Here is a 135,677-nt window from a genome sequence, read left to right on the forward strand (position 1 = left end):
AGGAAGAGGATTAAGCCCAGAAAATCGGGGCTGGAACTTGAGCCCCAAGCAAGGAAAATGGGATGGTTCTGGGGCTCAAAACCCCTCGTGTTTGCAAATACGTCACAGGGGGCTGCAGGCTAGGCAGCCGCCCAGCGCGCCCAGCTCGATACCTCGGCTGGGACCTCGGCTTCTGTTTCTTCCTTAATTTTTTTAAAGTAAATTTATTTGGGTGACATTGGTTAATAACATTATCTAAGTTTCAAGTGTACAACCCTGTAACACATCATTTGTGTATGTCACTGTGTGCCCACCACCCAAAGTCTAGCCTCCCGTCACTGTATAGTTGACCCCTTTACCCTCTACCCTCCCACCATGGGCTTCGATTTCTTACTAGTCTGTGTGGCCTCTGGGGTTTTCTTAAGCTTTAAGTCACGCACAGAGTGGGGAGGACACAAGGGTTGGGGAGATGCTATAGATACCCCTTGCGTCTTGAGGCTGTTCTCTGGATTCTCCCTAACCCCAGCACAGTCAACGGTGCTTGCAAAAACTTACTGTTTTATGAGACAACGGGAAAATAGATACAGAAACATTGAGACATGAAACTTACCCTCAGGACCTGCCATTCACATCCCATGTGAGAAGCATGTGCCCTGGCCCCACAGAGCTGGGACCATTCCCCAGGCCCCTCACCTGGGTGCCAGCTTCCCAGCTCCCAATGTCCTCTTTTTTCTACCCACCCCTCCCCCTAGGAATCAGTCCAATTCCAACCAACAGATACCAACTGAGGACCTGTCTTGGGTGGGGCACGGTGCTGGGCATGGGCGGGGCAGAAGTCAGGGTGACCTCCGGGGCCATAAAATAGGGTCTTATCTTCACAGCTGAAACTCCTTCAGAGTCAAAGCACACCTGACACCCTCAGAGATGCTCAGAGGCTCGATGTCTTCCCATGGTTTATTGGATATATAAACAGAATTCAGGTGCAGGAGCAGAGATTCTGCAGGAACAGCTGGGGACCGTCCTGGCACGGAACCCTAACCCAACCCTGGGGGCATAGGACAATGACACACATCCAGATATACAGGACAGTGCTGGCCAGAACTGCCTCATGTTCATGCTGTTTGGATCCAGGAGCACAAGTGACCTGGTGGTGGATGTGTGTGTGGGTGTGGAAGGGGCCCTGGCCCTGGTTTTAGGGGAGACACTCTGGTTCAGAGACAAGGGTCTGACAGATGCTCAGATAATCGGGCGGCACACACAGGGCTTGTATTTCCCACTGACAGATGCTCTCCTGCTAAGCAGGCCCAGGAAGCAGTGAGCTGAGAACCAGCTGAACCACAAAATCCACCTTAAGTCCCTCCAGACACCAACACTGCTGTGTCCTTAGAGAAATGGCCACTGCAAAGCCGAGCTGCTCCCGCTTTCAGGCTGAAGATACCCATTGAGCACTATGGCCCTTGGAGGGTGGGCTGTCCACCAGCACTGAGACGAGCTGTGCTGGGCCCTGGCTGAGGAAGCCATTCCCTCCCATCACCACTCACAAGAGCCAGCCCACCTGCCAGGAAGGCCAGCTGTGGTGGATGGGGGCGGGGGTGGTATGGAGTAGGCATGGGCCTGCTCTCCTAAACCTTTCCCAAATCACAATGCCAATAACAGGATACCAGGGCGCTCAGGGGACTTGAATGTCGCTGAGCCGCTCCTCAGTCTCTGGGTCTGAGCGCACAGATGTTGGTGAGACTAGACCCAGGAACCTGCCCTTTTTGCTTTTGGAAATTCCTTCTGGGCAGCTCTGTGCAGGCCGTGTGTTGCAATTAAAGCCCTCTTTCCTTTTACTGTGTCTGTGGTTCTCTGTGGCCAAGAAGGAGAATGGGCTCCCACATCCTGACCCTGCACTTGGTCTTGGGTCCAGCTCTGATCCCAGCGTCCTAGGAAAGCTCTCACCCCCTCCACCAAAAGCACTGTGGCCAGAGTCACAGGTGTGCAGGGGCTGCCGCCCTGACTCAGGGCCCATTCCAGCCTCAAGCCAGAGACAGAGGTCCCCAAGCCCTCTGCTGTGGCACTTTCCCAGGTGTGGAGGAGGGGCAGCCTAGAGAGGGAGCCAGGATGGGCAGGTGTGGCCTGTTCTGGTCACTCTCTGTGCCTCTGCTCATTCCAGGCTGGGCATGAACCAGCTCTCCACACCTGAAGCGTCCCCTCCCCCACACATAGGCCAGCTGGAAACGGAAAGCAGGGGTGATGGAGGTGGCCCGACCAGCCCAAGGCCCGGCCCCCAGGCCTCCCGCAGGCCTCAGGACCACTGGCAGGCACAGTCGGTGGGCTCCTGCACTGTGTAGGGCACCCAGGTGGCGTTGGTGGCACAGAAGAGCTGCACGGAGCGCCGCTGCAGGCCCACCTCTCGGCAGCACTTGCAGAAACGGGCGTAGGCGTTGATGTTGTAGTTGTAGATGCTGGCGGATGGGCACCTCCCATCACAGGATACTAGGTTCACCTGGGGATGGGCAAGCCTGTGAGGTGGCCTGTGTAGCTCCCACCTCCCCAAGCCCTCCCTTCCCCATCATTGGCTGCCCCTCCCCCACCGCCTGGTGGATGCCACGCACAGGGGTGTTGCTCCTGCATTCATTCTTGCGGATGGTCATGCGGATGGTCACTTTCTTGCAGGAGCGCCCATCCTCTTTACCTAGGGGGACAGGGTGGGTGAGGTGGCCGTGGCTGAAAAGTGCTTCCAGTGGCAGCAGGATGGGCCGGACTGGGGCAGTTAGTGTCATGCTGGAGGGTCCCTCTGCCAGCGTTAGTGCCCATGCATTAGAGCCCTTCCCCGTCAGAGGGCAAGCTTTTCACTCAGAGCCCTGGAGGGAGACGGTGGCACGGAAGGCAGGGGAGACAGAGGACGGTGCCTGGGATGGCCTCGGGGGCTCTGGGCTAGGGAAGAGAGGATTTGGGGACAGGCAGGATGCCTCCCCACCCCAGTCCCAACGTCTGTCTCTAACCTCTATCGGTGACCTCACCCCCGTCTGATTTTCAGCTTTTCTATTCAAGAGGGCTCCTAGCGTTAAGATTCTGCAATTTCTTGGATGAAGGCAACCCCAGTCCTGAGTATCATGTGTGCACACAGCAGGCTCATCCATATGGAGACCGATCGGAGTGCCGTTTGCTCTGCCTGGACCATGCCTCCCACGGACAACAGTCACGTGGCTCATTCATGCCCCCGACTGCTCAAGCATCTCCTCACCACTGGCCTGCCCTGAATCCCTTCTTGGAATGGCACCTCTCCCTGCACCAGTCCTCCCTGCTGACCCCTCCCCCGCCGGTTTCTGCGCAGGACAGTGTCACCACCCAGTCAGGGACGCCCTGCTGGTTATGCTGCTGAAGTATAAGCTGTAGAGCCTTCTGCACGGCCTCGTCCACAGTTTGTTGTGAGTTCTGTCCTCATTCTAAATAAACATTTCCTTTCACACCTCAATCTGGCTTTGTAAGTTTGTGTTCTTTTTCCGAATGGGGGCCTCCACATTGCATAAGCTTCCGTCCCCATAAAACCAGAGGCATCCCCTCTATTATACACTGTATTTTACTAGTTATTCTGTCTCCCCCGGCTAAAATGGCATCTCCATGAGGCCTGGTGTATGCTGTGTCTACAGTGCCTAGCACAGGGCCTGGCACATTGGTGCTCAGTAAATATTTGCCAGGAGCACGGGCTTGCTCTGTGAACCCAGGTGCCTTCTGGAAATGGGGGGAATCCTTTCTTCTGGCCTCGGGGCCTCACCACAGGTTTCCCACCACAGCGGCAGGAGGACTCCCAGCCAGAGCTAAGCTGACTTTGTCCACTGTCTATGCTCCCACGAGGCAGGAGAACGGAGTGCTGTCCTGGCCATGGCCCCTGGGTCTGGACTGAGACTGGCTGAGTGACCAGTGGGAGCAAAGCGGTGGCAGCATTGGGCATTGGTGGGCGCCAGGTGAGTGGGCACCGCTGAAGCATTCCCATGCAAGCCCAGGGGGCACAGCTTGCTACCCAGCATGCACTGTTGGCCGAAAGGCCTCTGCCAGAGGCAGGGAGCAGGGGCGCCACCCTCCCCACCCCCACCCCAGAGCTGGGGCCACCTAGCAGAAGGAACATTGTTGGAAATAGCAACGCGGCTGCCCGCCTCCAGTTCCGTGGGCTCCCGAGAGGAGTACCTGGGTGGCAGTGGACACTAACCCGTGGAGGAGAGGCGGGGCTAACGGGGACCACGGGAAACAGGGTCCCCGGGGAACCTGGGGAGAGGGACACGGGTTGCAGGTCACATGGGAGCACATGGGACATTCAGGGAACATGAGCTGTGGGTCAGAGATCAGCCAATGAGGCACTGGAGTATGTGAGGTGAGCATAAAAAGTCTCGCATTCTGTAGCCCTCCCAGGAAGCGTCTGAGACCGGAGGGGGAGGGGAGGCATGTGGGCAAAGGCGCTAAGGCTGACTGGCCAGGCATGCCTATGTGGTTGGGGCTGCAGGTCCCAGGGCCAGGTGTGAGGACCATTGCACAGACCTCTCACTCAGACTCCACAGGGAGTCTGTGGGCCTGAATCCCACCCACGAGGCCCCTCCAAGACATGGCTCCTGGCCACAGGGAGAATTCATGCGGTGGTGGGGGGGGGGGCATCTGGGCTGGGGGCCTTGGCAGGGGCAGGTCAGTGAGCTACTGACCTCCTGGACTCAATATCCCAATGTCCCCGTCTCCAACAAGAAGCAGAGGCCTTGTGTTGGGACAGGAAGGTGAGCATGGCCTCTGCTCAGCTGCCTGTCTGTGCCAGTGCCTGGACCTCGTGGTGGGGGGATTATTCCTTCATCTACTCACCCCCGAAGAGCCACCACCGGAGGTGCCAGGCCAGGGCCTGGCCTTCTAGCCCCATCATGACATGCTTTCCCCCCACCAGAGCCCCCCACCCCTGGGTCTCCACCATGATCACTCACATGCCCTGCAGCATCCTTCCAGGGAAGGGACCACCGAGCCCCCGACCTGGAGGGAGAAGAGGGCAGGTGGGTGGGAGATCCTGTCCAGACCAGGAGCCACGATCCCAGCAAGAGGCAGAGTCTCCCAGGGACTTGACTCCTTTCCTCCCATGATGCCCCAGGCAGGACCTCCAGGCCCTGCTGGCCATCGGGCCTCGGCCAGAGGAAGAAGGGGGCCCTGGGCTGGCCGTGGGAGAGCCACAGGTGTGAGCTGACTGGTTGGGACACTGGCACTGAGATTGTCTGCGGCTCCCACTGAGGCTGGAGCTGGGGTTAAGGTGATGCTCTCCAGGGGCAGCTCCCCACATGGAAGGCCAGGGAGGGAGGGGGCAGTAGCTGACCCCCTTGGGTGAGCGGCCTGGGCTCCGTCTCAGCCCTGGATAAGTTGTCCCTTTCTTCTGGGCTTAATATCCCCATTTCTAAAACGGGAGCAATTCTCCCTCAGAGCCCTCCTCCTCTACTGTGAAATGGATGAGACAATGGACAGGACAGTTCTTTGTGAATAAGTGTGAGTGTGCGTTTCTATATGTGTGTGATTTTGTGAGCATATATGTGTGTGTACAGGTGTGGTTGTGTGTATGAGAGCATGACTGTGTGTGTGTATTTATCTTCTAGGTAAGGTCAGAAATCTTTAAATGCCAATATTCATCTCAGGAGCTTTCATCATTTAACAATAACCCCAAACCCTCCAGGAAATCCTTGTCCTTGGGGTGTACCCAAAGTGACAGCTGTCCACACTAGTGCAAAAGTGCTGTGGTGTGTGACAGTGAGCGATGTGTGCGCTGGCATATTGAGGTGTTAATGTCCCCGCGGAGTGTGTGGTGTGTGTGTGCGCAGTCGACTGTCTGTGGCAGTGTGTCTGTAACAGTGTATATTTGTGTGTGTCTGTGTGTGGCCCTGTGATGTGCGAGGTGGGCAGGCATGGAGAGATGTGGACCTGGGGCGGTGGGGCAGGCACAGGCTCCGGGAACCCCTCCTCCCACATCCCTGCACAAAGGACCTCTCCCCACCCCACTAGTAAGAGCGCCGACGCCCCTGGCCTCAGGCCATGCTGCGGGGGGCGGGGGGGACTGGCACTGACCTTGGCACACTCAGTCTCATTGAGCGGTGGGCAGCTGATGGGCGAGCGGACCAGCACGGCGCCCAGGGGGGTGCTGCTGCAGTGGTGGCGGGCGCACTCTGCAATCCAGGACGCCCCGGGCTGGAGGGCACAGAGGTGGGTGATGGGGACCGTGGCCAGATGGATGGCCCGGGTGAACCGATCGGGTATAGCTCCGAAGACAGGTGCAGCCCCAAACCTAGCACTGCCCAGGACCCCATCTGTACCCAGCCCTGGGTCCTGGTCCTCGGTGTCTCCTGCTGGAACCCCTTCCTAGGTGGGCAGTTAGGGGGCTGCATACCAAGAACAGGGAGGTGGTGCCGTTGGGGAAAGTGAAGAGGCAGGACACGTTCCTGCAGGAGCCGCAGCAGGCCGCCAGGTCCCGCGGGTGCTCATACTCCTGGTTCTGCAGGACAGGGAGGGACGGATGGGCTCAGCACATGCCCACTTCCGCCCTCCTGCCTCTCCCACTGTCTTTGTCTCTGAGCCCAGAGCAGGGCCCTCTGTAGACGCTCAGGAAGGGGACCCCCAGGCTCCTTCTATCTCGGCAGGAAGGCCATCCCACAGCTACCCTGTGATTCCTTTGATGCAGGTCCTGGGCTCAGCCCCAGTGATAAAGAGCCCGCCCACCCCTTTCGAAGATGGCATCGCTGGTAATTACGGGTGCCAGTTTCGGTTCCAGATAGACCTCTAGCTGAGTCCCAGTTCCTGTGGGACTTTTGACAAAGGACTGGACCTCCCTAAACCTCAGTTTTTTCATCTGAAAAATAGGAACAATTCTAAGCCTGTTTATTCAATTAATAGCTCTTCTCACTAGAAGCCAGTAACTATCCTAAGCATCGGGCAAGTAGACGTGTTCAACAAATGATAGCAGCAACGCAAACACAGAAATAAATAAACTAGGGGATATGCCAGCCATAGAAGGTGCTTCATAAATGTGTTCTCTGTCAAATCCCCACCCTTGCCAGGCCTTCACTCCCGCTGTTCCCCTCCTGGCCTCGCCCAACCCAGCCCTGTTTCCAGCACTTTCCACAGAGGTCTCCGGAGCCCCTGATGCCCATGCTCTAGACTTGTCTAGAGAGCTTGGGGAGAGCTGGAGGGCCCCTCTGGTCTTGGAGCATCTAGGCTCTGCCAGGCCAGCCCTTCTGACCACCCCCCCCCCCCCGCCCGTCCCATGCTGCCCCCTACCGCCTCGCAGTGGACATCACACAGCACAGAGGTGGTGTTGATCTGGTAGAAGCCGGTGAGAGGGTCCAGCAGGTCAGTGCAGCGGGAGGTGTGGCACACGCCATCGGCCGAGAGCTCCACCACCGTCTGGCCCGGCTGCATCACCCCCAGCTCTCGGCTCAGACATACGGCAGCCTTCACTGCATGGGTGTGCAGGGCAGTCACAGTCACCGAGAGCCCAGCACCCACCCCCGCCCTACCCATGGCTCACTCACCCTGGCTCTACCTCCCCGCTCACCGCACTCGTATTTGGCGCAGCCACACACGTTCTCCTCGCTGTGCATGAACTCCTCGTCCAGCTGGGACTTCTCCCACTGGGTGTGGCAGAGGCGGTCAGCACCCGGGTGGGAAGGCCCCTCCCCGCCCTCGGGAGCAGTCTGCCACCTGAGCCCCTCTCTCTCCTTGCAGCGGTGGAGAAGGGTTTGGGGCCTGGGGACCCTTGGCACCTTGTGACCTCAGTCACCCTCCCGCCGAGGTTCCCCTCTGAGGAGCACCCCAGGGTCTTCTCTGGGCCTCAGGCCTCTCCTGTCACTCTGAGCAATAGGGGACCGATGCGTGGCTGCAGCACAGCATCTCGCTGGGCTCATGCTACTTCCCTTCTTCCTTCCCCAGTTGAAGGGAGAGAGAGAGGACGGGCCAGGAGGCAAAGTGAGAGGAGATGCATGTTGAGGTTTGGGGGGAATACATATAATTCATAAAATTATGTAAAAAACATAACTTTAAATATAACTTCGCAGGTTTCTTGGCTCCTGATCCTGGCACTGTGATTACTAGCTGTATGACCTTAACCTTAGTGTCCTTGTGTGTAAAACTGAGTCAATCATAGAATCACTGGGTTGTCGTGAGAATTAATGTGATAATATACATAAAGGCCCTAGAAGAGTTCCTGGCATATAGTTAACTCTCAACTAATATTAGCTACGTCATAAGTATCATCATTACCATCATCATCTTCACCATCCTCCCCATCCCCACCATCATCACCAGCATCCTCATCCCCTCCCCCCCATCTTCATCGTCATTGTACTTAATCCTCACAACTCTGAAGCATGACCACGCCCACTTTACAACTAAGGTCACTGTGCCCAGGAAGCAGGGCTTAGGACTCGAACACGGACCTGCAACCCGAGGCTCTGTGTCCTAGATGGAAGGCACAGGGTCTCCAGGGGAAGGGGCGGGAAGGAAGGAAAGGAAGCGGGGCAGGCCAGGGGAGGGGCAGGCTCTACGTACCAGATGGCACTGGGGCACTGGGATTGTGTCGCAGTCACACTCTGAAAAACAGGAGGGGCCAGGCCCCACCTCACCAGAGAGGTCCCGGTGGAGGACCTTCGGGCCTCCAGATGCCTCACTGCAGGCGCAGCCCTCCTCCAGCCTGCCTCCCTCCCCCTCGCTGAGGCACCACTGGCCAACTGAAGGGAGGCAGCAGCTCCAGCTCCAGGGCAAGGTGCTCCAGGGCAGAGTGGCTGTGAAACACTCCTCTGGGGAACTCACTCGGCAGATGGCGTTAGGTGCCTGCTCTACTTTACGTGCCTGCTCTACGCGGAGCTTTCCTCCGTGCTCTGGGGACAGAGCAATGACTGAGACAGACTAAAACCCCTGCCTTCAGGAGGTTCACATCCAGGCGCAGAAAAAGACAAGCAAAATATCCAGGTGCAAACTAGAGTTTCCTGACTCTTTTTAAAACAGGTTTTTATTGATTTCAAAGAGAGGAAGGGAAGAGGGAGAGAGAGATAGAAGCATCAATGATGAGAGAGAATCATGGATAGGCTGCCTCCTGTATGCTCCCTACTGGAGATCGAGCCCACAGCCCAGGCATGTGCCATGACTGGGAATAGAACCGTGACTTCTTGGTTCATGGGTCGACTCGACCACTGAGCTACACAGGCCAGGCTCAACTCTTTTTAAAATTACATTTTTATATAAAGCTCACTGGTGTTCATGATTGATCACTCCCACCTACGTCCCCCAAGGATTTGAGGTGGATTTAACAAAATTATATTACTAGTTGCAATAAAGACTTTGTTGATGGAAAGGGGCCCTGGATCTCCGCCTTCGGGAGGGGCCGCCCTGTCGGGGACTTACCACAGGACTTGTAGGGGCAGCATCGGTCTGGGCTCCACACCTCCACCAGGGCAGTGCCCATGCCACACTGCACTTGGGGGCAGCGGAAGTTCTCACACACTGCACAGAGGGGAGGCAGGGGACACATTAGACGCAGGCAACTTGGAGCGTGAATCCTCAGAAATGCTACATCAGCTAAGGAGGGAGTCCCCCCAATTTCCTCATATACCCTCCTGGGCTGGAGTCCAGGGGAGAAGTCTGGGATCCCAGAGTGTCCCTGTAGAACTACTTTGGGAGGCCCTACTTCTGCTCCGGGAGGCATTGCCATGTGGCAATGGCAGAACCTGAAGGTCACTCAACTGGTCCTCCCCTTCCGGGTTCTGTGTCACCCCGAGAGTAGCGATCAGAGGGGAGCCAGTGACCAGGATAAGCTCCACTGACCAGAGCGGTTCCCTCTGGGGGAGAGCACACCCTTCCCACCGGTGGACATCACCACATGCAGCCGCCCGAGCTGCTCGGCTTCAGCCACACTCCAGGCTCACACTCCCTTCCTACTGTTATTCCGGCAGGTCCCTCTTTGCAGAGGGTTCCTTGGCCACGCTCATGTATCGAGAGAGCAAGACAAGGAGTGAGGAAATCTCTAGGCTCAACTTCTTTGGTGGGGAGGAGAGGTACAAAGGTCAATGCTGAAGGGGAAAGACCGTAAGACTTGTTTGATTTACTAAAAAAATTGCTGGCACAGATCAGCATTGTCAATTGGTGTTTCACAAAAGTATGAAGCGGAGAGGACGAAGGACACCGTACAGCGTCCAAGTAATGGGTTACTTTCTGGTTGTAATAGCAAACATATAAGTGTCAGAAGGAGGACTGTGACCGTCCCCACCCCAATCCAGGGCCGAGGTTGACATCAGTTACAGTGGCTCAGCCACGCGGTATGTGTCTCCTGGTGGGATGTACTACGAAGCTCGTGCACGCTCCAGTTAGAAAACGTTTTAGTTGAATCCACCAAGTCTTAGGTCTTCACTTCCGGTTTACAGGAAGTGCACAGGCTAGAGAAGCAAGATGAACAATCCAGACGGTGGGACTTTCCGCAGGACCACAGCCAGGCCCTACAATTTAGTGTCACACAGAAAAAGGGACCCGTGCTAGATTAAAAGATGTTTAAGAGACGTAAGATTAATGTGTGGTCCTGGACTGGATCTTGGGTTGGACAAGCCAGGAGAATTGTGGATTGGGTACGAGGTAACCTAAAAATGTTATTAACGTGGAAAGGTGAAGGTCACGTGTTCACAGCTGGTTAAAGAAGAGTATGTCCAGGTGACGTCCTTTGGGTAAAGCACACACACATAAAGGCATAGAGAATATCGCGAGGACATGGATGGAAATGCTGACAGTAGGCTACCTGGGAGGCAGGAAGACAGTGTTTTCACTTGGATGTTGTACTTTCTACGAGGCAGATATAGGGCTTTTGTAATGAAAGCATAATGAAGACTGGGATGGGGTAATAACATGAATGTCCTGGGGAGGGGGCAGGGGGTTCTGTGAAGGGCCCGGTGGCACATACAGGACCCAGGAGCCCCTTCCGGCCATGGCCCACATCTCGCCGGGACTCACCGCACTGGTACAGAGGGCAGCAGAGCTCCGTGGTGTTGCTGTCCACAGTGAGCGCCTCCCCCTCCTGACACTCGGGGATCGGATCTGGGCAGTCGCCACAGGCTGAGGGGAGAGGGGCACTGCGGTCACAGGCAGAACCCTCGTGGGGACGGGGCTTGGGAGAGGACAGGTGGCGAGGTGGGGACACCTTGAAAATCCAGGTGGGACAGGGCTAGACTAAGGGCAGTGGTTCATGGTCCCCCGTGGCCTGTCCTGGAGCCAGAACGCGCACGTTCTCCCTGTGTCCACCTAAGTCTTGCGCTGAGCGAGCACCGACTTCCTCATGCTCAGTCATCCGCAGGGGATCGGTTTCCTCTTTCTCCTACACGTCTCTCTGGACAGGGACCTCACCTTCTCCTGTGCCCCCCTCCCCACCTGTGACCCCCATCCTTTCCTCCCCGCCACCCAAGGAAGCCGGGGTGCGGAAGGGGTGGCTGCAGCCCAGGTGTGCACGCTGACGTCTGGTGGCTTGTCCACTCACTGCAGAAGTAGTAGGTGCAGCACGAATCCCCCAGGCGGCCGGAGATCAGGATCTGGTCCTGGCGGCAGCTGGGGATCACCTCGGCCTCACACTGATCTGGGTCACACTCTGGGGAAAAACAAACAAACAAACAGAATCGAGGCGCTGGGAGCAGACCCTGCCTGGCCACACCGGGTCACCCGCCCTGACTCTGCCCTAATCTCCAGCCAGAACCCAATCCCCAAAGCTGTCCTTGCTTCCCTACCCCAGCTGCAGGCTCCCACCTCCCCCAGGTGGTCGGCATCCCATTCTCCCAGCCCCCGACCTCTCACCACAGCTGTAGCTGGGGCAGCAGGATTCCTCCTGGAAGTGGGCGATGAGTCGGTGGCCTGGCTGGCAGGTGGGGGCAAGGCCCTCACATAGGGTCTGGTTACACACTGGCCCGGGGGCCACAGGGCCTGTCACCTGGAGGCCAGGACTTCTCCCAGCCTCCAGCGCTGCCCAGACCCTGGACACCTGGTCCCCATGACGCCTCCCAGCCCCCAGGTCCCTTGTTCCTAGAAGGAGCCTGTAAAGGTCACACAGATGGTGACTGGGACAAAAGAGCAATAATAGTTAACATCCAATCCAATGGACCGCGTGCCAGCGGCTGTTCTGGATCAGTATTAACTTCCGTAATTCTCACAGCAGCCCGGAAGGTGGGTACTATCAGCCTCCTGTTACAGGAGGATCGACTGAAGCACAGAGGATGTTAAATGATCTGCCAATGTCCCCAGGCTGCCAGGTGGTGGAGGAAGAGTCCACTCCAGAGCCTGTGCCTTTAAGCCCTGCCCACCCTAAGGTGTGGCTCCGGTTCCCCAGGCGGGGTTCTCTCCCTCCCCCCAATTCCCCCACCAAACACAAGACACGTTCACTTTCCCAGCCTTGTGCTATCCATCAGGTCAGAGCTGGAGCCTTTTTAACTGTTTTAGAGTCCAGGCCCAGGGAAGTGAACAGTGGGACTCACTCACCACAAACAGCCCCCAGGCAGCACGGATCCTCCGTGGGCCGGAGCAGGGCCACCTCCCCAAAGCGGGGACAGGTCTCAGGGCGGGGGCCCGGGCAGTCCAGGTCCACTGGGACGATGGTGTCCTGAGCTTGGCACTGGTGTTGGCAGCATCCGCTGAGGGAGCTGTTCCAGGTCTCCCCCAGGGCCCGCGGCACCCCTGTGCTGTCCGTGCAGGCTGCAGCAGGGGTGTGGGGGGCACAGGGGCCTCAGGAGGGTGGGGAGACCCAGACTGTCCCAGGTTAGACCCTCCCTGGGACAACGACCAGCCCCAAGCAGAGCTGGAAGGATGCAGGCCATGGGTGCAGGAGGGTGAATGAGGGCCTAGGGCGAAGCCAGCTTGGAGGGTCCCACCCCGGGAGGGCAGGAACCTACCGCACTTCTCCTCAGGGATGCAGAGCGCCGAGTGGCGGCGGTGCAAGAGGGTGCCCTCAGAGCAGACGCAGCCCTCGCCCAGCACCTGGCACTGCTCCGGGTCTAGCGGGCCCAGCATCCCATCCTGGCAGGACTCGGGAGGCTCACAGGCCGCCACACAGGCCTGGTACGTGGAGTCGCTGGAGCACAGGAAGGCTGCAAGGACACAGGGGGCGTCAGTGAGCATCATCTGCGACTCAGCAGACAGTGCGAAGGGGTTTCATGACCTCTTTCCTCTAGATCAGGAGTCAGCAAACCAAGTTTTACTGAATGTTTCACAGCCACGTCGTTCCTTTACTCCTGAATGTGGCTGCCTGTGTCCTACAGGGCAGAGCAGAGTGGTTGTGCAGAGGCCGTACCACCCCAAAGCCTCGAAGATTCATCTGGCCCTTCACAGACAACATTCCAACCCCTAGTTCTAAGTCAGTGTTTTCAAACTCTCTTGACTGTAAAAATTAGATTTTACATTGTGGTCCAATAGAATAATGGTCTGCCCTATCTGGTTTGGCCTAGTGGATAGAGCATCGGCCTACGGACTGAAGGGTCCCAGGTTTGATTCCTAGTCAGGGCACATGCCTGGGTTGTGGGCTCGATCCCCAGTAGAGGGTGTGCAGGAGGCAGCCGATCAATGATTGTCTCTCATCATTGATGTTTCTATCTCTCTCTCTCTCCCTCTCACTTCCTCTCTGAAATATAAATATATGAAAGAACAGTGGTCCTCAAACCAGATAGCCAAAGAATTACCAGGAGTTTTTGAATTGCTATTATGGGGACCCCACCCCAGACCAATGGAACCAGAATCTCTGATTGTGGGGCCCAAGCATCACTGATTTTTGAAGTTCGCTGGGCAATTTCAAAGGGTAGCTGGAATGGAGAATCACTGATATATTGCAACAACAAAAACAGAAAAAAACTTGTACATGAGATAATATTTAATTTTTCTAGTATTTTCTATTTTATTGTATTTTTCAAAAGCTGGCGCTGACCCCAAAAGTTGATTTCATACCCACTGAGTTGAAATCCACAGTTTGAAAACCATATTCTGGGTGGCATTGTCTTTTCATTTATCTGTCATATGAAAGGTGTGGCTTCCTGTGAGCCACCTCCTGCCTGTCTGGGTGTGTTCAAACTACTTGAGGTCAGTCTACCCCTGCTTGCCCCACCAGGGTAAAGCTAATGGGGGTGGGACAGCATGGATCTCAATTCTCTTTAAGGAAGGAGGGGAGAGACGGAAAGAAGAGGAAGATGACCAACAGTGAAGAGAAAGGAACGAATATGCGCTGGAATAACCAGGTGACGGGCTAGTGTGAAGCACTCTGAACACAGTGTCTCATGTCATCTTCAAACCAACCCTAGAGGGAGCTATCATTCCTGTCCCCATTTTACAGATGGGGCAAGGAGACTCAGAGAAATAAAATAATAAATAAGATTTACTTGACTTGGTAATATAAATTAGAACAAAAATAAATTTGTTAATTTGTTAAAATATGCATAGATTTACTTATAAAGTATATAGACATTTATTAATTAATGCAATTGAATGAATGAACAATTAAGTCTGGAAAGCCTCGACTTGGACTCAGGTCTGTAAAAGTATTTCCCGCTCTAACTGTGGGAGCAAAGGAGCCATGGAGGAGACGCCTGCCCCTGCCCAGCCACCAACTCACGGCAGTAGTCAGAACGCCGCCACTCGATGCACACGTGGAACTTGTGGCACATGGCCACGTACACGGTCAGTGCCACGCAGGGCTGCTGCACGTACTTGGTGTCCCGGATCCACAGCTCACAGAACGACTCTGGAGAGACCTGGGCACACGTATCAGGCAGTGCTGCCTCCCTGGATTCCCCACATCCCGGGGCCCAGCTCTCCCTAGCCCTGCCTGCGGGCAACAATGAGCCTCTAACAGACGCCCAATCTGGTCCCAAATAAGACCTCTGGGGAGCTCACCCAGATCTGCCCCTCCCTTCCTGGCCATTCCCAGCCAAGGGGGTCCCCCACTCTGAACCCAGGTGGCACATACAAAGCTGTGGCAGGCGCTGAAGGTGCGGTTGGACACCATGCGGATGCAGGGAGAGCAGTCGGCCGTGGCACAGCTGTCTGGGCGGAAGCGGGTCTGGCCCACGGAGGTCAGGGAACTGGGCACCTGCCAGCTGTCCAGAAAGGGAGCAGGGTCCTCGTCCTCACCCATCACAGAACCATCCTCCAGGGTGAGGTCATTGGCCGCGTCCCCATCACAGATACCTGAAGGGGGCGGAATTAGCCAACAGCCACAATAGTCACCACACTCCCAGGTCCTCAGCTGTCACTCTGAATATTCCTCAGAACAAGTCTTTGAGGCTGGTATTAGTATTATCCCATTTTATAGATGAGGAAAATGAAGCCCAGAGAAGCTAACAAACCTGCTGTGTAAGAAAATGTCTTTGTTCTAAATACATGCCCAAGTATTTAGGGATACAAAAGTATTTTCAAATGGTGCAGGAAAAAACGCATATATATAAATTGCATATGCACAGAAAAGTGGATTGATACAAATACACACACACACACACACACACACACAGTATATCTCTGTCTCTATCCTTATCTCTATATCTATCTATATCTTAGTATACAGAGAGAGAAGCAACTGAGGCAAAATGTGAATACTTGGTAAATTTGAGTAAATAGTACATGGGAGTTCCTTATACTATTTTTGTAACCTTGAAGTTTGACATTATATGGAAGTTAAAAGTTACTTCAAAAATGTCTGCTTGCCCTGACCGATTTGGCTCAGTGGATAGAGCGCCGGCCTGCGAACTGAAGGGTCCCAGGTTCGATTCCGGTCAGGCGCGTGTACCGTGGTTGCGGGCACATCCCCAGTAGGGGGTGTACAGGAGGCAGCTGATCGATGTTTCTAACTCTCTATCCTTCTCCCTTCCTCTCTGTAAAAAATCAATAAAAATATTTTTTAAAAATGTCTGCTTTAACAGAGATGGCTAGCTAGTTGTCACACCTGTTTCTTCTTCTGCCTGGGCAATCTGCTAGCCTATTTTTCCCAGGCTCCCTTGCAGTTGTTGAGACCATGTGACTGAGTCACTGACTGAGTCAATGAAACACCGAGTGAAGGTGATGGACACCACATCCAGACCTGGCCCATAAACATTTCCCAACTCTTTCCTTCTGTTGGAAGCTCGTGTTGAAATGGCAGCACCACAAGATGGGAGGATCCTCCATTGGGAAATTTATGTGTGCAGGAAATAAACTGTGTGTGAAGGCACTGAGTGAGGGAGGGGACTGAGGTTTATCTGTCATAACCTCTAGCATGGCCTTAACTTCCAGCTTCTCTCTCATACTCTGGGCTTCAGACACACACTTCCTTGCCCTTGACTTTGCTCAGGCGGCTCCCTCTGCCTGAAATACTCCCTTCAAGGACCCCTTTAATGCACCATCCATGACTTTCCCAATTCTGTGTCACCTTCCCAAAAAGACTCATTTTCCTTTAGATTCTCAGTATTCCCCCATGCCTAGCAGAGTGGCCATGATACCAAGGGTTAGTTTGGATAACTTAGCTGTCTTCTGCTCTGACGCTTCCAGCCACCAGCTTTGTGAATATAAAGCCTCATTTCATAAAATTTTATCGATGGTCCCAAAGGTCACATTTTTGGTCTTGGCATTGAGTCACTGAAGGGTGTCACAAGGCGACCCTACGGAGGAGTTGGCCCGCCCAATTATCGCTGACCACAGCACTCTGCCAGGTGTGAACAGCAGAACAGGTGAGAAAAGGGTGCTGGTGGTGCAGGTGCTGGTAGTACTGATGTGTGCAAGGAGAGATGCTTGTATCAGTAAAAATAGAAGTTTCACCAAACAGGAGGTTTGTCTTTTTTGCCTCCTGTTCTGCCCCCAGTGACTGGTACCTGGTAACTATATGTTGCACAAATGAAAGAAAAATCAGGAAGCAAACTTACATGTGTTAGTCTAAGTGTAGAGGGCATTTTGACTACAGGAGCGTGAGTGTGAATGAACAAAACGGGAGCAGACGTACAGATGGAGGCCATAAGTATGTGTGTGTGTAAGTATTCCTATGTCGTCCATCACCATAATCAGGGCAGTCTGTCATGGAGTCCCCTGCCCCTTCAAGGAGTAGCAGTCTATACTCCATTCCTCCTGAATCCAAGTTTGCTTATCAAAATACACTGGTCCCTTAGGGCATGGGCCAAGGGCAATCATGTTGTGGTCTAAGAACACTAGTTCTATGTGTGTGGCAGCTCTGCTGTGTGACCTTAAGCAAGCCACTTAACCTCTCTGAGCCCCCTTTCTTCTTTAGTTCAATGACCACCTCTCAGGGCTATTGTGTGGATGACCTGGAATAAGTGCGATCGGAGCGTGGAAGTGCTTTGTGAAGTGCTCAGGCATACGCGGGCTGGAAGGATTATCTGGTATTAGGGAGCCACCAGGGAAGCTGACAGACAATCCTGCCTGAAGCGACAACTGGCCAAGGCCAGAGCCCCAAGCCATCTCCCTGCTGGCAGCTTCAGTTCCAGAATAGAAGACATTAGGGACGTTGGGTCTCTGCCTGGCAGCTCTCCTGATCCCCACTCTGGCCTGACACCCTGCCCCAGCCTTCCCTGGTACAGGGGAACCCGTGTCTGGGGGGCAGGGGTGGACCCAGGAAGCAGCCCCCTGCCCCCAGCTGGGTCCCACCTCACCGCACAGGCCACGGCCCTGGGCCTCGCTGGCTTTGCTGGCCTCCAGGATCATGAGTCCCGAGCTGTGGAGCCACTGGATCAGGATGTGTGACGGCGTCCGCATTACGTACATGTGGCCTGTGTCCTCAATTCTGAACCCATACCTGCTCACGGGGGGCCGTACAGGCTGTGAGTCCACTGTCACCTTAAAGGGGGGAGGGGTTGTGCTGAATGTGAGCACAGCTTGGTCATCCATCCATCCATCCATCCGTCCGTCCGTCCCTCCAATTATCCAACAACAGTTATTAAGCGCCCTCTCTGTGACAGGCTCTGTTTCAGGCACCGGCAGCCAAGACACAGTCCAAGGTGCACAGAAGAGTTCCGTGGAGGTTTTATGAGCACACGACAATGAAGCCAGAAGTGCAACATCTGGAAGCAGGCCACATCTCTATGGGCAAATTAGCATAAATTCTGGGTCCCTCTAATCACCCTCTTCTTTCCTGCTTCTGCTCAGATAATTTCTTCAGGGAGATCTTCCTCAAACCCCCAGCCTCTGGGTCGGGCACTTCTCTCTGGGGTCTCCCCATCTCTGCGCTGACCACTAAGACAGAATCCCTCAGAGCAAAAGTGCGGAAGTCCACAATCGTGAAGGTCACTGTTTCTTGCCCCTCTAACTTCTTCTGTCACAGTACTCCTCCCGGTACTCTTCTTTGCTCGACAGTACGGTGGCCAAAGTATTCTAATTAAAACCACTTCTAAATATATTCAATTTTGCATTTTTGTTAACTGTCCTTCCTCACCCCAGTTCCCAACCATGAATAAGCCTCAGGCCCCTCCACCCCTGGACGCCCTGGCCCTCCACTGACTGCTGCCCGGCCCCGGAGGACGGGCTCTTTGATGCACTCACCTTCCGGTTGAAGCGATCAATGGTGACCTGATGGGCCAGGTGAGTCACATTCAGCATCACCAGACAAAACGGCGGCCAGTTCAGGTGCCCCTGCAGAGACATCCCAGCCCCCATCAACCCATCAGCTTGGAGCCCCATCCTGCCTCCTATCCTGGTGAGCAAGCGTGAGCACCCTCTGCCCCCGTCCCTGACTCCTCTTCCAACAACATGCCAGCAGCACCATTGGGGCTGTGCAACGGTGCAGAATCCCATAGAACATTTTTGGCTCTACCTGACCTCCATGCACGCTCAGCCACAATGAACAAATAAAGAACCCTGCCTCGTCCACCTGGCTCATGGGGCATCCTAGTGGGGATTCCCTGCAGCTGGCACCCTTGACCAGGCCACATCCCTGGAATGGCATCCCAGATCCTATGCACATGCCTAGGAAGCTGGGACAAGCTGGGGATGGCACAGGCCCCAGGAAAGGCCAGCAGGTGGCAGACTCCACTGACTCTTTCCCCACACACCCATTTCAGGAGACCCCTGGGAGACAGACAGAGCTTCCGCATCTGTCCTCACCGCCTCAAAACCCAACTCATTGCTAATCCCCCTCCAGGCCTAGTCATAGCCCCAAGTGCGGGCAGAAAGAAGCAGGCAGTCACCAGGTTGGCACTTTTGCAGTCGAGGACATGGACGGTGACCATTTCGTCTGGGCTCTGGCTGAGGGTGTAGATGGCCTCCTTGAACAGGGCTGCATGGCTCCCATCGAAGGTCACAAAGCTCAGATCAGGGAAGATGGAGCATCGGCCTGCGGGAGGGCAGGGGACAAGAAGAATGAACAGGTGCCTTCAAGGCCAAGGCTGCGTAGGAACACGGAGCGGGTGCCTGGGTCTTTTCCTGGGCGATGCAGAGGCCCTGGGGGGCTAGCGGGTCACACAGAGGTTGCAAGGGTAGGAAATCTGCCAGGTCAAGGGTCACACTGAGATAAGAGGTCCCACGGGAGGTCATTTTCAGGTCAGGGTTACTCTAAGGCTGGGAAGCACCAGGTCAGAGGTATAAATCAGGCTGGAGCAGAGGTACAGGAGGACACAGCATGAGGACAGGGGAGGCTCCAGTGGACCCCAGACTCACAGGCACATTCCCAGAAGGGGCAGCAGCGGTCCCCGCCCACTCTCACTGAGAGGCCCAGGACCCCACAGTGAAGGGGTGCAGCACCCTGGGGACAGTGCTGAGTCAGGTTCACCCGGATCAGCTGGTCCTCCAGGCAGATGTGGCGGATGCAGTCCTCCTCCGCGATTGGCTGGACACAGGGTGAAGGGTCGTGTGAGGGCCCAGGCTGGAAGCCACAGCCACTCACCCCCAGCCCACCCAGCCTGAAGCCATGAGGGCCCGGAATCCTTTCAGATGCAGGTTCTAGCAGGAGGAGACCCTGAGGTAAACCTACCAGTGCCCCATCTACCCAACCCATCGGGGCCTGGGGCTGGGCTGTGCATGAGACTGAGGGTCAGAGGTCAGTCCGAGTCTCTGCATATCTGCCTGGTCAGTCCGAGTCTCTGCATATCTGCCTGGTCTGTTCTGAGATCCCCAGGTACACAGTGTGCAGACACACTAGCTCAGACTCATAGAAGCCCAAGCACCCCTCCCACACTCTATCTATCTATCTATCTATCTATCTATCTCACAAATGCACAAAGACAGTCTCTCAGCATCATGTATCACACATACAGATATCTGAGTGTTCAGAGTCTCACATACATGAACACAAATGTGTGTACACAGTCCCATGCAGGCACCCAGATACAAACATGCACACTGACATACCCATGTTGTTACACCTGGATATCACACCAAGCCATCCAAGTAGCCACTGGGGCCCTTTTGGGGCACAGTGTAACCCTGATATGGTATCAGGGGCCCAGAGGAGCCTGGAGAACTTTTCAGGCTCCAGGAGCATGGGGAAGGGGTGAAGGCAGTGACTAAACCCCATCTTGTAGCCTGGCCGCTGGTTAAGAAGCTTCTATAGGACTTGCCCCGAACCCAGGTATGTGAGTGTGGTGGTGCCCGAGCCCAGTGGCATGGGAGGAGGGATGGCACGGAGGGTCCATATACAGGAGGCCAAAAACCTCCTGTATCACTCACGACACACATGGCAGATGCGTTGGCCTCAGTGGTGGTTGCCAAGGCCACGGCTGAACCCTCGGAGATGCTCTGGACTGGGGCCGAGCGCCCGGACTGCTCCGTGGTGGCCTCTCCCACCGGCTCTGCGGGGGGCCGAGGTCCTGCCGAGGTTCCATGGGCCGCAGGGAGTTGAGGGAGCAGAACCAGTGAGCTCTCTCGGGAGGCGGTCCTGGCCGAGACAGGGCTCAGGGGATGGGATGTGGGCACCAGTGGCCCTGTGCCAGCCCAGGGATCCTTGGCCTCGGTCACCAAGGTAGCAAGAGTGTGGGCCACAGCAGGCGTGAGCGCTGTGGGCCCCTCCTGGGCAGAGCCATGCACCCAGGTGGGCAGAGACACCTGCTTGGACAGGATGGCCGTCTTCTCCGTGGTGCTCTTTCGTGGGGCAACAGATACTGTGGAGGCCACCCCCTCAGCCACAGTCACCACTCCAGAGGTTGGCAATGTGGCTCCCAGAAGCAGGCCTGGAACTGTGCCTGCTGCCGGAGGGGTTGTGTGACTGGGTGGGTGCACCTGGGCCACCATAGCCGGGGTGAGAGGCCGTGCAGGGCTGAGGGGCCGAGCAGATGGAGTCGCGGCCATGGCGGGAGATGTGGCCTGTTGCTGGAGTGGAGGGGTGATGACAGGGCCCTCGGGGCCAGGAGTGGCCACTGGGGCAGATGTGCCCACCTTGGCCAGAGGTAGGCTGGTGTCGGGGGGTAGGCCAGAGAGGAGCTGGGGGGGTCGAGTTGACTCCGGAAATACGAAGGGTGTGGCCCCCAGCCCATGGGCAACTGTGGACAGGCCAGTGGCAGCCAGAGTCCCTGGGGGTGGCGCTGGAGGCCTGGTGGCTGTGGTGGTGTGCCCGGAGGGGTGGGGCGGGGCAGTGGGGAGTGGGCTGGGAAGTGGGGATGGCAGCAGGCCTGTGGGCTGGCCTGGCCCCAAGTGGACTTTCTCTGTGGGTGGCACCATCTCCACTCCCTGGGTCGCCACAGGGCTGACAGGAGCTTGTTCTGCTGCTGCCCCAGGCTTGGCTGGGGAGCTGCTGGGACTGGGAATGGGCTGGGTCTGTATGGACTGGGGGATCCCTGTCCAGTTTGTGACCTTCGTTACTGCAGGTGTCAGCCAAGTCTCGTGGGACTGTGAGGAAGTGGGAGGCCTGGAGGTCACTGCAGGGGAAGACACAGGCCTGGAGGAGGGACCTGCAGGCAAGCCCAGGCTGGGCAAGGCCTGTAGGGGTGTCGTCCTAACAGGCAAGGAGCCAGGGCCTGGGACCGTCACTGCTTTGGTCATGAGTGGGAAGCGAGGTGCAGGGGGTGACTGGGAGGAGACTGTAATGTTGGGGCTCCCTGCAAAGGTCATGGTTACCCTGGTCGTCTCCATGGCACCCAACCCCATGCCAGGTGTGGACAGCTGCCGCAAATGGGGGAGGGATGAGGACCTTGGGGCATGCGGGGTGCTGGGGAGGCTGGTGGTCACTCCCTTACTGTCCAGAGCCCCTGTGGCATGGGCAGGGAGGTTAGATGCCGTGACCCCCAGGGGCTCCTGGGTGGGGGCTGGAAGCAGTGGTGGCCCCTCAGTGGTTGCCAGGGATGGGTTCAGGGCCGTGGTGGGCGGGGCAGCTGGGGTGAATGCCGGCCTATGGGAGGGGGCCCCGGGAGTGTCCTGTGGGAACTGTAGCTCCTGGTCCCTGGGGGTGGGCAGCTCTTGACTCGGAGGCAGGGTCTCATTGCCACGGGCCTCCGTGGGAGCCAGAACTGCAGGCTCCACACCTGGGGCAGATGAGAGGAGAAGCTCAGAGGGTGGGGTGACTGCTGCCCAGGGGTCACACTGTGCAGGGCTGGGGTCAGATGGGCACCCTGGGTGAGCGGGGAAGACAGCTTCCCATGGCTGGTTAGGCTGCCTGACCAACCCCGGGCCTCTGCCATGCAGATGACTCAGAGGAGCCAGCGGGTCTGGGCTCTGCCACGTGACTTCAAGCCAGTCCCTCCCTTACTCTGGGCCTCATTTTTCCCCTGTGAAATTGGGAGAATGGGCTGGATGAGGTCTCAGCCTGCTCTACAGTGTTGTTCCAGAGGCCCCTCTGCTGACCCGGCCTGTCCAGGGACCTGGGAGGTCTGGGTATGACGGGTCCGTGAGACCCTGGGGTTTACAGCGAATCTGAGGGAGGGATGAGAAATGCAGGCCACTCACAGTCCTCCACGTAGACGCATCTCTGTGTGACTTCATCCAGGACCTTGGGGGTGGGGCATGCTGGCACACAGCCTTCCACCCTGGGGACAGAGCAGGGAGGGTTGGTGGTCGGGAATGTGAGAGGGTCAGCTCTTTTCACCTGCATTGAGCACAGGCCTCGTCCTTTCTTATGATGTGTGTGTGCTCTTATCATGTACACACTCCCATGAACCTCCATATCCTGTCACATATCACACAGAACACACATACCCCAACATGCACGCTGCACATCCTGCCCTCAGACCGAGAGGGAAACACACAAACAAGGTCCAGCTAAGCGCACACTGTGCACTCACTTGCATGTGCTCACATGTGACTCTATCCAGGCACGTTCTCACACACACCCCCATGACTGCAGGACTCAAAAATATTCACACAGATACACATACAGGTCCACACAGACCACGACAAACATCAGGGTACACACGCTCATGCACACAGCTGCACCAACACCCAAACACATGCAGCTCAGACACATGTGTGCACACAGCTGTACAAGCCCAGGCACACCTTGTACACACAACACACACAGGGCTCAGCTATATGCACACTGTGCACAGATATTCAAGTATGCTCAGATGAGGCACATTCATCTGGTACATACCCCTCATACACACAGCACACATGTGTATATAAGTATATGTGAGTACACACACACACCTCAATATATGCTCATGCCTCTGCCCACAGATGACATACAAACCCATTTCCACATATGTATGCTCTACAGGCTCTACAGGCTAATGCACATACCTTGATGCCATGCCATCTCACCTGGGCACGTCCTGGCAACTGGCTGCCCTGGGGTCCCGGCAGGTTTGGAAGCAGGGGCTAGCACAGGCATCGTAGCGCCACTCGCAGATGGGGTAGGCAGCCCCCGATGGCTTGGCATCTGGAAAGTCAGCCACCCCAGAGTCTGAGGACGGGGCATCAGTGCCAGAGCACAGAGGCAATCCAGCTCAGCCCACGCCCACCTACCCGTGGAAGAGACAAATGGACTCATGCGGGAAAGTGGGGACAAATAAATAAAAGCCAACCTCAGGGGACACTGTCGCTGAGAGTTGGGGTCAGGGCCTGGAGGATCCTTGGAGGGGGATCAGGGAACTCGGTGGAAGGGCTGAGGAAGGGGGTGCTATGGAGCAGGCGTTGGTGTTGGGCTTTGAGGGGTGACAGAAGAGGAGGCTGTGATCCCTGATCTCTCCATAAGGCTGCCTGTCACCCTACCCCTCTGAGACCTTGGTGGTCAGGCTTGGTCTGCACCCCAGGACACAACCCCATCCTTCCTGCTCTGCTTCTGGCCAGGCCACTGCAGACCTCCAGGGAGCCAGGAGGCTTTCCCCTGAGGGTGGGGGCGGTTGGGGAATCCCACCCCTCTCAGCCAAGGCCCTGTGGGGCATCTGGCCCCAGACAAGGGAGAGCTGTTCTTTACAAGCCCTATCCCCCCCCCCCCCCCCGCCCCGTTCCCAGAGGGCCTCCGTGAAGTAGCCAGTCTGGGACCGGGTGCGGTGCGTGGAGTTTGAGCACTGTCTTTGTTGCCCCTAGTAACTTGGGCTACTAATAATAACAGCTGACTCAAATAGCACCAAGTAGGATACTCAACATTTCACACAAGTATGCACTCATTCATCCTCACAATAACCTTACGAAGTAGCATTATTATTATTCCCATTTTATAGGTGAAGAAACTGAGGCTCACAAGCTGCTGGGGAAATTAAACTCTCCCGGGGCAGAGTTCCTCGTAAAAGGCCCCGTGGCCAGGGCCTTGGCAGATGAAGGGTCCTCAGGGAAAGTGTGTGCAGCCTCTGCGGGGCTTCAAGGCAGACAGGACCCCAGACCTCCCTGGCACAGGTGGGGGTTTCTGCTCCTGGCCCCGCCCTGCAGCCCCTTCCTGACTTCCTAACCCCCGCACTGCTGCTGACTGCGAAGAAACCTGCTTCCCAAGATCCTTGGGACCAGAACCGAGAACTTCACTATGAGCCGGGCCCCAAGCAAAGCCCACGAGATACATTCGATCGCCCACAATAACCCTGAAGCAAACATCGCCGTTGTTCAGGTGAAGAAACAGTCAGGGAGGGGGTTCTCCTGAGCGCCAAGGACCCCGTCAGCATTCGAACCCAAGGCAGTCTGGCTTCAGAGCCTGGGCTCACCCGTTCTGCCTCGGGGTCCTCCAGAAAGCGACACAGCCCTGCCATCACGGCCAGCGATGACTCTGTCCTGGGTGGGGTTCTTGGTGGACTGGTTAGAGGACCTCGGAATGTAAGCGTGAGCTGGCCCAGCCTGGTGTGTGTGTGTGTGTGTGTGTGTGTGTGTGGTATGGGTGGGGGTGATCAGTGAACAGCCTGGCTGGAGACACATTTACACATGTGTGGGTTCATCCATATAGTGGGAGCTGCCCTCACAGGCATGAACACACATGTGCGCATACGGGTCAGAGAGGCTGGCCTGGAGCGGTAAAGAAGTTGTGATCACTGCCTCCCAGGTCCAAGCAGAGACTAAGTCATTAGGGGCAGGCACACCGGCAGGGGGATGGCAAAGCCCTGGGACCCTTTCCAGTCCTGGCTGGAAAGGACACGGTGCTGCCCCATCACAGGGGCCCGGGCCTCAGGCGGGCAGGGAGAGGCTGCGGCTCACAGGGCGGGCATGTGCCCCCATCAGCATGAAATCTGAGCCAGAGAGCTGCGCAAGCAGCGCCACGATCGCTCTCCCTGTGTTTCCACAAAGGCCGCCCTATTTTTAGACGTGTGACTGGCCTGTGGGCGTAGGCAGGACCCAGGAAGCTGGCTGGGCCCCGAGCCACGCTGCCCACACTCCTCAGGCCACCAACACGGAGGCCAGGACACTTCCCGCCTCAGGGTGGCACCCACGTGGCCTCCTGGTGCCAGGAGAGTGAGGATTCCATCTCTTGGGGGCCCTTGGAAGGGGAATAAGGAGAGGGGCTGAGGGGTTGAGGGTGATGGCAGGGAGGACACCTACCCAGAAGGCGGAAGAGTGTGCCCCGGCGGAAGACCTCGGAGTGTTCATATGGTCGCAGGGCCAGCGTGGGGCCTGACACGTGAAGGAAAGAGCCAGGCTCCGCCAGGGACTCCAGGGCCACCAGGCCTGCCCGCCAGGTCCCCTGGTGCAGTGAGAAGGAGGCGTGGTTGTGGAAGGCGTCGCTGCCCTGCCACTTGGCCAGTTCCAGAGACCCATTGGCTGTGACGTGGAGGAAGAAGTTGGGTCTGTCCGCTGCCTCCAGGGATACCACATCCGGATCTGCGGAGAGCCACATGGTAAGGTCAAGGTAGAGAGAGGCCCTGATGGGGGGCAGATACCTGGTACCCGTCTGCACTCTCAGTGACACAGGACGGCTCACACTCTGTGGAGAGCAGGCCCTGCTCCTCCAGGCCTGCCCGCCTCCCCGCGGCCACCTCCTCTGCCTGCCGGCTGCCCCTCTGTGCCTCCTCTTCCCCAGGGCAGGTGGAGGGTTGGAGAAGCCACCGACTGCCAAACCTGGGGAGGTGAGCAACCTCCCTCCCTTCCCCCCTTCCGTCCACAAACACTTTGAGGACGCCCCCCGTGCAGGTGCAATTCTAGATGCCAGGACACAACAGTGACCAGGACAGACGGGCATGGCCGCCCTGGTGGAGTTACGTTTTATTGGTCACACCAGACAAGCTGGGCTTGGTGATTTGCCAGATTTCAGTGACCCCAGCTTGGTCCTGCTCCTCACAGAATCCCAGGGGGGCAGAGCTGGTGGAACTAGGGGACCCTGAGTCCAACCCCAGATGGGAGCACAGTGTCCCCGAGGGAAGGCACTTGCCCAGAGCCTGTTTCCCTACCCTTTCTCCTACATCCACAAGGACCCATTTCTAAAGAGTGGGGCTCACTGCTGGCTGGATATCCCCACTCCCTACCCAAGACATTCTCTACTCTCCATTTGTCCTCATCACAATCTTTCCCACCCCTCAAGACCCACCTCCTCCACGCAGCCACCCAAGACCTCACCTGGAAGGCACTTTCTCTTGCTGTCCAGTACCTTGTATATCGTATGGGGGGTGGGGAGGGAGGAACACAGGATGGGATGGGGGTGGGAGCCTGGGTCCTCATGGGTCTGCCCCCTGCACCCAGCTGCCCACGAAACCCAGGCCTGACTGAGATGGAGGCTGGACTCTGGACCCAACTTCTTCCTCCCCACAGTGATGCTCTCAAGGCCAGGCTGCTCTGGAGTTCTTAATATGCCCTAAAACCACTGGAAAATCAACACTTCCTCCAGTGCAGACCTTACTAGACTAAAATGTTGAGTGGAGAACAGAAAATCCCCACTAACAGATGGCCTATCACATCTGGAAGGTTGTGAGACACCCTTCTTCGCACTGGGCCACACAGACCTGGGGGTCAGCAATGTCTGGGGAGGAAGTATCCTTCTTGGGGTGGTACTGCTGGCGTCCTGTGGCCCAGTGCTGGCTCCTCACTCCCAGACCCCCTTGTGCAGTGACATGGTTCCTCTGGCACCTCCTACTGCACCTCCGGCTCACACCACCGTGAACATCACCCATTGCTGGGAACTCTGGCTGTGCGTGGAGCAGGGCTAGAGCCGGGGTGTCCCTCCCCTCTGGGCAGGGTCTGCGGCTGCTCAAGCACCACTGAACTCTGGAGAGAGGTTAATGCCCGTAATGCTAAGCCCTCGGGGTTGCTGGTGGTCTGAGACCCAGGAGGCGGGTCCCAGGTGTGCTCCAGTGTGCGTCCCACCTGCCTGGAACTCAGGAGCATAATCTGAGCAAGTCAAGAGCTGGCCCCTCCATTCACAGGAGGAGGCCCCACTGGGATCAAGGTTCCAGCCAGTTCCCCTTGGCAATTAAAGTCTATCCCGGCTCAAAAGTGGGACTAGGAAGGGGCAGAGGGGCAGAGAAGGAAGAAGAGGAGAAGGGCGGGGGGAGAAGGATAAAAAGGAGGAGGAGAAGGGGGAGGAGGAGAAGGAAGGGGAGGAGGAGGAGAAGGAAGGGGAGGAGGAGGAGGAGAAGAAGGAAGAAGAGGAGAAGGAAGGGGAGGGGAAGGGAGAACAAGGAGGAAGTGGGGAGGAGAGAAATAGCAGTGTTGGCACCTGCTTTGCTGGAACACAGCCATTGTGTAAGGCTAGATAGAAAGGTGTCTCTGGACTTTGGCCTCCGTTTTTGGTTGTTTTGTTTTGTTTTTCAGGAAGAAGATGGGAGGTGTCTCTTCAAAGAAGCTAAGAGATTGAGGTCAAACCCTGTCTCAGTTGGGAAAGGGGCACCTGCTGGAGCCCACATGTCTTCAGCTACTCTCGATAGTTTAGAGCAAGCATGTCAACCTCCTGCATGCGGCCCACAGTGAATATTTTTGTGGCCCAGCCAATCTGACGGTATGTAAGAAATGTTTTAATAAAAATCTCATAACTTAATTTTTACAATATCCTGTTATACATAATTATTAATAATGAACTACAACATTCACTAATGACTGATTACTATAATCATGTTGCATTCATTTCCCTTATGCACCTTACGCACAGGTGCACCATTTCTCTCCACTAATACTAGCAGCGAATATTTTAGCAGCCGACTGCCACGTCATTAGTTATGTACTGACTTGCTTGGTGTGCGCAACAGGAAATATTTCGCTTTCGGAGAACAAGAAAAATAGGTTTATTTGCGTTATGCCTATTAATTTGTGCAGTTATTCAGTGTCTGGTAAGTTAATGTTCAAGAAAAAATATTCATTTTTATTAAAATGGTCTATTATGTTAACAATGACTCATTTATTTCAGCCCTTTGTATTCAGCATGTCTCTATCGAAATAAACCTACGTGTCTATGAAACTAAAGCTTCTGTTTTTTGTGGCCCACATAAACGTAAACCTTGTGTATTTGGCCCATGTTAGCCTTTGAGTTTGACTTGCTTGGGTCAGAGCCTCAGCACCTTCCCTCCTCTGGCAATGCCTCCCCCAGAGGTAGGCTTACCGTGGGCCTTGGCCTTGTCCAGTGCAGCCGTCAGCAGGAAGTTCATAATGTCCCCCGGGGCCACATCCTCTGTGCTCACCAGGACGATGGCACCGCCTGCCGCCTTCATGGCCACACGGGCACCACCAGCCCCCTGGCTGGCCAGTTGGTAGGGGCCCTTACCTAGTGCTGGAGAGAAAGGGCCAGTCAGGAGGCCTGCCTCCTGGGGCCTGTGCCCACGTCCCGTCCCTACCTGCCCACCCCTACCAGAGGTGGGGCTGAGGGAGGGTGCCAAGGAGGTGCTGTTGGTCCCTTCCCTCACCCCAAGCTCTAGGGACCTTGATTTCCATGAGAAGGAGGGACAGGAACTTGAGGCTGTCACCCTTGATGGGGACTGGCATAGCGCCTGAGTAATTTCACAAGAAGCCTGGGAACAAGGTCACCCACAGGGGTCATAAGGAGACCCCAAAAGTCTCTCCATGGGCCTCTCCATGAGACTCTACACCGCCAGCCATTGCTCTATTCAGAGTCCTCATTGGGAGGAGACAGCAGACCTGGTCTCTGCCCAGCCCGGCCTGAGGGATGAAGGCCAGGAGCTTGGGCTCACACTAGTGTTTTCTTATTCCCAGCATGTGCCACTTTTGTGTCTCATGGGGTCCTGCACTGTCAGTATAGGCTGGTTTCCTAGATAATTATAACTGTCTTGTAAGTGACCTCCCTGCCTCTGGTGTGTTCCCACCTCCAGAGCCTCCTCCCCAAGTGCCTGAGTCACCTTCCTAACACACTCCTGCTGGGACTCATCGGTAGCTACCATTGCCCTCAGGAGAGAGTCCAAGAGCCCAGCTTGAATTCGGGGGCCTTTCATGCCCAGCCCCTGCCTACCCCCCACCTCCCCACACCTTTGCCCCTGCCACACTAAGCTTCCCTTGTTGTTCCTTGAAAGAGCCTGCTGTGCCCGGCCTCGTGTCTCCACTCATGCTGCCCCCTCCCGGCCCCTCAGGGTAGTCCTCCCATTCTGTGCCTGGCAAACGCCTCCTCATCTCTGGGGCCCAGCTCAAATGTCACCTCTGCAGTGAAGCTCTCCCTGCACCCCTCCTACCACACACAAGCATCAGCCCTCCCGCTAGGCTCCAGCAGCCCTTGGGGCAGGACACAGCTATCACAGCTCCTATGAGGGACCTCAGTCGGGGGTCCCTGTGTGTCTCCTCTCCTAGATGGGAGACAGGCAGCGCTGTGCCTGCCCATAGTCCATAATCAGCCCTCAAACACAAAACCCCAAAGTGTAGTGTTTGCTGATTTCCATGCTGTGAACACTCCCACCAGCGGTCAGTTTCAAACTACCAACTGAATGCGGAGTTGGGGACACACGGTTGGTTCTAGAGAGCTGGTGTGGGCCAGCTCAGCCAGTGCCCCGCCCCCTCCCCCGCCATGATAGCTCTCTTTGGCCATCGATTCCCCAGCACCCGGCAAGGGCCTGGGCCAGAGAAAGTGTGGGAGAAAAGCAGAGCGAGGAATGGACGGGTGGGTGGGTGGGGAGGTGGAGGATGCTAGAAACAGCCTGTCCTTTGCCAGTCACTGCTACCCAAAATGCCACAGAAGGCAGAAACTCTGCTCAGAGCCGTCTTGCTGAAATGTCTTGCCTGATGTCAGACAGACACCGCCTGTCCCAGGGACCACAGTTCTCCCATCACAGATTTATTCCTTTAGGGCTTAAAGGTGCTTGTCCGTCAGGAGCCCTGAGGCTAACACATTAAGTGGGACTGCAGTCCCTGTGACTGATGCTGTACCCTGGCCCAGCCCTCATCATTCAGACCCCTAACTGGTATCTGCCAAGGTCTGACCCTGGCCCAGCTGGACAGAGATCCGTGCCAGAAACTACTCCTGGGCAGCCCTCCTCCCACTGCCCACTGACCCCAGTGATTAAATTGACTAATTGTCTCTAAAGCTGGACATTAGCCTCCCTGGGGTCTTAACTCTAGTTATGACCTGTGTTTTCACTCTGATTAATGCAGGGGAGGGAGCGTATTCTGGGACCCTACAACCCTGGCTAAATTTGATGACGAATCTGAGGGGCTGAGCCAGGCCATCCTTGGGAAGAACAGTTTGCATTTGCCGTTGCCAACTTAAAACTTCGGTAAACTCCAGACAGTGTCCCATGGGCCTGATGAGCTAGATTAGGAGGGTCGTGGGGTGGCCCACTGGTTTTTACTTCCTGGTGGAGCTGCCCTAATGAGCACAATCCCCAGGAAGCTGGCTTGGCCTGGGCTCCATATAAGCTTCTGGGTACAGAGTTCTGGGGCATCCCTGGGCCCTGCATTGTCGGGGTTCTCTCTGCATGACAGGGTCCCTCCCTGCCCCATGTCACAGCTCTTCCAGGGCCAGCAGGGCCCTGCCACTGCTGTGGCATCAGGTCAGGGCTGTCAGTGCCCTGGCCCCGAGGTTCCACTTGGGGAGGACGGGCTTACCTTTGTTAAAGAAGTCACAGTCGTATGCTGAAAGGGAGAGAACAGCCTTCTTAGGAAGCTGGAACAGATGGACAGAGCCATGGCCCCAGCATCCCAGCTCTTCCTCCTTCCCCAAGGGGAGGACCTGGCCTGCCTCCCAAACTCCAGGATTCAGGCATGGCATTATGTTCAGATATCTTGAGCTGTAGGAAATACAATGGCTCCTCTCTGTGCCCCCCACACAACGCTCAAAGCTGGCCCAGAGGAGGCACTGAGCGTTTATTGAAAGATTGAAAAAAAGAAAAGAAAGAAAGAAAGAAAGAAAGAAAGAAAGAAAGAAAGAAAGAAAGAAAGAAAGAAAGAGGGAGGGAGAGAAGGAGGGAGGGAGGAAGGAAGGAAGGAAGGAAGGAAGGAAGGAAGGAAGGAAGGAAAGAAGGAAGGGAGGAAGGGAGGGAGGGAGGAAGTTGGGAAGAAGGGTCTGCTTTGTGTGTCCCCAAAGGGCAAGATTAGAATCAAAGGGTGGGAGTTCCAATCGGAAATGTCCCGGAAGGTCCCAGAGGAAAGCAAGCACAGATAGAAGTCAACCTGTCAAGAACCTTGGATGGAAAGGGACCAGGTGAGTCCAAGATCCAGGATCCCTGGGTGCAGTTTCCACCAGGCTGTCACAAGCTCCTCTAAGCGTGTGCTCAGCGCGCCCTCTAGTGGCCCAGTCTGGCAACACAGCCTTTTCCCCGGGCTCCTCAGCCACAGTCCTCAGTGGTTTGGGGTAAGCGGGGGACCTTGAAAAAGGCGCCTAAATCCAGGAGCAAGGCTATGAGGAGCCAGTTGGGTAGACCTGGGATAAGTGAGGAGGGGCTTCTCCATTCATAGGTGTGATCTGAAGAGAGCCACCAACACCACCCCACAGCCCAAACCCCCTAATCAACACTACTGCTTTGCAGGGGTCAGAAGATTGATCTGCTGTACTGCTATGGGCAAGTACTTGCCTCTCCTCACCTGTGGATCAGAAAACTGAACTAGAAAATTAGAAGATCTCTGAGCCTCTGGTTTCAGGTGTGTACTAGGTTCATGGCAGGTCACCAGGATTGTCAAGAGCCGGGCCCCTAAAGTCAGGCCTGGGTCAATCCCATCTCTCTCACTGGTCAGCTGTGCACACTGGCACAAGTCACTTGGTGCCCTCCTCTCTGAGATGGGACCACAGCTAGAATCTGCCCCATAGACTTGTGATGCCTGGACTAGGGTAAGGCAAGGGCTCACCTCGGTGCAAAATGTAAGGAGGCATCAAAAATCTCAGTAACCAATTTCCATTTATGTTCATCAACATTTTTTAAACTTCAAAATTAATGCAAAATCCCTAGAATGAATAAAATATCAAAAATTTTAAAAATAAAGATAGGATGAGTGACAGCACCTTGCTGAGTGATACTGAAGCCCGAGGCAAAAGGAAAAAAATCAATAATACTAATCCTGTCATTCCTTAAAATGTTGGTATTTTGTTCATCAAAGTTATTTTTACATTCATTTTGATTTTTAAAATATACTGTCAACATATGACCTATGTTGTGCCCCACCGAGTACCTCGCCCCAGCCCTGCGCCTGCGGATTAGCGAGTTAACGCACAGAAGGCACAGGGCCTGGCGCACAGCAGATCCTTGTCAATGTGGGTCCCCTTCTCCTTCCTGGAGGATTGTATCAGAGAAGGAGAGGGAGCAGCAGACAGCAGGAGGACCCAGGGCACTGGTGGTAGAAGGGTCTCAGGGGAAAACAGGCAGAAAAAAGGGAAGCCAAAGTCCACTTCTGCTCCCCCTTCTTCCTGAGGTCATCCTGCCCGGAGCCCCAGGGCTCAGAACATGCCAGCACCCACGTCACCATGACATATGACAGCAATAGCTAGAGCTTTACATGTGCTACCGCATTTAAACCTCACAGCACCCTGCAAGGTAGGTAGAGTTCTCCAAACCCTCGATTACAGCTCAGTGCAAGCAATGTGCCCAGGCCACCCTGCTTGATGGAGCTTGAGTCCCAGAGGGTTCAGCCCCAAGGCCTGTGTAATAACCATAGCACCGCAAAGTGAGGCGTGCTTGCACCAGGAAGATCACTGCTATGCAGAAAGAAATAATCAATAATCAATCATTTAAATTTCTATATATTTTTTTCATTTTAAAAATATCTACTTTTTTATCTATTTTGTGATGTACATTTATGCTGATAACATACACATGTATGTGTACCTGTGTATGCATATGTGTGTGTGTTCAAAATATTTTTACTTGATAAGAGTGTGCAACCAAAAGTGTTTGCAAACCACAAGGCCCTAGGTATACGGATGTCTTGGGCTGCCTCTGACAGCAGGTCTCAGCTGACAACGGGCTTTTACATTCACTATCCCATTTGACCCTCACAATAAACCTGGTGGGACAAGTCTATTCTTTTTCAGACGAGAACACTGAGCCCCAGGGAGGTTGGGGGCTTGTTTGAGGTCACAGTTCACAAATGGCAGCTCCGAGTCTGGAATCCAGGACTCCTGACTCCTCTAGCACAGTGGTTAAGAGCACAGGTTACAGCCAGGCCGCACTGGGTGAACTTGAGCATCTTATTTAATCTTTCTCTCTAACCTGTTTCTTCAACTCTAAAACAGGAATAAACAGTCCTCTTCATAGGGTAGTTGGTAAAGAATCTATACTAATCAAAGCATAACATGCGAATTAGGCCAAACAGCCGAACGACCTTCTGGACGAAGCCAGGGCTGCGAGGGCCGAGCCCCGGCACGATTTTTGTGCATTAGGCCTCTAGATAATGAATGATACACACAGAGCAGTTGGTGCCTGGCACAGAATACGTACTCAACGAATGCTAGACAGAGTGATGGTCCCCCCCAGGCCTGCCCACAGGGGGCCCCACTCTCCCCCTCAGGGGATTGGACACTCACGGCAGAGACGTGGCGTCCGCCAGTCGATGGCCACCCCGTGCTGGCAGCACTGGTGGGCATAGGCGGACACGCTGGCACAGAAGCACTCACAGTCACCGCCCCGGCTACACCCACATGTGTCCGTCAGGCAGTTTGAGTAAAACCAAGTGACATCAACCTAGAGGAGGTCAGAAGTCAGAGGTCAGAGGACCGACCCTGAATGTTTGCCCGGAAGCTGCTCAGCTGATGCCAATCAGACTCAGGCAGCAGCAGAAACACAAAGGGACCACAAGGATGGTGTGAGCTGCCATGCAGGCAGGGTCAGGGCCTAAGCCATTGGATCCCGGGGCTGGAGGTGGGGCTGAGGAGCAGACATGGGCATGAACTGCCAGCCTGGGCCAGAGACAGCTGCCTTGGGGGCCTGGAGGTTGCGGAGCAGAGCTGAGCCCCAGCTCTCCTGTCTCTACTGCCTCTGTCACAGCAGGAGGGTGTGGGGTTACTGTTCAGAAGAACTTCCTGCCCGGGGGACAGCCAGGTGGACATAGGCTCGAAAGGGCACAGTTCTGTTTGTCCTGCTGTCTGTCCTGGGTTGTCTGGGGAAACAGGACAGACTATTTCATCCGAGGTGGAGGCAGGGGAACCGCAGCAATGGGTCTCCCCTCTAGGCCTGAGGTGTCTCTCCCGAGGCATGACGGGGGTTGGGGCCTGAGAGCAGGAGGGACCCGAGGAGAAAGGTGGGGTCAGGAGTGGCTTTGGCTGGGGCCCACTCACCACAGGGTGGCAGGTCTCAAACACCTCACTGAGCAGGATGCTGCACTCCTTCTTGGCGAACGGTTCTCGGAGAGGATTCAGGACACACGTGTCCCGGGCATCGAGGGTGTCTGGGCACTGAGGGCAAAGGCAGGGCTGTGGACCTCCCTACCCCCCAAACGCCTGTTGCCAGATGTGGTCAGACAGACACTTAGAGTGACCTCCTAATCCCACCTCCTGGGGTTCGTGTCCTTGTATAACCCCCTCCCCGCGAGAGTGGGAGGGGCCTAGAACTTGCTTTAAACCAACAGAAGATAGCAAAGGTGATGGATGGATGTGGTTATAAGTCAGTGATTGCATGACTCTGTTGCATTATTTGTAGAGCCCATCTTGCTGGAGTCTCTCCAGATAACAGCCAGCAAAAAATGGAAGCTCTCAGTTACCTGGTTGCGCAGAACTGAATGCTATGACTGCCACGTGAGTGAGCGAGGAAGCAGATCCTCCACCCCACCCTCCAAAGGAAAGCCCAGCGCGGACAGCTTGACTGCAGCCTGTGGTGCCTGAGGCAGAGGACCGGCAAGCCGTGCCCTGACTCCTGACCCACAGAAACCGATCATACGTGTGGATGGCTGACTGCTGTTTAGCCAGAGGGATGTTGCTGCACAGCGATAGATAACACGATTTCCTGATGTCAGCTGACCCCCCTCCTCCCTCAGGCCTACATTTTCACTACAGCCTCCTGGGGAAATGCCCAAGGCGAGTAGCAAGAGAGAAGTAGCTGGTGGAAGGAGGGGCGCAGTAAAGGTTAGTCAACCATTCAGCTTCTCCAGAATGAGAATGGGGCAGAGCACACCTTTCTGAGGCTGTGAGAACAGCCTTGTCCCGCCTTAGGATGACATTGAGCTCCAGGCCATGGCTAACAGCTCTCCTGACCCCAGTCCACATGGGCTCATCTCTGTCTGCTCCCCAACAGAGAATTAAGGACCTAAAATCACTCAATCCAGGAAAGGCGACCATGTAACACTCATCCCCACCCTCCACTGCTGCCCCATGGCAGACATAACTAATCAGTTTTCCTTCCAACTGAGCCTGACACAAGTCTTAGATATCTCTCAACATAGCACCCCTGGCAGCCTCTTCTCGCAGATCAGAGTTGTCAGATGAGGTGAAATCTATCCACCATACCTCTCCTGGCACAACCCCTTCACAGAGGACCAGAGAAGACGGGACTTAAGGTTACCCAAGTCACTGATGACCCAAGACAAGAACCCAGGGTCAGTGCTCACAGCTTGGCAGCCTCAGTCAGACACCCCCCTCATTTCTGCCTCTGCTAATATTGTTCTCCCTTTTCAGAGGTCTTCTCTCTGATATACTCGTCCTTCCAAGTTTGTCCTATTCTTTAAGTACCACACTAGTTCCACCACCTTCAAGAAGCCTTCTCAAATTGCCTCAACTCACACGGGTCTCTTTTGGCTTCTCCTCTGTGCCAGACCTAGTGCCAGGCACTGGGGGCACAGACGTGGGTAAGATGGTGATGCTTCAACAAGCCTCGCCCTCCTGCTAGGTGGTCATCTCTCCTAGACAGAGACTGTCTCCTTCCCAGTCCCCGCTCCCCCCTGCCCTCCCCGGAGCCTGGCCCAGGGCAGGTGTGCACTGATTTGTGAGATGGGATGGTAGGTGTCCTTGGGCCACAGGATAGTCTGGGCTGGGGATGCAGCTCAGAGGCCGAGAGAAGAAGGAGCAGTGTCCCTTTTGCTTGACCTGGGCCAGGTACTCTCGCGCTGGCCAGGGCCCAGCTCACGGAGGCTTTACCTCAACTGCAGCCCAGCTGCTGCCAAATTCCTGGGGGTTAGTTAACTCCAAGTTCTCCGGGGTCCTCATCTCATTGATGGTTTTTAAGTCAAAGTTCCCACAGAGCCCCGCCAGCTGGCCCTGGAAGAAGAGAGGACACCATGTCAGTTGCAGGCTCGCCAGGGGTGAACCATGGGCAGAGGGGGTTGCCATGAGCCCAGGAATCTGTCATGAACCCAGAAGCAACTACTGAGGTCCCAGGATGAAGAGGATGAAGAGGAGTAGGTGAAGGGTCAGAGAAGAAGGGGTGGGAAGGACAGGACAGAAGGCACGCTGCTGCTGGCTCCCCCATGAGGGCACAGCTCACCCACGGACACCCAGGGGCTCGGCTCAGCCCCAGGCAGGAGCAGATGGCTCCTGGAGGGTCACTCGTCGTGTGACTACCTGCCACTGTGGCCCAGCCTGGATGTGCACTGTGGTCCTCTGGTCCCAGAGGAGGGTGACGTGCTCCCTCGGGAAGTGCACCAGCGTGAAAAACCCTGCTTGCCACGTGTGGACCTCTTGCTTCTCGTCCAGGAAGCTCTCGGGACTCTGAGGCGACAGGGATGGTCATTCCTGAGGCCAAAGTGTCCCCCAACACCTGGGGCAGCTGGGCCTGGCTACAGGTCACTGCCCAGACCTAGGACCTCACCAACTCCTAGGCCTTCCTCACACCTTGACATTGACCTCTGTGTTCCTGACCCTGGCCAAGGTCAGGAACAATCTGAGCTGCTGATTCCAGGGCTCCCAGAGAAATTGCTGTGGTAAAGAAACTAGTCCTTAGCCCTCTTCCGCCCTCAGCCCCTGTTAACCTGCCAAGTGTCCCCACCACCTTCACCTGCACCGGGCCTTACGGGATTTCCCGAGTCGTCATCAAAGATGATGAGCGAGTTCCCAACGTTGATGGAAATAAATTTCCTGCAGATGATGCCAGAGCTGTAGCAGTTTACATTTTCTACAATCACAGAGAAGCTAAAATTTGATGTGCTCTGAGGAGAAAACAAATTCGTTTAGTGAAACCAGCGAGAGAAGAGGTCTGCTGAGAGGCACAGGGGTAGCGGGACACGAACTCTGAAGTGGATTTCAACTCACTTCTACTTCTTATTAGCTGTGTGACTCTGGGCAACCTACTTCAGTTTTCTGAAGCTCAGTGTCCTTTTGGGGAGGGGGGCACCTAGTGCAGTGTTTAGCATGTAGTGACTCTCCAAAAAGTATCTGATGAGTGAATGGATGAATGGATGGATGGATGGATGAATGAATGAATAATAGGAGGACAGGCGTGTGGGGGAAGGGACACTGTCTCACATATAGTGATAATGGTAGGTGGCAGTGTAAGCCTTTCTGGAGGGCAATTTATAGGCATTAAGCAATATTTTACATGTACATACTTCTTATAGCAATTTCACTTCTAAAAGTCTAGGGATACTTTCACAAAAGTACTCACTATGCATTTAAATATTGGCAACAGCCTAAAAATCCACCAATGAGGGAATAATAAAACAAACTAGAGCATGTCCTCTCTGCAGAATTCAACAGGAAGAAGAAAGAAAAAAGTGTGCACTGACTATATGAGATAATGTTCAAGGTATACTGTTAAGTGGGAAAAAAAGCAAATTGTAGAAACTTATCCATATAAATGAAACAAAGTGTGTATATGTGCGTGTGTGTGATGAAAAATGATCTTGCAGGATTCATACCTGTTAGGAACAGGGAATGAGAACAGAAAATATATAAGGAAGAATATTTGTTTTTAATATGTGCTATTCTATTATTTTAAATCTTAGTGAAGGGCATATATTAGCTTTAAAATTTAAAAAATAAAATGGGGTCTGTGGAGCTTTGAAACCATGTGCCCCATAGATAGGACTCATTCCATAAAAGGTTTATTATTATTACACTAGAGGCTAGGGGCACGAAACTTGTGTGCAGGTACGGTCCCTAGGCCTGGCCTGTGATCAGGGCCATCTTCCCCGGCTGCCGGCAGCTGGCCCCGCCCCCACCGCCACCCACCCCCGGTTCCCTGTTTGCCATTGGGGGATCGGAGTCGGCCAGTCACGGGGAGGGACCAAGAGGTGGTCAGTGCGCCTCATAGCGACTGGTCGAGCGGTTGTTCTGGTTGTTCCACCATTTGGTCGATTTGCATATTACTCTTTTATATAGAGAGATAATGAAATAGACTGGCCCTTAGCAAAACCAAGGTCCCTGCGTGTCTCTGGCACCCTCCCACCTACCCTGCTGGTACCCTTTCCTCCCGCTGGAGGGGATCCTGCTTCTACTGTGCCCCGCCCCATCGCCATGCCTCTTCCTCCACGTGACTCCTTAAGCACCAACTCTCCAGTCAGACTTCTTAGCTCAAACCTGACCCAGCTCTGCCACTGCCTGGCAGTGTGATCTTGGGCAACATACCCACCCTTTCGAAGCCCCAGTTGCTACATCTACTAGTATGACATGGGGTCAATAACTACCTCATAGGGCTGCTGTCAGAATGAAGTAAAATAACCCACAAACAGTGCTCAGTCGACCACCAGGCACATAACAAAAGCTCAAAAAGCACTAGCTCTTACTATAGACAGAAGAACACAGGGACCCAAGGTTATAATGGTGAGTGAACAGGCAGTGGAGCATTGTAGGACTGGTGAGCTCTGTCCAGCCTCTGGCTTGCTCCTCGACATTTCCTTCCGCCTCTGAATAGCCGCACTCCAGGGCTTAGATCCCCCAACCACCCAATTAGCGTCACACTGGAGTCCAGAGCATCATCAGGCGCTGACAGGTCTGCAGCCTCAGCTACCCTGGGTCCTCATGGAGCCAGCCGGGCAGATGCATCCAGGGGCTCACCTTGACCAGGTGCACCTTGCATGCGCCCACGAAGTCAAACGGGAGCCCGTCAAACGTGCGGTAATGCCGGTCGCCATAGGCCGTGCAGGTGGCGGCACAGGGATGGAGGGCACACTGGAAGGAGCCTTGCTGGCACACGCTGAAACACATGCACCCGGACCAGCTGGCAGGGTTCCCCCACCCCCCTGAATATCCTTGATGGAGACATTGCCTACTGACCTCTCACTGTGTGCTCCTGGGCCGGGGACCAACAACATCATCAGCCTCCCACAGAAGCCTAGAGGGTGGGATTGTGGGTCCCTTTATGTAGGAGACACCACCCTTGGAGCACACAGCCTGTGCACACTCCATGTGCACACACTCATTAGGGTGAGAGGAAACCCTGAGTCTAGGACAGTGGTCGGCAAACTGCGGCTCGCAAGCCACATGCGGCTCTTTGGTCCCTTGAGTGTGGCTCTTCCACAAAATACCACGTGCAGGCACGCATGTACAGTGCGACTGAAACTTCGTGGCCCATGCGTAGAAGTCGGTATTTTGTGGAAGAGCCACACTCAAGGGCCAAAGAGCCGCATGTGGCTCGAGAGCCACAGTTTGCTGACCACTGGTCTAGGAGAAGCTCCTCAGCCTACAAGAAACAGAGTTCAGGAGAGCTGAGGGGCTGGGAAGGGCTCGTACAGAACACACTCATCTCTGAAACACGAGACCAGGGGTCAGTGCCCCCGGCCTGACCTAAAGTCACTGTACCCAGGGTCTTGCATCCAGCCTGACCCAAAGCCACTTTGCACAGGTCTTGTACCCAGCCTGACCTAAAGCTACTTTACCCAGGTTCTATTCCCAGCCTGACCCAAAGCCACTGTACCCAGGACTTTTACCCAGCCTGACCCCTTTGGACAGTCACTGGAATGTGATGTGGGACTAGGACAGGACATGGGTTCCACTGGGTGGGAGGCCCCATTGGAATGAGCTGAGGCATCCTGGTCCTGTCTCCTTCCCCTCCCCATCTTAGCCCCACTGCTCTAACTGATATGCTTTGGTCATTGGCCAGAGAGTGGCAGGAGCCAGGGCTTCGGGGCCCCTGAGCTGGCCCCTGGCCCCTGGGGTGTGACAGGGCTGCCTCCATCCTGCAGATATACCGAAGGCTGGAGGAGCAGCAGGACTCTCGGAGCCCTGGCAAGCCCAGGCTGAAACCTCTGAGGCACCTGGCAGAGGTGGCCGCAGTAGAAGCTGCCCAGCCTGTTGAGAGGCCTCATTGATTGTGAGAATGCATATGCTCACATATATATAAACACACCTGTATACATACACAAATCCATAATTGTATATATTCACTAACATATTCAAGTTTATGAATGCCCACCTATTCATATACTAGTACATGCACTTGCATATACATTCATGTATACACTCTATGGGTTTTGGATTTCTGCCCACCTTATGCATTTATATAAATATGCAAACACATCATCAAGTTTACAAATACGCGTGTATACATTTATATACATGTCTGAACAAATCACATTCATGTAAATACTCACAAAAACACCCCTAAAATTCTTTCTATGCATACACTGGTGTATGGAGGCAAAACCCCTACAACATTAATATGGAAGGGGCATGCTTGATTGTGTTCATGATCCTGCGTCCCATATCTACCCACCCCACCCCCAGATAAAGCTAGAGTCTGGATGGGGTCCTCACTTACCAGGTATGGCAGGGAGACATGACCTGGTCCCCAGGGAAATACTCCTTCCCCTTCCAGGTGCATGGGCACTCCTCCGGCAGGAAACATGCATCCCCGTGTCTGAGGAGGCTGCGGGGACACAGTAAGCAGGTGGTCAGGAGAGCGCCCTTCCCACTTCTGCCATCTGGGGAGGACCCCGTAACCACATGGGCATCCAGGGTGGCTCTCAGCATTTACCCTAGAAGAGACTGGCCATGTACCACTACCATCCTGCCCGGTGGGATTCAGAGGTACGTTGGTAACTGGAAAAACCAGACACAGAGTTGGCCCAGCTCTGCCATTCATCAGGAAGCAAGGCTACGCCCTACCAGCCACATCCCCCAACCAGGCTAGATGCCATTTGCCCCTCAGCACAGCTGTAGACTAATAAACAGACCACGTTCCTCATGGAACACCCAGTAGACCTGCAGTAAAAGAAATATTAAGTGGAGTTTTTCAGGAAGATGGAAACGCAGCTCCACGTGAAGGAATGAAAAGCTTAAAAAAATGGAAAATCTGTTGGTAAACATAAAAAATTATTTCTTAATTTCTTTAAGAGATAACAGCATTGAGAGCAAGATTCGTGTCAATGAATTGTGGGGTTTATAACATATAAAAGTAAAATGTATGACAATAATAAGAATGAGAAGGAAATAAATGAAAGTACATTGTTGCAAATATTCTACATAGAGTGGAAAAATATTAATTTGTGGTAAACTGATAAATGAAAGATTCATATAATCTCTAGAAACACTGCAAAAAAATGCCAAGATATATAGTTTAAAATTAATAAAGGAGATAAAATAGAATATTGGAAAATACTTAACCTAAAAGAAGGCAGAAGAATAAAAAAAAAAAAAAAAGAACAATAGAACAGATAATAACTAGATGGTAGTATTGAATCTAGTCAAATTACATTAAATGCAAATGCATAAATCCTCCAATAAAAAGGGAGAAACATCAGCTAAAAAAGCAACATCCAATTATATTCTGTTTACAAAAGACACAATTGAAATATAAAAGCACAGATAAGGTAAAAGTAAATGGTGGGGGGAATACCAGTCATAAGAAAGACGGAATGGCTATATTAACATCAGACAAAGTAGACTTCAAGACAAGTGGCATTAACAGTAATAAAGAGGGCTATTTCATGACAATAAAAGAGTCAATTTATCAAGAGACCATAACAATCCTCAATGGCATGCACTAAGTAACAAAGCCTAAAAAACAAACAAACAAAACAGAAGAAAAACTCACAGAACTAACAGGTGAAAGCGACAAATCTATAATTATAGTTGGTGATTCCAACACTCCACTCCATTGATGATAGAACAAATAGGCAAAAAGAATCATCAGAGATGTAAAAGATTTGAACAAGTCTAACAATGCTCTCTACCTAATTGACAATTAAAGAACTCTCTATCCAATAATAGCAGAATGCACATTGCTTTCAAGCACACATGGAAAGCTCACCAAGATAACTATATTCTATACCATAAAAAAATTTCAAAGACTTGAAATCATACAAAGAATATTTTCTAACCACCATGAAATTAAATTAGAAACCAGGAATGAACAGATATAAGGAAACCTCCAAATATTCCAAAATTTAGTAGCATTTCTAAATGAGCCATGAATCAAAGAGGAAATTAGAAAATATTACCAAAAAAATAAAAACACATTGTATCACAATTAGTAGAGTGCAGCTAAAGCCGCGCTTACAGGGAAATTTTTAGCTTTAAATACTTATATTAGAAAATAAGGAGGAATTGCAATAAAATGTCTAAATTAGAAAATAAACCCAAATTAAATTCAAAGTAAGTAATAAGAAGGAAATAATAGAGATAAGAGCAGAATTAAAATAGAAAACATAAAATCAATAAAATCAGAAGTTGGTTCTTGGACAAGATCGATAAAATTGGCAATGCTCCGGTTAGACTGGATAGTAAAAAACAAATCTATATATATAAAAGCCTAGTTCAACTGGCCGGCTGGTAGCTATCATGCGCAATGACCACCAGGGGGCAGACACTCTGACTGGTAGCTATGACGTGCACTGACCATCAGGGGACAGATGCTCAACACAGGAGCTGCTGAGCTGCTGTGACTTGGCAGCTGTGGTTCTTGGGTGACACACCCAGAACCAGAGAGGAGGGAGCCAGATTCCAGGATGTGTCACCCAGGAACTGCCCTCTCTCAATCTGGGACCCTTCGGGGGATGTCGAAGAGCCAGTGTCAGCCTGATCCCCATAGGCCAGGCTGAGAGACTCCATTGATGCACAAATCCGTGCACCCGGGCCTCTAGTAAATAAATAAAATCTTCAATATCAGGAACAAAGAGGAGACAGCACTGCATACCCTACAGATATTAAAAGGAAAACAAAGCAATATTTATACAGTATCAAGCCAATAAAGTTGACAACTTAGATGCAATGCACAATAAAAACATCAAATGCTTATGAATAAATTCAGTAACAAATGTGCAAAAACCTTTATGTGAAAACTGAAGCATGGCTGAGAGAGATGAAAGAAGACTCCACAGATGAACTGATAACACCATGTTTGTGCACCGGAAGACTTACGAGTGTGACGGCGCCAGTTCTCCCCAAATTGATCTACAGATTGAACAAAATCCCAGAGACTCTTTGGAAGAAATTAACAAGCTGATCCCAAATTTACATGGAAATGCAAAGACCTAGAAGGGCCAAAAAGACTGAAAAGCAACAAAGTTGGAGCACTATCACTTTCTGATTTTAAGACTTCCTATAAAGCTTTAGAAATCAAGACAGTGTGATATAGGCCTAAAGACAGAAAAATAGATCAATGAAACCAAACAGAGAATCCTGAAATAGACCCACATTTCTAAAGTCAATTGATTTTTTTTTTTTTTTTACAAAGGTGCCAAAACAATTCAATAAGGAGAGGAAAGTCTTATTTTTTTAAATGAGGCTAGAACCAGTAGATAGCCATCAGAGAAAAAATAAAACTTGACTCCATTTTGCAACATATACAAAATATAATAATTTCAGATAGCTTATAGATCCAAATGTAAAAGCTAAAATTGTAAAGCTCCTAGAAGGAAACACAGGAGAATATCTTTGCAACCTTGGAGTTGGCAGAGATTTCTTAGGACACAGACAGCACTAATCCTAAAGAAGGAAATGACCAATTACTAAACATCACCACAATTTAAAACTTCTGCTCATCAGAAGTCTTTAGACATATGAAACACATTACGTAAATGAACAGGCAAACCACAGACTGGAAGAAAACATTTGCAATTCATATGTCGGACAAAGGGCTTCCATCCGGGATATATAAAGAGCTTGTACAACTCAATTTTAAATATTGACCCAATGAAAAATAAGCAAAAGACTTGAATGTACACTTCGCAAAGGAAGCTGTACAAAAAGCATGTGAAAAAGGACTCATCGTTAATCATTAGGGAAATACAAATTAAAACTGTAGTGAGCTAGGACTATGTTCTCACTGAAATGACAAAAAGTAAATAGTCAGAAAACACCAAGCGTTAGTGAGAAGGTGCTGCGGCCAGCCCACTCTCGCGGTGAGAGTGTACGATTGTACCAGCGCCTTGGAAAATTATTTGGAAGTTTCTCATCTGGTTACACAGAAATCCACCCTGGGGCCCAATTCCATGCCAACCTGCTCACCCAAGAGAAAGACAGAGCAGCCTTATTAAAAATAGCCCCTAACTGGAAGCAACCCAAACAGCCATCAGCATTTGAGTGGATAAGTGAATTACTGTATATTCACACAATGGAATACTGCTGAGCAATAAACAGAAACGAACGACTGGAAAGTGTAGCCCTGTGGATCAACCTCAAAAACATATGCTAAGGAAAGGAAGACTGATGTCATACTGTCTGAGTCCATGGCCCTGAACATCCAGAACAGCCAGAGGCCGTCTATGCTGAAAGGAAGGCCCTGGTGAAGGGGGTGAGAGGAACCACTTGGGGAAAGGCATAGGGCAGGAGGGAATTTTTTAAAGTGACAGAAGTTGCTATATTTTGAGAGGGGTGTGGGTTACAAGAGGATATAGATTTGTCAAAGCTTAGCACAACTGCATACTCAGAATCTGTGCATTTTATTACATATAAATTATGCCTAAGTCTTTAAAAATTAAAAGGGAAAAAAACACAGTGAGGCACCAAAGGCTGACTGGAACCTCCATATTTAAGGGGGACCCACCATTTTCTTGGGAATCCCCCAAATGCCAGTTTCTGTGGTTTGTTTTCTTTAGCCCCAGACAATTATATAGAGAAGAATTCTCTTTCATCTCTGGCCTGGGAGGCTAAAGCTTTGATGCCACCGACCTGGGAACCAGGCTGGAGAAGAGGGTGGGGACCCAGTAGGTTTTCCTTCCATCTCCCAGTTTTCACTCCATCTCTCATCCCTCCTTGTCCCCCTAAGATCGAAGCCTCGGATTTGGTTTCTCTAGAAACGCTTACCACCTCTCTCCTGCTGGGTGGCACTAGGGCAGTCTCAGGACCCCGGGGGGGGGGCGGGGGGGGGGGAGAAGGGGGCCAGTGGTCTAACTGCTCCTGACACGACTTGCGACTCCTCTGCCTGTCTCCCTGCCCCCACCCACCTTCTGGGATTCCCGGAGCCTCCTGTCCTAAAGCTGTCAGCAGGAAGTAGGTCGCTCTCCTGGCTGCCCAGGCATCAGCTGCCAACCTCTGCTCACAAGGTCAGTTTCCACACACCCAGCTCATTCCTCCTTCAGAAACGATGGACCCATCTTGTCCACTGTCACCCCACTGCTGTTCTCCTTGTCGCTGGGGATGTACACCTTATTTACTCCATCACCAGCATGTCATTGCGAGTGTGGGAGGAAGCAGGGGGAAAGGCTTGCGCTTCATCCATTACGCTTTCCTTGAAGCCACCTTTCTAAGCCTCTATATTTTTATGTGTAAAAGGAAAATAATGACACCTTCCTCTCAAGGTCATTATGAGAATCTAATTACAGAGCTGGGCACACTGCCTAGCACTGGGTACAGACACAGTAACATTGTTTTCCTGCCCCTCCTCTCCCCATAATTGCATCAGACACCAGCAGTGGGCTGGCTCATTGCCTTCCACCTCCAGCCCCAGGCCCGGGCTCTAGACGCTTCCTCAGAAGTCTTCCCTCCACCCACCATCCATTGCTCCCTCCGGCCCTCTGCAGGCCTGACTACTTCCCCGAGCACCTGCTTCGCGCCCACCACAGAGAGGAGTGAGAAAAGACTTGGAGCTGTGGCCTCTGTCCTCCAGGTGCCCTCAGTCTGTGGAGTGCCCTTTCCTCAACTGTTAAAGGACCTTCTAGTTCCAAGGCCCCCTCGGGGGACAATTGCAAATGCATGGGATCCAAATGAAAGAATACAACACTGTCTGCTCACATGAGTGCCTACTCGGTGCCACTGTAAGATGAGGAACCTGAGGTTCAGGGGCTAACTCACCAGGAGGTGGTGAGATAGTACATCACCACTGTGCTAGACTGCCTAGCGGCCCAGGCCCCTTGCAGTGACACCGCCAGCCTCCGTGGCCCCTGCAGCGGCCAGGTCCTTTGCAGCAATTCACAGCATCCTGAGATTCTTAGAAACACTATGGGGAGAGGCACGGGAGCCAAGGGGGGCCCAGAGGGTCCCCAAGAGGGGTTGCTAGGACGGTGCTTGGACATCATTGGGAACCTTATCCCAAACCCCAGGAGGACGCTCATTTAAACCTCACGAGAACCCTGCAGGGTGGGTGCTACTGCCCTCAGTTCCCAGAGGAGCAAACCCAGGCTCAGAAAAACCAAGCGATGTCACATAATGAATGACAAACATGAAGCCCTCAGGCTGCGCTGCGCCGGGACCTGGATTGACCTGTGAGAGGCCTGGGGCAGGGGAGGAGGATTTGGGTCCTGCCTGCTCAGACGGGTCCTGCCAGCAGCCAGCCGGGCCTTACAGACAAGAAAACGGATGCCCGAGTGGCTGGGTAACCTGTCCAAGGTCACCCAGCCCATTAGAAACCTTCCCATCCTCTCCTCCCCTTCGGAGCCTGGGAGTGAAAAGGGAACCCCACTCTGGCTTCTGAGCTCTTCCGGGTTAAATGAGTCCCGAGCGTTGGACAGGGCGTTAGACCCTTGATGCTCAAAGCGAGGTCCCCAGACCAGCAGCACAGGGTCTCCGGGGAGCTGGCTGGAAATGCAGAGTCTCTGGTGGAGATTCGTGAGCACATTAATATTTGAGGAGCACATACATCCCTAGAGAACCCCAAAGCTCCTTTACGAGAGGGGTCTTGCTGAATCCTCCATTCCCCAGTCCCCTCCGGGAGGGAGCCCTCAACCCTCAATTTACAGACGAGGATCTGTTGAGAGAGGTCACGTGATGAGTCACTGGCAGAACCGAGCCAAGTCTCCCATTCCAGTCCACCCCTCCCAGTTCCACCTTCCCTCTGCGGCCTTCCCACCATGCTGGGCAGTGACTGGCCCTCCGCTCCTGACCCCAGAGGCCCTGGCTCTCCCTGTCTGGGGCACACAGGACAGTGCCACAGAGGCCTTCAGTGACAGACACCCTTCGCAAGCTCCTCTGGGGCCTGACAGCAGGTGGCAGTCGGCCTAGGATCTGTGCAGGTTCTTGAGACCTCACGAGGCTTCTTGTGGATGCCCTTGCCTGGGAAGGGGCAGGCTCATCACCCACATTGTGACCTCTGTGTAGGGGACCAGGCCTTGGGCCTCGTGGAGCCACCACGCTCTAACCAGTGGGCAGGCTTGAGAGTGAGCGCCGTAGGCTTTGAGTCATGGCTGCCAGGGCAGACCATTTCCCTCCATCCTGCCCCAGCCTCAGTTTTTTCATCTGCAAAATGGAAATAATGATCCCTCCCTCCTTTCTTTGAGGGATGCTCTGAGATTGAATGGGATGGTAATAGCGAAGTGTTTCATAACCAGTAAAGTTCCAAATGACTGCCTCTTCCCTTTCCCACCCTAGAAGTCCGGATCCCCCGACCCCCTCAGTTCTCTTGGCTGCCAGGCCTGGCCCACGACTCCCAGCTGACCACTGACCACTGCACAGGCTGAAGGACACAGCCCTGCAACGCCAAGTCACGGCACCATCTGTCTTCTCAGCCCAGACCTGAAGCAAGACCAGCATCAGGAATGAGAACTGGCAGAGCTGGGTACAGGGCCCCTGCAGCCACCTGTGTACAGAGCACCCACGGGCAACCCACGAAACCCACCTCGTATGGATCTCATAGCTTTCATGCCACCTGAGGGACACTGGGTGGGCCTTGCTTTTGCGAGGATTATTGGGGCACCAGACTGTCACCAGAGGGCTCTGTTCAGACCTCTGTTCAGGGAAAGAGGTTGGGAGCTGAAACAAGGGTTTACTTTCTCACGGCCTTGAACCCACTGGAGCTCTAGAGCCTGCCACACCCCACTCAACGCTTCAACTTCAGTGCCTTGTTTCATCCTCACAACAACCTGCTGCGGCGCTAGGTATTACTATTATTCCCATTTCACAGATGTAAAACTGAGCCTCGGAGAGGCCAGGCCCCTTCCTTACCCAAGGTTGCCTGTTGGTAATAAGCAGGGACAGGTACACTCCACCCCACATGCTCCTGCTCTCTCTCAGGCTCCTCACTGGCCATTAGGTTGTCACAGGCCAGCCCTGGGCTGGTGTCGGCCTGCAAGGCTGTGTGAGGTTTTCCCGGACCCTCATTCCACCTCGTGGTCGCAGAGTGGGAGACCATGGCAACGTAGGTACCTACCCTTGGGGACAGGCGCAGCCTGAGAGGCAGGGGCCCCGGGCTGGCACGCTCAGGTTCAGCAGCTGCTGCTCACACGTCCTCTCTCTGCTCAGCTCGGGGTCGGTGTGCAGGTCGCTGCAGTTCACGAAGACCTGGCCGGCTGGGCAGGCAGCGGCTGAAAGAGGAGAGGGTGGGTGCTGGGAGGAGCACGGGCACTCGGCAAGATGCTTGGAACACCCAGGCCTGGGGGTGGGCTCCTGGGCGGCAGGGTTGGCCAGGGAGATGAGGGGACCCAGCAGCTGGGAGATGCAGGGGGAGATGGGGCCCTGATGCTTTTTGGGGCCCTGGTTGCTTCTGGAGGTTCCTTGGGTTCCCATGTGCACATCCCACGTGGAAGGAGGGATGTGTGATGTCCCACAGCAGGACAACCTCCTCAGCTACCAGCCCCAGCTACCGAATATGTCCTCCCACCAGGCACTGCTCCCCGACTTCACATGCGTTTCTTATTTACTCCTGTAACAGCTCTGTGAGGTATTCTTTCCTTCATGTCCCCATATAATGTAGAGAAACCACTTCTGCTTGCAAAAGGCAGGATAGAGAGGAAGTGCCCCAGAGGGACGAGGAGAGGAGCCAAAAATAGGGTAGCAGTGCAGTAAGGCGGGGTGGCCAGAGGGCTTTTAAAAACAGGAAGTCAGTTACCATTACCCATATTTCTGTGACATAAACTAACTCTCTCTCTCTCTCTCTCTCTCTCGCCAGGTTTTCAGTGAAGTTGGCTGTGCACACTCACACTTGTGTGCATGATCTTCAGGAAAATCAGTAAAAGGGAGCTGAGTTTTATGCCCAGCCTGGGATGGAGCAGAGAGAAAGGAATAGCCACAGGAGATGAAATGAAAGTCCCAAAGAGGCAGAAATCCAAAGCCAGAAGTGATCAAAGGAGAACACTTTCAGGAATACACATGGAACATGGGGAGAACACAGAAGTCTAGGTTACTTACAAAAAATTAACAAAGGCCCAGAGAGGTGAAGTGAGTTACCCGGGACTGCACAGCTAGTGAGTGCTGGGCAGGATCTGAACCGAGGCTGCCTGACTCTGGAGGCCCTGCTCTTGGCCACCTGCCATACGATTAGTCTCTGGTCCCCTCTGTGCTGATCTCCACCCTTAGTGGCCTCCTCTGCCCCAGGAGACCCTCCCTGAAGACCCCAGTCTCCGTTCTACCACCTCCAAGCCCCTCACAGGCTGACCCACCGCCGGGCCACCTCACCCCCATCTCTATGGCCTGGGATGTCTCAAAGGCCCAGGCTGTCCTCCCCATCTCTGTGACCCCCACGTCCAGCACCCGACTGGGCAGAGAGTCTGCCTCAGTAGACATGTGATGGCTCAGACCCAGGAAATCCAGGACCCAGGGCAAGTCCAGGGACCGTCCAGACCCCAGCTGGCCCCCCTGAGAGAGACCATCTCAGGCTCTCCTTAGAGAAGCAGGAAGGACGGGCACAGGGTGGGGCTGAGGCTGGGACAGGATTTCTGGACATCACCCTCCAAGCTGGAGTCTTTCCCGAGAGGGCAGGGAACACAGAAGGCTCGGTGTAGGGCAAGATTGGGGGTGGCTGCTCCCCATCCCGATCTGTTTTTGAGCTCCCCACTCTCCTCTCTATAACCCCACTACATGGAAGAGGCCCCTCCCTTCCAGTCCCCATACCTGGGGCTCTGCTGTCACAGCTCATGACCCCATCTTTGCAGTGGCTGCCAAGAGAGAGAGAGAGAGAGAGAGAGAGAGAGAGATGCTGGTCAGCTGACCCAGTCACTGCACAGCCCAGACACCAAAGCCCCGTCACTGCAGGACCTGGAGTCCCTGAGTCACTGCACCCAATCTCTGGGCTCAGACAGATACCCCCGCTGTCTGTCCCTGGCTCCTGTGCAGAGGTGGGTGCCATCCATGGGACGTCCTGCTCAGATGCACTCTCTTCAGTTAGCAACTTCCACTTACAGAGAAGACAGCAGCACTGCTACACAGGGAGCTCACCAGTGGCCCAGAGACGGGATGTCGCTGTCCCCGGGGGGATAGTCCACTCCTTGGAAGTGGCAGGAGCACTGGTTCCTATAAAACCCAGGAACAGAGAACAGTGAGCGGACACAGGGGCCGAGGCAGGGACTGCCAAGGATGGGGACTCACTCCTCTGCCAGCCAGGGGCATCGGGACATCTAATGGCATTTACTGTGACATGTGACCCATTTCCTAGGAGTGAGGAAGCCAGCCTGGCACTAGGGACGGAGGTCAGGGATGGGCCCCAGACTCAAGGTCTCCACATTCTCCCAACACCAATCTCTTTTGGATGAAAAATCAAGGCCACGCTGCCTGAGCCCATGCCGTGTCAGGGACAGGGCCATAGTCTTGTATTGGTCATTCACACCCAGGATCTGTTCTAATTGCTGTGGAGTGCCATATATGTTGTCACATATTTTGAGCACCAGGGAAGGCCCTCATGTCATCAGCTCCTCACAATGGATCCTGTCAGGCAAGGATCCTTGTGCTGTCTTCCAGTTCCTCACTGTAGGTCCTCTGAGGGCAAAGACTGTTTCCTCCTCACATGCCTCCCACAGCACCTGAGGGCTATAGCCAAGGGCAGGCCTTGGAGCAGAGCCATTGGGGGCTGGAAGGGAAGTCTGAACTCATCCCACCCCCAGGTTTCTCAGTCACTTTCTCCTTCTCCAGTCCCTCCCCCTCCCCCATATAACCTACAGAGGTTCCCCTCATTGGCAATACTCAACATCGGGGGTGGAGGGGCTGGATCTCCGGGGAGGATTCTGGAGTTTAAAAAGACCTGAGTGATTCTGATATTACTCCCAAAAGAGGCCTCTCTCCAGCCCCCACCACTCAGTCGAATACGAAACCATTTTACAGATGGAGAAATGGCTGGCGATCAAGGGCCTTGCCTGTCAACCCCGGGATCCTGGGAGGGTTCCACTTCCCATCATGCCTTCCAGCCACACTGAGACCAGGCCTACAGCGGCCTCAGGGCCGTCCCATCCCCTCTGCTTGGAGCGCTCTTCCCGCACTTCCCGCACTTCCCGCAGGTCTCTCCCAAAGTTGCCTCATCAGAAAGGCCTTCCTTCCATGCTCCTCTCAGGTGACATAACGGTGGCCCTCCCCACTCCAAGCACTCCTATTCTCACTCTACTCTGTAGCTCTGTCACCACCAGACCCATAAGTGTCTGTCTGTCTGTCACACACCCCACCACCTAGGATGGGAGCTCCATGAGGACAGCATTCTGTTTGTTCACTGTTGAATTCCCCGGACCTAGAAATGCAAGGACCATACTAGGGGGTCAATAAATATTTGTGGACAGAGAGACCCTCTTGGCTTTGTGGGGTGGTTCTGTCTTGTGGTCCTCCCGATGAGAACTGAGAACCAGAGACGTTAAGACACCCACCCAAGGTCACACAGCAGGTCAAGGTCGGAGTTGGGATTTAAACCCAGTGTGACTCCAGGGTCCCACTGCCTGTGGGGTAGCTCTGTCTCTGTGGAGTGGCTTGAAGAGCCAGAGCTGAGGAGGGAGCCCACCCATCCACCCACCTTGCCCACCCAGATCTGCCCTGTGACTGTGAGATGAAGGAGGGACAACAGAGGCCCAGGCAGGCTCCCTAGTCTCAGGTGCCCTGGAGACCCCAGCCTCCCCGCCGACTGACAGAGGTCAAGCCCACCTGCTCACCTGGGAACACAGAGGTCAGCCTGGGTGTCCAGATAGGTGTCGGGTGGGCAGGCACAGCCCTCCACACACTCATCCTCGCTGAGGTCACCGCCACAGGCCTCAGGGCCAGCCAGGTCCTGGCAGGTTTGTCCACACAGGGCCACGCAGGGGCTGTACTCCTTGGTGGCCTCACAGGACAGTGCTGTAGTAGAAAATGGAACTGTCCCCACAACTGTGTAGGGTGGGGTCATTATCCTGATGAGGAGAACTGAGAACCAGAGAAGTTAAGACACTCACCCAAAGTCACACAGCAGGTTAGGTCAGAGTCAGGATTTAAACCCAGTCTGACTGCAGCGTCCCACTACCTCCCACTATACCAGTGTGGCAGGGCGGCAGAGCTGGGCTCCAACTCCCAACTTCAGCCTGGGCCCTGCCATTGGTGTTTCTTGTTCTTTGCAGGGCATTCCTCTTAGGGAATGATATTGGGGGAGGAGTGGAAATCACTGGCCCCTGACAGCCACATACCCGCCCCATCACACACACACACACACACACACACACACACACACACACACACACACATTCCTGCCCCTCTCATTTCCACGCTTGTAAGATCAATTATGCCCCCTCGGCAGCCTCTCGTCCAGTCTTCTCTTTACTTAATCTGGCCGCTGTCCCACTCCTCGGGTCTCCCACCCCCCGTCGGGGCAAGTAGCTCCCCTGAGACTGTCCCGCTCAGTTGCTCTCACTGGGGCTGCGCACCAAAGCCTCCTGGGAGTGTTTAAAGATGCTGATGCCAGCCCCTCCGCAGGTACGTTGTTTCATTGAACTGAATGTGGCCCAGAGAAATGCATTTGAAAAAGTTCCCAGGGTGAGTCTAATGTTCTAACGCTGAGAACCACTGGTCCTATCCAGTCACCTCTAGAGAAACTTTGGCTCAGAGAGGGCATGGCCTTGCCAGGGACACACAGCACTTACCTGCTGGGCTGGCTTAGAACTCAGGCCTCCTGACTCCCAGTACTGTTACTTTTTCATTTATCCAACAGACATTTCCCTACAGCTTACAGAGAGTGGGGCCGGTGCTGGGGCTAGGGGCACAGAGACAACTAAGAGATGGGAGGTGCGTGGCCGGGGTCGGGTGCGGTGGGTATGCGCCAGCTCATGCCCATTGAGCCACACGTGCACCCGAGGGCCACGGAGCTGGTGGTCTTTAGAAAGCTTGTTCCAGCTCTGACCAGAGTGGTGGCAATGCAAGTGCTGAGAGGTGGGGGGGCGGGGGGGTGACAGGACCTGGAGATGGGCTGGAGGTGAAGGTGAGACAGGAGTTAGGTGTCACATGTCCCAGGCATCAGGCCTGGGTGACCAAGGGCCCTGGGCAGAGGTGGAGAGCAGGAGAAGCTGTTTGCGAGGCGGGATGTGAGGCTGGAGAGGACTGGGGACATGCGAGGGGAGAGTTCGGGTGGACACTCAGGTCTGGAGCTCCCGTTCCTCCAGCCCCCCTCACACGGGCGCACAAGTGTGGGGCACTCACCACAGGCTGGCAGGTGGGTGCGGAAGTCGACGGGGAGCCCGTGGCGCTGGCACAGGTGGGCATAGTGGGCCAGCGTGGCACACAGACAGGGCTGCCCGCAGCGGCAGGCGTCCCGGCGGCACTGCTCAAAGTAGGGCACGGGGCTCAGGTACAGGGAGCAGGGCGCAAACAGCTCCTCCATGAGCACGCTGCAGGCCTGCACCACGTAGGAGACTGCGGACAGGAGGCACAGGGCGGGGGCCAGGGGTCAGGCTTGCTGGGCCCAGGCCCAGCCCCTGCCTCCCTCCCCACAGCTCAGGGAGTGTGTGTGTGTGTGCGTGTGCGCGCACGCCTGTGTGCATGTCTGGTTGGGAATGTGTGGGTATGGTTTAGTGAGTTTGGATGTGAATATGTGGCGGGCCATATGCATGAGCATAAATAACTGTAAAGGAGTATGTGTTTACGTGTTACACATGTGTACATGCACTCATACATTGCATTCCACCAGGCATGAACCCACGTGCTGGAAGGAGAAACAGGAGTGAACAGACGAAATCTCTGCCCTCATGGAGCGTACATTCTGGTCGGTGGAGACCATCACTGAACAATTTACATAGAGAAGTCTCTAAGGAGAGAGGCTGGGAAGGAGGACAGGGATCGAAAGTGAGGTGGGAGGAGAAATTACGGTTTTAAATGGCGGGTAGTCAGGAAAGGCCTCTGTGGGAAGATGATGTTTGAGCAAAAACTTGAAAAAGGTGAGAAGTATGTTTTCTGAGGGAAGGGCATTCCAGGTGGAGGGAACAGCAAGCGCAAAGGCCTGGAGAGGAGAGGAGGCCTGGCTGTGTGGGGAGAGCAGCAAGGGGGTCGGGGGGCCGGGGGGCTAGAGCAGAGTGGAGGGCAGGGGAGGAGGCAGTGAGATGAGGGGGTGGGCAGAGGGTGTAGGGCCTGATGGGGCCACGGTGAGGACTTGGGCTTTTGCCCTGTGATAAGGGAGCCAGTACAAACGGGTGTGCACCTAACAGGGTAGAACGTGAAGCTTCCTGCCTGCCAAGCCCTCACCAGAAGGGAACCCCAGTTTCTTAGCACCCCTGCCCAGTCGGACCAGCATCCTCATGCCCAGGTTCCCATCTCCTCTCTTTCGAACCAGCCCCACTGCACCCAGCCCCCCTGTCCCCACCTCACCGGCTTGCAGGTGCATGTCACAGGGGTCCAGCGGGGAGCCAGAGGCCAGCGGGGAGCAGGCAGACAGTGTTTTCCAAGAATTGCCAAAGAGTTGTGGCGTGCTCTCGGGCACCCCCACCGGGGACCTGCAGCCAAGACAGAGCCACACTCGCACACTTGCCCATGTGGACCCAGGTGAGCATCCAGTGTACACCCAAGTAAGCACCCCCCTGACCATGTACACACACACACACACACACACACACACACACAGACCAAGTATAAGCACACACGGTAAGAGGCACAAATGTACCCACCTGAACGGGAACACCATAGGCCCAAGAACACCACCTGCACACACCTCTCACACAACACACACAGCGCAGATATGTGCCAGACATGTCAGCAGCCAACGGCGCCTCCACAACCACATTCAAGCACAATTACGGCTGCGCGCACACACCACATCTAACAGGTTCCAAAGGGACTCACAATGGGCTTGGGCCCCACACTGTCCTGCCTCCTGCACCCACCCCCAGCTCTTCGTGTCAGAGAGAGAAACAGGAGCGCTCTGAGCCAGACTTCTTCCTCCCCTCCCCACAGGCAGTGCCTGAAAACTCCCCCGCCCTCCCTTTCTCTCTGGGTAGGAGACAGTCACACGAGGGGCAAGAAGGAGAGCAAGGGGGAAAAGCATGATGTTTTCTAAACATCGCCATCTCCAAGGGTCAGCAAACCCAGGAAGAGAGCCCTCGGCGTCCACAGGGGGCAGGCTCTGCCCACATTACTGCTCCAGGCCAGTCGGAGTCCTCAGGTGACACAGAGCATATTTCCGCAGAGTCCACAATTAGGAGGGTGGCAAGCAGCCCACACAGCAAACCAAGGTCTGCCCCCACCGTCCGGCCAGCTGCCCTACCCTCAGCCCCACCAGGCAAGACAGCAGAACGCTGCATTTTAAGTGTGCGTGCACTGAAAAGCGCTCAGCTTTTCCTCGTACTGGTTTTCCAAGCAAATCTGAATTCTTGTTTCCGGCTGAGAAAGCCTCTCGTGTTTCCTTCTGCTCACCCAATGCGTGTAACTCGAAGGACTGGCTGGAAGCCCCCTCCTTCAAGATCAGCCCTTCGTCCTTATTTCGGGAAGGCCTGACTCCTGACCCCTCCCACGTTCCTAAACTGGGTCCAAGCCCAGAGTCCTTTCTCAACTCTCCGTCAGTCCACTGGAAGCAGCACCAGGCAGGAAAGTTGAAGGGTTGGTGAGACAGAAAGCAGGGATTCTGGCATCACTGGCTCACTGGGGGTTTGCACTCATCTAAAGGTGTTCACAGTCAAATAAAGCAAACAACCATGAGCCAACTCAAACCCCTACTAATTTTAAGCTGTTTGCCATAAAACTGTATTTCTCAAGGTATGTGCCATAGACCTCATAGATTAGAATCACAGTGGTTCTTATCTATAATAATAAAAGCATAATATGCTAATTAGACCAGACAGATGAATAACCTTCCAGATGTCCTTCCAGATAAAGTCGGGGCTTCGAGGGCCGAGCCCCTTGCACGAATTTTGTGCACCAGGCCTCTAGTTAGAAATAAGATTCTTGAGCCTCAACCTATAGCAGATTCTTAAAGGGTAGGACCCAGAAATCAGCATCTTAACAACCTCTGCATCTTCTGCACAGAAAGGACTGAGCCATTGCCTTAAAGAAACCTACTTAAATTTACATGCAGAGAAATAAATCATCAATGGTGAATACCAGGCACGTGAGAGCCCATGGGAGTTTGGGAGATTAGGATACTTGGCCCTACAGGCACCCCCCCCCCCTTCCTGTTCCAGGGCAGGGGCACGTACAAAAAGTCGTCCTGCGTGTTGCCGTTGAAGGTGCCGCAGAGGCCCACTGTGTCCTCCACCCATCGCTGGTCCACCTGCAGGTAGAGCCGCAGGCCTTCTCGATCGTAGAGCACCCGCACGCCCACGTTGGTCCTCACCCGCAGAAACACGGAGGACAGCCTCCGGATCTCAAAGGCGTCTGGGCACAGAACCCGGAGGGGGATGTGGGAAGCTGGGCCACTGTGCACCCCACCCTCCACCACCACCTGCGTGGTGCCCTCCGAGCCCCATGCCCAGCCCAGCCTCCACACACTCTGAAGTCCTGCCAAGGGGGTGTGTGGGGAGCCTCGAGGAAATCCTGTTCCATGATGAAACCAGGACCAGGGATGACCTACTGTGGCAGCACCGCCTGAGAAATGTCTTTTAGCTCTAAATGCCTATTAAAACTTTGCCTCCCTATGTAACCGGTATGCTTCCTTCTCTAGCAAAGGAAATCCCGTAACTGCCCATTCTTCTCACAGTGGCCACTAGGAAGCTCACCACATGACTTTAGATTCAATCGCAGCAATTTTAAAGTTTAGATGCAGTTGTGGTGAATTTTATGCCCTTGGTGGTTTGTACTTCTTTGGCCTCTTTACCCCACTCCTCTCCATCTTGAGTCCCTATTCTTTCTTCTTTCCTTTTGCATTTTCTCTGGTGTTATTTCATTTCTTAGTAGTTTTGCCATTTTTATTAGTTGTGCTTCCTATGAGCTACCATAAATCCCTTGCATCAGACAGGATAACAGTAATTAATAAACAAATGTGAGAGTAGGGGTGGAAAACAGCTCCATTCATACCCTAATTTAGAAGAGGCCATACTGCTATGAAGCCTGTCACGTGGGGTGAGGACAAAGATCATTTTAGAGTCCAGAATCCATGTTCCTGGGACCAAGGTGCCCCTGGCCTGATCCACCCAGTATTAGAATTGGAGCTCTTGCCCAGGTGGCAGTGCCTTTGGCCAGAGGAGCCTGGGAGAAGCCTGGGCAGCCACTCCCAGCCCGCTCTCATCCACCAAAGCCGTACCGTCCGTGTAGGGTGGGGTGACCTTGTACTGGTCAAACAGAAGGACATCCCCTGCTTGGGTCAGGGTCACCTGTCTCCGAGGGTCCTGGTGCAGAATCACTGACACCGACTGGACACAGACTCCATCCTGGTTCTGGGGAGACAGGAAGGCCAATGGGGCAGAGTTAGTCTGTCTGTCTGTCCTGCTGGTCCCAACAGAGCCCTCCAGGAGCAGAGAACTGAGTGCAGTTTGCGGCCAGGGACAGGCTCCTCATGGTGACAGAACCCGAGAGGACATTAAGGGTCCTCTGACTAAATGCCTTCATCTGGGGCATGGGAAGGCAGAGGCTCAGGCTGGAGGTCGGTGGCAGAGCTAGGGGAATGCAAATACATGTGATGGTCAACCCTCAGGCTGTCTAGGATGCAGAGCAGAGACGGCCCCTGGATGGCCCAAAGTCTAGCCTCAGAAACACGCCCCGCTCGACTGCCAGCTGGGTCTTCGATCTCATCCTTGTATGGTTGTTTAGCTCTTTCCGTGTGCATACCCTGCAAAGTATCAAGCCCCTCTCACAGGGAGGCGGGATATGAGCTAATATTCTCTGGGCCTCGGATTCTCATCTCTAAAATGGGTGGTACACACGAGCCCATTTGTACCTCTTTGCACCGGAAGAGATCAAAACAATCATACAGTGATGAACTTGACAGATATAGCCCCTGCCCTCGCGGAGAGTGCATATTCGTGGGGGACACAGACATTAAATGAAGGATACAAAGCTGGTTATTTATCATTGTGATCAGTGCTGCAAACACATGTAGCAGCTAAGAAAACATACAGCAAAGGAACCAGACTTAATCTGCAGAGGTAGGAAAGGCCATCCTAGGAAATGATAATCATAATAATGTAAAAGTAATCATAGAAATAGTAAAACTCTTAATGCTACCATGTATAATAATAATTGTAACAGCTAACTTTAATATAGGGTTTCAATGTTCAGGCACTGTTCTAATCTTTTTATATACATTATTCACTTAACCCTCAGAGCAATTCTATTCAGTAAGTATAAACAACCCCATTTTGCAGATCAGAAAACTGAGTCATGGGGGGAAAGTGACCATGGAGCTGAAGTCTGAACGATGCAAAGGAAGAAGGGGAGAAGGGAGACATCCAGGAAGAGAGAATAGCTGAATAATGTCCCCTGACACAGGCTGGCATATAATGCATTCAAGGACATAAAAGAAGACCAGAGGGGCAGAACCCACTGAGCAAAGTGTTTTAAGATAAGGTTCATGAGGTAGGCAGGGGCCAGCTTAGGCAGAGCTGACACAGCTCGGGGGTCACCTCCTCTAGGAAGCCTTTCTTGATCCACCTCTGATGCCCAGGTAAAATAGCAACAAGGAAAAGTTCCTCCATGGAGAGCTACCCTGTACTCCCCACACTGTCACAGCTCCTATAACAGAGTGGGTTATGGGGTCACTTGTCTGCCTTACCCAACAAAGTGTAAGGCCCAAAAGGCCAGAGCCAGGCTCAATTCATCCCAGTCTCCAAGACCTAACATAGCTTTGGGCACAAGTATTTGCTGAACACATGAATGAATGAATGAATGAATGAAAATGAATGCATGCATGAATGAATACAGAGATGTTGAAGATACAATCCAAGGAAGCAGAGAAGATTAGGTTAAATTAGAGCCATATTACAGATCGTTTTTTTTACAAACACTGAGGCCCAAGAAAGGGAAATGACTTTCAGCCATTCTAGAGCCAGAACCCAGCCTCCTGCCCCAGGCCCTGCCCAAGAACAATAGATAGAAGGCTAAGTGGGCTGTGGGAAGACCTGGGGCCCTGCCCTAAATCCCTCAGCCTTTCTAGCGGCAGAGGGCGGGGTGGCTGGCGGGATCGTGCCTGGGGTCCCCAGCCCTTACCAGGCCACAGGGGGCGTTCTGCAATGTCACTGTGAAGGTGCCCGAGGAACGGCTCTTGGCCAGGATGTACTGACACGTGGCAGGGAACGTGTACCGGCGGCCGTCAAAGGTGGTGAAGTGGATGTCGCCAGTCACCGAACACTCGGCTGAGGACAGAGAAAGGTGGCTGACCCATGGGAGCTGCCGCATGGGGACGGCCTCGCCCTGCAGGCTCTGAGCAGGAGGAGGAGTCAGCACCCTGTCCTCGGGATTCAGGGTAGCGACTGGAGCCCTGGCCTGCCCTTTGGGAGCCCTGGTCCCTGGGGAGGCGCAGCCCTGCCCTGAACTCCCTCTGACAGGAGACCAGGCTTTGGGCTTGAAGATCAATTCTGTTCCAAGCCCCTGAAGTCAGGAAGGCCCTTAGATACGTAGAACCCCATGAAAAACGGGCCCTCGTGGGATGGAGCAATCGCCTAATCAGGAAAGCAGCTCTGAGGAAACAGAGGGAGGGTGGTTACGCCAAAAACAACAAAACTGAGTGATCCCCCAATCTGCCACTCTAGCCCCAACAGCAGGCCTGGCTCCCAGTTTCCCTGCCCTCAAAACTGTGAGACTAGAGGAAGGGGGTAGAGTCCAAGGTGGGGGTCAGGTGTACCTGGGCAGACAGATGTGCTGCACACCCACTTGCCCGCAGTGCATGTGCTGAAACAGAGACCAAAAAGGCAGGGGCTCACCCTTCCAGGCCTGGGAGAGATGCTGGAGGGGGGCGGGGTCCACAGAGCTCCTGCCCCCAGCCCTCAGTTTTCCCATCTCTGAAATGGGCGGTGGAGATTCCACCCACAGATTAAATCTAATGACATCTGTGACTCAGAGATGCTGAGTGAGTGCCCTCATGTCATCAGGGCTCCCAGACCCCAGATGAGCAGCCCTGATAGAAAGCCCTGGGATTTACCACCTCCTCCCACCCCCAGCAGCGGACACAGACCAGGTATTGCAGTCTTCTTTCACCACAGAGCCGATCGGGTACAGGGTCCCGTGGAACTCACAGGGACAATCAGCTGGTGCCACACAGCTCCCATCCTCGAAGATCAACCCTAAGGTGACAGAAAGGCCCACTTAACTCACCTCTGTTCCTGTTCACAAACCTTTCATGGCTTCCCAGCTCCTGTGATAAAGATTCCCACACCCCAGCTCTTACACCACTGAGTCCACCTTCAAACTTCCTCCTGTATAAATCCTCAGCTCAGGCCAGATCTGAACCTCCTCTGAGCAAATAATCTCACCTCCAGAACTCTGCTCAGAGACACCCATTCCAAACAACTTGCATATGGTCTAGCTTTTCCTCTCCACCTCTCAAAAGACTGTTACTATATCTAGAACCAGCATAGGTACCACCTCCTCCAGAAAGCTTTCCCTGACCATCTCTACCACTAGTGAATTCCTATATCCTTTCTGTGTGAACCCCTGAGTTGAGATGTGCCTTAGAGTGGAGTCATATGTAAGTATCTTCTCACTGCCACCAGAGTCTGATCCCTAAAATCAACCTTTATATTCTTTAACCCACCCCTGCCTAGCCGAGGGGCCTGCATGCACACTATAGATGTGCTGCAAAGTTATGCACCATGACAACAGTATGTGGATAAGTGTTGAAACAAATGTGTGTTTGATAAATGAATAGATGAATAATAATGACTTGTCCTCATCTACACACCTTAAAAAGCTCAGACCCAAAGAAATGAAAAACCCTGCCGAACCTCTCAAGAGCCACAGTCCCACCCCCATCCTCACCTCCCTTAACCCATTCATTCGTTTATTCACTTATTAGTTGTTTGCTCCTTCCTTCATTCATTCCACCCACAGGCATCCTCCTAGTTCCTCCTTCATGCTCAATCTGTGCCCGGCCAGGTCGGGCACCCCCTCCATCCCCAGCATACCATCTGGGCAGTAGCAGCCATCCACACAGGCAATCTCGCTGTCCACACAGGCTGCCCTGGGCTGGCAGGAGGTGGGGCAGCAGGTGATGCACTCGTTGTAGGTAAAGGCCTTCTCCTTACAGTGCACGGCTTGGGAGGAAGGGAGCAGTATGGCCTGTCAGCTCCTGACGGGCCCAGCTCTGCCAAGACCCACCCAGTCATTATCCTAGGCCCTGGGGCAGCAATGGAAGGGTTTTGATTTTTCCTGATCCCTTAGCCCTAATGGCAAGAAGGACCCTCCTCTCACTCTATGGCCCTGGGCCAGTCCATCCCGCTCTGAGCTTCAGTTTCCCATCGGTCACATGGGGATGAGACCTCAGGGCTTAAAGCTCTCACTGTGGTTCTGAGCAGGACAGGTCATTGAGCTGAGGCCTCAGAATGCCATGCACAACCCTAGGGCAGAGCTTGTCTGGGCCCTCCCTGCCCACCACCAGGCTGCACCTACTGCATTGCGGGAGCTGGGTCCTCCAGCCCTGCAGGGGCCGCCCCGCCTGGGCACACGCCCGGGCATACTCAGCCAGTGCCCGGCACCAGGCGGCTTCATCACCCGCTGACCTGTGCAGGAAAACCGGGGGTAATACTGGAGCAAGGCCCAACTGCCACCAGCCCCCCACATTCTGTAGAGACTGCAGGTCTCAGGGCACCCCTGCTCTCCACACAGTTGGGAAAGGAACAGGGGGTGTCAGGCCCCATTTCTGAGCCTCGGTGAATGGAAAAGCTCTGCAGATAATTTCAGAGCTTTGGGAAGCATATCTGTCAGTGCCTGGGATTGTCAGGCTCAGTGGTCCACGGGCTGAGCCCCAACCCAATACTGAGAGGGATTTCCCCACCACCCCCAGTCCTGGCTTCCCACTCACTGGCAGAGATCGCTGGTACAGCTGGCCGCGAAGGGCAGAGGGCTGACGTAGGCGTGGCAGGCATCAAAGGGGGGCCTCAGCAGCGCCTCACACCGGTCATACACACTCTGGGGCAAGGGCAGGGAGCTGGAGCCGGGGACCAGCAGGGCCACGCACAGCCCTCTGACTCCACCAGCCCCACATGGAACCCCAGCTTAGGCCCAGGGGACAAGGAGGAGAGGACAGGGTCCTTGGGCACCAACAACCTGGGCACCTGCAGCCAATGACTTTTCAAGAGGTAGATGGGGAACCAACTTAAGCCAGGCACTAGGGTGGGAGGTAAGGAGCCGGGGTCCCGACCTGCATGGCTCCCAGGCTCTGCTGCAGGCACGGCGGGCGAGGCAGGGAGGAGGTTGTGGGCCCTGGAGGCTGGTTAGGGGCCTGCTCCTGCCAGCTGTGCACAAACTCAGCCACATCATCCGTCAGCTTCCCTGTGGGAGAACCAGCATGACCACAGGTGGGGGCAGGTGCACAGAGGGATCTGGGGGAAGGCAGGTGGAGCCGAGGAGATGCCCAGAGGTGGGCAAGGAGTTGAGGAATCCAGCCTCCTGAGCTCCCATCCCAATCTGCATGCCCAACAGAGCCGCTCTCCTGGGAGAATGTTCAACACCTGCAGTGGGTCCCTCCTGCTCCACACTCAGGGGAGGCAACAGCATGCAGTGGAGAGAGAACAGTGTGTAAGCCTGGACAAGGAGCCTCAGTTTCCCCATATGTGAAATAGGGCAGATAATCCCCCCATGAGATCATTTCACAGACTATATGGGGTGATGCACATAAAGTGTTGAATATGCTGTGGGTGATCAAGGGTGTCACTGCCCTTCTTCAGGCCTGAGTCACCAAGCTTGGGCCCTGCACCTTCACTTTTACTCTTCCCTCTCCTCTGTAGGGATCTTCAGCTCCAGCTGGGCCCTCTCTTCCTGGCACTCTGGCCCTCTATCCTCCCCCCCACCCCCCCGCCCCCGCCAGGCCTTACAAGGTCAATCCCACCCAGAAAAGTGCCCAGTAGATGCTCACACAACCCAAGTAGGAATTCTCATTATGACTGTTTTACAGATGAGGAAGCTGAGGTCGAGCGGTTAAGAACTGAGGTCACACACATGGTAGGAAGTGGCCTTCCACTCATCTTTAATAACATGACCCAGGTTCTTCCCTAAGGCCCTCCCACCCCTCCCAGACCTATCCCTCCACCAAAACCCACTGGAGGCCACCACGCTGCACCTTACCATAGCTGGTCACCAGGTCGTCCTGGGGGTCAGCATTGTTGTTCCCACACAGCCCGTGGGTCCAGCCCAGGAACTCCGGGCTCATCTTGATATAGACAGCAGAGGCACCATCCCAGGCCAGCGTGAAGGCGGACTGATACCGCACAAGGACGTAGCCAGCGAGCCTCTGCAGGTGCACGCTCCCCATCACATGCGGCAGCTGGACCCTGCAAAGCACAGCCCAGAGCTCCAGAGCACTCACAGCACCTCCACTAGCCCAGTCCCCTCACCAAAGGACCTGCCATCCCTACCTGCAGGACCCATTATGTACACGGCACCTGCCTCAGCCACACGGCCACTGGGACCAGGTACACAGCACCTCCCTCATCCACACGGCCACTGGGACCAGGATACACGGCACCTGCCTCAGCCACACGGCCACTGGGACCAGGTACACGGCACCTGCCTCAGCCACACGGCCACTGGGACCAGGTACATGGCACCTGCCTCAGCCACACTGCCACTGGGACCAGGTACATGGCACCTGCCTCAGCCACATGGCCACTGGGACCAGGAGATCCAAGGCCCCCTTTCCTGCCTCGACTCCTCGGTGCCTTGAAGTCCACCATAGAGAGAAATTCTTTTGTCTCCAGAGTTTTAAAATTGCTTTTTAAAATCGCAATTCCCTTGGCAGAGACAAATCTCAGAGTGACTGAATTTGCTAGCTCCGCTCTCCTAGACAGGAGAGATGGTATAAGCAGACAGTGATTTTGCTTGTTTTTTTGCTTGTTTGTTTGTGTGTTTTGTTGTTGTTGTTGTTGTTTTGTGGGGGACGAGAAAGGAGTAAGAAAAGCAAACACTGAGGGTGAAGGTAAGTGGATAGAGGAAAAGACGCAGGGACCACTTTCCCCGGCTTCACTGGTATAGGGCCTCCCAGCCAACCTGGGATTGGCAGTCCACCTGGAAAATCAGGAAAGGAAGACAAAAGAAGTGCCTGACCAACCAAAATGGTACCAGCAGCTTGGTTTCCCGTTTCCAGGTCTGAAGCCAGACATGAGAAAGGGGGAAAGGGTCACTGCAGGAAGACCCCACCTCTCCTTCGGCCACAAAGAGTCTGACAGCAGCCAGGGAAGGGAAGGACAGCGACGAAGGCTTCAGAAAGAACCACAGTCCAATTAGCGTGGGAACAGAGTCCCCCTTCCTGTGTGGTCCCTGATGTCCCAGAAAATGACCCCATGTCACCAAAAAGGGCGAACACGTGCTGTTCCTGTTCTGAGGAGACTTGAACTGTGTGTTTTCCATTTGGGCAGATTTTTTTCAAATCGTGGGGTGGAGGGGGTTAAGCAAGCTTTAGTAGCACACCCGCATCTCTCCGGGAAATTGCTATTTGCCTGAAAACCCACAGGGCCGAGAGTCACAGGAAACCACGAGGGCCTTGTCTTTCAGCAAACCCCGCTGACTGGACACCCAGCTGGCTTTCCAGTGTGTTCCTGCCCTAATAGTGGAAATTCTGCTGCTGCCCCAGAGAACAATGTTCTCTAGGCCTGAGAACGGCAGGTGCTCACCCACCCCCACCAGCACTGCCCGGGAGTAGGGGAGGTCAGGGCAGAAGGTGTCGTTACCTCACTCCTCCGTGGGTGACCTCCTTGGCCAGACGGAGCTCCTGCTCACCCGCCAAGAAGAGGCTGACAGACCTGGAGCAGGTGTAGGGGGAGGAGCCGCACTGCGGGTCGTTGTGCACCTGATTGGGGGTTCAAAGGCCAGAGTGCAGGGTTCCTGCTGGGAACTTCCGTTCTGGACCCAGTGGCCCCCTATTGAGCTTCTGCTAAATGCTGACCACCTGCCCACTGCATGCCAGGCACCTTTCTTCTGCGACCTCTCCTGGTTCCCCAACACCACAGGGAGGTCAGAGCTGCGATTATCTGACTTCCAGAGAGGAGGCAACTGGTGCTCAGAAGGTGAAGTGACGAAGGTCACACGCACAGCCAGGATGCTAACCCGGGTCTGCTGGTTCAAACTCCAGTGCTCTCTCACTATTTTGCTCTGTCTCCCCATTTCTGGATTCTTTGTTTCTCCATCCCAGGTTATCCCATCAGATTGAAAGGCAGGGTTGTTTACACCCACCATTTCACATGCACACAGAATGAACACACACACATATTCACCTCATGTGTATACTCACAGGGTACTCTCCACCCACACACTGTAACACACTTCTACCACAACCCTGGCGAGCAGTCTGGCCCTCCCCCGCAGCCAGGTCACTCCTGTGCTGCCTGTCACATACACATCTCCTCTGCCCCCTGCTCAGGGAGAACCAACACCTCCAAGGCCATAGGAACCAGGGGGTGGCGGGTGAGGGGGCACCAGAGCTCCCAGAGCTTAGAGAAAAGTCTGGAAATGTTTCTCTTCCTGAACCTTCCACTACTACATTAAATGTGGTTAAGCAGATGGACCGCTTCAACCAAAAGTAGGACCTGTGAAAGCCACCCCTTAGTCTAATTACTAAAATTTTTTTCCAATATTTTGACCGTGACCCACAGTAAGAAATAAAAATGTATACATATATAGATAAAACAAAAGCTTTACAAAATAGTATTTACCCCATTTAAGTGTAATGTATTCTTATATTTTCTATTCTCTTTGGGGATTTTTATGCTGTTTGTGACTCATTCAGTTGATTTTATAATCCATGAATGAGTGGTACCTCATCACTCTATGTACTTGTAACATATCCATCATGAAATGACAGCTGTGAAAAACTCTGATGTGGGACCCCACAAGGCAGAGAGGGCAGGATCGGTCAAGGTCATGGCCCTGCAGGGCATGGCCCCCTGGGCAGCCTCTTGGCAGGTGCATGCCTGTGACAAGGGACCCCAGCCTCCAGGGCCTAGTGGAGCCTTCCTAGACAGGCAGGTCAAGGGAGGCCTCACCTGGACGGAGAAGGTCTGTCCCTCAGGTTCATGGCGCCCCACCAGTGTGTAGCTGCCCTTCCCAGAGAGGTAGTAGTAGAGGCCATCAAATGTCTCCACATGGTGCTGTCCCCACGCCCGGCAGATGCTGTCCCGCTCAGGGCCAGCATTGTACACTGAACCAGGAAAAGAGAACCTCTCTGTGTAGCTGCAGTGGGCACCAAGCCAAAGGCTGCTGTTAGGGTCACTCCCACTCACCCCACAGTCCCAGACCCCCAGAATGTCCCTGTACCCATGGCCCATTCCAGGGTGGGATGAAGCCCAGACCCACCCATCTGGCAGCGCGGTCCAGTGGCATTGAAGCGTCTGCAGTCACAGAAGGCTGGGTGCACACACTCGCCTCCGTTGAAGCAGGAGAACAAGTCTGAAAGGGAGACACAGAAGGCACCTCCTCATCGAGCTGAGAGTGACAGAACTCAGGGATGAAGCACCTCCCTCAGGCCAGGGCACCGAGCCCCCAGCCCTCCCAGAGCTACATGGAACTCAGATGCCCATCCCAGGCAGTTCCAATATTCCTCAGTAGCTAACCTTAATGGGGGCACAAGTAGGGTGCCCAGCACCTTCCCTGGCAGGCAGGTAGTGTGGGGTACCTGCCTTCAGTATGCACCACAGGGCCCCCAGACCAGCCCATCTGGTCATCAGCTCCCGCAGCTAAAAGTTTATGCCTGACCTCCAGGCAAGGCAGGCAGAGCTGAGCTATGGAGCATGTGGGGTGAGCAGGGACAGTACCCCGAAATCTTCAAGTTCTGCTCTTCCTCACTGCTCCATAAGCACAGAGGCCATGGCACAAACCAGGGGAGGGGACAAGGCCTCACATCTGGAATGCAGTAGAGAGAAAGGCCACAGAGGACAAGAAGATAAAGCAGAGCAAGGTGTGGGGAGGAAAGGAGCCATGATGCAAGAGGAGGGGCATGGATACAGGACAGGTAGGCCATGGACAGTGAGGGGAGAGGCCAGGGACACAGGACAGGATGAAGAGCAATGCCACGGAACACAGAGAGAGGCCACAGAAACAGAGGAGGGGGACGCATAAACTCATTAGAGTCAGATAGTGTGAGAATGGAAAGCCGCAAGGCCATGGTCCTAAGAACAGAACACTGGCGAGGCGCTCCTCTGCCAGGGAGGAGAACACAGAATGGAGTTGGAGGATGGGGCTGCAGAAGGTGGAAAGAAAGCCCATGCAGGGAAAGCAGGTCACAGGAGGCCCCGAGGGAAGCCTGTCCTGCCCTCACTGGCCTCTCTGCCAGCTGGGCCCTCCCACACACACCCACGGACCACAGGGAGGGGACCACTTACAAGATGGTGCACATTTGGCCCGATGGAGCCGCCTTTCCCAGAAAGACATGGCCAAGGAGTCCACGGCTTCAGTCTCCTTTTAAAAATGGAAGAGAATGCGGTCAAGGGCAGCCTTCCTGGAGGTCACAGCCCTTTCTGTCCATCACCTGGAGGAAGGGAAGCCCCTGACCCTTCCATGCCCCAGCCCTGCACCTCCCCAGGCCCACCTCTGGAAGGCAGGGAAAGGAAAATTTTCAGGTCTGCCATAGGCCCAGAGAAGGAAAGGCTTCTTTTTACTCTCCAAAGTGGCATCCCACACCCCCTCCCTCCATGCTCCAATAGTCCCTGCCTCTCCCCCCTCCGCCCCTCTCTAGTAACCTTTGTGTCTCCACAGCTCAACACAAAACCCCCTTGTCTTGAGAACAAACATGTTCCTCCACAGAAACCACATGAGGCAGAGCAAATCTCCTCACTGCAGGATGGGAGGACATCTCACCCCATCCCTCACCCCAACCCTCCTTCTGGGATCTTCCAACAGCAAAAACAGTGCCTCACTCATCACCACCCACAGTCCTCGGAACTCAACTCCAAGTCAGGACTCTCCCTGATACCACAAATCTGAAGAGGACACAGGCAAAGTGGAGCTATTAATACCATTGTAATTAACTCGTTATTCATAATAGGAAAAGAGCAAAAGGGAAGGCCAGACATTATAGGCAAGTCATTTGGGCAGCTTTACCAGGAGGCTGCAACTCTGCACTCCCCAGGGAACCACCGGCCCATCCCCTGCAGATTACTGCGGGGAGGGCCTGGACAAAGGAGAGGATGGACGCATGCACAGTGAAGTTGGGATGACCTAGGGAAGGTACTTGTCAATCAAACCTGGGTACACAAATCATGGAGTAGAAGAGGTGGAGCCAATGCAAGCCCACAAAAATTTGGGGGTTACATAACCCCCCAAACAAAAGACTTTGCTCTCTCTTGGCTCTTAGCGCACAGCTCTCTCAGCTCTCTGGTTCCTTTGGCTTTGCTCCTGCCTATGTTCCTCCATAGCTGCATAGTCATATGGCCATGAGGACCCCATAGGCAATGGACTGATGGACTGCAAGGGGGAACACAAACTAAGCTAGCCTGATGCTGGACTGGACACAGCTCCAATATGGGGCAAAATTTCTGGACACTGGCTCTAATTCCAGTCCTGTTAAAGCCACAGCTACATTTCTTCTAAGGTGGGGCAAAGGGAAATGAGACCTTGGAAACTCAGAGGTTTAATTCCTCAGAAATAAAGCTTTCTGCCTCATCCTCCTGTGTGAGTCTCAGAAAATTCCTTTTCTTGGGATATTGCAAGAAGCCCACTCCCACAAGCAACAGATGGGGACGTGGACCTCTCCCCACCAATAACACTAAGAAATCCTATTTTCCAGACCCCAAATCCAAACACTTGGTCTCTCGAGATACAAACCCTCTGAAATTAGGGCTGTCCGAACACCATGTGTTCAGTCACCACATGGCTAGCTGACTTGGATATCTGACCTTGCAGAACTCCCGTCCAAAATGGCTAAAGTCACCTGGAACTGGGACTCTGCACAGCAGGCTCCTTCCCTCTCAGAGCCTCGGCCTCCTCATTTGTACAATTTTCCAGAACTATATGCCCAGCCTCTGGCCGTGTAGTGAACAAAACAAAATCCTGCCCTCAGGGAACCCATGCTCTTTTTTACAGGGCCAAGAAGACACAAACACAGTGTGGGGATTGGTCTCACGTCTTCCTCTCACTGTCAGCATCCCCAGGATGAATCCCCAGCCGCCAGCAAAGGACTTGGAACACAGAAAGTATTCAAAACTCTTGGTCCCTGAGACCAACCCCAGCTCCTTGCCCCTCCTTGGCAGGCTGAGTCTCTCTGCCTCACCTGCAGACACTCACCTCCTTCCGCTTCACTATCCTGCTGACCCCTGGGAAGTTCCTGGCCCCTCCTTGACCAGGTTGGTCTGGGTCCTCCCCAGCTCTTCCGACCCTGCAGACCCAGGCCGAGCCTGAGGGGTCAGGCTGCCCACCCTGGCTGTAATCTATCTCCCAGGGCCTCAGAGACCACAGGAATAGGAGAGAGCAGCCAGCGAAAACAATCAACACCAAGGTCCTCCAGGGCCCCAAAGAGCTGAATTAAAATTGGCCTGTATGTCTCTCTTCTCCTCTCCTCTACCTCAGATGTGGCCTCTGAGATTGGTGTTATGAGGATAAAGCAGCCTGTGCTACAGAGTTGAGGCTATTTTCTGGAGAAAAAATTTAAACCCTGTCCAAATGATTCATCTTCAGTGTGGATGGGTTCTTAATTATTGTCATGCCATTTTTATGAACACCTTTGACAATCTAATGAAGACTAGTGGCCCCTTCTCAGAATAATGTTTCTAAAAAATAAAACATAAGATTACAAAGGAAATCAAATATATTGAAATATAGTTATAAAAATATTCTATAATGTGTGACTTAGTAATATTTGCACTTTTTATTAACATATTAAATAACCAGACCTAACGGCACATGTTGTCACTGCCAAAATTTCCAAGCAGTGAACATAAGTGAGATCGGGAGGTGTCAACAACTGTAAGGTGATAGGACACATCTGCGATTTCTTTGGTGACAGTCACAGACACTGCTAACACTCTTGTCATGTGTAGTCTATGGTAATAATTGAAAGGGATGCGAAATTTCAGTTAATTGAAGTTCCTGTAAATAATAATGTATTTTCCCCACCTATGTTCATGGACCCCTGGTCTACACCATCAATTCTTCGAGAATGGCTGAGCTCTTGTAGGAGTGAGGCAGCACTGAAATGAAGGGTGGCAGGGTGCTGGTCAGGGACTCCCCCTCTGTACGAATGAGGTCATTCTAGGCAGAAGGCCCTGAAGCATCCCCCAAGTTCACTTTCTAGCTGATGGCCTCATTCTCGTCACCCTTATTTGCTCTATGAGTAAAGTGAGAATCCTGCTGGGGTTGCCTGGTCCAGATGCTACAAGACAAAAGGGGAGGCCTATCTTGGAATCCAGCAAGGAAGGAAGCCCACCCGGGGAAGAGGTGCTTGGGTAAGGCTCATTTCCCTCGCTGAAACACATTTCCCTGGAGTCCTGTGGGGCATCCCTGGTGCCAGGAACAGGCCAGTACACCAGGAGACCAGCTCCACCTGCTCTCTGGGGGCCTGGCAAGTCACCCACCTACCTTGCTTTCCCCAGTTATAAATAAATAAAGATATTATCTCTCAACTCAAACTATATCTCACCATAATTCTAAAAGTTGGGAGCTAGAAAAGTATGCAAACAAGAAATAAAAAACAAACAAACAACTACCCAGATAAGCATGGCCCCTCCTACCTTGGGGTCTTCATATCTATTTCCAAAGGGCAGGAATGTGAGACACATTGTTTCCCACTATAAATGATGCTTCCCACCTGCTGGCACAAGGAGCCACCCAGACTTGATCCCTAAGGTGCATGAGATGAGGCTCAAGATGCTTGGGGGACCTGGCGGCTGGATGGGCTGCATTTGTAACATGTCTGTGGTTGTAGGAAGGAGACAAGTGCAGGCCAGGATTAGAAAGAGAATCTGAGTCACCTGGTCCAGAGCCCAAAGAAGTTTGACAAAGGAAGACAACGAACCAGCACCTCTCCTGAAAGCATGAGGAACCCAGGAGGGTGGGCGACAGGGAGTGGTCAAGATTCAGAGGACAGTAGCTCAGGCCTCTGTTTTTCAACCGACCCCTCCTTGCAAACCCCACCAGGTGGCCCAGTTTTTCTCCCCTCTCGGGCAGCTTTGCTGGGACACTGCTCAGGGTATGGAGAGGGGCCTCTGAAACGGTTTAAGGGCTTCCCAGGCCAGGCAGGGAAAAGAGAACACGCCTAACCCCTCACCTTCCCACTTTTCACTCGAGGAGGGGAGAGCTCAACTGCCTCCTGATAGCACCTTGGTGCCCTCCTCCCATTAAAAAGTAGGTAGATGGATGGATGGATGGATGGATGAATAGATGATAGATAGATAGATAGATAGATAGATTAATGAGCGGGCTGCAGGGCCCTAGGAGATTAGGAGAGTGGGAATAGAAGTGACTGATGAACTTGCATACTTCATACCAGAAACCATGTTTGCTCTCTTCTGAATAATTGCAGAGACAGCCTTCCTGAAACCTAGGAACTCCCTACCAGCCTCAGCTCCCAACAGAAATGAGCCCCTGCCCATTGAAGGCCCCCTTCTCCAGGCCTCCCCTTACCTGGCCTCCCATCAATGTTGTCGCGTCCCCTATGGCAAGGGTCCTCTCCCGGGGGCCGTGGCTAGGTGAGAAACAAGCCAGACACGGGCAAGGGGATAAGAATGGGCCAGGCCTCCCCACCACTCCCAGGCCATTCCACCCTCCGTACTAACTCCTGGGGTCACTCACACCAGGAATACAGATGGGAACAGTGGGTGGGGCAGCCACAAGCTCACAACTACTCACCTGGGATCCTGGGCTAGAGCAGGCTGCAGCTTTGCCTTGCTGGGGGGTGCAGGGGCTTCGGCTGGGGACAGGGAAGTCCTCTCCGCTCAAATTATGCCTCTTTTTGTTGGGCCTCCCACCACCTGTCCCCCACCACATCTCCCCTAGCCCCTCAAATCCTTTCCCCCCTCCCCGGCACACTTAAATAAGGGTCCCCTCTTTCATCCCACTCTCTGTGCCCAGTTCTCCATAGTTTCCCACCTTGAGTCTCTTCCACTCTGCCCAGCTTGGGACACGTTCCCCTGGCTCTTGAGGCCTCTTTCCTTCTGGGCCTCTCCCTTCAGACCCTCTCCCTGGCTGGCCTCCCTTAAACCTTCTCTCTTTCTTCCCTCTCTCCATCCTGCCCCAGTCCGTTCCCCTAACGTTCCCCAGCTCCCGCCTCCCCTGGTCCACACCCCTCTTACCTAAAGCAGGCACCTCCAGGGACTCCCCCGCCGGCTCACCCCAGGACAGCCGGGCGCAAGCGAGGAGCAGGCAGAGCGCGGGCGCGGGGACGCGCGGGGCCGGGGCCCCCATAGGAGCGCGAGGGGACGGGAAGCCTGAACACAGGCCCGGAGTCTGAGTACCTCTCCCGGCAAAGGCTAGGTCACACCTCCGCTCTGCCGCCGGAGGTCTGTCTTCAGTCTTGCCCCAGGGTCCCCTTGGCCCCTCCTCCCAGGCGCTTGGCTCCTCCCCAAGCTAGAGTGACAGGACTGCCCAGGTCATTACCATAATTTAGGCGCCTGAGGAAGATCAGCCTTAGCCCTTCTTGTACTGGCTGCCCCTCCCAGGGGAGGCTGGAGTCAGATCTCTCAGCCCTAAGTCTTTCCCTCGAGCCTGTGCAGCCTCCCACATCCCTTATTCCTCAGAGATCCCTGGCTCAGGATCCAGGTCCCGCAAGCCCCTTACGCCAGAGACCCAAGATGCTAGTATGTCTCCTCCCACTCCTTTCACAGAGGTCCTGCGACATGCCCCTCAGTGGTCGGTGTTCGGCGCTCAGGTCGGCAGAGTCCTAGCCTGTGCTCCCACCGCTCTCCACTACAGCCTCCTGAGTCCGCCCCCCCGCCCCCCCCCCCCCCGCCCCCCACACACACACTCCAGTTTGAGCAGCTCAGGAAATGTTAACTTAACAACAGAAGTGCCTCACACTCCCATCCTGTTGCTCCCATCAAGGCCAGACTTTGACCAAATTTTGTGAACAAGGTACGCTTCCCGTCCAGGAGGAAATTGAAAATGGAAATTTGGACCTGAGAGTCTTGGGAACCTGGGCATCAGTCACGTGTCCAACTAAGTGTTGGAACACCAACTAGATGCCAGGCCTTGGAGATGATGATTTTGGCCCGAGGAGACCTCTGAACGGGGGTATAGATTTGGGATACATTCAATCACTCAGCCATTCAACTAAGTTGGTGAGCACCCACCCCTCATCACACTTTGTTCTGGGATGAGGGCGGTAAATAAAGCACAGGGTTTTACATGACAAACATGTGAACCGCATGCGGTTGTTAGTGTTGCGGTTCCTTAGTAGTAACTACTTACATCAGAGATAAAAGGGAAAAACTTGTGGGATTTCCAAAGGTCCAGGAAAGACACGAAATACATTCCTCTCCAATTTTCTTTGTTGATTCTCTACATTTCATTACTGTATCATATAGCCATGTTTAGAATCCAGGCAAGGCGGCAAATGCCCTTATAAGAGGGAATGCGGTTCAACAAAGAAAATTGGAGAGGAATGTATTTCGTGTCTTTCCTGGACCTTTGGAAATCCCACAAGTTTTTCCCTTTTATCTCTGATGTAACTAGTTACTACTAAGAAACTCCTTCTTAGTGTTTCACAGCAAATTGACCCACAGCGAATTGGTTGAGGAGGGGCACTTCCATCCACTGTTTCTTGCCTCTGTGAACCACACTAAGACCCAGGCCCAAGGAATTCAGATTAAAGATTTCTTCCTAGTGGGAAAAGTCCAGGAAGGAGGACAGACAGCCTCATGAGGGCCATGGGCCCGGAGAACTCTGACTAGATTACCCCACTCCCCACCCACCTATGTTTGAGTCTCAGGACCACTGCATGACTGTCCCCGCAAAAAAAAAATGTCCCAAACCTCCTCCTCCGTCTCCAGAGATCCTCTCCTTCAAGCGTGAGCGCCTGGAGGGTCGTTCCAAGGGGACTGGGATAGCGTCAGCCATCCACCCACCCACCGCCACACACACACACACACACTGCAGCCACTTGCTCCCGGGGCGCGTCAGAGAGCGGCGACGAGGTGCGGACAGGTGTCTCCCTCTCCTGGCCGCCCTGCCCCGCCCCCGCCTCCACCGGCCAGGCCCCGCCCCACCGCTCCCAGGCCCTGCGGGTCACTGTCTGCGGCAGCCTGGCACCCGGAGGAGCGAATTGTGCAGAGACAAGGCGCGATCTGCCCCAGCCATGGACCGGAAGGTGGCCCGAGAATTCCGGCACAAGGTCAGAGCTGCTAGGGGCGCCCCAGTGTGACCTGAGGGCTCCGGGTAGCCTGGGATCCCTGATGATGCCAGTAAAATGAGGGAGCAGCACTGGGGCTCCCGTGTAGGAATTGCGGATCTGATCTTTGTCCCTTTTCCTTCTGCCCTCCACGGGCTGGGACGTCTTTAGAGTTGGAATTCCTTCCAGCCCTGGCCTGAGACGGGACAAAGTGGGCAAATCCCCCAGCTGCTAGTGCCCCAGCTCAGTGGGAGCATGTGGAGAGGGTGGGGGCAGTGTCTGAGAGTTAGGGAACTGCATCTCTCTCTCTCTCTCTCTCTCTCTCTCTCTCTCTCTCTCTCTCTGTATTTTGACCTCAAAACCCTTCAGGGAGCACCCCCCCTTCCCTGCTTAAGGGCATTTCTTAGGTCCCCAAGAAGAGAAGCGGTTGAGGAGCTGGTGCTGGCCCGGGGGCAGTGGGAAGAGGGAGGTAGTCCAGAGAGTCAGCCAGAACCTTCCCCAAAGCCACATCTCTCCCCTGGTGGGGCATCCGGACCATCACTGAAAGCTGCGGGATTTCACTCAGGGAATTTCCAGAACAGTTCCCAGAGCTGTGCCCGAGCCCTGAGACCAGAGAGGACCATCCGGGAGAGCCAGGGGACCTCCCCACCAGGCCTAGAGTGAAGCCACGGGTGCCTGGAGCTACCCACAGGCCCCGCCTGAGGGACTCACAACTGTGTGCCCTTTCGCCCTCTCAGAGCCCAAGCCTACCCTCTTCTCAGGCCTGAGGGTAGAGCTCAGATAGACAAGATGAGGGTACTTAACGCCTCTCTCCCCACAGAGAGGCCCAGGGGAGCCAAGGAGCCAGCCAGTGCAGGGCCACAGGGGCTGAGCGCCAGGAGCCAGGGGTCAGTCATTCACTTCATAAACATGTTTTGAGCACCCATTCTGTGCCAGACCCAGTCTCTGCCCTCAAATTGTTGGCTGTGTGAGTGGGAGGCAGACCCTACACGAGTAATTACCTGCAGCTGGGCTGCTGAGCGGGGGGGATCAAGGTTTGCTGGGGCACAAAGCAGGCAACTCATACTGGCAGAAGTTTCCTAACAAGGAGGCCTTGGGCATCCTGGGGTGAGCGATAGCTGGGGGGAGTGTGCGGCAGTGTTCACTGGTGTACCCTCTTGCAAAGGGACGTGAGGGGAGACATTTCGGCGGCAAGGGCGTCTGGTGAGTGTAGATTTCAGACAACCCACTTTAAAGGATCAGAACCTCCCGTCCTCCACCCCAAGGCTCAGGCTTGAGTTTCACTTTCCTGCCCCTGGGCTGAAAGTAAGGCGGGCCCTCTTTTGCCTTCTCCCAGGGGGAAGGGGAGGTTCTAGTCTTCGCCTCTTTTCAGAGAATTACCCCTGGGGCCCCAATGTCTGCGTCAGCCCCTGGTTTAGCCCCTGATCCTCTTCACCAGGCCCCACGGGCTCCAAAGGGCCTCAGGCCTCTGTGTTTCCCCCCCGCCCGGCTCTTCCTCATCACAAGTCATTACCTATTAATGCCCCTGTGAGTGAAGGCTGGGCAGGCGCCATGCTGGGCAAGGCCTGGGCTGGACTTTGTGCCCTGCAGCTTGGGAGGCAGCAGCGGCCCTCCCCTCCCAGGCTGGAGATCATTCAGGAAGGAATAGGGAGAAAGGAAGAAGCAGCTGAGGACAGAGAGAGGGGCTCATGAGTAATCAACTACTTGTTGTCGATTGTTTTCTGGATGTTCCCTCCTTAGTGTTTCACAGCGAATTGACCCACTGGGAACGATTTCTATTCTAAACCCATAGTGCCTTAGACTCTAAGGCTTAGAGGTAGTGTGTTGTCCTGGACAGTGCTATGTGACCTTGAACCAGCTATTAACCTCTCTGTGCCTCCGTACTCTGATTAAATGAGGATAGCAATCATGTTTAACTAGTGAGGTTACTGTGAGTGCTGGAGGAGATCTACACATGTGGAAGGAGCTTAACTCGACCCTGGCACTTAGTGAGGCCTCAACCACCGTTCACTGCTGTTGTCTATTATCTGGGGCTGCGCAGAATTAGGTTCAAATTGCAAACCTGTCAACTCATGAGCCACGTCATCCTCCAAGTGTTAGTTTTCTCAGTTATGAGGTGAGGTTTGTAGTGCTTCCCTTTAAGGACAGGAGATATAGGAACTCAAGTGCTGGCTACTTGGGGCACGTAGTAACCGTTTGATAAATGGACATCCTTTTCCCACCGATGCCTTTGGAGCCACAGGAGTCTGTCCCTCTGGGCTTGTGCAGGTTGCCAAGGCCAACGGGAGCATGTGCATGGCCTTCCTGATCACATGGGTACCAAGGGGAGGGAAGGATGGCAGCAAAGAAGGCTGCCCCTCTGCTCACTCACCTGCACGGTGCAGGAGCTTGGTTACTCATTTGCTCAAAAAGTATTTATTGCCTGTGGGTATCTGTAGTGTACCCTGCCCCAGGCCAAGCATCTGGAGGTGAAGTGGAAATACATAAAAAGGTCAGAAAGAGTCCCTGCCTTCTAGGGATCTCCTCCTCGTTCATTCATTGATGCATGCAGTAAATATCAACTAAGCTCATAATATATGCCAGATAATATTTTAACCATTGAATAATAAAACAAAGTCCCTGCCCTCTTAGATAGCACATTCTAGTAGGGAAGACAGACAGTTAACAAGTAAACCAATAAAGGTATCGTATAATACCAAGTAATAATAAATGCTATGAAAACTAAACCGGGGTGAGGGGATAGAGAGTAATGAAGGGGTACTCTCTGTATAGGGTGGTCAGGAAGGCCCCTCTGAAGAGGTGATATTTGAGCAGAGACCTGGAAGAAGTAAGGCAAGGAGTCTTGGGATATATACGAAAGAGCATTCCAGGAGTGGGAACAGCAAGTGCAAAGGTCCCGGGGCAAGGAGATGTTTGCCTTCTTTCAGAAGGACAAGTACGATGGTGTTTCTGAGAGGAATTCAGAGAGTCGTGGGAGAAGGATCAGAGGTGGTGGGGGGGGGGGGGCAGGGGGGGGCGCTGGTAGGCCATGGTCAAGACTTTGGGATTTGTTATGTGATGAGAAGCCAGCAGGGGAGTGACATGACTGATTTACATTTAAAAGGAATTGCTCTAAGATTTGAACATAAACTTCACAAAAGAAGATACATGAAAGGCCTATAGGCATGTAAGCAAATGCTCTATATCATTAGTCATTAAGGAAATGCACATTAAACAATGAGATAACATTTCACACCCTCCCCAATGGCTAAAACGGAAAAGACTGAAATGACAAGTATTGGTGAGGACGGGAACAGCTAGAGCTCTCACATGTTGCTGCTGCAGTGAATACAAAATGATACAACCATGTTGTAAAGTATGTAGCTTGGCAGTTTCTTGTAAAAGTTAAACATACATTTACCATATGAGCCACCAATTCCACTCCTAGATATTTACTCAAGGAAGTGAAAACACATGTCCACAAGACTCATACCTAATGAGAAATGGATGAACAAACTGCAATATACCTACACCGTGGACTATCACCCAGTCATAGGAAGGCACACAATGACACAGATGAATCTCAGAAACATTCTGCTGAGTGAAACACCGAGAACACGAAAGTATGTTCTGTATGATTACATGTATGTGAAGGGGATGGGAGCGGGGCTGACGGAAGAGGAAACTCTGAGACGATGAGCTGATTTGGGTGTTGGTCACACCAGTGTAGAAATTTGTTGAAACTCATCAAACTGAATATTTAAAATAAATATTTTTTTTAAAAAGAAACTGCTCTGACTTCTGGTAGAGAGCAGACTAAGAGGGCCAAGAGGGGAATCCAGTTAGGAGGCTCCTACAGTAGCCCAGGCCGGAGGCAGGGGCTGGGACTAGGGTGGGGAGAGGTCAGACCCAGGATACACATTGCAGCCCTTCCTGTGGGCTTTGTTGATGGGTTGGCTGTGGGTGTGGAGAGAGAGACATCAAGGGTGACCTACATTTTGGGAAAAGGAGCAGGTTGGTGGAGACAGAGTGGGGGATGGTGGAAACGAAGGGTTCCATTTTGGATGTTTTAAGTGTGAGACACCTATTAGACCTTCCAATGGAGAGGTGAGGGAGAGGCCAGTAGCGGTGGGAGTGTGAAGACTGGGGAGAGGTCTGTGCTGGACACAAGTCTCAGTGAGTCCTTGGGGTGTGAATGGTAGTTCAAGCCCTGAGACCGACGAGCTCACTTAGGGAGAAAAGGCTTGGGACACCCCAACCTTTAGAGGAGAAGGAGCAGCAAATAAGGCAGGAGAACCGGGAGAAGGCAGCGTGGTCAGCTGTGCCAAGCGCTGGGTTGAATGCTACCAACTATTTGGCAAGATATGAGTCTTTTGAAAAGATTTGAAAAGATGAAGGATAATAAAACAAGAGACAAGCAACCCCAGCGCTATCTGGGATGCAAGCCGTGAAGGCCCGGGAAGAATGTGCCTGGGCCCATTCGTCCTGCCAGCATTTACGAAGGGCCCACTCTCTGCCCGCTGCTGAGACTATAGACTGTGTACCATCTATTCTTACCTCATTTTATTTAACAAATGCTGAGTACTTACTATTTGCCCGGCACTGTTCTGAGCATTTGACAACTAATCACTCATGAATCACTTTAAAATTATGAATCCCTCATAGAAGGATGAAATCCTATGAAACAGATATTTGAATCCCCATTTTTCAGGTGAAGCAGAGAGATGCAGTCCTGGATGGGGGAGGAGCTTGTTGGTCTCACTCTCCACACTCCCCCCAGGCCTGTGCCTGGGCCACACACACATTAGTGGGGACACAGGCGGGTAAGAGAGAAAGTACAGCACAGCTTGGTGGGTCCCAGGGCCAGGGTGGGAACAGAGTGTGCGGAGAACGACAGGACAGGCTTTGTGGCGGAGCCCGGAGAAAGGCTGGACCAAGGCGAGCTGACATTTGAGCCAAAGAGTCTTAGCGGTGGAAGAAGAGGTCACCGAGGAAATGATGCTGGCACTGCCATCAATAATAGCTAATGTTTCAGGCCAGCCAGTCAGGTGGGGAGCAGCTGGCTCATCCAACCGGAAAACTGGAGAGTCTTATGAAGGGGCCACATAGAGGGAAGGGCAGGAGCACATGGACCAACAAGGCTTGTTAACACAGCCTGAGAGGAGCAGCAGCCAGAAGCCAGGGCTCCTGAGGCGAGGGGAAGGAGGGTTCCCCCAAACAGGGGCAGCCATGGCCCAGACAGCACCTGCAGCCTCAGGTCGGGGAACCCACCTTAAGGTGATCCAGTGTGGTGGGAGCCGGAATCAGAACCCATTCCCTTTCTCCCCACCCCTCCCCACCCACTGCTGAACACAGCAGGAAGCTGAGGGCAGGAGCTCAGGCAAAGCTTCCTGGGACACAGGGCATGTGGCGAAGGCTGGCGAGTGGGTCTGGAGGTGCAAAGGAAGAGAATCAGCACATGTTCTGGGGCCCGGGCACTCTCCTAAGTACTTTGCATGCATTCACTCATTTAATCCCCACTGTGACCCAAGGTCGAGTGGAACAATATGCATTATTTAACTTGTTCTTGCTCTCTTTTTCCTTCTTTGGCTGGGTGCACACATGGAGTTGAATTTGCATGAGCTGAAGGTATATGCTTCCTCTCTCCTGAATGGCCAGACCACACAGAGGAATGCTGGGAACTGAGGCTGCAGTGGGGTCACACCTAGAATTTGCCTCTCATGCCCCAGACAAGGGGCCTGACCCCCCACATCTCCCTGCTATATAGGCCTGTACCACAAAAATAGTTGAGCACCAGCTAGAGAATGATGGAGACCAGACACAAGGTCAGACACAAAGTCAGCAGAGGTGGGGGGACTGAGGTGATAAATAAACCTCCCAACAGTTATTTGTAGACGGTGGCTCCTTAGGATTTCTGTGCCCATCATTGAGAAGGGCTCTAAGAAAAGGGAAGGCTTTCTAGATATAGTTGGAGAAAGAAGACATGGTGTCTCATACACAATAGGTGCTCCATAAATGTGTATTAGACAAATGCATACAAAAAAAGTTATATCTGGCCCTATATAACTTGGCTTGGCTCAGTGGATAGAGTGTCAGCCTGTGGACTGAAGGGTCCCAGGTCGATTCCGGCCAAGGGCACATGCCTGGGTTTTGGGCTCAATCCCCAGTAGGGGGCGTTCAGGAGGCAGCCAATCAATGATTCTCTCTCATCATTGATGTTTCTCTCTCTCCCCTCTCCCTTCCTCTCTGAAATTAATAAAGAAATATATATATATTTTAAAAAGGTATATCTGGGAAGTGGATGCCATATGGTGGTCTAGAGAAAGCAGAGGTTTTGGAGCCAGCAGATATAGGGTGAAGGCTCAGCTCTGCCACTTCTCTGAGCCTCTGTTTACTCATCTGTGAAATGGGGATAGTATTGTCCATCCACCTCAGAGCATTGTTGGGAGGTTAAAGGCATTATGTGTAAACTTCCTCAGACCCGGTGAGCAGTTGGTAAATAGAGTCTGTCCTGAATGAGGGAGCCAGGCAAGAAGGGGCTCAGCTGGGAGGCTGGTGAGGAAGCTCCAGGCTGCGCGTGGTCAGGAAAGACTCTGGAAGGAGGGGCTTGCACTCCCCTTAATCAAAGGCAGGGTTCCAGGGAAGGAGGGAGGACAGTCCATCTTGTGTGGGTCTGGGACTTACTCTTTGGTGACAAGCTGAAACTGAGCGAACAGGAGAAAGATCCAGGAGGCTGTGGCATGTGTGTGTATGCTGAGGAGATGGGGAGGTGGTCACCCAGGATTGGGCCAAGAGGTTGGAAGGAAGGTTCCAGATTAGAACAACTGGAGCTCACTTGTCATTCAGCAGACACCACTGAGCACTGCATGCCTGTGTGCACGCCACTGAGTGCAGGTGCTTTCCTGGTACCTGAGTGCAAGGCATCGGGAGAAACCCACCCAGCTGATCTTCAGACTGCGGCTGGGCTGTCCTCCTGGCGAGTTTGCTGGAACCCAGACTCCAGGAGGAGGGGATAGACCACATAAGTTTTTAAAAATTATTTAGAAAGTGAAAGTTGAATTATGCTCGTGACGTTACTGTGTGTCAGGCTTCTAGAGCAAGTTCCATCTTTCTCAGTTGTCTGTCTCGGTGCCTTTGAAAGCCCAGAGAGTGAGGTGTGAGTGTGTGTATTCACGTGGGTGTGGTCTGACAATGAAGCAGATGGTTTGCCACAGGACCTCCATGTGACTTGATCACTTAGATTTGTATTTAAAGAGCATCCCATATAAACCAGATGTGTTTTCCCAGCTGTTCTGGTATATAGATAATTTTTTGAATGGACACATTGAAATGATAGAAGGAGGTGGGTCATTCTGAGTGAGTCCAAGTCCCACGTAGGAAATGGTGGAGATGACCCTGGAGAAGGAGGGCCGGGCAGAACTCAAGACCAGGCTTTGAGTGACTGAACGAACTGGTGACATCAGGCTAAAGAGCTGAACTTGGCAGCTGCCTCGGAGGACTGGTAGGATGTGACTTCTGGATGCTGTGGTCAGCATTGGAGGGTTGCCGGCAAGGACGGGGACCCTGGGACCCGCAGGAACAGGCTTTTTTCCACAAAGACCATCTCCAGGTGATCTGTGGTTGGCCGGGAAGGAGAAAAACAGCATCCTAGACTGTAACACTGGAAATTGCTTGTCTTCTACTCCCACTTTCCACCCAGAGCATCAACGCTGCCTGCCTGCCGAGGACAGCGGGAGGCATTTCTGCAAGGAGGGGTGGGAGAGAGCGGCAGCCTTACGGCCTCAGCCAATAAGAGATTCTCTCTCCTCGCCTTCCTCTCATGCGCCCCCACAGCTGGAGTGGGGCTAGGAGCTATTTGGTCAGAAGGTCCTCACTCCAACCAGAGCAGATGGGATTTTTATGCTCCCCTGGGAGAGCAGACCATCTGTGGTTCAGGAGTGTCTTCTCACTCAGGATGAATCAGGCCAAAAGGGTTGGGCCCAGGGTGCTGGGACAGACTTACCCCAGAACCCCTGAGATACTCATAGAAAGAGGCAAAGCTGTGCTGACCCTCCTCTGAGGACCAATCAGGGGGGAGCTTGCAGCTGAGGCCCTGGACCATGTTGATGGGCCTGGAGGCTGCTGGAGGGAGGGACCCAGTGATCCCTCCAGTCGCTAACTTTGCCTTCTCACTCAACCTCGGGCTGAAGAGGACCCAAGGATACAGTGTGTAGAGATTCGCACTGAGCTGTCCCAGGGAGTGGACCTCAAGGCTCCTGGGCCCCCAGCTCCCCTGGGACTGAGGTGCTAATGAAACAGCTCCTGACCCTGACCTTGGAGTCCCAGCGATTGACGTCAGCAAAGATGAAATAAGTAACCTGACTCTCCCCCTAGTGTGTGTGTGGGGAGCAGGGGGAATAGTCAGGGACCTGGGGAGGGGAAGGAGTGGCCAGAAGTCAGGGCCAACCAAGCTTAGGCCAGGAAGAGACTGTGGAGTGGCCCCTGGCATCGGTGACACAGGAGAACCTGATGGTGGGGTGCTTCCAGCCGGTGCGATGTGCTATCTGAGCGAGTGGCCCAAATCCTTTCTGAAAGCAGTTATCCGGCACTATAGCCACCGTCAGGTAAGACCAGGAGCCGACACTGCCGTGGTCACCCTGGACACTGAGCTGCAGCCCCGCTGTCACGGAGTGTATCGCTGTCATATATGTGCAGATGCGTGTGCACCCACCTGGGGTGAGGCTCGGCCTGCACATCTGGATGCGCAGAGTACTCCTGTGGCCACGCCTGGGTGGTCTGCACAGGTGTGAGGTGTTGGGGTTAGAGGGCCAGCCTGGCCTGTGGCTTTCCTCCTCTCCTCACAGCCCCAGACCTGAGCTGATGCTGAGGAGGTCCCCAGTGGTGGTCGCCCCCTCCCTGGGATCTGCAATGGGGGTGCTGGGCCTGCAGCTGTAATTCTGCTCTCGGGTTTTCCAGGTGGATTTTCTGATTGAAAATGACGCCGAGAAGGACTATCTCTATGACGTGCTGCGGATGTATCACCAGTAAGTGTGCTGAGTCTAGCTCCTGTGGGCCACCTGGGGACCTCTGTCTGCAGGGAGCCCTGGGATGGGTTGTTTTATGACAGAAGGACCTCCCCGTCCCGTGCTGGGGAGCTCAGGGATGGAGCAGGTGCTGGGAACGAAATGGGCACATCATTCAGGTGTCTCAGCAAATATTTGCACAAACACTCTGTGCATGGTCTGTACTAGGGGCTGGGCCATAGGTGTGAGCATGCCCGACTGGTCGCTGCCCTCAGCTTGCTCACAATGTGATGGGGAGGGGGCATCAAGTAGCCAGATAGGCTCCATAGAGTGTGCCTGCTGGAATAGGACAGGACATGCCAGCTGGCCCCAGCACCTGCGTCAAATGTCTCTTATGACCCACCTGCTTTTTGACTCATTCAGCATACATTCATAAGCTCCTGCCACTTGCTGGGCACCATGCAGAATCCGGTAATGAATAAGATCTACTTTCTTTCCTCAGCTAGTTCATGGCCTAGAGAGGGGAGGTGGACACACACTAAAATGCAAAAAAAACCCTCTAATATAAGTTATAGTAAAAGAAGTTCTTAATATAATTAAAAGCAGTAAAAAAAAAATATTAAAAGCTGGATGTGAAAAAAGGGAGTTTTCCTTTCTAACCATGGGGGAAAGGACCAAAAAGGCTTTAGCACGGGTTTGAAGGGTAAGAAGGATTTTGGTAGGTGGGAATACCAGGGAACAACATTCCAGGATGAAGGAACAGCATTAGCAGACCGAGATGAAGATGTGAAAGCACATGTGTGGCTGGGAAGTGACAAGTAATCTGGGGGAATAGAGCCCAGGGCTCGTGGAGACCTTAGACAGCCAAACCTGGAGCAAGTCCCTGGAGAAGGCCAGGGAGGCCCTGAGGCTGCCAGGGAGAATGGAGTGTGTCCTCTGGGCAGGGGGGAGGCCATTGTAGGGTTTTGAGGAGTGACTTACATTTAGAAAAGACCAGATGAGAGTGAACAAGTTGGCAGGCAGCTGGAGAGAGGCAGGCCAGAGACACTGAGGCCTGAACAGTGTGAAGAGGAGGCGAGTGAGAGGTATTGTGGAGGTAGAATTTACAGAGTTTAGCTACAGGTTAGAAGTGGGAGACTGGGGGAGGAGGGGAGCGGAGGGGTCACCGCCATCTCACAGGAGGTTTCCTGTCTGGAGAGACCCTGGGCTTCGGAACTGGGCAGAGTGGAGTTTGAATCCTGACTTGATTTCATTTGCAAAATGGGTTCCCAACCCCTACCTCACGGGTTTCCTGGCGATGCTGATATGAGAGAACAAAGTTCTTCTGAGACAGCTTGCCCAGAGGTGGGGCTCTGGCTTTTCCGGATTCTCAATTCCAAGGCCTGGGCCCAGTGGGTGGGGACCCAGTCCAGGACTGCTTTCTCTGGGAATCCGCGGGTCTCAGAGGTCATGGTCCTGGGTGAGACTCCTCCTTGTCTCTGCAGGACCATGGACGTGGCTGTGCTTGTGGGAGACCTGAAGCTGGTCATCAATGAGCCCAGCCGCCTGCCGCTGTTTGACGCCATCAGACCCCTGATCCCGCTGAAGCACCAGGTGGAGTACGACCAGCTGACCCCCCGGCGCTCCAGGTGCGGAGGGAGCCCCCTGACCAGAGGCACGGCTGGGCGAGGTCACCCTGGGGTGGACAGGGTCCCTCACTAGTAGGTGGGGCAGCACTGGTGGTCAGGCCAGAGCTGGGCCATCACCCACCTCTCCGACGGCAGGAAGCTGAAAGAGGTGCGTCTGGACCGTCTGCACCCCGAAGGCCTGGGCCTCAGCGTGCGTGGCGGCCTCGAGTTCGGCTGTGGGCTCTTCATCTCCCACCTCATCAAAGGCGGCCAGGCAGACAGCGTCGGGCTGCAGGTAAGCGGGCAGAGTCCTCGGGCTTCTTGCTTCCCCCACTCACTTGCTGGGCTGCGTGGCATAACATGGTCACTCACCTTTCTGAGACTTTGGGAGAGGACGACGCTGCCGCATCCTGATAGGTTTCCCTCAGGCTGCAGGCAATCGCCTGTTTTATCGAGTCCCATTGGGAACATGGCTCCCCTGATGCTGCTGCAGCTGCTGCTGCTCTTCCCCCACCTCCCCTACTTCCTAGTTATGTCCTGACACCTGAAGCTTTGGGCATGTAGCCTTTTACTGGAAGGTAAAAGGAAATCCGATGTACTCTCCTAACTGTCCTGGCTTTGTAGCTGTGTGACTGCTGAAAACACTTAACCCCATGCCTCAGTTTCCTCATCTGTAAAATGGGAATGATGATGATACTACCCACCTCATCCGGTTGTTAAGAAGAGAATTCATATTATGAAGTACTTATAACAGTGCCTGGCACAAGTGCTCCTGTGCTTGTTAGGTAAGCAGAGAGGGAGATTGAATAAACACCAAGGATGTGCCAGGTAACATGCTCACAACCAGCCCTCGTTGTATGCCTTGGCTGTATCATCCCGTTTCCAGAGCTGATAGCGACTCACTCTTGACTAGTGTCACAGCCAGCAAGTGGCAGAGCCAGGATTTGAACCCAGGTCTCCTGACTGCCAAGCCCAGGGATCTCTCTTCAGCACCCCAGGTGCCCCTCCCCCGGGGTCCCCGCACCTCAGTGCCTGAGCAGAGATGGGCAGACCTCCAGGTCTCGCTCCTGCCGGAGGCCAGAGCTGTGTTTTTGTATGTCCAGATAAAAGAGGCCTCCCACCTCCGCCCAGAGCTTCCAGCATGTTTGTTATCAACACCCCAATCCGGGCTGCCAAGCCAGGGGCTTTAGGGGCCTGGGGGGAAGGGTACCAGACACCGTGGGGTGGGAGGTGGAAACCGGGAGCTGACAGACACCGCTTTGTTCTAAATCCCTGTCTCACGGCTCGCCCGGGGCGTCTGAAATTTCAGCCGCTTCATTATTCCTCTCCCGTGCGCACATTTTCCAGCCCAGAAATGCGGCCAGGAGAAAGCACAATGAGCTCCTCTCCAGGCGTCAGCGGAGGCCCCCTTTTTTTCCAGGGCGAGCTCTCCTTCTAGGACCAGCACTTCTCAGCGAGGCCTCCAGGCCTGGGGGCTTTGGGCCATTTTAATGAAACAGTTTTATCTTCCTGCCTGTTTCTCAGGCTTATGCATTATCAACCCTTTCTCGGGCTGGCGGGCTCATCTCTCCTTTGTGCCGCTGCCCCTCAGATCGTCATTTCACTGTGGCCCTGGCACAAAGGGCCTTTTGCAGGGCTCTGCGCGGGGGCGAGAGGGAGAGGAAAGCTGATCCAGCAACCTGAGCCGGGGGCTGCGTGGGAATCGTTCTGCCTGGGGTCTTGGGCAGGTTCCCTTTAGGAACAAGACAGGGAACTTCACTCAGGGGAGCATCCATTCACCTGTCTGGGCTCATGTTTCTGGGGAGATCTCCTGCCTGGATGTGGCTGGAGGAAGATTCTGGAAGGCAGGGGAGGGGCATGTTCAGGCACAGCCTGGCTGGACTGAAGGTCCTGTTGATCTGACCTGTGAGGCTGGGCCCCCGGATTGGGAGGCTTGGACCCACCCATAGGACCTAGCCTTGGAACCTCATCTCTCTGCTCTTATCACCCCTATTGGAGATGTTTTAGTGTGTGTTTTTAAAGTGTATGCTGTCTGAACCTACATCCTTTGCCTTGCACAGGGCGGTCTGTGCTGCCCAACCTGCTGTATGGTCCAGGGCTGGAGAATGATTCTGCATCCATGGTGGTCCCAGCCATAAAGTGGACAGAGCAATCCCTGCCTTTCCTGTGGGACTTGAGGGCTCTGACAGGTGGCAAGGATCCAAAGAGGGCAAGACACAGGGAACTGCAGCCAGGCTTGGCCAGGCGCCCTGCTTTTCCGTTTCCAAACGCCCACGGGCCAACGCTTGTGGTCTGTCGGGGAAACCTGACTTCAGATCCCAGCAACACTGTCTGCTGGCTGGGTGTCATTAAGCAAGTGACTTCACCTCTCTGCGCCTGTTTCCCCATCTGGTTAACAGAGATGCAGAGTTGTAAAAAGTCGGTGCAGGGGCTAGTAACGGTTCTCCTTACAGGAGATGGCCCAGAAACCTAGACAGTTCCGCAGTGAGTCCCTCCCCGTGGCACCTTTTGAACCCCGTGCCACTCCTGTCAGCCCCCTGAGAAGATTAGGGAGTGTGTCCAGGTGTAGAAGGGAAGTGTTCAGGTGGCAACAATGAGAAGGTGACTCTGCCGTGGTGCCGTAGAAGGTAGGAGTTGACACTCCCTCCTGGACTGTCTGCCCGCCCAGCCCCTAGGCCCCACACAGAGTCAACATGTACCCACTAGTCTCCAAAGGGTCAGCACATGTGGTGTGAGCTCAGCCCCTGCTGACCTGCGCTGGCCTCAGGCTGGAGAGGGGCATCCGGGATCCATCCCTGTTTTATAGCTAACTAGAGGCCCAGTGCATGAAATTCATGCACGGGGAGGGGGGTGTCCCTCAGCCCAGCCTGCACCCTCTCCAATCTGGGACCCCCTCAGACATCCCTCTCGCAATCTGGAACTGCTGGCTCCTAACTGCTCGCCCGCCTGCCTGCCTGCCTGATTGCTCCTAACTCCCCTCCCCTGCCAGCCTGATCTGCCCTAACCGCCTCTGCCTCGGCCCCTGCCACGGTGGCTTTGTCTGGAAGGACACCAGAAGACGTCTGGTCTAGCATATTACCCTTTTATTAGTATAGATGGCTGTGTGACCTTGGACAAAACATCACCTCCCTGGACTTCAGTTTCTACTGATGTCTGAGGTTCCTTCCAACCCTGCAATTATTAAATGAGGAATTTCAAGCCTGATCCCCTGGCCAAGGTACTTGGAGGAGCCCAAGGCAGTGTCCACTAGGGGGCAGTCTCACCACTGATCTGTATCCAGGCTGGCCCGCCAGGCCCAAGTGCCCCCTGTCTGTCCGTGTATAAGGAGGGCTAAGTCCTGAGAAGAGGGATCTGATCAGAATATTTAGAGCTCAGGTTCAACGAAAAATAGCAATAACAACCATGTATTTATTATTTGTGGTCAGACACTGGCTGACTTTATATGTACACACTCACTTAATTTTCATAGCAACCACATTTCCCCATTTTACAGATGAGGGAAACAGGTTCAGGAAGTTCAATAGACATGCCCAAGGTCACACAGCTAATAAGAGCAAGAGCAGGGGTTTGAACCCAGGCCACCCAATGCCAAAGCCTTTTGTTCATTTGCTGTTCTTTGCTCACACCCAGAATGGGAATTCAGAGTCAGGGCAACGGCAGATTAAATGTCCATTGAGTCTCCATAGTGTGGAAAAAAAGGGATCGTGTGTGTGTATGTGTGTGTGTGTGAGAGAGAGAGAGAGAGAGAGAGAGAGAGAGAGAGAGAGAGAGATGTGTGCTTGGGCCAGGAGTCCTGGAAGTTCCCCACCCCAACTCCGTTATGGTGTTGCAGGGAAGCCTGCTCCTTGGGGTGGGGTGGGAAGAGCTGCTTGAATCTGTGTGAAGCGTCGCCCTCTGCATGGATTCTGGAACCTGTTGGTACCCAATGGGGTGAAAGGGACGCCAGAGTTAGGTTACAGAGCCTTGTATTCTATTCCCAGCGCCGCTACCCATTCTCTGTGCCCCTCCCCCACCATTTTAGGCTCTCCATCTGTGAAACAGGGCGGCAGAAAGACTCCTGGGAAGTGCCACTGTCCTGGGGTCCCTCAGGCTGTTGGAGGATGGGTTGGTTGTGACAAGGCTCTAGGGCACATAGTTAGGCCATTGTCCCCTTTCTTGGAGAGCAGGCCCAGGGCATCTGGTAGTGAACCTGCCCGGCCACCCGATGCTCCCTCAACCTGTGCCTCTTCCCTCTGTGTGTGGCCAAGGTAGGGGACGAGATCGTCCGGATCAATGGGTACTCCATCTCCTCGTGCACCCATGAGGAGGTCATCAACCTCATCCGCACCAAGAAGACTGTGTCCATCAAAGTGAGACGTGAGTGAGGCCAGAGGGCAGGGAAGGGAGGGTAGAAGGGTGGGGTGGTGCTAATGGTGGAGTAGGGTGGTAGGCAGCAGGGAATCAGCTCCTGGGGCAGGAGGGGAGGGCAGAGGAGCCGCCCTAACCCCAGTGCCTTTCTCCCACAGACATCGGCCTGATCCCCGTGAAGAGGTGAGCAAGACCCTCCTCTGAGACAGACTCTTCCCTGTGGGCTCAGGGTCCTGGGGTTTCGCTTCCCGCAGGCCAGCACTGCCCCTGGGCCAGCGGTAACTGGGGGCTCCAGATGGGGCAGATCTGGACTTGGGGCCTGGTCTCTCCAACATCTCTAATGACCCCCCTTCTCATTTCATTTCCCATCAGCTCTCCTGACGAGCCCCTCAAATGGCAGTATGTGGATCAGTTTGTGTCAGGATCTGAGGTAAGGGCCAAGACCACCAGTGATGGGGTCTGGATGGAATGGTCTTCAAGGAGGGGCAGCTGGTCCTGAGAGGGGCCTTGCTCTAGGGATGTGCCCTCGGGGGCTTCACACATGCCCCTGTGCATCCAGAAAGCCCCTGTGGGTGGTGGGCCCTCAGCCAAGCCCAGCAGGTATAGACCTCTCCCCCAGGGATAGAATGGCCATCAGACTCACATGGGAATAGTAGTGCTTATGAGCTCAAATGGCCATTTTCACACATCTGACACCTCGTGACCCTTATTCTCTTTCCTCCAGGGCGGGCGGAACATTCTGGGCTCCCTAGGGAATCGAGAAAACAGGGAGAAGAAGGTCTTCATCAGCCTGGTGGGCTCCCGGGGCCTTGGCTGCAGGTGGGTGGCCAGCAGACCCCAGGAGGACCCTAATGCCTCTCCCTTTTCTCACTGCTGCTTCTGAGGAAACTTTCACCCACTGATGATGATACTTTGTGGTGCCTGGTTTCCCCTCTGAGTTTCACAATAGGCCTGTAAGGTCAGGGGGACAGCTCTTAACAGGCCCATTTTACAGATGAGAAAACTGAGGCCCAAAGAGGAACCATGTTCCTCTGGTGAGACCTCAAGCCACTGTAAAGGCTTCTGTCCTGATGATCATCTCTGTCACTGTTCCCTTGTTACCTGATGCCTTGTGGGTTTCCTTAAGGGGCAGCCAGGGAATTGCAAATAGGAATTAGATCACACCACGTACTCTTGTTAAGCACGCAGGTCTAGGGGTCAGCCCCTTCTCTGCCACCTATGAGCTCCAGAACCTGGACTAGCTACTTAACCACTCTGAAGCTCAGCTTCTCCCTCTATAAGTTGGGGATAATAATATCCACATTGTGAGGAGGAACGAGATGACAGAAGTATCAAGCTTAGTGCCTGGCAAGTAATAAGCAGTTGGTAAACATTAGCTATTATTATTTAAGTCATTCTTATTGTTTCCATTCATTCACATTTACTCAATACTTTTCTGCCAAGTTTAAGTAATAAAAAGCCCCTCCTTTCTCAGAGATTGCAGCCTAATATCAAATCCAGCCACATAAACAGTTACAGTAATGAATGACAAGGTTGCTAATGGAGCTGCATTCTGCATCATGGATGGCAAATAGGTTTCCAATCCTGTGCTATCTCTAATCAATTAGTAGTGGCTGCATGGTGTACTGTTTTGAAAAGAACTCTAAGGTTGCATCCAGGCTTGGTGGGAAAGAGTGCTGTGATTGATTAGTGATCAATCTGGATGGGGAGAACAGCAGTGCAAATACTTCCCTTGCTGTAGGTGTTTTAGGAGCACTGAGAAGAGAGCAACTATATTAATCTTAGGACAGGAGAGGAGTTTCGTTAAAACCTTGTAGAGAAGATAGCATTTGAGCCTTAAGGAATGAATAGGAAAGTGCTAGAAGAGGAAATAGCACATGTGATGTATTGGATGAGGGTTTGGGTGGGGAGGCAGGGGTTACAAGTAGTTGTCTGTGGCTCTTGCCACAGGTAGACAGTGAAGAGCCTTGGGTACTGAGCTCATGGGTGACTTGAGGGACCAAAGCCTGGAGACACAGGCAGAGGGAGCAAGGCCTCTAGAATGAGCGAGCGCTGAAGGCAGAGGCTCACCTGCATTTCCCATCTCTTCCACAGCATTTCCAGCGGCCCCACCCAGAAACCAGGCATCTTCATCAGTAACGTGAAGCCTGGCTCCCTGTCTGCCGAGGTGGGGTTGGAGGTGAGTGAGCCTGGGCCAGGGTCAGACTGTGACCACACAGTGACGGAGGCACACGTCTTCCCACACAGCCCTCTCTTGGCAGTCACTGGCCGATGATTCCTACCCACCCCCTAAGGGAAGCGTCACAGAGGGGGTGGCATTTGACCCTTCCTACAGTCTTCTCCAGCTCTGAGAACCTTTAGTCCTGAGCTTGGGACTGTAGTAATAATGATCATTGAGTGTTTACTGGATCAGACAGTGTTCTAAGCCCTTAAAATTCATGAGAACTCTGAGAATTGGGTACTGTCATTATCCCCATTTTACAAATGAGGAAACTGAGACCCAGAGAAAGTATGTGACTTTTCCAAGATCGGCTACCTAGAATGGTAGAGCTGTGATTCAACCCGAGGTGGTCTGATTACAGAGCCAGAACTTGTCACCTCTACTTTGTCATATTACTTCCTCTTTTTGTGCATCAGAATTCTCTCCTATAAAATGGGGTGATAGCCTTCCTTCTAGAGCAGGGGTGGGCAAACTTTTTGACTCGAGGGCCACAATCGGTTCTTAAACTGGACCGGAGGGCCGGAATAAAAGCATGGATGGAGTGTTTGTGTGAACTAATATAAATTCGAAGTAAACATCATTACATAAAAGGGTACGGTCTTTTTTTTTTTTTTAGTTTTATTCATTTCAAATGGGCCGGATCCGCCTGCGGGCCGTAGTTTGCCCACAGCTGTTCTAGAGTCATTGTGTGAATTAAATGAATCAATACACATGCTGAGAACTGGCATATAGTAAGGGACCCATGAATGCTAGCTACCAGTTATGACTCAGCACAGCCTCTGCTATATGAGAAGTCCACGGGCTCCCATGTCTACATTCTGAGTGTTTAAAGCAAATGTCATAAATTCAGCCAAAGGAATGACCCTCTAACAATATAATACTTGGCAGCTGATGAAAGACATGAGGCAGAGGGACCCTGAGTGGACTCCATCAGAGCTTTCCAACGCTCTGCTCATGAAGGAGAACTGAGGTGCAGTCACTTGAAAACCCAGCATCTGCCCTTGAACCCCAGGATGAACCTTTCCTTCAGATAAGTGAGTTTACAGATAGTGCAGACACGCTGATGCCTCTCCATTTCTCCACCAGGCAGGGGACCAGATTGTCGAAGTCAACGGCATCGACTTCTCCAACTTAGACCATAAGGAGGTGAGACTCGGGATCTTCACCTACTGGCTGTTACACCTCTGCCCTCCATGTCTCACCCCGCCCCCTCCCACCCCCCCCTCCCACCCCCCCCGCCATGGTGTCTGAAACCTGTGCTCTCTAGAGGCCTGGACTGCTCTGGTCTGTCAGGCCTCAGCTGAGTGCCCACCTGTCCCCACAGGCCGTGAACGTGCTGAAGAGTAGCCGCAGCCTGACCATCTCCATCGTAGCTGGAGCTGTAAGTCCAGAGTGAGCTCCTGGGCCTCCATGACCCCTGACCTCCAGGCTCAGCCACTCAGAGCCCTGAGGTCTGCCACACACTCCCGAGAAGGGCCAAGGGTGTCTCCGTCCCTGAAGCTCTGACAGAGCAGAGGGAGAGGGTCTCTGCTCAGCCAGGGCACATGTGGGTCAGAGATAGCAGGAACCACAGTGCCTGACACTGGGGTCACAGTGCTGAGAAGACAGCCTTCATCTGGGCCCCCAAGGCTATGGCAGTGGGAGCCCAGGTTTCCCAGGGGACTGAGCATGGGGCCTCTTTTCTCCCCATGAGGGCCGGGAGCTGTTCATGACGGATCGGGAGCGGCTGGAAGAGGTGAGGCAGCGCGAGCTGCAGCGGCAGGAGCTTCTCATGCAGAAGCGGCTGGCGATGGAGTCCAACAAGATCCTGCAGGAGCAGCGGGAGATGGAGCAGCAGTGAGTGTGGCCAGTTAGCACGCCCCTTCCCTATCCTCTCAGACCACATCCACCTTGCTTCCCGCCCATTGCGTCCTGAGCCAACCTCATCCTCCCCTCCGAAGGCCTGTCCTCAGACCAGATGTGTCCAGTGGTGGTCAGCGTAAGCATCCCCTGCCTCCAGGCCACCAGGCTCCTCCCTCCTTGCCAAAGAGAGCCCCTGATTTCCAAGACCCAGGAATATGGGGATGCAGTAGCTAACATCTGTTGAGTACCATCCATGTATTATATATAATACAGCTGGTGCTGTGTTATAGCCTCATGTATGTTACTGAATGTCATTTTCACAATAGCCCTGTGAGATGGATGGTATTAACCCATTTTACAGGTGAGGAGACTGAGACCCAGAGAGGGTAAGCCACTTGTGTGCAAAGTCACACGTAGCCAAGCGGGGACTCACAGGCAGCCTAGCTGCCCTGTTTGTGGTGATAAGTCCCGCCCCCACATGGGATGGTTGAGATGATGGGTTGAGAGAATAAACAGGGCAAGCAATTCATACATCAAAAACAATGTCAAAATCTAAATCCAGGTACATTCTAGGAGCTTTATAAGAATTTGGAAAGGGATTTTCCCATCTCTCCCATCACAGATTTAGCCTGAAAAACGACCTCTGCTGGTACCTCTGCCCACAGCCCTGGTCTTGGGTAATCACCCAGCTTTGCCCCTGGGGTCTGGGGCCCTCTTCTCGGAGAACCTCCCTCAGGCCAGGCCCTGCGTATCATCAGTCACTGTATCTAAGAGTTTGGAGGTGGGTGCAGAGTGTGGCCCACTCTGACCTGCACTCCGGCTCCGGCAGCACAGAATCTCTGCTCAGTGGTGCCAAACAAAACCCCACAGAGTACACGACCAGCATCCAAAGCTGGCCCAGGCACCCTTGGAGGGGAACCTGAAAGAAATAGAACTTTTTCCAAATCAGGAGTTAGCTACAAAGAAGAGTGAACTTGCACAGACTTCAGCATGCCAATCTGCATTCGTGTTTCAGAAGGAAAAAGGAAATTGCCCAGAAGGCAGCAGAGGAAAATGAGAGATACCGGAAGGAGATGGAACAGTGAGTGCCTCCGCCCCATGTGTCCGCACACGTGTCTGCGTGTGGACGTGAGTGTGCTCTCGGAGGGTAGCAGAGGCCACCTCCAGAACCAGTTTACCTGGCCCTCTTGTCCCTGGTGGATCCCTCTTTATTTTTAGCCATTCCATAATCCTAGTACCGTAAAGCCATCCCACTCCTGTAACTAGAACATGGTCTTACGTAATTGCCAGGGTAGCATTCACACTGGATTTAGAATGCAAGAGCCAAGGACTCTGTAGTCTTCACCACAGCTAGAATCCATGGTCTCTCTTCCCAGACTGGTTGAGGTTTCCCTACAGCAGGGGTGGGGAACCTTTTTTTTTTTAAATATCTTTTTATTGATTTCAGAGAGGAAGGGAGAGAGAGATAGAAACATCAATGATGAGAATCATTGATCGGCTGCCTCCTGCACACCCCCTACTGGGGATCGAGCCTGCAACCCGGCGAGTGCCCTTGACTGGAATCAAACCCAGGACCCCTCAGTCCACAGGCTGATGCTCTATCCACTGAGCCAAATTGGGGTGGGGAACCTTTTTTCTGCCAAGGGCCATTTGGATATTTATAACATCATTCAAGGGACATACGGAATTAGCAACTTAAAAATTAGCCTTCCCTATTCGGTCAAACATTTAATTAACTCACCCCTAATGCCTTAGCAGGGCCAGACCAAACGATTTCCCCACCCCTGACCTATAGGCAGAAGCTGGGCCCGTGAAGGTTCTGACTCTAATCACAGGCATGGGGTCTTATTTCAGGATCGTGGAGGAGGAAGAGAAGTTCCAGAAGCAGTGGGAAGAAGACTGGGGCTCCAGGGAACAGCTCCTCTCGTCTAAGACTATTAGCGCCGAGATGCACCCCATGCCCCTTCGCAAGCCAAAGTGTACGTATCCTGTGCTGGTGGGTGGGGAGAGGGCTTCCTTCCGGGGCCAGGAGGCTGGGGGGATGGTCCGGGCTGAGATGCTGGTCCCTCTTCACTCACCACCACCTCCCCAGGTGAATCGCTCTGGCCGTCTGGGCTGCATGTGCTTCACAGAGGGGCAGCCATGTGCCAGGGCCTGTCTGCCAGGGGATTGGGGTGGGAGGGATCTGTCTGCCCTCCTTGTCCTCGAGGCCTGCAGCCAGGCTCTCCCCCACAACACAGACATGGGCAACTGGACCCTCCCCATGCCCGTGGGCTGCTGAAAAGGGATTGGAGAGCTGTAGGGAAAGTGAACTGCTCATGGGATTATCTTAGTTTGTTGGGTGTTGTATCTTCTTCCTGCTTGGGTCTGAATTGGTGCTGGGATGAAAGAGCAGCAGGAAAGGGGGCAAGGGGCTCACATGAGAGAAGACTCTGGTGGTCCAAGCTTGATGGGCAACTGTGGGAGGAGCTTCCCTGAAGTGACCCTACCACCTGCATCCTTGTGCATTGGACCCTGCGAGGTCCCTGCACTCCAAGGATGGAATCAGGACGCCCAGGCACCAAACTGAGGCCATCCTGTGGCCTTGGGTCCCTCTGCCTTTATCTCCTTTCTTCATCTGAACTATGTTATGATCCCTAGTTTTGGTCCAGGCCTCAACCAACTGCTCTCCTTTCCACTAGCTCTCAACCCCAACTCCCAGGAAGCCTCTTCAAGGGGCAGCTCACAGCATCAGGGCAAAGTGGGGGCTCACTCTCAGTGCTTCTTAAGTGGGCTCTTGGTGGGGATCCAGGAGCAAAGCAGCTTGGGGGCCGTGGCAGCCACAAGTCCAGGATGCCTGGTTGGGCCTTTGCTCTTTACAGCTGTTTTGATCATTGACATGGGGCAGGTTCCACTCCAGCTGACTGCGCTCAGCTGACCTGGGAACCTCCGGACATGGGGTGAATCTGTATCCAAGGACCAAGGTTCCCCATTTCTGCTGTGTGGCAGCCATTTGGTATCTGTGATAGGGTCCGGACATCTCTGGCTCCAACGTTGAATTTTGCCCAAGCCCTGGGGACCTGAACTGGGGTTGATGAAAAGGTTCAGAGCCATCTGGATGGTTCCACCTCACCCTCCTTGGTGCAGGGCAAGCAGCTCCCACCCAGCCACTCCTTCCTGGCAGGGGGCACTGTGTCATCTCAGGGTCCTCTCGGAAGGACAAAGCACGCTCTCATCAGCCTTCCCTGTGACATTCGGTCTTAGTTGAGGATGAGGCCAGAGCTAAATTCCCGGTGAATAATCTGTGCTTTAGACAGGGAGTTAATTTGCTCTTAATGCGTGAAACAGGAGCTTCAGGGGAAGAGAGATCGATTTTAATTGCTTCTCCTGAGAGTAACCCTAGTCAATTTAGTACCTGCCTTGAAATTGGGTCTTGGCTTCAGAACAAACACACTCTCTCAGGAACTACAGAAAATGAAAACCCTTTCTGCAGCTAGCTATTTATTTCATGATTTTAAACAAAACCAAGCTTCTTGAAGAAAAGGAGAACTTTGTCCGAGATGTAAATGTTTTCTAAAGCAACATCGCGAAGCATGAGATTGATGACCGGAGTCCGCCAGCCTGAGCTGGGGCCGCTGCCGCTGCCGCCTCCATCCATCTCCATATGCACCGGCAATTAATTCTCGTTTGGAGATAAGTCAGGAGATGCAGGAAGGCCTGGGAGCCGGCCCAGTGCCTGCCTTTCTCCGCATTCCTGCGAGGCTGGAATGGTCTCAGCCGTTTCGGGCCAGCAGGACCAGGCTGCGTTCAGGTCCTCTCTGACCCTCTTCAACTTGGGCCCAGTCAGCCCACAGGTTACACCTGACTCGGGTGCCTGTGCCTGATGAGGGGTGGACCCTGCATTTTTGAACCATCAGTAAAAAGTGGGGAGCATCTCTTGCCCAGAAAATGAGGCCACTCATCCTAATGATGTGGGTGGGACTAACCGTTCCCCTCACCACCCTCTGTCCCAGGGGCTCACCCTGACTACCTATGGCCAACCCGGAAGAACCCCAACATCCTGCCAGGCCCTCAAGTCCAGGACACACTGTCATAGAACTCCCCAGAAGAACTTCCTTAGCTAAACCAACAAGGAGGAGGGATTTTAAACAAGAATCCCAGAGCTAGAAAAAGCCTGGAGAGGTGAAGAGGTTTAAACAAGGGATTTCCACCCTTCTCTTGCCATTATGGACCCCATCAATCAATTAGTCCCCACACCCAATAGGCCCCATGGTTTGGACGTTGAGTTGTTTTCCTACCAAACTATTAAGTAATCATGTGTGTCCCCATTGTTGGATTAGGTAGTCATTCTTGTTAGCAAGAAACAGTGTTCCACTGTCGAGTAACCAGAAATCAAGCCAAAAGCAATGGCTCTTAACATTTACCCTTTCACAGGTTATTGGGCAAGTTCTTCTAATTAATATTTGAAATATTAATAAATAACTTGCGGCAAATTTATACACTACCTTCTACCATCCCAGGGCGGCTGGAGTCCAGGTTGGAAACCACTGGAATGGGTGGTTTGCTATTCTCCACATTATGTCAAAATTCGTGTCTTCCTGACCACATGTGCCCCTCTACCCATGGGAGTCTCCTCACCTCCTCAGGGTCCCCAGTCCACCCACACAGCTCCAACAGTCCCTGGGGGACCCAGAGGTCTGAAGGTGGTAAGAAGCCAGAAGGATCTGTCCTCCCATTGTATACTCTGGCACCAAACATGTATAATACTCAGGTATTCCCATCCTCTGTGCCACACAACCTCCCAGTGCCAGTTGAACGCCCCACAGAATGCTTCTCACTCTGCTGTCAGATCACAGGCCTGTGTTGTGAGCCCATTTTACAGACAGAGAAACTAAAGCTACCAAGGTTGAAAGCTCGACACATGCCATCCCAGAGCGAGAAAGCTTTGCACTGGGCTCCTGAGCCCTGTTCCTGCCCCTGACCTCACAGCTCCCCTAGAGGAAGCTGGTCCCAGGCCCCCAGGCTCCTGGGAAGCGCCTCTGGCCTCTGGGTCTCCTGAATCCCTCTCGGTTCACCAGCTTCCCCCTGTTTTCCTGGGTAGATGCTCAGAGAGTGGAGCCCAAACTTGAGCCTGCCGACGACCGGGACAGAGGCACGGAGGAGCAGGGAGAGCAGGTTTGCGGCCCCCGCTTCGCTCCCTGGCCTTGCTGCTCTGCTTGCTCTGCCCATCTCCCCTGCCATCCCTGCGTCCAGCTTTGGGGGACCAGCATATGGTGGAGACCACTGGAGTCTGTGGTGCTCCTCCCAGCCCTGGCTTGGTCCAAGCCCTGCGCACAAAACCTTGAGAACAGGGCCAGGCTGACATGTCGGCTGGTGCACACAGTACAACTGAACTGCTGGTTCAAATATTTAGGTATGGCCAAGGCCAAGTTTTTCCCCGGGCCTCTCCCCAGGACACCCCAGATCTCCCCAAGATCCGGCAACTAGAGGGTAGTGCTTGGTCCAGCAAGGGGCTTTCAAGATTCTCTTCTAGGGCCCAGGCTGGTCCAGAGTGAGTAATTATTTAAGCCTTCACCACTGGCCGGGGAGCTTCAGGTTTGCGGTGTTGCCCAGCCATGCTACTGCCTGAGGAAGGCGGGGGCTGGTGCCCGGGTTGTCTGGCCTGGACAGGGATATGCTTTTTTGGAGGCCGATCTGCCTGCTGGCTGCCTGAGCCGTCCTTCCCAGAGCTTTCCCCAATCATCGCTTTCTCTTCCAACACTGAAAGTGGAGGATATGGCCTGGACTGTGAGACAAGACTGTTTTGTTCTGGCTGACAGCAGTTCTAGGCAGAGACCCAGGCTTCCTTTTGTCTCAAGCCATTTCTTGGATGGAGGGACCAGACGTCGGTCAGGAAAAGCCTCGTTCCCTTTCAACGGGGCTTTGTGTCTTGCAGGTGGTGGCTCTGAGTTGGAAAAGCTCATCCTCCCACCAGGGGCTTTCTCTTTGATTTTTCTGGCACTGATTTCTAAAGCCAGAGGCAGTGGCAGGGGCCCGGGGCCTGGCAGTCGGGGCCTTTCTCGGGTGGTCCTGGGCCTGCTTTACAGCCCAGGCGAGGCAGGTAAGTGGAGAGTCAGGCAGAGGGTGCGGTTCTGCTGCTGGACCAGCTGTGCTGCTCTTCGTCTCATGGGAACCCCGCTCCCGGCCTCTGCCCTCACTGGGTGCTGGCTGCACTGAACTGTCTCACGGCTCCGTTCTCTGTATTGTTACAGCCTTTGGGTGGTTTTATCGTTATGATGGCAAATTCCCATCCATCCGGAAGGTAGGACAGGGCTGGGTGCTGTGCCGTTTGCCATTGAGTTTGCTGTGGATTTTGGCCTTTTCCAAACTTTGTTGTGTCCTGTCAATGCTCAACAGTGTGACCCGGACTGTTCGCTCTAGGGCTGTGCTTCTCTGTCAGGCTGTCATCAGAGGGCAGGGCCCTGTCACAGAGGCATCATGGGGGGGAGGGTTCTCGGGTGAAACCTGCCCAGGCACCATCAGGCACCACCTGGGTCAGCCCCGGTGGGCACAGGGCATCCGGGGCAGGGGCATGGCAGGAAGCTGCTGCTTTGTTGCTCTGTCAAGCAGACCCAGTGGCCAAGACTGGAAGCTGAGGACAGGCAGAGGGAAATGTCAGGTGGGGTGTACACAATGCAGATTATGAGGCCGACTGAGCCAGACACAGACCAGCTGCCGAGGCGTTAGTTTGCTGCCTTGGGTTGAGACAAAGAGCCACAATCATAACTCTCCCTAGAAATATCTCTGCACGTGCCCCGGATAATGCAATTTTCTGGTCTCTGAGGCCTTAGATTTTTCTCTCTAAACCTTATTACTATGTATCTCCAGGCCCCATAAACCTTTATCATCCCTTTTCTTTCTAAATCACTTTGGCATTTCATTATGAAAATGCCGCTGTTAACATCTATAGATTGGACATTCAGGATGACTTGGCATTTGGGATCCAGGCATCAGCATAAATCTGGGTGAAGCGATGTAGGTGTCATCACTCGACCGGCTCTTTCTGGCGGGATGTCTGGCCTCCAGAAACCAAAGCCCTGGCCGCGGTGTGACCTTGATCATATGTAGCTTCTCCCTGCCTGTACATGGGAATACCTAATGTGCTAGAAACATCTGCCCCTTCCTCCAACACAGTACCGTTCAGATACGAAGACAGCACTATTATTTCTGACCGAGAGCGTCTTCCCCTAGGAGCACAGATCATGATTTGTCTGACACTGAATAAGTCAGGACAGAGCCCCTTAGGGGACTCTTCTCCACGCTGTGGTGGCCTCAGAAAGGACTTGGTCTCATCAAACTGTCCTTCCCATTTACAGGCTGACCCTGGCTTAGGATGCCTCATTGCATTACATGTCGAATTCTTTCCTATATACGGTCTCTACTAGAATATAACTAGACACACACACACACACACACACACACACACACACACAGGATTCTACTTGGAAAACGAATGACAGGAGATGGGTAGGTTGAATCCTTCCCAGGCATTGATAACTATGCAATTGTAAGAGAAGCGTGTGTCTCCTCCACACACACACTTCCCCGCAGAGATCATGTCCCTTGAGAAGTGCTGTTGGTAAAGAAGTGGACCTGCTTCCCCCTATTCACTAGTTCAGTCATTCCAGAAATAGCTGGTATTTCGATTTCCATTTCATTTCCAAAAGAGAGGAAAATTGCTTCGAGGTAGCAGCAAGAACACATCCACCCCATCTGCCTCTCCTTAGTCCCGACTGAAAGGAATATTTGCCATGAATTTAACTGACAGCTAAAAGGACACCAGAATTGTGTTCCTCCTGCTGGCTCTGAAAACCCACCGCCTCTTTCTCCAGGGCCACGTGATGCCATGTCTCCCGGGAGCTGGAACACCCAGTGCCTAGGTAGTACACATGGCCGTCTATGGCCATGACCACTGATGCACAACATCTCCCTTATTTGAAAAGCTAAAGGATCCATGTCTCGATTCCTAACCTGGAAGTAATCCCTCTGGGGTTCAAAGCCCCCGGTCAGTGGCTCCACAGAGTCTATGGGGCCTGAGGATGTGTGGTTTTGACTCACCCTCTCACCAGGACTGCATGAGTGAATCATGAAGACCAGCCCTACTTGCAGGAGCCCACCGTCTGGCAGGGAGGCAGACTCACATGCAACTAAGTACCCACCTGGAGCAGACTGTTCTGAGAGCAGTAGACAATGCTATGGGGCAACTTGACCTTCTGCATCAGGAAGCAGGCGCTGCTTTCTTGGAGATGGGACAGAAACGGTCCCATGTGCCTGCCCCAGCCAGGTGCCCTGGCTCCAAAACCTTAGCACTGGTGGGGTCTTTTAACCAACAGAATGGCCATCCCTATCATAGTGGTGCCTGTGGGAGGCCATGCCCTTCCTCTAGCAAGCTGCCTCCAGGCACAATGTTTCTGGTTCCTCCTGGGGATTTGCTGTCTGAATCTATAACATGATATAGCAGGGATTCATCTATCAAGTGAGCCAGGAGTCTAGTCAACAGGGTAGGCAAGGAACCAAGCAGGACTCTGAAGCAAAGAGAACCATTTTTTCAAGTGGCTCCTAGACTGTTCTGGGATGGGTCCCATTCCTCAGATGGTGGCGGGTGGGATCATCTCTGTGTACACGCACACAGAGGTGGGGGTTGTCTTTAGGGGGCAGGATGACTCAAGCATAAGTCCATAATGGCACCTCCCCACCCAAGTCCTTCTAGCTGTTTACAATCGCTAGTCAACTCAAATCTTCATTCCTGGCTATCGATGCTGGAGTGACTCAGGAATTCTGAGAGCAGGCCCAGGAAGGTTTGTTGGGGGTGGGGTGAGCTCACAGGTGGGTTTCCTCCTTCCCCAGACATTCCTCAGAATGTTGACTCCCTGCTGTCCCCTCCCCAGAGAGCTAGCTATATCCTCCAGGCTGTGTGTGATGGAGTTGACACCTGCCATGCTCCCATTGCCCCCAGCTCATCTGGACACAGTAGAAAATTTGTGGGACCTGGAAGACTCAGGACCAAATCCTGGCACCACCACTTATTAGATGTTTGATGCTGAGCAAGAGACTATATCATGTGGTGTCTACATATGAGACACCTTTCTCTTCAGATATTGGAGAAGGCATGTGCCCAGATATTAGGAAATAAATGCAATGCCTTTTATTTATACAGTACTTTCATGATTATAAAGCACATTTATAGATGTTATTTCATTGGCTCTGGATGCCAAGCTTATGGGGCAGGTATTTCTTCCATTTTGGAGATGAGTTAATCAGGCCCAGAGAGGTTAAGAAACTTAGCCAAAGTCACACAGCCAGTTAGTGAATCAGTAAACCCATTCTTCTGGCAAAGGGATTGTGTCTCCTACTCTGCAGTGAGTAGCAGTGACTGCTTGTCATAAACCTGAGCTCCAATGCCCATGGGCAGAGCTGGGGGAGGGGCTCACCGTGGGATGGTTGCCTGGTGTTGCTGAGGCCTGAATGCCCTGTTTGTGGTGCTGTGCCAGTGTCAACACTACCTTGTAACCCTTGTCGTGTAAAAAATGCCACATCTGCTCAGAAAGGAAAGGATAAGAAAGCCAAGTATGACAGCCTGCAGGAGTTGAGAAAGAATAAGAAGGAACTGGAGTTTGAGCAAAAGCTTTACAAAGAGAAAGAGGAAATGCTGGAAAAGGAAAAGCAACTGAAGATCAACCGGCTGGCCCAGGAGGTAGGTGACCTGCTCAAAGGCCAGGTGAGCACCCCATCGATGGCGGTTTGGTTACTCCCCATCATGCCCCCTAGGGAACCATCCCGAGTTATTCTCCCTAATGGAGTCCAAAGGTGGAGTGAGCCCTGCCCCGCTCCTTAGTGTGGAGAGTGAGGTCATCCCACCTGCCCAGGGTCATCTGAGAGTAGCTTCTGGCTTAGATATATGTTTGGGGTTGAGACTGGCCTCCTTGCTCAGGTATGGGTCTGAAGCTAACCTCTCTGCTCAGATTGTAGGACTTAGGTCAGCCCTCCACACATCTGGCCAATGGTTTGGGTCTGTGCCCTCCACCCCCACTGTATCTGAGTATGAGTCTAAGACTAGGCCTCTCTGCCCCAGGTGTGGCTGTGAGTCAGAGGCTCACCCCTCAGTGTAGACGTAGATCGGAAGTTAGCCTCCCACCCGCCTGTCATTCCACCTGAATCAGTTTGCCGCCCTCCCCAGGTTACAAGTTCAAGACCAGGGTTTCCCAAAGTGCCTGGGCTCTGAGGGTATGGGTTTGAGGCTAATCCTGTGCACAGGCAGGATGTCTCAGGCTCTCCCTCAACTAATCAGGCTATGGGTCTGAGGCTGCTCCCATCAGCAGAGGGTGTGTTTGAGGCTGGACCTCTTCAACCTGGGAATGTACCTAAGGCTGTTCCCTTCCAGACATGCCAAAAGCAGTCTGCCAGCATGAGTAATTCTTACTTCCTAGGTGAGCTGGGTGACCTTCACTCCCTAGCTGTTTGAGATAGCATTGGTTCGGCTTCCTTTCATGCTTCCGTGACAGATGGCCAAGCTGATTGCATCACAAAACAAGAGAATGTGAAGTGCATTAGGTCTGGCACTAGGAACAGATTAGCCACAAAATTTAAAAAATTGAACTTGTGCTTCTGAGGACAAGGCAGCCTGGAAGGGAAAGGAAATGTGAAGTTAAACTCTTAGAACGCGCTAGGAGCCTACAATAGGACCGTTGGTGGAGAATCCTAGGAGCCTCAGGGTTCGGGGGCCAGCGAATCCCAGGCACTGCATGAGCCCCTTCTCTGTGCCTACAAGTGGCGTTAGTCAAATGAACACCGAGACACTCTCCCTCCACCCGTTCGCCCGTCTTCTGGGCCCAGGTAAAACAAGCTTGGGTCTTTTTCTAGACAGCTGACATGCCAACAGTACTTTGGGGTTTTCTAAGAAACGCTTCGTGTGTGCCGCCCACGTGTGACTCAAGTGCGCCCTTTGTCCTCTCCTTTGTGCCTCGGCCTTGGGTCCCAGGTGTCTGAGACGGAGCGGGAAGACCTGGAGGAATCGGAAAAGATTCAGTATTGGGTGGAAAGGCTCTGTCAGACTCGCCTTGAGCAGATTTCCTCTGCTGATAATGAGATTTCGGAGGTAACAGAGCCCTTCTTTCCACCTAGCCCCTCCTCCTGCTGCCTTCCGAGTGACCCGCCCTGGGGGCAGCGGGAGGCACCATGGCCACTGTCCAGCGCACTCCCCTTTCCTCTCTTGAGGAGGGAGAACACACCTGTTTTCCTGGGCTTGTCTCCAGAGTGACCATTAAGTCCCAGCTTATCTGAGATGGTCCCAGCTAGACCCCTTGTCCTGGTGTAACTACTAAGAGTGCCACGTTCACTGTCAAGTGTGTTCCAGTTTAGAGGATGAATTATATGGTCACCTTATTTATCACCCACAAATGGCATAATGTGGGACCCTCTTGCGTGTGGGCACTCCCTACCAGCTGTCCGGCATGAGCTCAAGTGGCACCCGTGTGGCTCTGGTGTGAGGGTGGTGGGTCTCCAGCAGTAAGAGAAATCGATTAGAAGAGCCTTGTACTCAATGTCCTGTGAAGTGAAGCACTCGCCCCAAGACTACAGAACTTCCTTGCAACCCCCAGATGACCACGGGGCCCCCGCCTTCCATGTCTCCCCTGGCCCCACCCCTGAGACGCTTCGCTGGCGGGCTGCACCTCCACACCACTGACCTGGATGACATCTCTTTGGACATGTTCTACTACCCCCCCAAGATTCCCTCTGCCTTACCTGTGATGCCCCATCCTCCACCCTCCAACCCACCCTCCAAGGTCCCCGCAACCCCTGTCCTTCCGTCATCAGGCCGTGTGAGTGCCTCATCCTCACCCTGGGTGCAGCACACCCCACCCCCGATCCCCATCCCTCCCCCACCATCTATTCCCACCCACGACCTCGCTCCTACCCGCCCACTGCCCTCTGCCCTGGAAGAGGCACTGGGCAACCACACGTTCCGCGCTGGGGACACAGGCAATCCTACAGAGGACTGGGAGGCAAAGAACCACAGCGGGAAGCCCGCCAATTCCCCTATCCCTGAACGGAGCTTCCCACCCACCCCAAAGGTACTGCCCCTGTTCTGTGTGCTACACTGGGAAGCAGGTGGAGTGGGCGGGGCTGCTGTTTCCCGTGTCCTCCACTGCCTCTGGGAGCGGAGACGGGAGGAAACATCACCCCACCCCACTTTCCAGGAATGAGCTCCCAGCCTGCATGTTGTGCACACCCTGCATGTGGATGGTTTCTGCTGATTTTGAAGTGTGTATTGTATGGGGAATGGCCTGTGGTACTTGGGATGAGGAACAGTGTATCGATGTTTGATGTTCACAGTAGGTGCACAGTAGACGTTACTAACTGTGATCAGTGACAGATCAAGGTACAAGGAAATTTGCGTGAAGCTGCCCTCTCTTCCTCTTGGCTAGTGTGGGCTGGTGACATTCAATGTAGTACTTGCAAGGCTGGGCTGGGTAGCCAGCGCACTAACTATGGCACAGCTGGTCATGTCTTGCTATTCGCCTAGAAAGCCTTGAGTGTGGGAAATGAATCCCCAGTTTAACAGAGGAAAAGGGGGTTAAGGGGAGCAATCGTAAGCTCTGTAAATGAAGCAATAACACTGCCCGATGCAGCATTTCCTATGGCACCAAACAACTCCGTTGGCTTGAAGTATAATTCCCAGAAATGTCTGGCCATCTTCCAGCTCCAGAAAAGATGAAGATGGAGAATTCCTAGAAATCTCCAAATTTACTATTAAAAGACTAGGGATCGTTTTCTTGGAATCAGGAGGCACAACAGTGATCTTTCTCAAAAAGACATATTTCTTATTAATTGTTCAAAATCCAAAGACTACATTGGAAGAGGCAATCCTCAAGGAAGACACAGAAATTTAATTCCTGGGAAGGAAAAAAAACAAAATATTCCTCTGCTCCAGTAGCTGTGGGGCCAGGCTGGCGTCAGAGCCCATGCAGCTCATGTCAGCTGGGGGTGTGGGGGTGAGGGGGACTGTGGCAGGGCTGGCGGGGGGCGGCGGGGGGGCAGGCAGTAGTACCGATCAGTGGCTTTTATTAACCTTCCCTGCCTGGATCTGAGTTCCTGCCTGCAGAGCAGAATGAGCCTCTCCGAGCACTGAGGAGAGCCTGGGGAAGGAAGGTGGGAGTGAGGAAGTGCCAGATGCAGACAAGGCTCTGGCTTTCACGGGAACTTCCTGCGGGGGGGAGGGGGGGGGGATTGGGAGCGGGGGAGGAGACTCCCTCTGAACCTCTGGTGGAGTCCTGAGCCCTGTTCCAGGGATGTCTTCCCTCAGAGCCCAGCCAGGACCAGGTTTGCAGGCAGTTGAATGAGCCGGGCACAGAGGACCACATCCTTATTGTGAGGGGTCCCCACCCAGATGGGGGGCAGCTTTTCCTCAACAAATTCGATTCAAAAATCATGGATTGAGGACCTGCCTTGTGCCTCTCTGTGTGAAGGGGGAGGGGAGCAGTGCTGCAAAGGACCCGGGAGGTGGGCCCACCTGTGCTCTCCAGGACTTTGCCATCGGAAGGATGAGCAGCTGACAGGGCAGGACGGGCTATCAAATCAGCACAGGTCAGGTGTTGTGTGGGAGAGACTCCTTCTAACGGGAGGCTGCAGGCACCTCTGTAGAGCTGAGCCTTGAGGGATGGCGATGCATGAAGGACGGGGGGGGGGGGGGGGGGGGGGGGGCATTGCAGGTGCAGGGAACTGCCAGGAGGAGCTGCCTGGGTGTGAATCCTGGCTGAGCATGTGTAGCCTCATCAGGCTGAGCCTGGGTGTCCTCACTCATAAAGTGGAATGTTAGTGGCACCTCCCTGTTATGAGGATCAAATGAGTTAACACATGACCTTATTCTAAGTTAATGCTTAGGAGTATGGCAGGCACATAGTAGGTGCTCCGTAGACATTAAGTGTGACCAGTGACTAATCAAGGTACAAGAAAATTTGGATGAAGCTGCAAACATGAGGTTGGAGGTAACCTCTGCCAACTTTTGAGTCAGGGTCAAGCTTCAAAACAGGATCCAGCTTTCCCAGAGATTGCTCCAGGAATTACGAAGTTCCCGCTGCTACTTCCCGATCAGAGCACGGGGAGGATTAAAAACTCCCCCAGCACAAGGAGCCTCTGAAAAACTGCACCATAAGTGTCTTAAGCAACATCAAAGCCAGGGCTTTCCTGACTCAAAGGCCAGGGGCTGCTGTTTTATTAGTTAGCACTTTGGCCCTTGCACCCGCAGCCCTGCCACCCTCCTCTCTGCATGCTCCTAGTGAGTTGTCATCAGTGCAGCAGCAGGAGGTGTGGTTGATCACACATCTGCACTGTCAGCCCAGCCAGCAGCAGGTCTCAGGTAGTGGGAAAAGACACCTGTGTTGGCTTCTGTACCTGCCTCATCAGCATCCGCCAAAGGAAGGTTTTCAGGGTCATATCTACCCCCAGGCACTGTCTCATGTGCCCACTATACTATTAAGTCATCCCTTTATTCATAAAACATGTTTAGTGAGCAACTACTATATGCTAGACACTGTGCTGGGCACTGGAACACCACCACAAAATAGGCAGCCCAGTCCTTGCCCAAGACAGTCCTGTGAGAAGACAGACAAGTAAGCAGGAAACCACCACACTACCAGAGGGAGATGGGGGGAACACTGGGGATGAGCAGCAGAAATAGAGAGGAAAAGCTCAAGGAATGCTTTCTGAAGGCAATGATACCTTCCCAAGCTAACACGTGGGAGGTAAAGCAGCAGGAAAGAGCCTATGCAAAAGCCTTGAGGCAAGAAAACCTGGCATTTTGGAGGATAAAAGTAGGCAGTGTGAGAAGGGAGAGAAGGAGTGAGCAATGAGTATAAAGGGAGGTAGAGAAGCTCATGAAGGATCTTGGGGTTAAGTCAAAGGGCTCAGTAGTAAGTGGGGACCCATCAAGGGCCCTGGGTAGGGTTTATGACCCAATTTGAATTGTGTTGCCCAAGATGATCAAGTGCATTAGAGCAAAGCAGACAGGATGCCTCTCTTACTGCTCCTCACCCCAGCCTCCAGAGACTCTATGCCCACCTATCAGGGACAGGAGATACTGGAACCGTGGCCAGAAGAGAGAAGCCTTAGGGAGAGAGGAGGCTGGACGGCATCCAAGGCCACTGAGAGGAAGCTTTGAAAGCCTATCCTCTGAGTGACAGTGGCTGCTGGTGACCCCAAAACCAGACTCTGGCTCAAGTCCCTAATTCCCTAGAGGGACGTAGTGTCTGAGTTCAGGGCATACTGTGGCCAGCAGATTGCTCATCTGAAGATCAGGCCTCAGGACCTCTGGCAGGTGAACGGACCAGGCTGGCTCAGCATGTGCATGGTGTGAATTTGCACGTGTGTCAGAGTGCCTCGGTTGACCTGGGCCATGCCCGCCATGACCTCACACGGGTCTCTCTTAAACTAACCTCTGTAGACATTCTGCCCAAGTCCACAGCCTCCACGAGGCCCTGGCGTGTCCACCATCTCCAAGCCTGTCATGGTCCACCAGGAGTCTAACTTCATCTACCGGCCAGCGGTGAAATCCGAGGTCCTGGTAAGCCTCCCGGGTCCCTTCCAGCGCATCGCCGGAGAGCAGACCAGGGCCGCCTCCTCTGGGTTCTGCTGGAGGGACAGTGAGGTGGGACACAAACTCACATCAGGTGCCATCTCCTAACCATCTCCTTGGCCACGAGATGAACCCACGTGGGTGTAAGTGGTTGTTGACATGGCCAGTGACATTCCTGTTCCTCACTTGACCAAACAGGCTGCAGCTCCATCTAGAAGTAATAAAAACAATTGCTCAGACTTGCTGTGAACCTACCATGTGTCGGCTCTTCAGGGTCTCACTTAATCCTCACCAACCCAGTAGATGGTACCTGTTATCCATGTTTCACACTTGAGGAACCCAAAGCGTAGAGAGGTTAAGTCAGGTGTCCAAGGCAAAGCCAGGACTTACTTCTTACTTCAGAATCATTCAGAATCCAAAGCCCAAGCTCTTACCTACATTGCCAACTTGCCTAAACTTACGGTGATTCCAGTGGCCCTGCCTCTGCCCCTAATGCCCGGCGTGGCTCCGCGTGGCGTGGACCACCCTCAGAAGGGACCTTGCCAAAGCAGATCCACCCTCCAGTTCATGTCTCACTCCTCTCTGGGACTGAGAGTGTGAGGTGTGGTCCTGAGGGAGAGGGGAGGTCTGCCCACTCTTGGTCACCCACAGCTGAGCGAGCTGGGACTCACACGCACCTGCTCCAGGGGCACCAGCCACTGACTAACCTCGGACCCATGGTGGGAAGAGTCATGCCAGAATTCTAATTCTCCTTTCAAAAAAGCCCTACCCAAATGTCAGGGTAGGGCAGCTCAGATACTTATTTTGAGCTCTAGCTGTCCTGTCAGCTTCCCGACAAGCTAGGTTCATGCTCTCGTGACAGCTGCTGGTGCATCTGTGTCGCATGCTCTGGCTGATGACAGGGGGTGGTGTCTGCTTGACTAGAACTGGGTAGCTGTGTGTCTGGGGTCATCGTACGGGGCCAGAATGTAAATCAGGCTGTGTCTATTTGGGGAGGGATTTTGTCAGGGCCACCCCAGGGTGGCAGGCCCGTGATCGGGCACCAGGGGGCAGACGAGGCCTGTTGGTAACATTCAGCATGGAACTTTTTTTTTTTCTGGCAGCCACAGGAGATGTTGAAGAGGATGGTGGTTTATCAGACAGCATTCAGACAAGTACAGTGATACCCATCGTGTGTCTGTGGTCCTCCCTGCCACCCCGTGTCTCCCACTCTGACTTCTCTCTCTGGGAGTGCTGGTGGCTCTCCGGTGGCCCCTAGCGCCATCTGCTGGGAGCCTCAGGCCAAAGTTGTGTCCCCATGGCCACAGCCAGGGGTTGGGGAGGGTCTTGTGTCAGGTGGGGACATTAGGTTTGTTGGGCCCCATGCAGGATCCCTGGGGGCTCGGCTCTTACTGCTGTTTGTTCAAAGAGGAATAGGACAGAGAATCCTCAGAGGCCAAGATGGGCCCTTGTTCCAGCCCTAGGTGCCTGAGGTTTCTACCTGCCCCTCCCCCCATTTTGGCCCCTCAAGGCAGATCACAGAGTCAACCCAGCCCCCCCCCCCCCCCCCCCGCACTGAACCCACATCAAGGAGGAAGTGATGGCCAGATCCTCCATCTGCCCCGGGTGCTCCTGTACACGGGGCCACAGAGGTCCTAGCTGGTCCATAAGTGGGGCCGGGAGGCAGCCACTTATTCTCCCCACCTCCTGGGGCTCACATCCACAGAACCACCATTGATTGGCTGCCTCACCACCAATGAAAGAGACCCCCAGATGGAGGGAGATCGTGCAGCCAAACTCCGCACTGGTAACCCACCACCCAACCACAGGGGAATGTGACTACAGGCAGGAAGCTGAGGGGAGGTGTCGGCTGACAGTGAGACATGGGGGTCTGCCAAGGAGGCTGCTCCCAATGACAGGCGGTGGCTAACAGAAGGTGTGCTGCACCAAGCACTGTCTCTCAATACTTTATGTCTGTTAATTCATTCAATCTTTACAACCACCTAGAAGTTACATGCTGTCATCATCCCCATTTTGTAGATGAGGAACTGACACAGAGATTAGGAAACACACCTGTGATGTTCTGACGCACACAGCCGGTGTCAGACCCCAGGTTTTAATTCGGGGGGGTGGGCCCCTTGACGCTGTGCTATTCTGTTTCTCCAAGCACCAGGATTGTAAAAGAGACCTGCAAGGGCCGTGTTGCTTAGGGAACACACAGGTTCAAAGAGGGAGAGGCAGGAAGGTGAGAAATCCAAGGGCCCAATCCGGGAGTCAAGCCCTCGCTCCACTGCCCACTGACTGACTGGCCTTGGGCATGAATGTCACCTCTCTGGGCCTCCTTTTCTCCTCTGTTGAATGAAGGGTTGGGCTCCTTTTCTTTATATATATAAATGTGTATATATATATATATATATATATATTCATTTATTATTGATTTTTTACAGAGAGGAAGGGAGAGGGATAGAGAGTTAGAAACATCGATGAGAGAGAAACATCAATCAGCTGCCTCCTGCACACCTCCTACTAGGGATGAGCCCGCAACCCAGGTACATGCCCCTGACCAGAATCGAACCCGGGACCCTTCAGTCCGCAGGCCAACACTCTATCCACCGAGCCAAACCGGTTAGGGCTTGGGCTCCTTTTTCAAGGGCTGACCAGCTATAATGGCTTATAAGTCTCTGATCTAAATTTACACAAGACACAAGCACTTGCCATCTGGCCCATCCCTGAGAGCAGATTCTCAGGGGAAGATTCTCGGGCCCCGAGCCAGCACTGCCGAGTTCTGCAGAAGAGACAGCCAGGGGTAGGCAGGGCCCTCCTGAAAGAGCATTGACTCAGATCCTACCTCCTGATCTCTCTTGCTTGTGGATTTGCTGCCCTGACATCCATAGACTGACCTGGGGGTGGCCTCAAGCTGGGCCAGGCTGGAGACTCCTTGGCTTTTTGGGGTTGAGCCGAGGTGAAGATTAGAGAGGTGGGAGGACAGGCAGATGCCGAGGGATCCATCTGCTGATATGTGGCCCTCGTCTTGTACCCCGAGCTTGGATGTTTTATGCTGGGCATAGCGGTGGCTGTGGCCTCCCCATGATGTTGACCACAGGCCCCAAGGGTATGGCCTAGGGAACTGTGTGCTGGGGGTGGCTCCGCTCAGTCCAGAAAGGCCGCTCCTTTGCTCCCATATTCCCATGGGGACTAGCAGAGGCTTTGCTGCTCTTGGGCCTGGTGTGCCTGGCCCCTCAGTCTGTGGACCCCGGGCTCCCGCTCTCTGTGTGACTCCTGGCTCTACCTCCTCCTCCCTTCTCACCACCTTGTTTCTACATCTTGGGAATATTGTTCCCAGAACCCCCACCATCCAGTTCCCGAGCTGTGTGTCCTCTCACCTCTTCCCCGGCAAAGGCTCTGAGGAAGCCTCTCACCTTCTAGATAAACACTACATTGAAATCAACACTGGACATGGGCAGGCACAGACTTCCCGCCTTTCCTCACGGTGCCTGCGCTCCCTTTGCTCCTGCCCACCCCCCATCATCCTGTGACTGATTCCCCAGGACAAGCAGTCTCTTGAACAGTGTTGGTCTTTCTTTGGGATCATAGCTCTGCATAGAGAAAAGCTGGGCTTCACTCCCTCCTCTCCAAAAGTCTGGACCTGGCCTCGCAGGGCACGCGCAGGAACTGAAGTAGGGCATTAGGACCTGTGGCTTGGGAAGAGAAGACCTTCAATACGGCTGGCGCTGCCTAGGCCACCTGGACATCTGTCAGCTTGGTGCCCCTGGCAGCCACAGATGTTAACACCCCGCCACTCCCAAGAACAGTGCAGGGTCCAGGGCTTGGACTCTCCTGATGCTTCCCACAGCTTTCTGCTCCTGGGCAGGGGTGCTTAGGCTGTTGGGGCTGCCAGCCTCCTCCTGCATGCCCATCCAGGCCACACCTGGCCCCCTCACCCTCTCCCCTACCTCTGCCCTAAGCTTGCTTCCTGCATTGACCCTCAGGGACCTCAGATCTATTGCCCTAACACTCTCCTTTCCTTCCAGGATTTCCGGAAATATGAGGAAGGCTTTGACCCCTACTCCATGGTGAGAGAGAGCTCTCTTCCCCCGGGAGTAACCCCAGGGATGAGGGCTGGGGGGTTACAATGTGTTTGGTGGTGATACGTTCTGGGCCCTGGGGGTGCCAGGGATGGGCACATGGGAGCCCCAAAAAGGCCCCAACTGCTCTGCTCTTTCCTGTGAAGGCACCTTTCAAATGGCATTCAAGTGGGAAGTGTATGGTGTGTGAGTGTGTGTGTGTATGTGTGTGTGTGTGTGTGGCTGAGCACTCACTGAGCACTAACTACATGCCAGGCACTGTGCTATGTGTTTATGAGGCATGCTCTCACCATCTCACAACATTCCCAGGAAGAATGGATCTGGGATTTGTGCGTGTGCCCACATGTTCCCCAGGGGGGCTGGGACCCCCAGTTGAAGACTGATGGTGGGAGGCTGGGAAAGGTCCCCTTGTCCATGTCCTCCTTAAGTGCTTGAGGACAGCCATGTCCCTTCCCACCCTGGCCCCACCCTCATCCTTCAGACAGACTCAAAGCTCCCCACTGTCTTTTCCCTCTAGTTCACCCCAGAGCAGATCATAGGGAAGGATATCCGGCTCCTGCGCATTAAGAAGGTACCTGGGCACATGGAGGTTGGGTAGCCGCCACCCTTCTCTGCCCTTGCCCCTCCCATCTTGGTCCCCTGCTTCTCCAACTCTCAAGAGACTCCTGGCTAACTCTCCAGATCCCCACTCTCCCTCCTCTCTCCCTTGAGAGGGCCCCTCCTGTGGTGGTGTCCCACGCCCTGGCCCTGCCTGGTGACCATGCCTCATTTTCTCCCTACGGCCCTGCCATTGGCCCCATGGCTTCTCCTGTCCTCTACGTGGCCCTGTCAAGAGGCTCATTGCCCAGGTGCCCACAGGCTGCTATCTGCTCGGCTCCCTAAGGCCTGTTTTTCTCTAACCAGGAGGGTTCCTTAGACCTGGCCTTGGAAGGTGGTGTGGACTCCCCAATCGGCAAGGTGGTCGTCTCAGCTGTTTACGAGGGGGGAGCTGCTGAGCGGCATGGTGAGTGAGGACAGCCGGGTCCTGATTTGGGGACGGTGTGATGGTTATACAGGACTCTGCAGGAAAGCCAACAGCTGCCCACTCAGAGTGGCTGGCAGTTGCTGAAGAATGCCCCTTCCAGTTCATCCATCCACCCAGTACTACATGTTGCCTGTGTGCATACAGTGGTGCCAGGGCCTGTGGGTACACAGCCAAATCAGGTATACCCTGCCCTCCGGGGGCTCCCCATCTAGTGGTGAAAACATGCTCAAAATCGCCAGGTACTGACAATAACAGTGCAGTCTGCCAAGGGCTGACAAAGGACTATGGGGGTGGAGGGAAGCTGTGGGAACTCTGAGGGGCCCCTAAGTCACCAAAGGAAAGGGGGCTGCTGGGAAGAGACCGTCTGTGAACAAATAGATAGATGATTACAAATTGTGAACTACACTCTGCAGGAAAGGACCAGGATACAGTGGGAGAATAGAAAGAGAGATCTACTTTAGAGTGAGAGGGGGTCAGGGAAGACCTCTTTGAGGAGAAGACATTTCATCTCAGTTGTAGACTAGATGAAAAAGAGGGAACAGTATTTCAGGTGGAACAGCAGGTGAGGCAGGAAAGAACTTGGCCAGCTCAGGGCCCTGAAGCAGACCAGCAGGGCTGGAGCACAGAGAGGGATGGCTTGCAGAACTAGCTCATGTTTCTAGTAACCTCCCTGGGAATGCAGGCCTGCCTCCCTCTGACATAGCAGAGGCCCGTAGTAAAGCTGGGTGACAAAGATTATCACTGGTGCCCCTGTCTACTAAGTGGAGTGGGGGTGAGGGCATGCGGACGGTGTGGGAAGGAAGTGCCTTTGAGCAACCTGGTGGATTGTTTCCCCTCGTGCTTCCGGAGCTCATGTGAGCTTTCAGAATCCAGGAGTCAGGCTCCTTCTGCAGGTCCACGGTGACCCCCTTAGCCAAGCCCTGGGCCAGGCACATGTCGCATACAGCCCAGTTGTCAATCAGCCTCATCTTCCCGCAGGCGGTCTTGTGAAAGGAGACGAGGTCATGGCAATCAACGGCAAAATCGTGACGGACTACACCCTGGCTGAGGCCGAGGCTGCCCTGCAGAAGGCCTGGAATCAGGGGGTAAGCGTGAACCTCCTCCCTGCCTCCCTCCCTTGCGTGTTTGCCTCAAACCCTGGCCTCTGCAACCAGGCCTTAGACCGGGGTTCCTCATCCCAGGGGGGGTATCCAGGATCCAGGCAACACTTGGGTGGTGCCCACATACCCCATCCAGCCGAAAGTCTCAGTCTGACAATGTGGGATTCAGAAAAATTAATGTTAGTTTTTGAATCCAAAAGCAAGTAGCACAGGTACAGACTCCAGAAGACCAGGTGTGGCAACCCACCCAAGAAGAAAACTTAAGGTCTTCTGAAAGTGCGCACTGACCAGGAATCAAGAGAATGCCTTGGAGCTACTAGAAAGCATTCACAGAAGCAGAGGGCCCAGAATGGAGGAGGGGCTGAGGGTAGCCTGCTCTGTGGTCATTAGACACCTGGGTCAGGGCCACCACATAAGATCTCCCAGGCTGTGCACTGCACAACTCGAGGGGTGCCCTCCTACCGACTACAGTGTGAATGGTGCCCGCTCATGTTGTGCAATGCACAACCTGTGCAACTGTATGCAGGCAGCCGAGCCTGGGGTATTAAGTTCAGAGCCGAGGAAGCTGACCAGATGGGACTGGGACCCACATGAAGGGATGTGGAGAAGAGAAGACTTACGGGTAACATGATGACTGTCTTTGATTATCTGAAGGGCTGCCTTAGGGTAGAGGGAGCAGAAGTGCTTTCTGTGGTTCTTGAGGACATCTGGATTGGATGGAGGGAGGTCCTGGGAAGAGATTTCAGTTCCATATTAGGAGCTATTGCATGGTAGAGGGACCCAGTGGTAGTTTACATACCTTTTATTGAATACGCCCAAATCAAGGGTGGACAATGATGGATAAGCCAAGGATGGCAGTGATCCATTGAGGGGGTGCATGTGTTAGGATCAGAAACCTAGGCCTGCAATTCCCTAATTGGCTGTACCTCAGAATAACTCAGGGACCTTGTTAAAAATATTGTTTCCCAGGACCTACCCTAGATTTCCAGGGGTCAAGTCCAAGAGTCTAGAGTTTTAAGAAATTCCCCCATGGCCCCAAGGTTGCTGCCTGGCCTTGGTCCACAGGTTAGCATTTGGGAACTTGGTGTCATACAAGGGCCTGGCAACCCTGGCTCTGTGGTTTGAAGCCTCAGAGACTGGAAGCTTCCCCAGATCATGGGACCGCAAAGTGAGACCCATCCCACCAGGAGGTCATCCAGCCCCAAATGGGCCCACCTTCTCATGGGAAGAAGGTCCGAGCCAGCTGATCCTGGGCCATGATGCCCAGGAATGGGAATGGAGTGTCAGGGGCAGACATGCCATCAATCCCTGAGCGTGCCCTAGCGTCACATACCTTCTCCCCGCAGGACTGGATCGACCTTGTTGTTGCTGTCTGTCCCCCGAAGGAGTATGATGACGAGCTGTAAGTGTGTACGGGAGCCTGACCCACTGCCTCCTCTGTCTCTTCCTCCTCCAGAATCTTGGCTCCCTTCTGCCACCCCACTCCCGGCCTCCATCAGCCTGAAGGAATGGCCCAAGCACACAGCTTCTAGTAGAAATCACTCCTAGAAATCCGAGCTAGAGAAAGCCTAGAACTAAGTCATGGTCCTCAAGCATTTTCAGAGCTGCCTCTGAGACTATCTTGTCCAAATTCTTCTTTACGTCTGGAAAACTGAGGCCCAGAGAGGTTCAGGTCTCAGACCAAATAAACGGTGAAGTTGGTACAAGCCTCGGGACTTCTGATTCCCCGCTCAGAGGCTCAGCCCCCGCACCCTCATCAGCTAGTTTACAGATTTCTGTCTTTTACTCTCTGGACGGTCTCCCTGATAGGTAACTGCTTTGCTTCTTGCTGAGTCTTTAAGCTGCTAGGACCACAGACTTTGGCCCTACCTGCAGGATCTGCAAAGAGCCTTGGTCCAGTTTCCATCTTTCTCTGTGATTTCCTATATGCCTGTTTCTTTCTGTTTCATTCCTGTCTCTGTACCTGTGTGGGATCTCTATTTCATTCTCTCTCTGTCTCCTTCCCCTCTCTCTCTCTTCCCCATCCTCCCTGTCAATCTCCCACTCCCATCTGCCCCACTCTTTCCCCTTCGTCTTTCTTCTCTTCATCGCCTTCCCTCTTCTTTCTTACCTTCTCCTTTGCTTCTCTATCTCTGAGTCTCTGCATCCATTTTTATCTGTCTTTCTCTGTCTCTGTCTTTGTCTCTCTCTGCCTCTCTGGTGTCTGACTTCCATCCTCATCTTATCACATCACCCCCTTACCCCTCTGCTTGCCTGTCGTGGCTGGACCTGCCTGCTCCCCCTGCCCAGCAGAGGCTGAGTCCTGTGCATGTCTTGGAGAAATCAAGGCCTCATAGCAAAGAATTCTGGAACCCGGGGCCTAGGCAGGAGCCAAGTGAAGGGAGAGGTCCGATGGAGCTCTGCCTGGGAATAACTGAGCCCTGTTTTGTGTTTCCTGCTCTGCTCTGCGTATGTAGCTCTTCTCTTCCCTCCTCTGCAGCCGAAAGCCCCCAGCCGGTCCGAAAGCTCCTTGAAGACCGTGCTCCCGTGGTTAGACACGGGTTCTTCCTGCAGCTGGAGCCTGGCAGCCCCCCACGGTGAATAGGCAGGCGGGCTGCAGGGCCCCGTCTGTCCATGCTGCGTGTCGTGGCCGTCTGCTGCCCATGCCGTCGGCAGGTTCTTTGGACCGGTGTCTGGAAGGGCACAGGAGGCGCCATTCCTGAAGTGCCACTCAGGCCTGCTCTTGGCCACACTGGGTTTCTGTTGGACTCAAAGGCTCTCTCATTCAGGGGAGCTGAGCAGAGCCTGCTTTGTAGCAGGCTGGGTCCTGGGCATCCTGACTCACCACAGCCCTTGGGACCTGCCACGGGTCCCACACAGCACCCCAGTGAGCAGGATGGAGCGGTGAGCACCATCCTCTGCTGGGCACAGACAGTGCTTCAAACCGGGCACCACGGGCTTGGAGACCCCAAAGCAAGTACAGCCTGGAGTTCCCCTTCCCTGGGGTGCCACCTTCTGGGAGCCCTGCTCCACCTCGCCCCATGCTTGGGCAGGGCCAGGGCGATTAAGAAGCAATGAAGGCTGGTCCAAAGAACCAGGGTTGGCCTATTGGGGTTGTTCATGTTGTGACCTGTTGTGGCCTGAGCCCGGCTCAGACCAAACTGTCCTCTGTGCCTTCTCTCTCCCGTGGCTCTGGATTCTTCTCTGAGGGACACTGTGGAGCCCATCTGTGGGATGTGTTTTCCACCCTGTGACAGGGCTGTGCCCATGGGCAGAGCTGGCAGGTGGCTGTGAAACTGGTGTTTGGTGTGGTCTAAAGCCCACAGCTGGCAGCATTTAGGGCAGACTCAAGCCTGGACTTATGTCTTTTCTGTCACAAGTTCCTCAAAACATAAGGGCCTCATGCTCCCAAGACCAATGGCCGGCTCTGCTGTGGTTTCTGGGATGGCCTCAGTGGCCCTGTGTTTTCTGTCGCTTGTCCTCTGCTCTTTGTGAGGGACCCCAGCCCCTCTGCTTCCAGTCCCCTCCCAGGTGTCCCTTCTGCTTCCTCCTGTGTGCTGTGGCTATGACTGGTGTGTAGCTGCTCGGGGCCTGCACCAAGAGGGGCTGCCAGAGGTTGGCAGGGCCGTGCACCCCTGGGGAGTCCTGCCTGTTGTCAGGCCCTTCCCTGGGCTGAGTGTGCACCCACAAGGCCTGCACCCTCCTGGTCTGTTTTATCTTCCCCACAGGACCTTCTTCTGAAGTCCGGAAGGAGAAACCAAATTCACCCCTTGAAGCCAGTGAGCTCTGGACCCGCCCTTCTGAACACAAAGCCGGGAACCAGCCTTGAGAGACGCCAGCCTGCAGGCACCCTGGAAACCCACAGTCAGCACCCAGTGGCTTCAGACACCCATTGGCCCTGTGGAAGAGCTGCATAGGAGCACCTCTGGCCATTGCTCTGAAGGCCAGTATGGAGGGAGAGCAGCCAATCATTCTGGAAGGGCCCCTGGAAACCGGACTCGCGTGTCTTCTCTCTGGCCCTGTGAATTTGGTCTCTCCCAGCCCTGGGAGACCTCTCCCTTGAAATCCAGTAGGACCTGACTCTTCGGTCCCACTCTCTACACTCTTCTCCCCTTGGTCCTGCTGTCATTGCTGCTAAGATTGCTGCCACAAACCTTACTCTGAACTCATCAATAAAATAAACAGATTTCTTTTCCAGTTTACAGGAGGGAGTGTGGATTTGGGTAGCAAATTCAAGACTGTGAAATTAAAAAAACAACAACACATAACGTTTTGGCTCCTAATCAAGAGTGAGAAACAGAACCCAGTGCTGGAATTTGGGTCTCACAGGGAGGAAATAATCAAGGCCAGGGGCTGGCTTGGAGCCGAGGCTGAGGCAGCAGAGCCAGGCTGAGCTGGGCTTCAGTGTCTTCTCAGCAGAAAGATGGCAGGAAATGAAGCCAGTGTCTTAGAGACTTTACTCAATTCCAGAAAGCATAGCTTCAAGCAGGAGCCCCAGATGGTTGCCTCAAGGTGTGGGGTTCCCCAGCTTCTCTCAGGGACAGCATGGCCACAGCTGCTTCCCCTGAGCTCACCAAGACAGGGTGTGAGTGAGGGAGGTGCAGGGGTCCAGCCCGTCCATGAAATTACATCCAGCAGAACCTCATGGAAGGAGACAGGGCTTGAGCCAAGGAGCTGTCGGGGGATAAGTGGAGGCCCTCCTGGTCACAGGGCCCAGGAACGCTCTCAGGCTAGCTCCAGGGAAGAGAGTGGGGTCGTGTCAGTATAGGCATCTTACGGAAATCCAAGCCAAGGAGACACAGTGGCCTCAGGCCTCCCGAGAATTGGAAGTGGAAAGTGGTTCTGATTTACAGTGCCTCAAAGGAGCAGCTCTCTCTGTTCAGGCCTCCTGTCTCTGCCACCAGCTTCCTCTGTACCCCCAGGGCTCAGCTTGAACATGGCCATCATGATCATCTGCCAAGCTCTAGGTGACTTTTCAGCTGTAACTCCATCACCATCACCTGGCTCAGTTTCCATTTCCCAACTCCAAATTCCCAAGGCAGAATCTGATTGGGCCAACTCACCTGAGTGGGCAGCCCTAGGGCCAGGGATCATTCCTAGGTCCAATCAGCTATGGCTAGGGGTGGGATCAGGTCCCACCTAACATAGCTGCTGAAGCTATAGAGACTGTGGAGAGCAAGTCATAATCGATGGGAGGCTCAGAGAAAGAGAGAATCTGTTGGACTTTCTGATCTCAGTGGAGACAAAGCCACAATGACCTTCTAATAGTTGGCTCCAGAGACAGGAGCCATGCTGAGGAGTTCGCTGTATTTTCTTATCTAGCTCCTGACTTGACTCTGGAGATAATTCCAAAATGAAGGTAAAAGGAGGTGGCTCATCTTTGTGCTAGGCCTGGGCTGGACCCTGGTGTTGGCCACCTCCAACTGCAATGACTGGGATCAGTGCATGGCCCCCCGAGGAGCCTTGTGATAACAGCCAACACTTACTAGTAGCATTGACTGCATGCCAGGGACTATCCTAACTACTAAGCTCATCTGCTCCCCTCAACGACTCTACAAGGTAGGTAATAATATCATCACCAACCCCACTTTATTAAGAGAAGATTGAGCTACAAAGAGGTTAAGTGACTTTCCCTAGGTCACGTGAGAAAGTGGAGCTGGCACTTGAAGCCCAGGCACTCTGGCCCCAGAGACCATACCCTCCTCACCACATCCTGCGCAGGCAGGGCAGCCCCAGTGGAATGTCTCAGGATCCAGACCTTTGGCAGAACAATTCTCCCCATAGTTGAAGAGCAACTAACATTCTGCTTGCTATTCAGCAATGGTTACCTCCTCATGTGACTCACTAATACTGCTGCTGAGGCCTCCTGCTTGTTGATGCCTGGAATCTCAGCATTGGAAGTTATCTCCAGCTATTCTTAGTTCTTGGCACCTCAGAACAAATGAGTTTATCAGTGCTTTTCAGCGCTTGATGAGTGGGACAACAAAGAGGGCCTGAGCCCCTGGTTAGAGGAGAGGAGCAGGGAAGGTGTGCCACTGGGCAGGGTGAGAAGAGGGAAGAGGGGAGGCTGGGACGTGAGTGACATAAGTTCTGAGCCACAAGGCTGCCTAGGGCTGGCAGGGTGTGTGGGCTTCAGCTTGCTTTTTTATAAGGCCTGACTCCTCTTCACTATCATCAAGGAAATCAATTTTCATGTATTGGAAAGTTCTCCCATGTTGAACCCAAAGTACACAGCTCTCCCCAGCAGACATTGGCAGTAACCAGGTAAGAAGTGGAAAGCCCAGAGAATGTGTGTAGAGGTTGGGCCTAAAGCAGTTCCAACTTTCCGGGGGAGCCATGAGGGGCCCTGCTGAGGCGAGAGTCCACTAGGGGCACTGGGCCAGACCTGGGAATTCACTTCAGTGCCAAGGCCGAGTATTCAGGAAAAAACCCATCCAGGCAAAGGACAGCCATGCGTCACCCATCAGCTCCCACACACATGGCAGACATCACCACTGTGATCCCAGTGCTCTCTCTAACCAGCCAAACAGGGAACTACTAACAACTGATCAAACCTGGCCACAAGATGAGCCCTACTTGCCACCTTTGAATCGACCTCCCATCCTTGGCTATTCAGGAAAACTGAGGCCAAGGAGGGGTTTCTTGTCCAGTGTTCCCCTAACTTGGTGGTAGAGCTACCATTTCTGTTGCACCATGGAAACAAAACCAGAAAAAGTTGGGAACTCGAGGTGCCCTTTGACTGTGAACTTTTAGCATTTTATTTATCTCATTGAACTTGCTTCCCACAGCTAGTCTCGGGTTTACTGAGCTGGCCTTGAACCTCTTACCTCTGCATCTGGAAGTCGGAGTGCAAGGGCTGGGGTATAGCCTCTGTGCTTAGAGACATCCCTTTGGGCCTGAGCAGGGCTAGGAAGTTGGTTTTCACCCGACTCCAACCTAATTCCCAAGCCTGAGACTTGGATAAAAATCTGTTCTCAGAGCTGAAAGCACTTTTCTCTTCCTGTCCTTGCAGTGACCCTTCCCAGGTCCCTGGGCCCAGGCTGGTCATGTTCTGTGAGAACCAGAGGGTGCAGGCATAGCCCCCTGAGAAAGGCAGATGGAGACTGGTGCAGGGAGAGGGCAGAGGCCCTGCCACAGCTGTCCTCCTGGGGCCTGGAGGGGGCACCCCAGCAGCCCACCCATTGACCTTGGTGGGAGTAAGATTGCTACTAACTGCTAGGTATTTACTCTGTGTCAAGTGACAGGTAATCATTACCAGACATTACTAAGAGGAGACAATGATGCTGTTTATGTTCATCAAGGAAACTGAAGCACCAAGACTTAAGTAACGTACCTGATTTAAATAGTAAATGGAAGAGCCAGATGTAGACCCAGGCAGGGTGGCTCCAAAAGTCCATATTGACCACCATGCTACACTGCTTTGAGAAGTGAGAAAGAAATGATGGGTGGAATATGATTTCAGAAGCACCAGGGGAAACTCCAGCCATAAAATAATTCCTCTCTGCACCTATCTTCTCTCTGCTTCATTGTGTCCTTCCCTCTGCAGAGTGAAGCAGCCCTCACCTGGCTCTCCTTAAAACTCTCCAATGCCTCCCACTGAGATGGACCCTTTGTGACAGAGATAGGTCACCCAATTCAAGACCACTTAAGCAAAAAACCCAGGGGTAGCTGATGTCAGGTCTGACTAGATCCAAGTAGTAAAACAAGACATCGGGAACTTGTTCTGGGCATCTGTAGCTGTCGGGGGGTGGGGGGGGGTGGGGGGGGTGGGGTGGGTGTGAAAGAGAAAGAGAAAGAGAAAGAGGGGAGGGAGAGGAGAAATTTTAAGGAATTGGCTCAAATGATTGCAAAGCTTGGCAAGTCCAAAATCTGCAGGGCAGGCGAGCAGGTTGGAGACCCAGGGAAGAGCCAATGTTGCAGCTCAAGTCTGAAGGCAGTTTGGGGGCAGAATTCCCTCTTCCTCTAGGGCATCAATCTTTTTTCCATTAACTTCTTCAACTGATTGGGTGAAACCCACCCACACTATAGAGGATAATTTTCACTCAAAGTCTACTAATTTAAATGTTAATTTCATCTAAAAAAAATACCTTCACAGCAACACCCAGACATGTTTGACCAAATATCTGGGTAGCGTGGCCTAGCCAAGTTGATACATAAAATTACCCAGCACACCATCTCTGGACTCTCCCCCTGTCTGGTTGGCTTCATTCTCATATAGGCTCTTCCCATGTGATGCCAAGATGGTCCTCCAGTATCCAAAACATAGTCTACCGCATAGTGCAACCCCAGTGGGAAAAGCACATCTCCATCCTAAGGGTTCCAGCTAAATCCCAAGGACTTACTCTGATTTGCTTGACTTGGGGGTAAAGCTTTCTCCAATTGGCCAAGCCTGTGTCACACATTCACCCATGTAGCCCCATCAGCACCCCATAGACTGAGTGAAAGGAAAGGATGGGTTCCAAAAGGAAAATTGGGGTGCTGTTATGGAGGAAGGAGAAATAGATCTTGGCAGGCACAAAGCAGGGTCCACTAAGGACCTCAGTCCCCCAAAGTTCCTTCTCTCCCTCCCTTCCTTCTGTTCTTCCCTTTTCCTGTCCCTGTGACCTACTCTGGGAGGAATCGGGTGCTCAAGAGGCCAGGGGTTAGCTCCCTTGGTGTGTGCAACCCTCACCAACTCACAGCTGCTTGGCCACCACTTGGGGAGAAGAAATGGGGAAGTGAGGGGCCTGCTATGACTACAGAACTCTCACGACTGAGTCACAGCAGTCCCAACACTTGTTCCCCAAGTACCCTGAGAAATGAGAACTCGAATCTGACCTTGGGCACACTACTGAAGCTCTATTTCCATTTCCCCAGTACAAAAAGGAGCATAAATAGTGCCTACTTCACAGACCGATGAGAATCTAAAGGAATATAGATAGAGAACTTAGAAACAGTTCTTGGATCTCAAGTGAATGATAACTTTTTTAAAAATCTGGGATAGGTGCTGTAGAAAGAGCAGCTTGGAGCCCATTTCACGCCTCAGGATGGAGCTTCCCAAAGATAGGTGTAAGGCAAATTGTTCCTTCCCCTGCCCCTGTGCCCCCCAAACTTACGACTCCAGCAACTGGGGGAGCTGCTCCCTTCCACGTGTTAAGTACAGAAAGTCCTCCATGGCCGGTCCCTTTCTAGGGAGCACTTGCTCCCCCAAGAGGCCACCAGCTGAGTGCATATGCACTCGTGCGCACACACATATATACAGGTTGAGTTTTAATATTCGTCTTTATTAACTTTAGCCTGAAGTGCGCACAAGGTTTTCTAGAATAAAGACAGAGTGCTCATCAACTGCCTTATAGTAAATGATAAGCATGTCTGTCCCTCTCCCCTTCTCAGTTGCCCTAGACTTTACCTCTCATGTGATGCAATGAAAACCTGATGGAAAAATCTACTTGAGTGGTGAGAGACTCCATAGGCCAGAGATGGGAAGCAATGAATTTTCCCCATTTACATACAGGAGAGAGACGGTGGCCCCCTCCCCTCCAGAAAGGAGAGAAAGATAAAACAACAACTTTGCTTCTTTGAGAGGGGATGGAAAGGGTTGTGGATTCTCACCCGAAATTTCTGGAATGTACACACCTATGGAGTGAGAGCTCTAGTCTTCGTGGCACCTTAGGGGCTGGTCCTGGTTCCAAAACTTTGGACCTCATGGGGAGATAAGAGAAGTTGTATTATCCTTTTTGAAAATTGTGGTAAAATACACATAACATAAAATTGACCATCTTAATAATTTTAAGTGGGTCGTTCGGTGATATTCAGCACATTCACATTGTTGTGCCACCATCCATCTCCAGAGCCCTTTATCATGCAGACCTGGAACTCTGTGCCCACTGAGCACGAACTCCCCACCCCCCTCCACCCAGCCCCTGGCAACCACCACGCTACTTTCTGTCTCTATGAATCTGACTACTTTAGATACCTCATGAGAGTAGAATCATACAGTATTTGTCTTTTTATGACTGGCTTATCTCACTTAGTTTAATGTCCTCAAGTTTTCTCCATGTGGTAGCATGTGTTAGAATGTCCTTCCTTCTTAAGGCTGAGTAATATTCCATTGTATGTATATACCACATTTCGTTTATCCATTCATCTGTCAGTGGACACTTGGATGGCTTCCACCTTTGGCTATTGTGAACGATGCTGCTATGAACACAGGCGCACAAATATCTCTTGGAGATTCTGCTTTCAATTATTTTAGGCATGGACCCACATGTGGGATTGCTGGATATGTTTTATTTTCCTTTTGGGTCAGAGCACTTATCTAGACAAATACCTACAGATGTAATTCTCACAGTACATGAAGGGCAAAACGCTTCTAGGGGAAGAGGAAGCAAAACTTCCTTATCTTTATATCTTATGTATTTTCCAAGTCTGAGGAGGCGAGGGCTTTTTACAGGAGCTCTGAGAAATCCCAGGGAGCTTACTTCCCCACAACCCACGTGCTGCTTACAGGTGGGCAGACCATGGAGGTTCTCAGCGAGCACTACAGGCAGGCGATGAGGGCAGCCACCTCAGAGGAAGAATAGTTCCTCCCTCTCTGCCTAAATGCCCACAACGAGCCACTCTGGCCACAGACTCTTCATCCGTCAAAGGCAACCCTGAAACCAGGGAGTCAGTTCAGATTCTGCGGTTCAGGCCCATCACCCACTTAATAGGTCAAAGAGCACAATTCTGCCTGATGGGGCTCCAAACCCTCAGCACCGTCCAACAGGCACCAGCAGCCACCTCAGGCCTCCGTTCCGGACTCAGGGTCCACAGATGGATTTAGGGAGTGTTTACAAACCCCAGTGTTTGAATCTCCTTTTGGAGAAGTGATCCTAAGCTTTTATCAGATTTAACCCAAAAGAGGTTCAATCCACTCTCATAAAAGGGTGACAATTAAAACAAAAACAAAACCTTAATAGTGAGGTATTGGGAATTCCCCAAAAATTAAATAGTAAGCTCCTTCGGTGCAGGCCTTGTATTCACCACTGTATCTCCAGCACTTAGTAAGGTGCTTAGCACATAGTATGTGCTCAGCAAAGATAAGCCAACAAATGAATGAAGAAGAATCTGTCAAAAACAGATAAAGAAAATGCACCTCAATGAGATGATGTAAGTCAATGAAAAAACTGAATCCAATTTTTCACTTAGCTGAGGAAACACACAGCTGTTCTGTGGGTGAACATTATCACTGATCGATTCATTTGTTCGTTTGTCCACTCAATATTCATTTAACAAATACTTACTGAAATGGAGCACCTTCTGTACCAGATCCCAGTCCAGTGAGGCAGACAGACCTGCAAATGAACCGTCACAATACTGGGTGGTATAAGGTCAGTGACAGGGACTATACCAAATGCTGGGAGACCCAAGCCAGGGACTGCCTGTGGGAGGGTCAGGGAAGGCTTCACCCAGGAAGTGACATTTGAGCCCAGTGCTGAAAGCTGAGATGCAGGTAGTCAGTGGGCAAAGGAGCCTGTTTTCAGTTTTCATTGCCTGGTGCTGGGCACACACACAATAGGTGCTTCCTAAATGTGGATTGTCAAGTGAACAGCCACCATCTGTAGGGGTAACTCCTTAGCTGGAAATCCCAGAGCATGGGCAACTCAGTCCCCACTGTCCATTATTTTCCATGACTCCTCAGTGTGCCTCATCCCAGCAAGACTCATGGCCACTCACTGCAACTGGAGCCTTGTTCCAGCTTCCCCACCTTCACCCACACCGATATCCCTCCCCAGCCATACGTCCTCTCCCTTCTTCCCCTGGACAGGCTGCGCCATCCCTCAAGCCACCTTTTCTCCTAAAGCATCCAATAGGCTACCTCTCCAAGCCCAGTCAACCTGGGTTATGCCTCTCACTGGCTGTGTGACCTAGAGCAAGTTCCTTAGCCTCTCTGGGCCTCAGTTTCCAAAGGACACAATAATAATCATGCTGCAGGGTTACAGGGGAATCCAGCCGGCACACAGTAGATACTCAATAAATGCCTGCTCATTGATTGACTAATTGCCTCTATTACACATCTGGGCACCCATTGGATGAGCTAGATTATTTCTCCCAATCAGGGGAGCGAGCAACAAACACCTCAACACCCTCTTCCCCTACCCTTTCTCACAGGGGCTGGGCCAACAGGGAATTTGACTTGGTTTCTCCAACCCCAATGGAAAAGGTGATACTTTTCTCCAAACTATCTGGTTCACCCTTTCTGACAAAACTTCTCCAAGCTCTGTCCTCTGTCCAAGCCTCAGAGCACCCACATCATTAAAAGATTATCCTCTTAAAAGCACACTGGCTATTCAAAAGCTTAAAATTGAATACAATTACCAATTTGAATTTGAATTATACTCATTTTAGCTAAAAATAGATTTTGACTATGGGCATGAGGAGAGTACCTCAGCAATGTTTCCTTGGAACAGGTGAAAGTTAGGTAGTGGCTGTCAATCTCTCAATGTCTCTCTCTCACCCCTCAACTCTCCCTCCCTCCCTCCCTTTCAGGTCTCCGCTTGCCTGAGTGGAGAGGTCTTTCTTTGCTCAAACACCAAAGTGAAGAGTCTCCCTCCCACCTCCCCGCAGAATCACAGTCGCAGGCTACCCACACTTATCTCCATTTATGCACAGAGCTTTCACCAGTGCACAAGGAAGCCAGCTATATGTGTTTCATATAGGCGCATCCTCAAGCAGCAAGGCTAAATAAGGACATGGGCTTACTCTGCAGACACCACTTCCAGACAAGGCCACCCACCTTGCTCCCACTCTCCTTCGTGCCTTTCTCATTTACCCCACCCCTAGCCCAGCCACCCCCTGCTGCTCAGCAGGAGACTCCCAGGCTCTGCTACTTACGGGGGGACGTTGGACATGAGTTTTCTTCTCTGCCTTATGCCACCTGCCTTAAAGGGAGATGACTATCCAGACAGATAATGCAATAAAGGGCTTGGCACTTTGTCCCTGTCCACTTAAGTTTTAGGTAAGAGCTCAATTAATTATTAAAAATCAGAAAATGTTGCAGCATTATTATAATAGTCAAGATAAAGAAACAAAGCATGAATGAATAAGGAAAATGTGGTATGAAATGGAATATTACTCAGCCATAAAAGGAAGGAAATCCTACCATTTGTGACAACTTGGATGAACCTCGAGGGCACTATGCTAAGTAAAATAAGTCAGACAGAGAAAGATGCTAGAGGAGGGAAATGGGTTATGGGGTGAGGCCACAACATTAGTAACAAAGAAACAGAATTTCTGGAGGATGAGGACCAGAAATCAGGATTTTAAAAAGATTCCCAGGTGATTCTAATGTGCAGCCAAGGTTGAGAACCACTGAGTAGAGCAGTGGTTCTCAACCTTCTGGCCCTTTAAATACAGTTCCTCATGTTGTGACCCAACCATAAAATTATTTTCGTTGCTACTTCATAACTGTAATGTTGCTACTGTTATGAATTGTAATGTAAATATCTGATATGCAGAATGGTCTTAGGCGACCCCTGTGAAAGGGTCGTTCGACCGCCAAAGGGGTCGCGACCCACAGGTTGAGAACCGCTGGAGTAGAGGATCAGAAAGATTGACTTGCCCAAGGTCACAGCTGGTCGGGTAATCCTGGGTCGTAAAGTTTCCCAGCATAGAATTTGGGTCCAGACAGCCTCTGCTCAGGGAACAGGAGCTGGGGGTGGGGTGGGGGGCGGGCAGGCAGGTTGTTCAGCAGCACCCCATCTTCCCTGGCCTCAGCCCCAGCTCTGGCAGGGCCCTTCAGGCCCAGACAGCTGGGGCAGCCATCAGTGGCCAGGCTGTGCCAGAGAGAGGCATCCTCTTTGCTGAGCCCAGATGGTGGCCCTGCTGTGGTGCGGCCCCAGGTGGGGGAGGGGTGGGTCAGCACACCTATCAGGATCCCTCAGCGCTGGGCAGACCATGAACTGTCCTTGTAAAGCTCAGGTGCAGTCATTTCCCTCTGTCACTAATGGGAGTTCTCTCCAAAGCAAATCACCACAGGTCATTTGTGTGGCTGCCTTACCCACAGGGTGAGGCCCCAGTCAGCAGAGCTCCCTCACTCACGTGCTCCCATCTGGCCTCCTGACTGATGCCAGCGACCGATGCCGTGACTAGGACTTTCCTTTGGTTTCTAACACAGGAAAGGCAAAATGCACCGAGATGCAGGTTTCCCCAAAGGTCTGTTTTTTGGGACCTGTGCTCTCTCCTCAGAAGACAGTCTCAGAGGCAGGAATGTCCTCAGTAGGCCCCGCACCCCTTGGGGAGGTGGTTAACAGCACAGGCTTTGGAACTGGGCCTAATTGGCTTTGCATCCCTTCTCTTCCAATTCCCAGCTGTGTGACCTTGGGAGAAGACATGATTCCTCTGAGCCTCAGCTTTCTCTGGTAATAGCGACTACTAAACAGAGTTACTCTGAGGTTTAAAACAGGGAAAGTGTGTGGCACATACTAAACATTAACAAATGTTGGTGAAACAAAAGACAAAAAAATCTTATTCTCTCCCCGATCCCCCATTTATCCATCCAGGAAGAGAGCAGGTTTGAGGATGGTCAGCAGCTTGGGAAGGGAAACAGACATGCTTGAGAAATCCTGAATGGCTATGTAGACTGGATGCAAATGCTGAATTGCTCTGGCCACTGACAGCTGCCCCAGCTGTCTGGCCTGAAGAGCCTGCCATGAGGTGCTGGTGAACAACCTGCCTTACCCCCTCCCCCAGTTCCTGTTCCCTGAGCAGAGGCTGTCTGGACCCAAATTCTATGCTGGGGAACTTTACATCCAGGATTACGACCAGCCATGACCTTGGGCAAGTCAATCTTTCTGATCCTCTACAAACTCATGGATCATATGAGTGAGAAAGCCTGGCTCACAGTAGACCTCATGTCAGGCTTTTCCATTTTCAGATCAGCTGAGGGCTTCTTGCCTGAAATCCTAAGACATGTATTGATTTTGGTCTGGTTTTATTGAGATATACCTGACATATAACATTGTATAAATTTAAGATGCACAACATAATGTTTTGGCATATGTATATTGGGAGATGATTACCACAATAAGGGGCATGTTTTTTAAAGAGGCTGTGTGGAAGAAATGAAGAGGAGATATACAATAACACGTGAGGGAGACCGTTGGGGGCAGAGGAATGGGGGGATTTTACTAAGTTTCTGCTGTGAGGTGTGAAAATTACGACCTTCCACCTCCCCTAGAAGAGTTCAGCAAAGCCTCCATTTGTAACTGATGGGCTGGGGATCTTTGGGGCGATGCAATGGGGAGGCTGAGTTCAACCTCAAGTGGCCTTAAGGTGTAGAGTACCCAGTGACGCATGGAAAAGCCTTCCGAGCTATGTTACTGTAGTGAGGGTGATCCTGGACCAAAACTTAAATAGGCAGAAACAAGAACTTTATTTAATTTCTATCTCAAGCTCCCATTCTGCCAAGCTGGCAGAAAGCATTAACACTGGGCTTTCTCGGAGTTCTTTCCCCACCTCCCCAGTTATGTGGTGCCAAGATGCTGGAAAGGGTGCATCTTGTTCCTGGGCTCCTTACCTCTGTCGGTCTGGTGTCCCTGCCTTGGGTAAGGAAACCTTTCTTTTTTTAAAAAATATATTTTATTGATTTTTTACAGAGAGGAAGGGAGAGGGATAGAGAGTTAGAAACATCCATGAGAGAGAAACATCCATCAGCTGCCTCCTGCACACCCCCTACTGGGGATGTGCCCGCAACCCAGGTACATGCCCTTGACCGGAATCGAACCTGGGACTCTTCAGTCCATAGGCCGACACTCTAGCCACTGAGCCAAACTGGTCAGGGCGAAACCTTTCTTCAAAATAGCCCGTGTATGGATTTTATGGTATAATATACAGCCTTTCACTTGCTGGGTGACTACTCCCTCCCCCCCCATCCCACCCCACCTCGATACACACACACACAGAGCAGACAGGCAGGGAGGCTGGGCACAGGTTCCTGCTCTCAAGACCTTCTCTCTCCTCCTCCTGCCTCCCGACATAGGGCAGGATGGGGATGAAAGGAAAGATGACTTTTCCCTCCTGATTCCAGCCATGACATTTTGTCTATAACTCAATCCTCTCTCTTAGTGATTTAATAGTCTTCTAAGTTCCCCCAAGGACACAGGCTTTGGAACGGCAATTGTCTGCTTTCCACCTGGCCACAGCTTCCATCGTCTGCCTGAAAGGGGGTTGGGGAGGAGACATCTGGCCCTATTTCATTCTCCGTATTTGTTGCACAGTATTCCATAGTAGGGATAATACCATGGCTTTTGTTTTTGTTTGTTTTTAACCAGCCCACTACTGACTGGAGTTACTGAAAGGGTTAATTTCTTGAAATATCACCCCCATGATCATCCTGATGACCTTCTCTGACATGATCACGGGCACACCTGATCAGCCAGCTAGAGACAGAGCACTAAAGCAGAACAACTAGAGGTGGGAAAGACTAAGGAAGCTCTGCACCACGCCCTTGCCTGACAAAGGAGAGGAGGGGCCCTGCCTTAGGCCACACCCACCCAGTGGGCCAGTGAGTGGGGAGCATCCAGGTCCCAGAAGTCCATGCCAGGTTTTCCATCCTGCGTGCAGGAAGGCTAGGAATTCTCAAAGGGGAATGAATATCCCTGCTCTGAGCAGGCTCCTTGAGCCTGCCCTTCTTCCAGCTCACGGCAGCAGAAGCTAGAAGGCATCTCTGGAGGTGGGAAGAGGTGAGACCCAGCGCCTCCCCATAGAGACATTTGTAGTTCCGTGTCTATTTCTGTTGTTGAAATAAATAATTTTCTGCAGCACAAGTTGCTCCACATCTATGTCTTGGACATCTTTCCATGTCTGTATATACAATTCTATTCTCTGTACTTGCCTCACAGTATTCCCCAGTATGAACAACACCATGGTTTTTGTTTGTTTTGTTTAACCAGCACGCTACTGATGAGCAATTGGGTTGTTTCCAAGATTATAATCCACACTACGGAAGTCCTTTCATGCCCCTTTGTGCACCTGACTCCACACTGTTCAAATAACTCTGCAACCACACAGTGGGCAGTGTGAAGGGCATCTTTACGGTAAAGCTAGATGAAGGGAAAGGTGGAACTTGCCCACAATCACCCAGTGGATATGTGCTGGAGATGACCAGCCCTGTGCCCCACTCCAGTCTCCAAACCTAACACCCTCTTAGTCCCAGTTGAGTATCGCTTAATAGTCCTTTATGCTTGGGCACAGCTTGTGTTGGACCAGCCTATTTGTTTATTTCAAACTAGAGGCCCAGTGCATGCATTTGTGCACCGGTGGAGTCACTTGGCTTGACCTGCGCCCTCTCGCAATCCAGGACCCCTTGGGGGATATTGGAGGCCCGGTGCATGCATTCGGCCTGATCCACAGACCAGGCCTAGGGACCCCACCAATGCATGAATTCACGCACCAGGCCTCTAGCATGCATATAAGATCTTTGGTTAATCTCTTCCCGCCCTCCCCCCTTCCCTCTGAGAGTCATCAATCTGTTCCATGTTTCCATGTCTATATATTGAGCGTCTGCCCCCTGGTGGTCAGTGCACGTCATAGCTACCGGTTGCACGGTCGGACACTTATCATATTAGCCTTTTATATATATAGATGGCCTGGAAGAGGCAAGGGTGTGGGTTGTGCCTGGCACTGCATGCTGAGTGCCAAGGAAGGGAAGAACCACTAGATAATCTTCAATGATGGTTGAACCATCTCCCTGGCTTACAAAGTATATTTAACTCTGTGATCTCGTTTTATTCCTCTGGGGTCCATATTACTATCTTCCCCGCTTAGAAAGGAGGAAATGGAAGCACAGAATAGTGACTTGTCCACATCACACAACTAGTAGTGGTGGGTGTTGGGGACTTGTTATTTAAAGATATGCATATTGTTAGTACTAAACAGAAAAATAGCATGGCTGAAAGTGTGGAAAACTGAACTTGTAACTACAAAGACAAAATGGCAACATTGCAGAAAGCTTGAGAAAAACTTGGATTCCCCCCTTCACACACACACACACACACACACACACACACAAATAAAGAAAGAACTCTAAAAAAAATGTTAGGTGACCATCTCATCACTCTGAACCTCAGTTGTCTCGTTTTGACAGGAAGAAAATGGTAAGAACAATCACAAGCATAACTGCCCGCCACCCTAATGCAATAGGCATTTGCAAGTCTGAGCTTCCCCTGCAGGCTTGCATGCAAACATCCATATTTAATATGGCTGTAACCATAGGAAACACACAATTTTGTGTCCTTCCTTTCCCCCCGACATTATCTCATCAGCTTTTTATCACTTGGCTACATGGATGCAGCAATCGCCTTTTCAGAGCCTGAATTCACCCAGATTCATTAACTCCTGCTGCCAGTGCTAAACATTTACTGCGGCCAAATTTTCACTATTTTGGCTGATGCTGCAGGAAACATCAGAGAGATTCCCTGAAAGTTAGAGACTGTCTGAGGCCTTAGGACCCTGCGCGCCTGCCCTCCCCAGACTGTTCACCCAACCCCACCTGCCTTCTGCCCTGGTGCCTGGTTCTCCCTGGCGGTTCCCAGGGCCATAGGCAGAGCTGAGATGTTGCCTGACAATGTCCTGAAAACGCTCAGGGGCCTCAAAGCAGCCCCAGGACAGGTTCAGAGAAGCTCAGAGGGAAAGGGGCAGAAAAGAGCTTCCCCTGGTGTCCCCGTAGCCCCTCCTGAGAACATATGGATTTATGCTCTATAACTTGAACTCAGGAAATTCTTCTAAAAACTAACCTAAAATCCCATTTGCTCATCTTTCTTCATAAGACATACACCTTTTTGGCCATAGGCCTGTGAGAATCTCTCCAAAAAGTGTAGGAATGCATAACGTTGTCTACAATTTACCAGGTTCTTTAGCTCCTTAAACTTATCTGTGTCTGATTAAGAATACAGCCTACAGTGATTTTTTTTCTCTCTCTCTCCATCCTTCTGACTGCCTCCAATTGCTTTTGCTGGATACAACTCCACAAGCGGCCTCTTATTCAGCCTTGAGCCAGGATCCATCCCACCCATTCACCTGCCAGTCACTGGGAGGCTTCAATGTATTAGAACCCTGGGGCAAACTGCGGCTCAGGAGCCACATGCGGCTCTTTGGCCCCTTGAGTGTGGCTCTTCCTAAGCCTTAGGAGTACCCTAATTAAGTTAATAACAATGTACCTACCTATATAGTTTAAGTTCTAAAATATTTGGCTCTCAAAAGAAATTTCAATCATTGTACTGTTGATACTTGGCTCTGTTGACTAATGAGTTTGCTGACCACTGTATTAGAAGATGCATGCCTTAGGACGAGGGGAGGGGTGGGGCAGATTGGAAGAGCTGGGTTCAAATTATGCTTCCCCACTTGCTGGCAGTGAAACCGTGGGTCAGTCATGTAACCTCCCTGAACCTCAGTTTTCTTATCAGAAATAAATACATACATAAACGGGAGCCATTACGACATGTACTTAGCGAAAGTGTTGGGAGAGCCCGTTTGTGAAAGCTCTGGATACGCCTTG

General features: G+C 53.1%; 2 protein-coding genes across 3 annotated transcripts; one reads left to right on the top strand and one right to left on the bottom strand.

Moving 5' to 3' along the window:
* Window positions 1-2,212: 2,212 nt before the first annotated feature.
* On the bottom strand, window positions 2,213-73,494 carry OTOG (otogelin). Its single transcript, XM_070426661.1, has 56 exons — window positions 73,375-73,494; window positions 72,932-72,992; window positions 72,707-72,767; window positions 68,473-68,548; window positions 67,448-67,540; window positions 67,138-67,292; window positions 65,827-65,945; window positions 64,226-64,431; window positions 63,303-63,433; window positions 62,964-63,070; window positions 62,552-62,661; window positions 62,068-62,196; window positions 61,119-61,227; window positions 60,789-60,835; window positions 60,155-60,300; window positions 58,254-58,386; window positions 57,211-57,388; window positions 55,391-55,515; window positions 54,230-54,442; window positions 52,720-52,900; window positions 51,032-51,106; window positions 50,708-50,751; window positions 49,029-49,182; window positions 41,265-41,372; window positions 39,563-39,701; window positions 37,582-37,716; window positions 37,133-37,279; window positions 36,710-36,829; window positions 34,919-35,035; window positions 34,169-34,325; window positions 31,261-31,287; window positions 28,817-28,984; window positions 25,834-26,112; window positions 23,635-23,752; window positions 22,822-22,901; window positions 20,614-22,400; window positions 19,606-19,774; window positions 19,137-19,282; window positions 18,493-18,582; window positions 17,607-17,790; window positions 14,942-15,162; window positions 14,588-14,726; window positions 12,882-13,076; window positions 12,472-12,684; window positions 11,794-11,898; window positions 11,483-11,590; window positions 10,963-11,064; window positions 9,370-9,468; window positions 8,518-8,558; window positions 7,526-7,601; window positions 7,249-7,427; window positions 6,362-6,466; window positions 6,043-6,162; window positions 4,923-4,968; window positions 2,577-2,656; window positions 2,213-2,467 (listed from the first exon to the last, which is right to left on the bottom strand). The coding sequence occupies exons 1-56, from the start codon at window positions 73,484-73,486 to the stop codon at window positions 2,267-2,269; spliced, it is 8,766 nt and encodes a 2,921-aa protein (XP_070282762.1). The 5' UTR covers window positions 73,487-73,494; the 3' UTR covers window positions 2,213-2,266.
* Window positions 73,495-75,296: 1,802 nt separating this feature from the next.
* USH1C (USH1 protein network component harmonin) lies at window positions 75,297-120,363 on the top strand. 2 transcript variants are annotated; one of them, XM_070428224.1, is made up of 27 exons: window positions 75,297-75,410; window positions 84,342-84,409; window positions 85,873-86,016; window positions 86,152-86,290; window positions 90,243-90,351; window positions 90,501-90,525; window positions 90,715-90,772; window positions 91,067-91,161; window positions 92,437-92,521; window positions 93,650-93,709; window positions 93,888-93,944; window positions 94,257-94,399; window positions 95,421-95,486; window positions 96,260-96,384; window positions 100,636-100,685; window positions 103,968-104,117; window positions 105,402-105,518; window positions 106,021-106,494; window positions 109,863-109,982; window positions 111,098-111,148; window positions 114,005-114,046; window positions 114,576-114,629; window positions 114,962-115,061; window positions 116,061-116,167; window positions 117,053-117,055; window positions 117,529-117,584; window positions 118,639-119,866. In XM_070428224.1, the coding sequence occupies exons 1-27, from the start codon at window positions 75,375-75,377 to the stop codon at window positions 118,760-118,762; spliced, it is 2,658 nt and encodes an 885-aa protein (XP_070284325.1). In that variant the 5' UTR covers window positions 75,297-75,374; the 3' UTR covers window positions 118,763-119,866. The 2 variants fall into 2 exon arrangements, with proteins under 2 accessions (XP_070284325.1, XP_070284324.1); XM_070428223.1 differs by lacking the exons at window positions 100,636-100,685; window positions 103,968-104,117; window positions 105,402-105,518; ... (3 more) ...; window positions 117,053-117,055; window positions 118,639-119,866 and adding exons at window positions 99,486-99,559; window positions 119,890-120,363.
* Window positions 120,364-135,677: the final 15,314 nt, after the last annotated feature.

The sequence above is a fragment of the Myotis yumanensis genome, unplaced genomic scaffold (assembly GCF_028538775.1).
Source record: "Myotis yumanensis isolate MYYU_CA2020_CCGP unplaced genomic scaffold, mMyoYum1.0.hap1 SCAF_10, whole genome shotgun sequence".
Lineage (NCBI taxonomy): Eukaryota > Metazoa > Chordata > Mammalia > Chiroptera > Vespertilionidae > Myotis > Myotis yumanensis.

What these genes read in the sequence shown, in the direction of transcription:
- OTOG (XM_070426661.1), bottom strand. Translation starts at nt 73,486, where the DNA reads ATGGGGGCCCCGGCCCCGCGCGTCCCCGCGCCCGCGCTCTGCCTGCTC. An exon ending in AGAGCCTGGGAGCCATGCAG is followed by an intron (nt 63,071 to 63,302) that starts GTCGGGACCCCG and finishes CCCTTGCCCCAG; the next exon opens with AGTGTGTATGACCGGTGTGA. An exon ending in GTGATGTCCACTGCGAGGCG is followed by an intron (nt 6,467 to 7,248) that starts GTAGGGGGCAGC and finishes CCTGTCCTGCAG; the next exon opens with AACCAGGAGTATGAGCACCC.
- USH1C (XM_070428224.1), top strand. Translation starts at nt 75,375, where the DNA reads ATGGACCGGAAGGTGGCCCGAGAATTCCGGCACAAG. An exon ending in GGCCTGATCCCCGTGAAGAG is followed by an intron (nt 90,526 to 90,714) that starts GTGAGCAAGACC and finishes ATTTCCCATCAG; the next exon opens with CTCTCCTGACGAGCCCCTCA. An exon ending in GCCCCTTCGCAAGCCAAAGT is followed by an intron (nt 96,385 to 100,635) that starts GTACGTATCCTG and finishes GTATTGTTACAG; the next exon opens with CCTTTGGGTGGTTTTATCGT.